Here is a 130,281-nt window from a genome sequence, read left to right as displayed (position 1 = left end):
TTTGATGTTTCTCCGAAACAGCTTTTTCTAGTTTCATATTTAAAGTGCTTTCAGAAGTTTGAATTCAGAATGTGAGCGGACTTCTCCTTTAAGGAAACAAACAGTCAGAGTTCAGGGCTGATTAATTACCAAATAAAACAGGCGGTTAGAAAAGGAGGCTGTTGTTCCAGAGGAAGCTGCTGTTAAAGTGTCGCAGTCAGTGAGCTAGCATGTTAGCTAGGTCACGTTCCAAGTTAGTCAACTTGATGTTAGCTGGAATCAGGCTGCATTCAAAGGCAGCAGCTGCTGCTGAGTGTTTAACATCACTGAGTGGAGGTCACCGCTCCGCTCCGGCTCAGCGTTTATTAGCTGGAGGAGTAAAAACAGGAGCGGGGGTTTATTTACGCTGAGGTGGAGCTAAAGGAGCGTAGCTCCGCCAGAAACATGGAGCCGAGGAGAGCCTGGCTGCCTTCTCTCCTCCAGGCCAGACCTGCCTGAATATTTATATTCGTTTAAGCACACACCTAACTCCCCCCCACCCTCCCGAGTTTAACACCTACAACACGGCTATGAAAGCTGACCACTGAGCTCACCCCTGTCCGGTTGATTCCAGGAGTCTCGCCGCGCAGCCGCCGCCTGCTGCCTCCGTCAGACGCAGGCTGGACGGGTGTTTAAAGGCAGGAAATCCTGGTGGTCTTTAATCCAAGTCTCCCCCCCGTCCCCCCTCCCCGCCGAAGAGCTAACAGTCGTTAGCTATCAGTTGACCTGCAGGCCGGGGGCTCCACGGTGAACACATGCAGCTCCTACGCAGCCTAGTCTCGGTGCTTCCGCGGCGCGGCCACTTTCTGCCATTTCATACCGACGTCGTCGAACCTTCCGAAGCTTCTTCCTCCGCTGCACAATGAGAGCGGGGCGCGTTCAACAGCGCTACGCTCACACTGTTTGGCAACGTTTGGAAATGACGTATCGCACCACGCATTATTTATGCGTACATACATTTATTTTGACAAAAATTATATTTTAAAAAACACATTTATATGTTTAACTTTATTCACATTTGTGAATATCTTATTTTATAAGATTTTTTTAATTACTTCTGTCATTTTTTTTCTTTCTTTTTTTTTCTGTGTCATTCTGACAATGTGGCAATAAGAATTATTGGCTGTGTTCGAATTTATGGGCTGCCTCCTCCAAGGACGCGGGCTACCTGGACTGGATCCTTGAAAATAAGGAGACCGGAAGAGTTTTTGCTGTGGATTCAAACAGGTCTACCCTTCCAGTGGCATTCTCCGCCCTACGCTCTGTCACTTAGCAACCGTGACAGTTGATTTATAGTCCCCACTTTGCAGATAGCCTATATTAGAATCTGTCCCTAAATTACAGCCAAACCCATTTACACAGGAACAGATAAAAACCTTTAGATATATCAAACATTATCGCCACATATCTGACTCAATAACCATTAAAACAACTATTTTCATTAATTTCAGACGGAACTATTCACAGACTTGGATTTTATTAAACTGAACTTCCAATATTCACTACTGTTTGGCGCCAAATATCATTGCCACTGAGCACGGAGCAGCCGGCTTGCTTGGTCTCGCAGTGAATCCAGGGAAAACCAAGGATAGCGAGGACATATCGGACCCGCAAAAAGAAGGACGCATTTGTAGGCCGCATAACGAGGAGTCTTGGAATCCAACCAGACCTCGGCGCCGTGCTATGACGTAATTGGCCTTCAATTCTGGCCTTCTGAGGAAGCAGCCCATAAATTCGAACAGAGCCATAGTCTTGATGCCAAAAAGAGCCCAACAGATTTTACTTTCACAAGTGGAGCAGTACGGCTATCGCCATAGTGTTCCCCTTGATTTATGCATATAAATAGCTTTATTATAGTTATGCAGGGAGTTTTACAGATTATATGGACACTGCAATGTAAGTAGAACAGGAAAGGAAAAACTGAAAAAAGGGAAAAGATGAAAAAAAGTGGAGATAAAAGGGAGACAGTGGTAAAACGTCTTCCGTCTGCTTCATCACCTGCTAAGAGATGTAAAAAGAACAGCACAACCAACGGATATAGTATAAGAGATACAATAAAGTAACACCTTGATACTATTGCTGAAGTATAAGTAGTATTATTTATTCTGACATGTATACTGCGGTAGCTGAAGATCAGAATATGGGTTTTCTGTATGGAAGTGAATCTCTAAGTACCTGGAACCAAGCACCTGTAGTTGTTTGTGAGACTGCACTTGTGCATGTAAAGTTTATCCAGAGGAAAAATGCTCAATAGTGGTTGTGAAGAGCCAAAGACACCCCCCGCTTTGGAGCCCTTTTGGAGCGCTGGTGCCCGGTCCTGGGATTACTGGATGACCCAGTAGGAGAACCCTGAATTTTTTTTTAAACTAATATGGATTCTTTATAGACGTGGGCATATTTAGACTTAGAGACTTTTATTGCCATTTTGTATACACAGTGTATAAAAATGAAATTTCATTTTGCACAGCTTTCATAACATTTCCTTTCCTTAATGCAAACAGTGTGGGAGAAAAAACATGGTGCTTCTGTAGAAGGTGGTGAGGATGGGTGGGGGCAGGTGGGCTGTCCTCATCCTCTGCAGGAAATCCAAGCGCTTCTGGGCCCTTTTGACCCTTGAGGTGGTGTTTGCAGTCTGGGTGAGGTTGTCTGTGATGTGCACCCCCAGGAATTTGGTGCTGCTGACCACCTCTACAGCTGAGCTGTCGATGACCAGTGGAGCGTGGTTAGACCGGACTGAAGTCCACCATGATCTCCTTCTTCTTCTCCAAGTTCAGGATCAGGCTGTTATCTTTGCACCACCAGCTGATCCACCTCCTCTCTGTAGTTCTGGTCATTGTCGTCATTGATGAGGCCCACCACCGTGGTGTTGTCTGCAAACTTCACGATTGCACTGCAAAAACAATCCAGAAATAAGTACAAAATTGCTTAAATTAAGTATATTTAGCCTTAATTTGAGCAGGTAAATAAGATGATTTGCCAATGGAATGAGTATTTTCACTCTTAAAATAAGATAATATTTACTTGAAATAAGACGTTAAAATAGTTTTCTCTTATTTTAAAAGGAAATTGTCTTGTTCCATTGGCAAAGTGTCTTACTTACCTCCTCAAATCAAGGAAAAACACACTTATTTTAAGAAAAAATAACTTATTGAGATTTCTATTTTTTGCAGTGTGGTGGTGAACCTGGGGACGCAGTCGTGTGTCATCAGGGTGAACAGCAGGGGGTCCAACCCGGACTGACTGAGGTCTGTTGGTGAGGAAGTCTAGCAGCCAATTAGCAGAGGGGTGTATTGAATCCTGGCTGTTCCAGTTTGCCCATCAGATGCTGTGGGATGATGGTGTTGAAAGCTGAACTGAAGTCCAGGAACAGCATCCGCACATGAGTGTTCTTCTCCACCAGGTGTGCCAGGCTCAGGTGGAGAGCAGCAGAGATGGCGTCCTCAGTGGAGCGGGGTCTGGTCCAACTCGAATGTTGGCGGCAGACTGGAGACGATGTGTTCTTTAACCAGCCTTTGGAAGCACTTTATCATGATGGGAGTCAGTCTTTCAAGCTTTTTTTTCTTTTGATTTTGATTAGCTTGTTAACCAGCTCACATAAGGTCAGAATATAGTTTTTCAGAAAATGTAATTAGTTGACCTCCAGCTGGCCTGTCTCTGAACATCCGCCCTAACCCCTAAATCCCTCCATCACTATATAGAGCGGGGACTAAATAGTGAACATTACAGGTGCTGGTCATAAAATTAGAATATCATGAAAAAGTTGATTGATTTCAGTAATTCCATTTAAAAAGTGAAACTTGTATATTATATTCATACATTACATACAAACTCATATATTTCAGATGTTTATTTTGTTTAATTTTGATGATTACAAATGACAACAAATGAAAATCTCAAATTCATCATATCAGAAAATTAGAATATTACTGAAGACCAATAAAAACAAAGGATTTATAGAAATGTTGGCCAACTGAAAAGTATGAACATGAAAAGTATGAGCATGTACAGCACTCAGTATTTAGTTGGGCCTCCTTTGGCCTGTATTACTGCAGCAATGCGGCGTGGCATGGAGTCGATCAGTCTGTGGCACTGCTCAGGTGTTATGATAGCCCAGGTTGCTCTAATAGTGGCTTTTAGCTCTTCTGAATTGTTGGGTCTGGTGTATTGCATCTTCTTCTTCACAATACCCCATAGATTTTCTATGGGGTTAAGGTCAGGAGAGTTTGCTGGCCAATTAAGAACAGGGATACCATGGTCCTTCAACCAGGTACTGGTAGCTTTGGCACTGTGTGCAGGTGCCAAGTCCTGTTGGAAAATGAAATCTGCATCTCCAAAAAGTTGGTCAGCTGCAGGAAGCATGAAGTGCTCTAAAACTTCCTGGTATGTGGCTGCGTTGACCCTGGACCTCAGAAAACACAATGGACCAACACCAGCAGATGACATGGCACCCCAAACCATCACTGACTGTGGAAACTTTACACTGGACTTCAAGCAACGTGGATGAAGTGCCTCTCTTCTTTTCCTCCAGACTCTGGGACCTTGATTTCCAAAGGAAATGCAAAATTTACTTTCATCAGAGAACATGACTTTGGACCACTCACCAGCAGTCCAGTCCTGTTTCTCTTTAGCCCAGGCAAGACGCTTCTGACGCTGTCTGTGGTTCAAGAGTGGCTTGACACAAGGAATGCGACAGCAGAAACCCATGTCTTTCATACGTCTGTGTGTGGTGGTTCTTGAAGCACTCACTCCAGCTGCAGTCCACTCTTTGTGAATCTCCCCCACATTTTTGAATGGGTTTTGTTTCACAATCCTCTCCAGGGTGCGGTTATCTCTCTTGCTTGTACACTTTTTTCGACCACATCTTTTCCTTCCCTTCGCCTCTCTATTAATGTGCTTGGACACTGAGCTCTGTGAACAGCCAGCCTCTTTAGCGATGACCTTTTGTGTCTTGCCCTCCTTGTGCAAGGTGTCGATGGTCGTCTTTTGGACAACTGTCAAGTCAGCAGTCTTCCCCATGATTGTGTAGCCTATAGAACTAGACTGAAAGACCATTTAAAGGCTTTTGCAGGTGGTTTGAGTTAATTAGCTGATTAGAGTGTGGCACCAGGGGCCATCAATTTTGAACCTTTTCACAATATTCTAATTTTCTGATATGATGAATTTGAGATTTTCATTTGTTGTCATTTGTAATCATCAAAATTAAACAAAATAAACATCTGAAATATATGAGTTTGTATGTAATGTATGAATATAATATACAAGTTTCACTTTTTAAATGGAATTACTGAAATCAATCTACTTTTTCATGATATTCTAATTTTATGACCAGCACCTGTATAGTGAACTCAGTTAACTGACCGTTCAGAGAGATGATCACTGCTTTTTGCTCCATTGGTCACGTAACTCCTCCTCCACCGCGCGGTCTCTGCACCATATTCGTTATTAGTCAGGGTAGCGACAGCCTATGGCGGCAGCCGGCCGCTATGACAGCAAATCCCATAATGCTTTGTGAGGTGAGCTATCTGCTCACAGCATTTCAGGATATATCTAGTGGCCATGGATGATCACTGCTTTTCAAGGTGCATTGTGGGAAATTTCAAGTCCACTACTTTTTATCCACTGGACGTTTAGACACTCATTTAAAATGGCGCAATCACTATATAGTGCCCTATGTAGTGATGAGGGCGGACAATCGGACACAGCCCAGGGGTTCCAAAAATGGGGGCCGGGACCCAATGGAGGGCAGAAGGACATCAAGGCTGAATCCCAAACTGGCCCCTAAACACTAACCCTGAGCACTAACCCCCTGTTTATACTTTCCCGCAGAGGGTCCGCCACATTAAGCCAGCACTAATGCAGACTCACTATTTCCTTGTTCCGTTTGGCTCAGATCAGCTTTATAATCCTCTATTGCTGTTTTCCTTCCTTGAAAAGGCATTCCATCATGGCAGATAGCAGAACTTAGGACTGACTCTGGATTTAATGAAGTTCCACAAATATGAAAAACTCAGGGCAGATATTATTAGTAGTTTACAGATTTTATTAAGTGTTAGTTGTTGCCATGTGGCCAAGTTGTTCAGTAGGATGAGTCTCAAAGTAGAGCTGTGGTTTCTCTGTGGTAATAGATTAAACCTTAAATCTCTATTCTATAGTGAAAATGTGAGGAGAATCAAGGCTCTCCTATTTTCTTTTGGTTTGTTTTTAAATAAGAAATAATAACCACAATAGCTGTCCTTATTTTTTGTGATATTTCTATGCTGAAGTTCTGTCCAGGTGGTGTAGAATCCCGTAACTCCATCTCCACCGCACAGTGCCTGCTGCCATCTTTGTATTAGTCACCACTGTCGGGTGGCGACAGCGGGCCGCTGTGACAACAAATCCCATGATGCTTTGTAAGGAAAGCATTCTGGGATATATCTGCTCATCCAGTGACCATGGATGATCACTGCTTTTCAAGGTGCATTGTGGGAAATTTCAAGTCCACTATTCTTTCATCCGCTAGCCTTTCAGACACTCATTTAAAATGGCGTAATCACTATATAGGGCCCTATGTAGTGAAGGAAGGATGGATTTAGTTTATAAATATTCAGCATCTCTGGCGAGTGTGATATATTTTATTTTCATGCTTTATGCTTAACAACCTTTAATAAGTTGTTACATTCATGCTGATTTTGCACAGTTTCTATCTTAGTTAACATGCTGCTGTCATTCTGCACATCTCTGATGTTGCTGCTATTTTCAAATATCCATTACTGTAAAAATATCCATAGCTAGATATTAGTATTGTTTTCTCCAGGTGCACAGTTTATATTGTTAAAACCCTTTACAGTATTTTATTTTTTATCTCTCTTCACTATTATATTATTCTTACACATTTTTGTAAGGTCCTTATTCGTGTGACCATTTTTTTTCTATAATATTTTTTGCTGTTGTAAACCCAGAATTTCTCCATTGTGGGACAATAAAGGGATTTTCTATTCTATTCTATTCTTTTCTATTCTATTTTATTCTGTTGTATCTAGTAATTAGATGGATTAGAGCAGGGGTCTTCAACAGGGGGTCCGCAACCCCTAGGGGGTCCACGGAGGTACTGCACGGGGGTCACGAAAGTTTTGGTTAATTAGACTTTTTTTTTATATCCCTCCCTGCATTTTTTTCCACTAATTGAAATGTTTTTAAATACGCATTAACTCAAATTTAACAAACTGTAGTAAACAGATAAATGGAGGCAGAAGATGTCTTTCAGTCATCTATGCAAACATTCAGCAACACACAGGAGCTCTTTCAAGCTGGGCATCGTTTCACAATTTCATACAATATTTATATAATATATATAATTAGGGGGTCCCCGCTCCATCTCGCCATCAGTTTGGGGGTCCTTGGCCTGGAAAACATTGAAGACCCCTCGATTAGAGGATTGCTGTTGTCTTAAAGGTATTGTGGATGATTTTCTTTTTCTGGGTGGATCATCTAAATAAGTGGTCCTCCTTAATTTCAATCATTCTAGCCATAAGTTTACGTGAGGCCGTCCTATGTTCTCGTCCCCATCTCTTTCTGCACACGCGCGCTTTTAGGCGTATATGTGTGGTATAGAGAAAGTGCCTACAAAGAGTTTCAGAATAAGAGAAAGGCCTCAGAAGAGAGAAAAAAGACCAGAGTGTTTTTGGGAGATTCTTTCATGCGATGGCGTTCACTGAAATCACAGGTTGGTTTTCCCACTGATGCCTCTTTTGCAAAGTTTCTACTCGACAGGTGGAGTTTGGCTATTAGGAGAAATCCATTTCACATCACTGCTAGTCAAAATGATCTACCTCTTTATGTAACTTTCCAGAGAAAACAAGTTTATCTATTTTGTAATTTGCATGGTTAGTAGTTAAACGGTGGCCACAGATCCTTATTTACCTCACAAACATCCAAATTACTATTGCAAACAAAAACAAACAAGCATGTTATGGTTTTTTTATTTGTACCAGTTGTCTTATTTACAGGAAACTCTTTATGTATTAATATGGGTGAAATAAAAATGCACCCAAGCAGCCGTCTTATCATTGCATCCCTGCATCTCCATGAGGAGAAATGGGCTCTCGCACGTTTTTAATACTAGTTCCCTCATGGGAGCAGATACAGGGTTGTTCAGATGCACTTTTGGTGGTCAGGGCGGGTCTTTTAATAAATTCACAAAAATCCTCCACTGTACCTTTAAATGGGCTTTAGTATTCATTAGTATTCATATTTGAATACTAATTAACTGGAGTATAGAGACTGTAAAATGTGCCTTTAGCTAACAGAGCGACTCACTTAGAGCAGGAATTATAGCAAGATTGTAAAACAATATATAAACATTTTGCATTTAAGATAAAAATAACTTTTTCGTCTGTCAATAGTGGAAAAGTTTTATTTTCACCTGTTTTAATTTCATAAAAAGTCTTCTTTAAGGAACCTTTTGCTATCCAATTATTAATAATAAAAATAAAAATACCATATGCACCGTCAGCCACTGTTGTTCACAAAGTTTATTAGTGGAAAGTTGAGTGGGGGGAAAAGTGTTGTAGAGAAGGGTGTGAAAGCAACAGTGATAACTCCATCCCTGAGAGAAGATTTACGAGGTTTTAACTGAGGTAATGCTTTGCTTTGAAAGAAAACAAATATGCTAACACTTTATAAATCCCTGCTGAAAGAAACAAAGCATTAAAAGGTCAGCAATCTCTTGTTACTATAGATTTATATGTGTTGGTCGGGTTGCATGACTATTCTTACCTTAGGTTTGCATTGTTTTGTCTCCACTACATATTTCTCATCACTTTCTCTAGTAGAAATGTTGAAAAAAAATCTCTGATTTATTTACATGAGTAGTAAGAACAAAGAACCATGCTTGTGGTTATAGATTATGTCAGAATGCGGGCCAATTAACTTATCACTTGTGGTTTAAACACCAGATTAACACAGTCCTGCCTCCAGTGGATTGGCCCTTTGCTGCCCCATCTGTCTTCAGCTTGCCCTGCAAATCCAATTAAGTTCTTACAGTAAGTTCCCCCGGCTAAAAATAGTCGAAAACTCCAGAAAAGGCAGCACATGGCGTCATTAGGTGTGGGTGCAGAGGAAATGATGTTATGCGGCTGATTAGTTCTTCCTCTGGGAGACATGATTGTGACCATCACACTGATGGGACCATTGAGCGATGAGCTGCGATGACAGATGGGAGCGCTGGGATGGGGCAGAGGTGGTCGAAATGGCAGCGGGAGGTGTGTAGGAGGAGGTAGGATTAAGGTTCAGAGTGGCGGATGTTTTTTATACGACTACAAGGGCGTCTTTCCAGATACCTGATGAAATAAGGTAAGCTTCATAACTGGTAGAAAGCTTAGAAAAAGGGTTTAAGGGGGGATTATTTAATCTAAGTACAAGTGGGCAGAAGGAGGGTTCGGTCAACCAGGTTTCTGTGCGTTATCTTTAAGCTACGAGGTGTAACAAGTTAGTTATACAACAACCTCTAAACCCTGCAATAAATAAAACCTGATAGAGTTGTTTTTTTCACTGGATTAACAAATACCATCAGTGGGGATAGGAAACACCTGAATTATAATTTATACATCCCTTCAATCAGCAGCATAAACGGTTTATGTTTCTCCTCTGGTCATGGAAATCATCCTGATTCAACTATCCTACAATGTGTCCCAATGTTTAATTTATTGATTTATTGATAAAAGATAATAGATAAATGAAAATTTGGTTCATGTTTTATTCTTTCATCTACCCCTCCCACCAGATGTGATTATATGTCTCCCTGCATATTAAAAAGAGATTACAGGTGTTGAACTTTAGCCATGCAGGACTGATTTTATCAAATCACGGTATCGTCTGCATATTGAGTGACTTCTGGTTTAAAGAAGCTCCCAAATTTATAGGGTGAGTTTTCTTCCATTATTGCAAGCAAAGATAACATTTCATCAATGGAAATCTGAAAGAAAAAAATGTTAACTAGAAATAAAACTTTAAAAAACTTCTTAATGAAAAAAAGGTTTTGAGAGAAACTGTTTTCTTTGAAAAATACTATAAAAATAAATATTAAAAAAATCAATCTTTTACAGATTTAACATTTCATTTTATTTCATTACAGGTTTTATGTACGTTAGATTTTTTTTCAAATTTCTGTTTTCCAGATGACATTCTCTTGCCTTCTAAAAGCAGGCTTTCCTCTGTGTAAGAAGAAAACATGCGTTCCAATTGGTCTGCGGGACGTTAGCGGCAACATTTTGATTGGCCAACAGCGAGCATTTGGATTGGGCTAATAATGAAGAGAACGTCATCTGGAAAACACAGTTTGAAAAAAAAGAAAATATGAAACCAGTAAGAATAAATCTTTACAAATTTAATGTAAAAAGCCTAATACTAAAAATAAAATAAATAAAAAATATTAAGATATAAATGAAAAATTAAATAATTAGAAAAAGTAAAAACAGAAAAGTTCCTTAAATTAACATTTTTTTTTACATTTCTGGATTGAATTCTTTTCAAACATCTTTATACAAAAAGTGTTTTTTTTTTTTTATGTCCGCAAGTGTTCTTTTGCTGAAACAATAATGGGACAAACTTCACTCCATATAGATGGAACCATAGAAAGAGTCCAGCTAAATCAGAATCTCGCTCGTCTGTGATTTTCCTGATAGGTTTTCACAAAATCTGCTACAGTCAAGCACAGGTTCTGGGTTGGACCTTTTCCCTTTAAACCCCATGGCCGTGTAAAGCAGTGTTACCGTGCTGCTGGGGTAGATCTTCTCATGTCTTAATGCGATGGAGGAGGGTCATAGCAGGTAATGGTCTGAGGCACGCTCTCTGGGCCTGGGTCTATTGTCCCAGGCCCAGAACAGAGGGGGGCCCAAAACTGACACTCTGACCATTTAAAATTCCAGGCAGAAGTAATTTTTTTTAGAAAATACAGTATGTTTGAGTAGTAGACAGAGAGAGCGATAACAGAGAGGTGGAGGGGGTTTCTGCCCGACCGGACAGTCAGAGCATAGCGGCTCAGAGACGGATCAGGCTGTTAATTTCAATTATCCTTTGCTGTGGCCAACAAAATGACTCTGATCGAGTGAATGTGATGCGTTTAATAGCAAAAAGGAAATCAGAGACGGCAAACTATCTGCCATCAGATTCAGAGAGCAGAGAATTTCCAAAGTGTCTAACCAAAAAGACTGTGCTGTCCCGGGTCCCAGCAAAGCTGGCTTGCATTATACCATAACATTGATTATTTTCTATAAAAATAGAAAGTACAACTGATTAGAAAATGAAGAAATATTTATTTAATTTCCTTAACTTGAATATTTATGCTCATACATTTTATTCTTTTCCATTAGAATAAAAAAACAACATAAATATATTTCCTGGAAAGTCAATAAGCACCAAAATAAATACAAAATCAAATTAACTTTGTTTAAGTCCCTTATAAACACATCTAAACTTGTCAAATCAGAAATAATATTTAAAAAATAATCTTCCGATTCACTATTTCATTTTTACTTTGTGTTCATCATTCCCTGCGTTAATGAAACACCCGACCTTCTCCTTAATCCCCAGCACTGGGATATTTTAATAATTTATCCTTGACTGTTGCTGCTCTTGTGACCTTTATGTTTGCACCTGTCTTTCTGCTCTCACTCGCAGAGAAGTAGTCATCACCGATTCCCACGCTAGTCTTTCATGTAAATGTCCATTTGGAGCTTTTAAAAAATCTTTTTGGTTGATAAAGTCTTGGTTTATTTTGCATTTGAGTCTCTACAGAGCAACCCCATCCCAGCCCTATTTTATTGTATCTCGTTATCTAGGGATTAAAATATTAAATGTTTTCACATACCCCCTCGAATGCATTGGCAGACCACTAGGGGTACTAGTACCCCTGGTTGGGAAGCACAGCATTAAAGGAAAAGTTTGGTGATATTCAGAGTACTTCTGAAAGTACTTTAAATATGAAATTATTACATAATGTTCAATAAATTATAAGTGTTTTTAATTAACAGTAAGTTTCTCTGCAACATCAGAAAAATATCTTGCATCTTAAAGGAAGAGTCCGGTCAGCAATATCCCAATGGATCATTATCTCTACCTAAAACTAATACCTTCGCAGTGATTAATGAATTTAGAGTTAATCAGTGAAAAAATAAAAGCAATCATTTTAGCTCAAATATAGTAACCCCTCCTTCCTGCCATCTTCCAGCAGTGACGTCACGGTGCGGTAAGCCTAGCGCCATTCTCCCCGCTTTACAAGCTAAATCAATGGGAACTACTAGACACATCTGCAATCAACAACAATTATTGAAGATTTCCAGAGGCTTCACCATTGAAATTCACCAGAGCTATAGTGAAACTGACAATGCCCACGTGCATGGCAGCTGGATGCTGGAATACATCGGGTAAAAGTGGAAAAGAGTTATTTCACCTTTCTGATTACTGATCCTCCACGGACGGGTTGGTCGTTGGATCGCCAACTTGAAGAGGGAGGATTTGCCATCGAACGTCTGGCCAGAGAAAAAACCCGTCATATGTAGCCAACATTTGGAAGAAGAATGTTTTCAAGATGACTTGGATAATAGCGCATTGTGACAAACACCAGATACAGCACTGGGACTTGATCAACAGCCGATACCGCACCGTGACGTCACAAACCAGTAGGTGGCAGTAGTGTTCTTTGACAAACATGGATGCCTCCAGTAAAGCACATTCAAATGAGAATTACTCTGAATTAAAAACACTGATCATTTATTGAACAGGATGGAATAATTTCATATTCTCAATATGAACGGACTTTTACTTTAAATGTGAATTTTGGCCAATCTTCTTTCTTACCTCATTTACTTATATTCTAATTACTACACTATAAAATAGAACCCGTTCTGCATACAGAACATTCTTTAAACCTTTCTGGGAGGAAACACTAACAGATACTTGTGATAAAGTATGATTTTAGTGAGCTTTTTATATCCTGAATGTTTCTAATCACATTTCTTTCCCTTTTAATAACACAATTACCTGTTTGCTCTGGTTTATGTCTCCGTTAGTTTGACTATTATAAATTATCTACGGTCAGCTTATCAGGGGCAGAGGGGGCTTTATAGTGTCAGTAGAACCATGCTAATGATCTTCTGATGTCTTGATGAATCATAATGAGATGGAGGACATGGAAAGAACCTATATGAGGATATATGCGCATATATGAAACCTATATGCGTCATATATGTGCATATATATTATCATGTATGCACATATATGCTGTATATATGCGCATATATACAGCATATATGTGCATACATGATAATATATATGCACATATATGCTGCATATAGGCTAGATTGAGGTGCATATATGTGCATATATTTGCATATATATGTACATATATGCTGCATATAGGCTAGATTGAGGTGCATATATGCAAATATGATTATATATATATGCATATATGCTGCATATAGGCTAACTTGAGGGGCATATATCCACATATATGATAATATATATGCATTTATATGCTGGATATGCAAAATTGAGGTGCATATACAGGCCATAGGTCTCCGGTATTGCCTCTTTATATTCACATATAAGCCCTATACAGTATGTGTATGCAAGATGTTGACAGGATCTGGTCATTTTGTAGCTCATATCTCACTTTGGCAACTGTCATACATGATGACTAGCTAATTTACTATAATCAAGGCAAAAATTATGCAAGGACTTATGTATGTGCGAACACATGAAATTGGTATCTCTTGTAATTGGCATGTTATGGAATTTAACAATTGTGAGAAAAGTGAGAGGAAATGGAAAGCTATGATGTCTACATGTTTTCCTGAAACATTTACTAGGTCAATTCTTCTGTAAAGATAGTGGAAAAGAAGAGAATGTATAGCAAAACGGTTTGTCATTTTTTTATTTTGTAAATCAAGGGCCCGCCCCCCCATTTCAAGTCACTTCCAGATTCACATTACAGCTCACACATATCCACAAATTCACCATTACATCCACCAAATGCAATGCAAAATGAAATGTTTTCTGTATTGTTTTGATGCATTTTATAGATGAATTTTGCAGAAAGGTCATTAGAGTCTAAATGTATGACAAAAAAAGAAAGTACATAGAACATACATTCAAGTAATCATCATCCCACATCTATCTGAGCATTTCACTGTGGTTAATGAATTTGAAGACAATGTCAACATTTCTGTTCACAGTTTTAATGAACAGACACTTTTCTTTTATCTGAGATGCTTGTACAGCAACTAAAGGCCCAATACTTTTTCTTACAGGGATGAAATAACAAGGATTCTTAAATTGACTGCAGATGTCTTGTTTCACTTTTTGGTAGTACTTCCCCACTGCATAACATGTCTCCCCCTGCCCCAGATCACAGACAATAAATGTCTTCACAGAGAAAATACTTTCCTCTCGATCAGAAAGAATGACAGTGTATGAGTTTCTCCGAAAAGTCCGCGAGTAGTTTTGTGAATGAACTATTTCAGCATTAACAACTACTCTGCTAAAATACTTCACAGTGACTCTATTTTCAAGGTTGCTGATGCTATTCAATGCCAGAAAATCATCATTTCTGATCATACAAATCTTAGGCCTACCCAGAGATGTAACACCATGAGAGCGACTTACTTCCCCCACCATTTTTTTCTCAACTGAAAAAGACTCTAAGAGAGCTAAGTAATCATCAGAAGCTGCCACCATGTTTTTTTTGGGAAAATGATGGAAATGCAACCTGTAGCCAAACTGTTTTCATTATCTGCAGAGAAACTCCCTGGCTGCTCTTTATCATATCTAAAAGGATCCCATTGTATGACTCAAACACAAATGCAGACTGTGCCCAGAGGGGACCCCAGTTTCTCACAGTATTGGGCAGATGAAGGCACAAATGTACATTGAAAGTGACATTATTGATCCCATAAAGGGTCTCCATTTCCTGAACAAACTCTGTTAGCAACCCCTCAGATTCTGATAAGTGCAGTGTTGATATATTCTCACCAAGTAGAAGAGAAACCCCCTTTACCAACTTAAACCAGTGCTTCAGATATTTTTCAGGCAAGACCTCTTTCAATGTTGGTATGCTGTAATAAAACAACCACATGCTCCACTCGTGTGCCTTCCAGAACTTTTTCTCTTTCACTGAGCGGGGAACACGGGAAACATTACAGGGGGGTTTAATAGAAGTTAAAATGTCATCAATCTGTTCTGTTGAGCGTCCGATATACCATGGTGATTGGTGGTTTTCAGAATTAAACCACAGAGTGGTGATGCTTCTTGCTACACCCAGCAGCACACTGTGCATATAATCTGGAACACAGCCATCAATGATATTAAAATCAGGTAGGCAAGACAAAATGCTAGGCCCTTTCACTCCCTTAGTGGGGTTTCCAGCAATCGCTTCTTCCACCAGATCATCAGTCTGGGAGGGATTCCTCAAATCTGTTTTTTCATAGGGATATGCCCTTACACGTCCCCTGCGTTTTAACACACTTGTTCCTTTCTGCATACAAAAAGAACATCCAAACTCGCCATTAAACTGTTTAAAGTTCTGAATCAGTGGCCGAGCAACTGAATTTGCCACCATGGTAGTAACAACTACTTTACTTGTTACAACTTCCCCACTTTCCCTTTGCCATATAAGACCATCAGAGTACAACTCTATGGATTCATCGACAAATGGCTTCATGTACGTGTTCATATTTGGTTTGTTTTGACCAAACCACAGGCCACAAAGCATAACATGTTTTGCACGTAGTTGTATTGGCAGTTCATTCATAGTACACAAAATTGGCCACAAACTTTTTGTGTTTGATTTGTGCACTGGCACTCCGTCACAGTTGAATGTCAGAGATATGTTGTCTGGGGATGCAAGGTGTGATTGTTTTTTGTATAAATGTCCATCGTATATATCTTTGATGGAAGCATCCTTCTTCTCAAAACGGTGTTCCAGGTGTTTCCCTAATTGGTGGTCCTCAAGCAGTTTTTTTAATTTGGTATTTTAGTGGCAAGTACAAAAAACACTGGTCTTTTTGTGCATGCACTTTTGGTGTGTCCTGGTCACAGACAGGGCACGTGACATTAAAGGGACCTTCCTGCACGCTTACATTGCAAATCTTGCATACATAATGTACTTCTAATATGTCTTTCACTGAATCAAATGCTTTATAGAAAAGGTACTTTGAGCCACTAACCACTTCCCCACCAGGACCAGCACTAAAGTTGATAAGATGCATGATGTCCTCCAAGGCTCTATTTGTCAATCCGTGTTTGAGTTTTAAAGCAAGCAGCAGGAGTTCCACCTGTTCTTTTGTTGGTTCCTGGTCTAAAGTTTGACTTGTGGGGTCTTCTAGATGTTCCTCTACTGGCTCCCCGGGTAAAGAGCTAGGTCCAGGTATGGGTTGGTTCATCTGTGAATTTAAAACATTGGATTAGCAATACCAAATTTGCACGGACTCATAAAAACATACCATTTCATGTGGTTGGTAACCACCTGCATTTGAAGTTTTGTATATGGCCAATTGAGAGTGATAATGCAGAACAAAGACAAAAACATGGGTATCGCTGCAATATGGAAAGGACAAAGTAATATGGTATTTTCAATAGGGATGCACGATATTGGATTTTGGCCGATAGTCGATATGTTCAAACTCTTTTTGGCCGATGTCGATATTTACACCTCTTTTTATTTCATTCAAGAGGAAGCCCAGTCTCTCATTTTCTGCTTGTATACTATTACTCATTTGTTGTAGATACATATTAAACAAGCATTCGATTCTAAAAAACTAAATCAATTATTTCACAAATGTAAATATAGCCATTCACCTCTGCAAAATAAGTAAATTATTTATCAGTGTTACATTTAATTTTTATGTAAAACATTTACAAATAAGTTCTACTGTATATATATTTTTTGAGCTGCAAACTGTAACAACAGTGAGTTGTATAATGTAGTCCAGACCGCAGTCCTTAGGATGTGCTTAAAGCATAGACAGGCTGAAAAACCCCAGCTGGTTTGTTTTGTTGTATAATGGTAAAGTAGGTGGCGGTAATGCAACATTTTTAATGCAACAAACTCACAAAGAAGAAGAAGAGGAAGAAGAAAAAGAAGTGCCGTGCACGGCCAGCTGCGGTGTGAAAGCCGCTTAGATTTAGCCATGTTACGGGCATTTTCGCGTAAAACGACAAGCACTCGCTCCCATTATTTTCCATCTTCCAAAAAAACTGTGAAACATGGATACAAATGCAGTTGCTGTGTGAGAGCTGTAGCATTCGTGTGAGCGTAGAGCAGCTTTTTTAAGAGGGAGGTCTTGACAGGCAAAACAAGACATGACTAATATGAATCTAATATGACTAGCGTCGGAGAGGAGCTTCTCAATGTGATTGGCAACAACACTGGAGTTCAGAAAAGTAGCGCCGGATAGTTAACATTATATCAATAACATACCGTAGCTATAGATACATCATTAGCCTGTGGAAGCTAACGCCTTCCACCTCGCTAAACGGCTAGTTGCCAATAGCAATTCATTCAATGATTTTGTCATTAAGCTCTTTAATTTGTAATACATTTCGGTCATCATGTGCGTACAGTCAACACGTGACCTTATCGGCCAGACTTATCGGGAGAAATGTTCATATCTGCCGATGCCGATGATGGTCATTTTAAGCTTTTATCGGCCGAAACCGATGTCGTTCCGATACTGTCGTGCATCCCTAATTTTCAATTTGTACTCCACTTTAAGCAAAGTGGAAGTTTGTGTTGTGGAATTATCTTATGATGATTTACAGTAACTAGTGTGCATACACAAAAACAAAAACAAACAAAAAAAATACCTAATTTGAATATTTTTGCTATTTTTTGTAACTTACTATGTCATCAGAAGCTGTAGACACCAGGTCATCCTGACTGTCCTCTTGGGTGAGATTCCTAAAATAAAAATACATAAAAATGAAATATGTAAAGTTATGGCTACATGTGTTAGGGGTTGGGGAAAAAAAAGATTATTAGATGCATCGCAATTCGGACATGCAAGATTCTGAATCGATTAAACATCAAGCATCGATTATATAATTTTCTTTCTAACGTAATGCTGACGGAACGCAAAAGACGGAACTCGTAAGTGCGCGACTGCAGAACACGGACGGTCTGCATGCACACACTCACCACACGAGAGATGGCTCAGCAGGAAGTTCGACCTGCTCCCTCAGGATTAAAAGCAACTGTATGGAAGCACTTTGGATTCTATGAAAACCAAGCGAAGCGTTAGTTGGACAAGAGCTATGCTGTACGCAAGTTGTGTCAAACTACCTCCCGGAAGAAGAAAAAAGCTGCCGGTTGTAACGTTAGCTGCGAACCAGACGACAATGAAGCAAGCGATGTCAAAGCTTCCACCCGGAGGAAGAAAAGGCTAAGAGAATTACACATTCGATTGCAATATTTAGTGCCAGGGATTTGCGTCCTTACTCGGTTGTTGAAAACCAGGGTTTTTATCTGAGCAATTCATATGTTATATATTCTAAAATCAGACGTTGTAGACTCTTATTTATTATTGCATATGTGCAATTTATATTATTTATTTAATTTAAGTGCAATTAATAAGTTATTCAGAATGTCACATGCTTGTATGAAAGCAGTACAAAAGCTTTGTATGATTTTTGGCTCAACAAAATTTTATTTTTTATCTGATTTGACTTGCTAAAATGCTTCCAATTGTTGTATAAATAAATATTATTGGGAGTAAATTAATCGTGAATCATTACAAATATTTTGCTTTAAAAGTACAACGCAGTCGCTGATAAAATTCTGTATTGGAAAAAATGTATTCATCAAGATGCATTGATAATCGTCTTATAATCGAATCGCAGTCGTCAGAATCGTAAATGCCCAGAGATTCCCACCCCTAATGTGTGTGCGTGTTTTCTACTTACGGAGTTGTAGAAGAAGAGGCCACAGCTTCTTCATCATCACCAATATCTTCAGAAAAGTGCCTAACAAAAAAGTTGTGTTAATGTTAAAACACTTCATGCATCACTCAATATAATAGGATAAAAATGGCTGATTGATTAAAACTATAAATGTTTTACAATTAATTTGGAAATTATGCCACATACGTTTAAATAGTATAAGAAATGATCTGTAACTTTAGCTGGTAATTAGCTCTTTAACTTAGCAAGCTAGCTTCTAGCACGTTTTGTTAATACTTACTTTCGTTTACGTCTTCTCTCTGTTCTTTCTGGAACAGGTGCTTCGTCGTCAACGAGGTACCTTTTGTAACGTAATGGATCCATATGTACTACTTTTCTTTAAAGGCGTCTTATTTCCTTTACGTTATTTACCGTTATACTTGCAGGCTTTTCTCCGCTCTGCTGCTACCTTCTTCTTCTTCTTCTTATGGGATTTTATGGCGGTTGGCAGACTTGTGAATTGTGCATTACCGCCACCAACTGATATGGAGTAAAGCAAGAAAACAGGAAACGATTCACCCCCCCCCCCCCCCCCCCCCAAAAAAAAAAAAAAAAAAAAAAAACCTGTGTAACTTAAACCAACATAATACTAAATCACATTTGCCCATATAATTTTAATTTACTCTAGGTCATCTTAACTCTGACAGTTTCTGATGGTCCCATCGGTCCTCCCATCATACTTCCAACCATCTCCCAGTTCAAATCTTTAATGTCCAGATATTTTTCTGCAGCCTTCACTATTATTTTGATTTTTTCCGTTTTTGTTGTTGTCTGTGCAGTACAATTAATCACTTCTACCATGAAAAGAACAAAATTTGTCTTTTTAACAATAAGTGAGTCTTCATCAATTTTTAGAGATTTCTCTAGAGGTTTGGAATTTGCCGTGTGTTGAACTGTAGGTTTGGGTTTTTCTGACTGAGATGGGATCCTTTTTGCAGCTTCAGCGTAGGTTATTCCGAGCTCAAATTTCATTTTTTTAATTTCCTCAGACCTTTTGCTTGCTTCACAGCCGCGATAGGCAGCAGTATGTTCTCCACCACAATTACAGCATTTTATTTTAGCTTCTTTTCCACATTTTCCGTACTCATGTTCTCCTGCACACCTTCCACACCTCTGTTTCCCTTTACAAACTGCTGCAATGTGACCGAATTTTTGGCATTTGAAACATCTCAATGGTGGAGGATTGTAGATTTTGACATTATAGCTTATGTAACCGATGAATACTTTGCTTGGTAATTGCTCTACTTCGAATTTAATTAGCACAGATAAACTGTCAGATCTTTCTCCGTTTCTTGTTGTTTTTAACCGTTTTACTTCTTTTACTTTTGCACCGCTTATGTTTTCCAGAATCTCTTTTTCAGAAATTTTTAGAGGAACTCCTCCAATGACTCCCCTGCTGATCTTTTTGTTCTCCATTAAGCTGCACTGAACTCTTATCCCGTCAATTTTGTTGATCCGTATTGCTTTGCCTTGCTGGGCGCTGTCTCTGCAGTTAATTAGCAGGTCTCCACTGTACAGAATTCTGGCACCTTTGACTTCTCCGACAAGTTTATTGATGGTTTTTGTTAAGTGAACCGGATTCCAATTTGTAAAAGAGTCTGCCTGATTAACGACTTTGAATATGACTTTGAATTCATTCTGTTGTGCTGTGGAATGTATGGAATGATCATCACTGGATTGTTCTGAACTAGATTCCCCTTGAACTGATCTCTGTTTTTTCCGCTTTTTCTCATTTTTTGATGTTGCTATCTTCCAACCTTCATTGTCACTATTTCCCTCTTCCATCCCACAAGAATCGCTTCCTGTTTCCTCACTACTCACGGCCCAAGACATTTCTCCATAAGCAGCTTCAAAACACGCGCCATGCACCAAACGACCATCCACATGCAATCCTCGACACCTCTTCTTCTTCTTCCCCTCGTCGGTTTATTCACGGTGACGTACAACTTTTGGTGCGCTTTACCGCCACCCCCTGCTGCTACCTTCTTCTTCTTCTGTTGTTTTATGGCGGATTGGCAGGCCAACGTAAAAAGCGCATTTCCGCCACCTACTGATCTGGAGTGTGGAGTGCACAATTTTGGAAGACTGCGCTATACCCAAAAGAAAAAAAGAAAAAAAAAAGAATCCTATAACTAAATCCTATTAATTGTTCCTGTATCTTTTAGATATTTGAATAATATTTCATTAACTCTTGTTTGTCTTATCTCGTTTCCTAACAATGCTTTTATTGAATTCCCATTAATCCCTATTTATCTCAACTCTTGTATGAACTTCACTTTCTCCCTTACATACGCATTACACTCAAAAATAATATGTTGTACTGTTTCTGGATCTCCACATTTATCACAATTTCCTGTTTCATGTTTCCCTATTTTAAAAAGACTGTAGTTTAATGCTGTGTGACCTATTCTTAGCCTTGATAATTATATCTTTTTTCCTATTTCCATATCTTTTCCTCTCCTTTCCAACTTTTGAATCTGATATAAATATCTTCATTTTGACTCATTATTCCATATCGTTTGCCATTTCTTTCGAGTTTCAATTGTTATCAATATTTTAATTTCTGATTTACTTAAAAATACATTCATTTCTATTTGCTGATGATTTAATGCTTTCTTTGCAAGCTTGTCCGCTTTCTCATTTCCATCTACACCCACATGTGCTGGCACCCAGAGAAAGTATACTAGTATTTTTAACTGCCTTATTCTAAATAGACTTTGCAATACTTCAAATATTAAATCTTGCCTAGTTTCAGATTTTCCACTTAGAAGACTATTTAGCGTAGCCATTGAGTCTGTACATATTACAGTTCTTAGTGGTTGAACTTCTTCGATCCACTGTAGTGCTAATATGATAGCTAATACTTCAGTTGTAAATACTGACACATGATTAGATATTCTTTTTGCAATTTTTATTTTGAATGCCTGATTTTGTATAACTTCTATCTTATTAAGTAAGGTTTTATTCGCAGAGCTATAAACTATACTACCATAATCTATGTTTGACCTAATCACTGCATAATACATTCTCTTCAAAGACTGACAGCTTGCTCCCCAATCAGCTTGCTGCTACCTTCTTGTGCTGCTACCTTCTTCTGAAGCTACCTTCTTCTTCTTCTTCTTCTTCTTCTTCTTCTTCTTCTTTACGTTTTATGGCAGTTTGCAGCCATAACTTTTGAAGGTGCATACCTATACTATGATATATCCCTATATTTTTCAGGGACTGTACAACTGCTGTCTGCGTATCCTTAAGCCCAGGGCTGTCAAACTCATTTTAGCTCAGGGGCACTGTCTATGTCGACACTGGCATGGGAGCTGGTTGGTGTGGCTTGGGAAAGGGAAGTTTAAGGTCCCCTGCTGGACCTGCTGCCCCCTGCGATTATGGATAAATGGATGAGAATGGATGGATGGATATACAAAATGTTTGTTTTTAAAACATTTAATCAAATAATGTGATATCTTTCATTTTACAGGGGAAAAAAATCCAAACTATATTGATATTATGATCATTACTTCAACCCTGTTATCATTTTCAACCCTGTTATGCTGAGTTCAACCCTGTTATTTGATAGTTTTTAAATAATATTTTTGTTATAAAAAGACAAATTAGATCAATGTTTGTTTTGCTGTGTGTAGAATTTACAGGACAGTTGGAAAAAACATGAAAGCCTGATTAAATCCTAATGCATATTTTTAATTCATATTTTTTGAAAATATATGAAAACCAAGATACTGTTTTCATGACCTGATTTGGTATTCAAATGGTGGGTATTTAAAAATAAAATTCTACATGCAATAAATTATATCAAACAAGGGACATGTCATTAAAAACCTTCTACATGAATGTACTTGAAAATCTTTTAAATTCATATTCACACAGGGTCCAACTTGTCTGTGACGGGGTTGAACTCAAAAACAATTTTCACTAAGAAAAAACACTAAATAACGATTAGAATTTCATGCCTGAGGTGGGAAAACATATTTTCTAAAAGGTTTGACTAATCCACTATCACATGAAAAGATCAGAAATATAACTATTTGATTTAAAAAAAAAAAAAGAAAAAAAAAAAAGAATGAGGCCAAGGGCCCAATTCAGAGAATCACCCCAATGGGCTCTATGCACAGCTCCACTACTTCCTGAATTTAAGGCAGCTCCTTTGTTTCCTGTCTTTCATTACTGGACGAACTGATTAATCCAGGTGTGTCTGGCCAGTTACTTAGGTCATACACACCTGGATTAATCAGTGCATCCAATCATGAAAGACAGGAAACAAAGGAGCTGCATTAAATTCAGGAAGTAGTGGAGCTGTGCATAGAGCCTATTGACCGCTACGGCTTCACGTAGTTTCATGACGTCATCATCCACTTCATCTGATTTTGCGCGGAAAGATAGCGGTTGGGTGCAATAATGGCGATATCAGCGGGAGGGCTCCGTTATGTTCTTCTAGAATGGACTGAGGGTGAGGACGGAGGGGCGCATAGTATTTTGCCTATCGACTGTGTCCGAAATTTTTCATTTAAAGAATTTCTTAAGAGGAAGGAAAAAACTGAGAAGCTGGTGGAATGGAGAAAAGGCCGCCAACCGTGGTGCACCGAGCCAGAATTATTGAAGTGGCAAGTAAGTTAAGCTAACTTCATCTGATGTTATGTAGTTAACGTTATATGACTATACAATATTAAATGGCTTTGCTCGCACTTGAAAAAGTGTAAAATGGATCTTGCTATGCCGGCTTGCAAGGCTCATATGTGAGCTAACATTAACATTACTTAATTTGCTAATGTTAGCTTACTCCAGTTGGGAGTTAAAGTACTTCTTGATTCTGAGATCATACAAGTTGCTATATATTAGAAAGTTCATATATCAATATGACCTGAGTAAAAAAAAAATAAAAAATTTCGATGACAATTTGGATTTTTTAGGCTTTTTAGCTCAAGCCTCCTTAAAAAATTTCGCCGCCGTGTCACGTGACCGATGACGTAGTTCGTTGACAAGCGTTGATCTGTTTACATGGCAACACGTTACTTCCTACTTGCAAAACTACCTTTTCTTAAACAAAAATAGACGGATAAAACATGGTTAAAATTAGGGCTGCAACTTACGATTATTTTAAAAATCGATGAATCGGCCGATTATTTTTTCGATTAATCGATGAATCGGACAAAAAATATTTTTTATATTAACCTCTTTATTCCAAAATAAACATTTTAGACAGAACAAACAAGCACACAAGTACAGGTTGCTCATTAACTGTACTGGTGCAATATGAAAAATAAATGTTTGTGTTAAAACTACGCAAACTTACATGAGAAATGTAGCTGTACATCCACTAAATATAGGGTACTTTGTTTCATAAAGCGCAAAAAGAGACAGGCATTTTTGTTTTTTAAAGCCCCTAAGGGGTTCAAACAATAGGCCCCCCCATTTCAACGAATGAGTTTTTTTTTAGACTAGAAGAGTTCTGCCTTTTAAGACAGGAAAGTATAGCAGTTAAAGTTGCTACTTGAGAAAATACTGAACCATAGAGATAAAAATAGCCCTGTGGTTCAAATTATAAATTGTATTTGGAATAAAAATGAGAGAACTAGGGGTGCTAAAAAACACATCCTCCAAAGACAGATATTTACATGGGAATGTGGCAGATAATTAATTGACATATTACTGATCTTTCTGGATTTTATTATGCTTTACTTCCATAAATTGCAGGATCTTCTTTACTTTATCTTTGCCAGAAGATTTAAACTTTAAAAGCCTTGCCCTCATAATTTGCAAGTTAATTTATGTATAAAGAAAATATAAACGCTGCTTAAGCTAATTCAAATGAAATTAAAAGTAAAATAAGTAGCCAACCTTATCACTGTCTGTAACCTACTAACACGGTAAGGAAAGCATCAGATGAGCTACCTGAGAAACTGTCTGGCAGAACCACGATTATAAAGCCCGATTCCAGCCCATTTCGTTTAATCTTCTTAAATATGTTTTATTATTATATAGTCGAATCGTAACAGAAGCTTGCGCTGTATTTCATGTTAAAATCATCACTTTGTGAATCCACATGTGAACTTGTCATTGTGTCCTCCATTGCACTCTATGTAGCTTAGCTGGAGCTAAGTCAACGAACTATGTCAATGTACCACGTGACCCAGATGTGGATTTTCCGCCTAGCGGTCGCCACGGGGCACTTTTTAGTCCAAAAAAATATCTTCACCAGCGCAATCCCGATCTTAATGCCACATTTTCTGAAAATAAGGTCACAAATGCATGTTTTTCCAAGTTGGTCGATTTTAGAAAAGTAGTCAAGAAGTACTTTTTAATGTTTGATTTGGTAACGTTAAACTGATTAGACACGTTTGCAGTTCATGAAAACGTTTCTATTCTTTGCACCAGAATTTGAAAAAACTCTCAAAATCAAACTGCGTGAGATCGAGATGGAGAAAGAAGACACACAAGGGCAAACAAAACGTCCTCACATCCCAAATTCTAAGTACAGTGACCAGCAGGGGCTAACTGAGAAGGCTTCAAAGAAAAAGGTAACATAAACTGACTTCACCAATTGGTGCTATGCTTAAAGTTATCTCCCCCTCTCTCTCTTGTTCCTTAATGTGTATGCATGTGTGTAGGTTTGTAATTGTCTTATCTATGATGATTTCATGTGCTTTGTTGACAAGATGATCAAGTGCAAGGTCATGTAACATAAGTTAACATAAGAGTTGGGATAAAAGTCAGTCCGTCTCTCTGTCACTCAAGGTTGACAATCAAAAGGGAGGGGCTTCCAAATCAAAGCACCAGGAGGGTGAGAAGCAGGAGGGTCATGACATACACTATATTGCCAAAAGTATTTGCTCACCCATCCAAATTATTGGAATCAGGTGTTCCAATCACTTCCATGGCCACAGGTGTATAAATTCAAGCACCTAGGCATGCAGACTGTTTTTACAAACATTTGTGAAAGAATGGGTCGCTCTCAGGAGCTCAGTGAATTCCAGCGTGGAACTGTGATAGGATGCCACCTGTGCAACAAATCCAGTCGTGAAATTTCCTCGCTCCTAAATATTCCACAGTCAACTGTCAGCTGTATTATAAGAAAATGGAAGTGTTTGGGAACGACAGCAACTCAGCCACGAAGAGGTAGGCCACGTAAACTGACGGAGCGGGGTCAGCGGATGCTGACGCGCATAGTGCGAAGAGGTCGCCAACTTTCTGCAGAGTCAATCACTACAGACCTCCAAACTTCATGTGGCCTTCAGATTAGCTCAAGAACAGTGCGCAGAGAGCTTCATGGAATGGGTTTCCATGGTCGAGCAGCTGCATCCAAGCCATACATCACCAAGTGCAATGCAAAGCGTCGGATGCGGTGGTGTAAAGCACGCCGCCACTGGACTCTAGAGCAGTGGAGACGCGTTCTCTGGAGTGACGAATCGCGCTTCTCCATCTGGCAATCTGATGGACGGGTCTGGGTTTGGCGGTTGCCAGGAGAACGGTACTTGTCTGACTGCATTGTGCCAAGTGTAAAGTTTGGTGGAGGGGGGATTATGGTGTGAGGTTGTTTTTCAGGAGCTGGGCTTGGCCCCTTAGTTCCAGTGAAAGGAACTCTGAATGCTTCAGCATACCAAGACATTTTGGACAATTCCATGCTCCCAACTTTGTGGGAACAGTTTGGAGCTGGCCCCTTCCTCTTCCAACATGACTGTGCACCAGTGCACAAAGCAAGGTCCATAAAGACATGGATGACAGAGTCTGGTGTGGATGAACTTGACTGGCCTGCACAGAGTCCTGACCTCAACCCGATAGAACACCTTTGGGATGAATTAGAGCGGAGACTGAGAGCCAGGCCTTCTCGTCCAACATCAGTGTGCGACCTCACAAATGCGCTTCTGGAAGAATGGTCAAAAATTCCCATAAACACACTCCTAAACCTTGTGGACAGCCTTCCCAGAAGAGTTGAAGCTGTTCTAGCTGCAAAGGGTGGACCGACGTCATATTGAACCCTATGGATTAGGAACGGGATGTCACTTAAGCTCATATGTGAGTCAAGGCAGGTGAGCAAATACTTTTGGCAATATAGTGTACTTTCAAAGAACAAGGTACACAACCAGTCTGCATCCTGTGTGTTTTGTTTCATTACAAAACAGCAGCTGTTATAAGGTATGAAAGCAGCACAATAGGGAAATTTTTCCCCTTTGTCCCGAGAAGCAGGAGAAGGTGGCGGAGGAGGAGGAGGGTGTGGAGGAGGAGGAGGAGGAGGATACGCTTGATTACAGCTCTTCAAAGAACAAGGTACACTAGCAGTCTGCAAGCAGTGTGAGTTATTACATTGCAATACAGTAAAGATAAGTAAGACTTTTATAATAAAGTGCTTTACCAGTAGCTGTACCAGGTATGACATCAGCCCAGTAGGCAACTTTGTCCCCCCTCTCTCTCTTTCTCTTTGCCTACCAGCGGGCCAGCGAAGAGAAAGAGTGTATTTGGGATGAAGAGGACATAATACCACCCTCTAAGAAAAAGGTAGCCTAAATGATGACATCCATTGATAGGTGTATTACATACATACATTACATGAAATACAAGATGTGGAAATTTCAAATTGTGTTTTAAGTAAGGAATAAGTACAAGGAGGCCTGACAACCAGTTACATATAGCCGAGGGGAGAGGTTTATGCCCTAGACTCCTAGACATCCTCCCAGCCAATCAGAATAAACAAGGGCTGCACGATATTGGGGAAAAAATGCATTGCAATATTTTCTCCCCAACGATACATATTGCGATATTGTGAGCCATATCAATTCAGGCTAAAGTCAATAATTACCATTCCGTGATATTAATAATTGAATTAATAAGCAAGCTTCATTACAGTGCAAAAGTAAAACACTGTTGGCCATCATCATAATTGCCGTTTTAGGTGTTCATACAAATTGTCAGCGTTTCCCAAAAACTCCAAGCAAAGTAACGTTACCTCTTTTTGGTGAACATCCTCCTTTTTGTAGCCGAAATGGTCCCAAACAGTGTTCCTCTAAGCTGCGCACCTGTGTGCACTGCTCGCACATTCTCAGTGCACAAGTATAACTATGTAGCACATAAAATGTCATTCACCATTAGGGCTGGGTATTGTTAAAAAAATTTCGGTTCCGGTACCAATACCGATACCTTCACTTCGATACCGGTTCCTGAACGATACTTTTTTCGATACCAGTTTTATAATATCAATTCGAAAAAAAAGAAAATTACACAACATAAAAAAGTACAAATCTTGAGTTTTATTTTAAGCTCTGTTTTTCCATTTACATTTTTCCTCTTACATAAAAAAATAAATAATTCAGTGTCTAATATTCACTGTTACATTGTGAGGACCTTTTTACTTAGCAGTTTTCCTTTAGAAAAATTACCATGTCTGACAAACAAGCCCGTTGAATGGGATCCTACTGACAGCGCACCGCTGGTATGGGGGGGTCTGAGCGGCTCCGACAGAAATATTGAAGGCAGGATGAACTGACTGCACTGATTAAGTTTTCAGGTGGATTTTCCCACTTAAAAACATAATAAAACTACTTTATTCCCACTGATCACAGAAAATATAGCTGCAAGGCAAATAAAGGATAGAGTAGCTCCGCCCAACGCGCGTCTGACCCACTTTGCGACCGCGCAGCCAGAGCAGCAAAGCTTCTTCAGCAGCGCGTCAGAAGCTGGTACAAGCAGCAAAAATGAAGCAGCAGACGAGATTTTGCTGCTCTTGCTGCGTCCAGTTTGAAAGCAGCATGATTCACTCCGCTCTGGCTTTGCTCTGCCCACGCGCTGCTGAGAGGAGGATGGTCGCGCTGGCTGCGGTCCGCTCTTCTTGCAGTCAAACACAGAGCGACTTTCTGCTCTTAAATTATTTCCGTGCACGATGTATTGCATTGTGCACTATTAGCATCAGTCTTAATAAAGTGAAGCCGCACTTTTGACCTGGGGGGCATTTTAAAGGGGTTCCGCGACGCTGCAACCAGTTCACAAAAGATACACATGAACCCTGGCTGTAGGCGTGACCACCTGTGTATTTTTCCTGGATGACGCAATCACCTTAAGTGTTCCAGCCAATCACCGAAACTTGGTACCGAAAGACGAGGCATGTTTCGATACTCTGTAGAACCGAAGCATTTCGGTCGGTACCATAAAAGTACCGAAGTTCGGTACCCAGCCCTATTCACCATAGACGCATAAATTAATATTTAATTTAGACCTAGTCTAATCAAAGAAATGACACTAAAAATGTGCTTTTCAGGACCGTTTTTCAACGTAGCAGTGAGTGACAGGTGTCCAGCCAATGATACGGTCTATTTATGCTACGTAACTAATCATAGCATTGATAGTGCTTTTGTATGTGCCCTTCCCGTACGTGCCGAGCAGGTTAGCTACAGCTAACAACAACACAGCGGAGTTATCCGCCGTTATAGATGTTATAATAGATCATAGAGGTTATAGACACAACCCACACACAAAGCTAAAGTTAAAGATAACGAAGTGTGTGTGTGTGTGTGTGTGTGTGTGTGTGTGTGTGTGTGTGTGTGTGTGTGTGTGTGTGTGTGTGGCGACAGCGTGCACATGTTGCTCGCAGTGGTCCTCAGTTTGCTCTGGGGGCTTGTGAATATCGTTCAGCCCTAGAATCAACCATCCATTTTAGAAATGAAGTTATAGAACAATTAAATTTTGTTCTTTTCTCTGTCTCTTTTCCGTAGACAGCTGCTGAAGTTAGAAAACACCTGGACGAACAGATGTGGGAGAAAAGAAAATTCGACCAAATGCAAAGAAATTTGCAGGAGTTGAGGAATGAACTCCAAACTCTTAAAAAGGAAAATGAACGTCTGAAAGACATTATCATCAATCGTAAGTTTTTCTAATTTTATTATTATTAGCAGGGTTTTTTCAGGAGATGGATTTTTTTGTGGCAGAGAAGTATAAACTTAGAAATTTTATGGGCTGCAACACATGTTTGGAAAAATAAATGCTATGTTGTTAGCTGGTGAGGTAGTGATAGTGCTCACATAGCCACTCATAAGATTCAAATTAGAATTAAAGCTGCAAGCAGCGATGGACGGGCCCTCGCACGTGCTGGGTGCTATTTTGATTTGAGGATTGTCATTTATTCTTGGTATAATTTCATTCTAGATATCCCTCAAATTCAAAGTGACCTCTCCATTATTGCTCAAAAGGTAATTTCTTCTGATTGTCATTGTTTTTTAAAATTGTTTCTCAGGCAGAGCTGTAGAGAATTGTGATGTTGAGCTAATTTATAGTGTTAATTATTTCATGTATTTGCACTTTATTGTATTGAAGTTACTAACTTTATTTTTCTTTTATGGACAAGACTGGAAGGACTCCTGTGGAAGATCTTGATTCCTCCTTGACTTTTGTGCAACCGGTGGGTAACCCCCTCGCATTTTTATTTATTTATTTAGTGTACTGGTTACTTAAACAACTGTATGGATTTGATTATTTTTCGCTGATTACTTTTGCATGTCACTTTAATTTATTGACATGTTTAATGTTTTCCAAGCCCGTAAATAAGAATCTATTGGCTTCCTTGGATGAATAAAAATTGTTGTAGAGTTTTACTACCGTATTTTCCGGACTATAAGTCGCTCCGGGGTACAAGTTGCACCAGCCATTAAATGCATAATAAAGGAAAAAAAAAAACATATATAAGTCACACTGGAGTATAAGTCGCATTTTTTTGTTGTTGCTTTCGCGCGTGCATATAGTGAAATAACTGGCGCTCCGCTCCACTCTTCTACCCCAAACCCCCCTCCTCACACGCACACTCGTCCGCGCAAACCATGTCTTCTTCCACCCGCTACGTGGGTTTGTTTGGTTTGAAAATAACAGGTGTAATGATATACCGGTAAAAATGTGTAATAATTTCACACACAAGTCGCTCCAGAGTATAAGTCGCACCCCCGGCCAAACTATGAAAAAAACTGCAACTTATAGTCTGGAAAATACAGTATGTTTCTTTCTTCTCTAAGATTCCAGAAAGGAGATTGAGCACAGAGGAGACCGAGCCCTTTAAAAAGAGTCACATGGTGACTGAGCTCGTTGGAGAGACATCCCAGGTGTGTGTAACCCTTTTATACCTCAGATTTTTCTGTACTTATTTCACTTAAGGCTCCAACTGAGCTATAAGGATTTTTATGTTGGGATAGTTAGTGGTAATATATAATTTACTTGCCCCACATGCATAAAGTTGTTGAAGTTTTACAATTGTTGAATTTAACAATGTTTTTCTTCTCAAACAAGACTGCATCAAGAGCTGAGACCTCAGCAAAAACACAGGTGAATAACATATTATGTAGTAATACATATTATGTGCTTTGTAGTAGCCAATTAGTGTTATAAGTTTAGGGCAATGATTATTTTGATTCATATCTTTATCATTAATCTGCATTTATAAAACCTATTTACTAGTGGGAAACTAAGCATAAGAATCAATATGAAACATCAAAAGGTTTCTAAAAGTTGCCAATAAATGAATATTGTGATTTGAAATTATTTTTTTTAGATTGAAGTTATAAAGGGCTCTGGAGTGTTTTGTCGGGCAGAAGCATGGAAAGCAGCCCGCCTTGCCACCTCTGCTACTGCCATGGTGCGGAATCTGCTGCTGGGCACCTTTGACCTGGAGACTTTGCTGAAGAGCAACCTAAATGGTACAAAATAAAATGTCCCTAATCTCTTCTGTCTTGGAAAAAAAGTTAGTCATAGTCTGTGGAATAAATTATGACTGTTATGTTTAGTACCTCAAGAAAACGTGATGTGTATATTAAAAAACAAAAACTCTTACTTTCTCCATCTTCATTTTGAAATATTATTTTAAGGTGGGAAGCCAACCAGAGGGGATGGGGAGCAGCTGGTCGCCCTTGACCAAATTAAAAAGGCAGCCATTATTGGTGAGTAAATGCATAATGCGTTGACAAGGGAAAACAAAACTTTAAAGACTTTATTTCACCACTTTAACCATAGCATACGTGTATCAATGTTTATTAGGCATCAACATAGACTGTATAAGGTAAGGCACCCATTATTTTTACTGTACCTGCTTAGCACCTATAATACTAATTCATCGTTTGCTCACTTCTTGATCCTACCTTTTGTCTTCTTAAGCCACATTTCTGGGGTATTGCACTGTAAGGTGTGTTGTCCTCTATTTTGTAGGACATATAGTGTTGCAAATAACTCCATTGCATGTTGTCGTCTGAAGGGTTAATAAAAAATCATATTCACCCCTCCTTCACCCTTAAACCATTCTGTCCTGTGTTTGTGCCTTAGTTTGTCTTTATCGGTAATGGATTTGCTTGATTTTAATGCGTGCCTTATTTCTCTTTGAGTAAACCTATCATGGCAGCTCGCCAGTGGAGTGGGTCAATGGGAGGCCATTGTAAAGTATTTTGGGTACGGTTGGGTGCAGGAAAAATTCTACAAAAGTGCAGTTTTGACAACGATATATGTTTACATGTGTAAAGTTTCTTACATCAGATTAAAAATTTGAGGGATTAGAAACTCTGAATCACTTTACATGTTAACAAATAATCCAAAGTGCATATGCATCAAGCCTTATTCAGAATAATAGCATGTGATGTTTCCAATCAGAATTCATTTTAGATTTAGAGTCCAATCAGAATCTTTCAATTGACATGTTTACATGACATAGGCTACGTTCACACCGCAGCCTGAAGTGACCCAATTCCGATTTTTTTGCCCATATGTGACCTGTATCTGATCTTTTTATGACAGTCTGAACGACACAGATCGGATTTTTTCAAATGCGACCCAGGCCACTTGGATATGTGGTCCTGAATCCGATACGTATCTGATCTTTTCAAATGCGACCTGTGTCTGTACGGCCAGGTCGCATTCATCCGACCTACACGTCATTGATACTTGACAAATATTACTAAACGTTACTAATCTGCGTCCTACTAAGCGGAGGCGGGAAAAACTAACAACCATGGCGGAAGATAACACAGAGAGCAGTCAATGGAGAGAAAGTGAGGTTGCTGACTTAATTCATATTTAGAAAGCTCGATTCAGACCAAACTCGAAGGGTCTTACCGGAACCGGGGGAGGGTCTTTCTTTTTGATCTTCTTAAAAAGATTTCGTTCGTAATGTGCCTGCTCCTGTTGGAGAAGAACTTAAAGAACGCAATATACGCTGCGGTATTACGAGTCATGTTTACTTCCGCAAACACTGAGGACGCTTGCTACGTGTGACGTCATCGCGTCCTCGAGTGCGCATGCGGGACACTTCGGTTGAACGCTTTCAGTTCACACAGTAGATCACATACAAGTCGCATATACTTGGAAGTGTGAACGGACACGCAAAAAATCCGATTTCACAAAAAAATCGGAATTGAGCATTAAGGCCTGCAGTGTGAACGTAGCCATATTTTTTATCATGGTGAGCCCTTTATCCAAAATATGTGTCCAATTGCAGCAAGCAGTAAGCACTTTGGGTTCCTGATGAAGTGGTATTTTAATAATATTTTTTGGTCTTCTCTAGATGCTACATTGAAGAAGTGGCCTGCAGTCAGCCGAGGGCAGCTAGGCACATCTATTAATTCAAAGCTCACAGAGCTGAGAAGATCTACAAGATAATTTCTTGGGGGGTATTTCTGTAAATTTTTTTGTTCTTGTACTTTGATTGTTCTTAAGTAATAAATAATGTTAAATTTCTGCATTTTGGGCTATTATTTATGTTGCCTAGTAGCTATGGATTTTTATAATTTTGCTAATACATAGGTAAACAAGTGCATATATGTGTGGATTGATATAGGTAAACGTATCAGCGGATATAGCTACATGTATGCACATGATCTTCACATATAGGTACATGTATGCACGGATATAGGTACACACATATATGTACATATATTTACATATAATATAGGAAAACGGCCAATTTTATATATGTACATATATGTGCTATTTCATATATGTACATATATGTGCTATTTCATATATGCACATATATGTACATATATGTGCTATTTCATATATGCACATATATGTACATATAATATAGGAAAACGGCCAATTTTATATATGTCACATATATTTAAAACCTATATCAAAACCTATATTAAAACATATATGTTTATATAGGTTCTTTCCATGTGTCGTGGCAGAACTTGCTTAGAGCACGGTCTGATCATGTTAATGATGAAAATGTTTTCAGTTTAGCAAACCCGTTAAAATAAGTGTGTTTGCCTTTAATTAGAGTAGATATTTATGTTTATTTAACTCTTAAAATGAGATAATTAGATATTACTGCATAAAAAAAGATAATTGAATTCCTTTTTTCCTTTTTTGATTGCAAATATTTTATTCAACTGGTAAATTTTCTTAGTTACCCTCCAACTGAAGGACAAATAGACATTTTCAGAAAAAATGACTTATTTATATGCTTATTTATATAAATGAATCATAAAGAGTCTGTATTACATAAACATGTTTTATTAAATGGGATCATTAATTAAAGTAGAGAATTGCTTCATAGATCAGAGGTGTCAAAAGTATTCATGTTTAAAAACACTTCTATAGAAGTTAGAGGATCAACTTCAGCTTTTTACTCCAGTAAAAGTGTAAAAGTACCATTTTAAAAACTACTTAAAGAATAAATTAAAAGTAATGCAGGAAAAATTGTCAAGGCCAGAAGCTTTACTGCTCTACCCTATTAAAGGAACGTTTTTCTACAATTCCTGATGATAACTTCCTTAGACTTCATTTTTTTAGTTTTATAACTAATGGTAACAGAGTCACATTTAGCTTTGCATCATCTTGATAAACTATTTATTTTGGTATGTGGTGAGCAACAAGTTGCAGCAGCACCAAGTGCAACTACAAAGAAATTAATTGTCTGGATGAAACTGATTATTTTGATGGTTTTTATTTATTTTTTTGAAACACCAACAGGAAAATGGAGCTTAAATGAAACAAAACTACTGCTTTTATTTTTAAAATGGCAGAAGTAGAAGTAAAAAATTTGTCTAAAAAAAATTATTAATTTTGAATGGCTGATACTGTACTTCTACACTGGAAAAAATTGAAATCTAGATAGGTCAATTTTTGTTAATATAAGTGCATTTTTTCATGAATTGAGGAGGTAAGTGAGACACTTTGTCAATGGAACAAGACAACTTAGATTTAAAAGAAGAAAAACAATTGCGTTGTTTCAAGTGCATATTATCTAATTATCTTATTTTAAGAGTAACGAATACTCATTCTATTGGCAAATTATCTTATTTTCTAGTCAAAATAAGGGTAAATACACTTAATTTAAGAAATGTTTACTTATTTCTAGATCGTTTTGCAGAAAGTCGTCTCCTCCTCATGATCACCTCATGATCACACAAAAAGTGTTTGTTTTTTTTTATCTCCACAAGTGTTCTTTTGCTGAAACAATAATGGGACACGCTTCACTCCATATAGATGGAACCATAGAAAGAGTCCAGCTAAATCAGAATCTCTCGTATGTCTGTGATTTTCCTGAGATGACGCTTCTCTCTTAAGGGCGGGTTATGCTTCTGCAACCGCACACCTCAAATGTGGCTTGGGTCTGGTCACAAACCAGTTTTGCTGGTATGCTACTGCACTGTTGGTCTGGTATTTCTAGGGATGCACAGGAGTTTCCCGCCAAAGCGCAAGGGGGAGCCTATTCGAGAACTAGGGAGAATTTCGGCGGATGGTCACTAGAACTTCGGCACCGCAGTAAGGAGTGTTTATCTTCCAAAACAACAATGGTGCATCTGCAAGATATCATGTTCACGGAGATGGATCTAGAGTTGCTAGACATCGAAGAGGATTTATTTATTTTTTATAATTTGTCTGAGGCATCGTACAATTGGTTGTACTTCCGAACCTCCTCGATCAACCTTTTGTCGTTGTTGTCCATTGTTGTTATTACCCCTCGGTTTTTAATAATGGCACGCCCCGGCACAGAATCGAGAAGGACGACCACAAAGACAGCTGGAAAGGCATACCAAGGACCAATCACAGCTGCTTTTTGTCTGCGCACTTCCGCTTGAGGTCTGCAGGTCACGGCTTACCGCACCGTGACGTCACTGCTGGAAGATGGCAGGAGGGAAGGGTTACTATATTTGGGCAAAAATGGCCGCTCCCAGACTCAGTGATCGCAACGAAAATTATTATTTATTATAATTTTTAAAGGTATTCACCTTTGGGGAATTTACTTGACACACTTGGATTTTGGGAAGTGGATACGACAAATGATAGTCTAAATAGGGCTTACAGATGCAGGAAACAACGACAGACGTTGAGGTTCATCTCACTGCTAAGCAGAACCATCGCTGGAAATCACGTGCCGCTTTTATGAATGTCTAAAATTTTCTGATTATGAAGGCTGACTGTAAGGAGATGACGTGGTCTGCTCATGCACTCTTTGTTATCCGAGAACCGAGCCAGAACTGAACTGTGCCGAGCCCTACTGATGAACTAGTACCATGTTAGCGATGTATGTTGTTTCTGGTGTGGTCCGGTTCAGTTGTGCGTGCCAATTACACTCAACGGTTATCTCGGTTACTGTGCTCGGGCTGATCTTGGCATGGTTTCTAAAGGGTAGTGGAAATGGGGCTATAGTCACCTGGTGACATTGGGATTTAACCTGGGTGTCGTCTTTATAGTTATGCTACAGTAACTTATGATGTTGTTTGCTATAATTTGAGCCAAGGGGAGCATTTAGAATGGAGCCTTCAGGAACCCCATATGTGATGTTTCTGGTCTCTGATTTAAAGTTTCCTACTGAAACATAGAAGTGTCATGATGGGTTTGGTTCCTAGCCCATATGCAGAAACACTCGGAAACAGGAGAAAAAGTTCAAAGGTTTATTGAATAAACAGGTCAGGGGGTTATCAGATTCAGGACTGGTCATGACTGGTTTCTCTGTTCAGAGATTCAGGCTGAGTGGCAGAGGAGGGGAACCAGGAGGATCCAGAGGCTGAAGGCAGGCAGAGGCAGGGCAGAGCAGTTACTCTTACTGAGCAGGTTCAGAGCTTCTCTCTCAGCTCTTATTGAGAGCGAGCAGGCAGGTTTCAGACTAGGTTGGATTTCCAGGGTTCTCCTGAGAACGGACAGCTTGGTTTCTCGCTTGAGAAAGTCTTCCAGGTTTCAGGTTTCCAGGCAGGTTCTTCCTGAGAAGCAGAGAGGACAAAAACAGATTAGGTTCAGATTCAGGCTTCAAGGAAGTCAGAGATTCAGACAGGCTGGTCGGCTAAGGTTTGCTAACCATAACTGGCTTAACACTCTGGCGTCGGAGTGTTGCTCTGCCCCTCCTTAAATGCCGGTCTCCTGATGAGCTCATGAGCCGCAGGTGTGGTAGTCAGCTCCAGGAGACCTAGAACGCCCTCTGCTGGAGAAAGGTGGACAGACTTCCAGATCCCAACAAGAAGTCTACGGAAGAGGATTAGGGCCACTGAAAAAAATAAAAAAGTGAACTACTTTTTAAAATTTTATTTCAGTTTAATATGGGAAAAAAGTCAGAATTCTGACTTTGATCTCAGAATTCTGACTTTTTTCCAGAATTCTAACTTTTTTTCTCAGAATTTTGAAATAACAAACATGTTAGTATTAAGCCGTAGCCATGTCTGTTTTAGAGACTAGCTCTCTGGTTCTAATCACCTTCTGCTCTTCCATTAATGAAATAGCATCACCGGGGACCCCTCAGGCACGTCCGACATTTTCCACCAATCTGTTACTGGCTCTCCCAAACAACTCACATCTTTCTCAGTGAAGCTCAGTGCTCCACATCTCTTCCTTCATGGTGCCCATCTACATTAAGATCCGTAATTCCAAGATTAAATCCCATTCTGAGACAAAAAAGTCAGAATTCTAACTTTTTTTCCCATATTATGACAATATGAAATCTAAAATTCAGTTAACTAACCTAATCCTCTTCAGTAGAAATCCCTAGAGGTAGTGTTGGTCAGCTTTTTTTCTTCTCCATATTCTGAGCGAAACCAAAATGGCACAGCGAACTAGGAAATATCCACTGACGAAAGTTTGTTCTTATTTTAAAGCAAAACAAATTAGTATACTAACTGTGTATTTTGTTTGTAGCTTTTGATGCATCTTTGTTGCATGTGTTAGTCCATGTGTAGCAGGATGGGCACATTTGTGACCCTGACGGAGGTGTTGGAGGCGCGGGGTTCCCCCCTGGAAGAGGAGGAGGTCTGGTGTCTGCTGCTGGCCACCACTGATGCCTTACTGGAAATCTCTAAAAAAGGTGACGACGTTAAGGCCCCTTCCATGACATCAGCTGTACAGAAAACGGCTGAAATAGTGAATTAGATGAAGCGTGCATTAACAGCCAGTGGTTGATCAGTGTCTCTTTGTGTTTAGGTCCAGGTAACATGTGCAGTGTGTTGAGCCCTGGTGCGGTGCTACTGTCGGCCAATGGGAGCCTGGCCTTCAAGAGCTGCTCCCGAAGTGAGGACGTGATCTCGTTTACAGCCCCAGAGGTCCAGCATGGCCACGCCCCTTCCACCAGGACCGCAGCTGAAAAGGTCAGAAAACTTCCCTTCGGCTCAGAAAGGCTGAAAAACTTTGAATTATCAACCTGGACGGTAAAAAAAAATACAGTGAGCAAGATTTTCTGTCAGCTTTTTGGGTTCTGATCCGATTCCAAAAAAGATATAAAATTCAAATGTGTTGCAGTTAAAGTAGCATATGATATACAAGTCAAATATTTGGCTTGGTTTTTGAATAGGGTTGCAACTAATGATTATTTTTATAATCAGTTAATCTGTTAGGTATTGATTGATGTAATGATTAATAATCATAAATCAAAAATTGGATTTTCCAGAGTTTGACCAAGGAAAGCTAAAACTGCAGCACCTGAGGAGTTCTGGACAAAGAGATAGAATATAAACCTATTTATTGTACAGCGTTTGATTGATTAGGGCTGAGAGAGGCGGGTTCTAAAGACGGTATACTTCAGTTCCTGAATGAATGGATGAATATTACAATAACCGATTATTCACCATTATAGGGGAGTGGTGGCCTAGTGGTTAGAGCCCTGATCTTGGCTTCCGGGGTTTCTGCATTCAACCCCCTCTCATTCCCACAGATTTTCACTCTGGGTCTCTGAGCGACACCCTTTACCTCAGACTGCTCCCCGGGTGCCGCACAATGGCTGCCCACTGCTCTCCAAGGGGAGGGGTTAACTGCAGAGAGTAAATTTCCCCACTGTGGGACAATAAAGGGATTTAGATTTACATTGGATTTAATCCAATTCAATTCAGATGTCCAGATGCTTCAAATGAAAAAACAAAACAAACCTCCCAGCTGTAACTGTAACATCTGTCACCATAACTAAACTTCTCATCAGCAACATCAGAAGTGGAGGCGGTGGAGGAGTAGAAATACCGTGGCGTTCACCTGGAGAACAAACTGGAGACGCAGCCGTGAAGCGAGAGACAGAGCAGACTGGACTTCCAGAGGAAGCTTAGGTCAGGGGTAACCAATAAAAAATCAGCGGGGTCCGAATAAAGAAAATCATCAACCAGTATTATAATCTGTTACTTTAAACAGAATTTAAAAAGCAGGTTTTTATGCATCCATGTCATATATAATTATTATTTTTTATTTTTTTTTAGATTTTACAGCACTAGTGGCTCGTTTTTATGGACAGTAGGCTGGCAGGAAGGGGGAATGAGAGAGGGGGAGAGACATGTGGCAAAGGACCACAGGCAGGAAATGAACCCAGGTCGGCCGCGTTAAGGACTACGGCCTCCATACATTGGTCGTGCGCACTAACCACAGCTCGTCCCAATACATCCATCCATTTTCTAACACGCTTAATCCCAAGTGGCGTCGTGAGGGGTGCTGGTGCCTATCTACAGCTGTCTACGGGCGAGAGGCAGGGTACGCCCTGGACAGGTCGCCAGTCCCAAAACATTGAATTTTTAGATAAAAAAATAAATTAGTGCTGTCAATCGATTAATTTTTTTTAATCGCGATTAATCGCATCAATGCCTAAGTTAACTCGCGATTAATCGCATTTTAATCACACAGTTTTTTTCTGGTCACAGACACTGATTTATGCCATATAAACATATGGCAAGAAGATGGGGAGGCATGTAGCAAAAAATAACAAATATGTAGCCAAAAAAAGGCCCTGAAAACAGGCTGATGTAAAAGACAGTCTTTACAGTTAATACAGTCTTTTGAACAAAGACAAGCATTTTACCCTACTGCTATAAAATGTAGTAGAGTTAACATTAGATGTTAATTAACCAAGGTAATAATGAACAATTTTCAATCAATACATCAAAATCAATAGACCGACATCACTATATGGAGGTAGTCTATGCTCTAGAAAGTTACTTTTCAGCCTCTTAACAAAAATTAGAACACACACACACCCACCCACCCACACAGAGACACACCCACACACACACACACACACACACACACACACACACACACACACGATACTGACCTGTGGCGTACACAGACAGCAAGAGTGCCGTAGCAGATTCCATTTCACCTCAGTAATCTGTTTTCTCAGCGTATTTCAGGTTGCTATAGGCACCAAACACTCAACTTGTTGGGAGCTGGAGAAATTCCACCTTTCTCCAGCAGAGTCCGCCGTGGATCCTCTGAGGGAGCCTCCTGCTCAGCTGCAGCTCATCAAGATCATCAGAGGATCCACTACTTAAGCTGTCTTCAGACCTTGCCTCAACGCCGCAGTGTTGTTCCAGTTGGTCAGCGCTTAAGCCTAGATCCTCAGTGTAAACTCTATGACTTATGAATCCAGCTTGGATTCTAACCATTGTCTCTGTCTTCTAGGAAACCTGTGTCTCCTCAGTGAAAGCTCAGGAAGAGCTAACCTGCCGAGCCGACCCTCAGAGCCAAACCTGAAGAACTCTCAGAGAACCTCCAAGCAGCTCTGGACTAGAGCTGGGAATCCCCAAAGCCAAGGTCTGTTCATTGTAGACGTAAGACGCTGAAGCAGCAAACGGACTCTGCTGAAGAACTCTTCTCCAGATCCAACAGAGACTCTCCCAAAGCTAACCTCAAGAACCCTCAAGGTACAATCAGCGAACTTCAGGAAATCAAACCTCTGTTGGCATCCCTAACTGTACTGTCTCTCACGCAGACTCCGGTGAACCAGTATCCAGGCCCCGAACCCGAACCAGTACAATCTGTGTGCTTGTGCTTAAATAAACTTGTTAAACTTTCATCCCTGTGTCCGTCAGTGGTGTTCTGCATTCTTGGGTCGCTTTTAGTGAACCCATCATGACAGAACACTGCGGCCAAACTCAAGGCCCAGCAGATCACCTCACCCGTCGACTGGAGGAGCAGGATGCCCAAATTCAAGGACAAACCCAAACGCTCCATGAGTTATACCGCCTGGTAGACACTCATAACCACATGCTACAGAGCTGTGCTAATTATCTGAACAGCGTTAATGCAGCACAACAACCATTTCCGGGTCCAGTTCCGCCTCCGAGGTCACCAGCAGTGACGTCATCAGAGTTCTGTCCTAGTCTTCCAGAAAGATTTTCTGGCAACATGAAAGATTGCAAAGGATTTTTATTTCAATGTCGATTGATTTTTCAGAACTCCCCTGGCAGCTTTTCCACGGATTACAAGAAGATAATTTTCATTCTCTCACAGTTAACAGGAAGAGCCTTGGAATGGGCTCAGGCAAGATTTGCCGCTTACGATAGCTTAAACTGCTACTACTCTGATTTCATCTCTGAATTTACCCAGGTATTCAACCAAGAAACTGACCAAACTATTGATTCCAGAGCTCTTTTCAACTTAAAACAGGGAAACTCTTCGGTGGCTGAATTTTCCATTAACTTCCGGGTTAAAGCGGCAGCTTCCGGATGGAACCAAAGCGCTCTAAAGGGAGCCTTTTTCATGGCATTAAATGAGCACATTAAAGATGAGCTCGCAACCCTCGACGAACCTGCTACCTTCGAAGATCTAATTCGCCTCTCCATTAGATTGGATAATCGAATTCGTGACAGAAACAGTTCAAAGAAGCAGGGTACACTTTCTTCTGCCTCACATAATGTGACTGTTTGTTCTATCTCTACAGAGCAGATGCCCATTCAGAGACCTAAGTCCCAAACTCTACCGTTGCCTATTCAGGCCTCTCATTCGAGCGAAAGGGAAGCCGAACCCATGCAGGTGGGACACACTAGGCTCACTCCTGAGGAGAGGCAAAGGCGTTTTCTAAGCAAACTATGTATCTACTGTGGTGAGAGTGGACACTTCATCGCTTCCTGCCCGGCTAAATCAAAAGCCTGGGCCCGCCAGAGGATCTGAGGCTTCTGACGGGCCAGATAAACACTAAGAAATCTCCTCGACTGTTACTTCCTGCCACATTGTTCTGTGCTAATCAAAACCTCTCTTTTTCTGCATTCATCGACTCAGGCTGTGAACGTAACCTAATCGATTCTAACCTCGTCCAGCAACTCCAAATTGAAACCATTCCTCTGACTCAGCCTCTCAGTGTATCCGCTATTGACGGAAAAAGACTCCATCAAGTTACCCATCAATCTCAGCCCCTCGAGTTACTTCTATCAGGTAACCACCGAGAGACTATAACATTTTTTGTTTTTCCCTCTGCATGTTCCCCGCTGGTGCTTGGTTTCGTATGGTTGGAGAAGCATAATCCTCACATTAACTGGACTGAACCTCACCTGGAATCATGGTCCATCTCATGCCATGAAACATGCCTTCGTTCTGCTGCCCCCTTGGTGGGGTCTCCTAGAGGTGGGGGGGAGATGGACTCTCCTGACCTTTCTTCAGTTCCTCCTGAGTACCATGACCTAGCCCCTGTCTTCAGTAAGGTCAGTGCGACGTCCCTACCTCCACACAGACCATACGATTGCGCCATTGAACTTTTACCTGGTGCTCCTCTACCCAGCAGCAGATTGTATAATATTTCCAAGCCTGAAAGAGAAACCATGGAAAAATACATCAACGAATCTCTAGCTGCAGGAATAATCCGCCCATCTTCCTCTCCTTTGGGCGCCGGGTTCTTCTTCGTGGGGAAGAAGGATGGTTCCCTGAGACCATGTATTGATTACCGAGGTTTGAACCAGATCACAGTTAAAAATAAATACCCACTTCCTCTCCTCGCTTCTGCATTCGAACCCGTACAGGGAGCCACGGTGTTTTCGAAACTGGATTTAAGGAACGCATATCATCTCCTTAGGATCCGAGAAGGGGATGAATGGAAAACAGCCTTCAAAACACCCTTGGGCCAATTTGAATATTTGGTAATGCCCTTTGGTCTAACTAACGCTCCAGCCTGCTTCCAGGCCCTCGTGAATGATGTTCTCAGAGACTTTCTAAATGTATTTGTTTTCGTGTACATTGACGACATACTCATTTACTCCAAGAACCTTGATGAACACAAGTAACATGTCCGCCTTGTTTTGCAGAGACTACTGGAGAACAAGCTGTTCGTGAAAGCCGAGAAGTGCGAATTTCACCAGCCTTCAGTCACCTTTTTGGGGTTTGTGCTCGAGGGCGGCCAGGTAAAACCATCTGAGGACAAGATAAAGGCAGTTTTAGACTGGCCAGTTCCAGAGAACCGCAAACAGCTACAAAGATTTCTTGGTTTTGCAAACTTTTATCGTCGGTTCATCAGAAATTACAGCCAGACCGCCCTTCCATTAACTTCTCTGACCTCTGTCAAACGCATCTTTCAGTGGACTCCTGAGGCTCAGGCTGCGTTTGACAAACTAAAATCTTTGTTTTCCAAAGCACCAGTACTTATACAACCTGATCCAGCGAAGCAATTTATTCTCGAGGTGGATGCTTCAGATTCTGGAGTTGGAGCAGTCCTATCCCAGAGACTAGACTCCGATCAAAAGATCCACCCTTGTGCATTCTTCTCCCGTAGACTTTCTTCCGCAGAGCAAAATGATGATGTGGGTGACCGAGAGCTTCTGGCCATTAAACTGGCGTTGGAAGAATGGAGACATTGGCTGGAAGGAGCTGAGCATCCGGTTCTAGTCTGGACTGACCACAAGAACCTGGCTTATATCCAGTCAACCAAGCAAGCCAATCCCCGCCAATCCAGGTGGTCAATTTTCTTCTCTCGGTTCAATCTAATCATCTCCTACAGACCCGGATCCAAGAATGTCAAACCCGATTCTCTCTCTCGTCTCTACTCCGTCGATCATCCCGAGACACCTGAACCTGTTCTTCCGGCTTCCTGCACAGTGGGGGTGGTCAACTGGGAAATAACTGACCTCATCAACTCAGCCCTGGCCACTGAACCCGATCCAGGTAACGGTCCCACTAACCGAACCTATGTTCCATCTTCCGTCAGGTCCCGTCTCATCCATTGGATGCATGCCGCCAAGTTCTCTGCTCATCCAGGAGTCAGCAGAACTGTAGCCCTCATCTCAAGACGCTTTTGGTGGCCCACTCTCCATAGGGACGTTAAGGAGTATGTGTTGGCTTGCCCCACATGCGCCCGTAACAAAGCCTCACACCAACCTCCTTCTGGCCTGCTTCAGCCGCTTCCTGTTCCCTCGCGCCCTTGGTCTCATATCGCCATTGATTTCATCACCGGTCTCCCCGTCTCTCGAGGTATGTCCACCATATTCACCATTGTTGACCGTTTCTCGAAATCTTTCCATCTTATTCCCCTTAGAAAACTTCCCACGGCCTTCCAGACTGCCCAGCTCCTCATCAAGCATGTTTTCCGTTTACACGGCATTCCCCAAGAGATCCTCTCGGACAGGGGTCCACAGTTCATTTCCCAGGTCTGGAAGGCTTTCTGTTCTGCTCTCGGCTGCAAACCCTCTCTCACCTCTGGTTACCACCCTCAATCTAATGGTCAGACTGAGAGAATGAACCAGCAGTTGGAATCAACCCTTCGCTGCCTCACTTCGAACAATCCCGTGGACTGGAGCCAATTTCTCCCCTGGATAGAATACGCACATAACTCCCTCAGATCTGCATCCACCGGACAATCCCCGTTTCAGGTTAGTCTCGGCTATCAACCACCTCTTTTCCCCGCAGACGAGAGAGAGATTTCGGTCCAGTCCGTAAACCAACACATCCGCCGTTGCCAAAGAATCTGGAGGGAAACCATCGCCACCCTCAACCAGTCATCTGAGTCCATAAAACGCTTCGCCGACGCCAGGAGACGTCCCGCCCCCGAGTACACTGAGGGCCAGGAGGTATGGCTGTCCACTCGAGACATCCCCCTCAAGGGGATCTCTCCTAGGTTCATCGGGCCCTACAAGATCACTCGAGTCATCAACCCCTCTGCCGTCCGTCTCCAATTACCTCAGTCCCTCCGAATCCACCCTACCTTCCACGTGTCTCAAGTCAAGCCTGTCTCTTCGAGCCCTCTGTGCCCACCGTCCGACTCCCCACCACCCGCCCTGGAGGTTGATGGTCATCCGGCCTTCACTGTCCGTCGCATTGTGGACTCCCGTCGACGAGGTCGCGGATGGCAGTACCTCGTCGACTGGGAGGGCTACGGACCGGAGGATCGCCAGTGGGTTCCGGGCTCGTACATCCTCGATCCTGCCCTTATCGAGGAGTACGAGCGTTCCTGCCCATCAACCTCTTCCGGACCGCCAAGGGGCGGTCGTTGAGGGGGGGGTACTGTTGGGAGCTGGAGAAATTCCACCTTTCTCCAGCAGAGTCCGCCGTGGATCCTCTGAGGGAGCCTCCTGCTCAGCTGCAGCTCATCAAGATCATCAGAGGATCCACTACTTAAGCTGTCTTCAGACCTTGCCTCAACGCCGCAGTGTTGTTCCAGTTGGTCAGCGCTTAAGCCTAGATCCTCAGTGTAAACTCTATGACTTATGAATCCAGCTTGGATTCTAACCATTGTCTCTGTCTTCTAGGAAACCTGTGTCTCCTCAGTGAAAGCTCAGGAAGAGCTAACCTGCCGAGCCGACCCTAAGAGCCAAACCTGAAGAACTCTCAGAGAACCTTCAAGCAGCTCTGGACTAGAGCTGGGAATCCCCAAAGCCAAGGTCTGTTCATTGTAGACGTAAGACGCTGAAGCAGCAAACGGACTCTGCTGAAGAACTCTTCTCCAGATCCAACAGAGACTCTCCCAAAGCTAACCTCAAGAACCCTCAAGGTACAATCAGCGAACTTCAGGAAATCAAACCTCTGTTGGCATCCCTAACTGTACTGTCTCTCACGCAGACTCCGGTGAACCAGTATCCAGGCCCCGAACCAGTACAATCTGTGTGCTTGTGCTTAAATAAACTTGTTAAACTTTCATCCCTGTGTCCGTCAGTGGTGTTCTGCATTCTTGGGTCGCTTTTAGTGAACCCATCATGACACAACTTGTTTGTTGGTGGTGGGGCTTAAAGAAAAGGCACTAGCGCTACCCAGTGTATGAGCGTCTTTTTTCCTTGAGGAGCTCCGCTCTCGAAGCCTATGGAAAATGCATAGACTGGGGGAAAATAGCCCCGCCTTCTCGCAGGCTGCAGCGGGATGTACTTGGAAAATTGTACCATAAAACCACATAGCGTTAATCTCACGTTAAAAAAATTATCGCCATTAAAATGGCCTCGTGTTAACGCGATAATAACGCGATAATTTTGACAGCACTAAAAAAATATAAAAATAAATATAATTTTTTTTTGTTTTAAAATCTAATTTAAAAGTTTTATTTGAAGTAGAGAACAACAATCGTTCAGTTTGGTATATATAGACAATTTCCTGAGTCACATATTTTATAAAACACCTGAACTGATCATTTCTTTTTTTTTTATGGCTAAATGAGAGCAGTGGGCTTTAGGCTGATTTATACTCCGAAACCAAGTCTTCTGCATGTGTGTCACATGGAACGCAGAGACGTCCCTGCCTGTTCCGCAGACACTCTGCTGCACCTCTCCAAAATTGTGGGTTACCGCAGACAGGAGGCCTCTGATTGTTCAATTCTACCTCCGCTCTACACTATGCATGTTAACTGTTTGGTACCTTAGAGGCTTGTTTTGTTTGTATGTATTTGTTTGTAGCAGCTAGAAGCGCGAGGTGCATGAGAACGCTGGGACCCTTTTTCAACCTGGATCCCCTCTAGTTTTCGCCCTCATGTCCCTCCATTGTCGAACAAACTTGCCCCCACTTCCTCACCGCCTCGGCCGTATCTACACCCACAGCTAGTTCCTGATTGTCCCTCTGGTGTTGTGGTGTGGCATAACATCGTGCAGACCACGCTTATTGGGCATAAATCAAAAATGTCTGTGTCAGTGTCACACCTGTTAAAAGCTCACTGCGATACACTGCAGGGGGATAACCAGCCCTTTATGCTGCCCTGCAAGGCTTTAAACCTGGTTTGAATGGAGACTAAGCCATTCTCAAGCACATATCAAGAAGCTCATTCTGAGCCTGGATCCATATTTATTTTTGATTCTGTTCATGGTGGAGAATCCTGCTTCACAGCAGCAGGTTGAGCCAAACATCCTCTAAATGTGCAGGGTCATCTTTGAGCATGCCATTTCATTTTTCTTTCACCAGTTCACCACAGTTCTTCCAGCAGTCCACACTTTCTCTGCTCTCTTTTTCTCATCATCTTCTCCTTATTTCCCATCTAAAAGTCTAAAAGTAGCAGCAGCAGCAACCCAGACTGACAGCTTATTGGCTAATTTGGATCATGTGTACACCCCCTAGTGGCAAGAGGGAGATTTTAAAAAAGTGTATTAAAATTACTTTGCACAATTTTTAAATCTCTTATGAATATTTTTGGAAAATTATTTAGCATTTTTTAATTTGGATTTTGATTAAATTTTTTTGAGGACTGATCCACTCAAGTTCGTCAAAGTTACGTTGTCATGGCAACGTCAAGCAGGCTATTGCGTGGTATCCCGCTGAGACAGCAGACTAGTAAATTGACATAGTCTAGTGACAGAAACAAGGAGAAACAGAAACGCATTTCGGATTTTTCCGCTCATGAGAAACTTTATCTCTATGACCTCAGAGCGCACCTGAAGCTTTGGACACGTGTAACCAGGCAGGAAACCCTGCCTGTAGCTCAGAGTAATGGTGCCGCTGCGCACTTTCATATCTATTGGTGCAGATTAACGTAACCATAGTATTTTAGAGTGTCCAAAAAAACAAACACAACTCCTGTTCAAAAGTTCTTCCAGCTAACCTTTCTGAAGATGATTTTTTGAAGATGAAGAAGATTATGGACAACAGTGACCATCTCAACATTTTTCTCAGTCAGAGGCTTCTCCAGATTGGATGTAGGACAGACCTCTACAACATCAACACCTGCAACATCTGTCATGATCTGCTTTTCTTGACATCTTGGTTCTGTTAAAGTGTTCAGTTATGCCTTGATTCTGTTATCCCGTTTGCTGTTCAGATTCATTGGTGTTTATGTTATTTCCTTTTAGCATTCTCTGCATTAATTTCATATTTGCTGTATTTTTTCATATGTTGTCTTTAGATGATGTTTTTCCATTGCATATCGATCATCCAATGTCTTCGGTCCCTTCCCCATCCTCTAGTTTTCCCTTTTGATCATTCTGCAGCTGAATCCCAAACCGCCCCCTGAACGCTATCCCTCTGTTCTTGCATTCCCGTGGAGGGTCCCCCACATTAAGGGCCATCTCAAACCATGTAATGGGTAGGGCGAGTGGATCATTCAGGCCTTAAATAGCAAGTCTGCCCCAGTGTAGGCTTACTGGAATTTGCCAGCGGGTGTAACAGTGAACTAATGGTGGAGGAAACATATGCTTTCAAAAGGAAGTTCTGTCATGATCTTGACTCTAATGTCTGGTCTGAGAATCTGGTCACTCATTTCATACACCTGCTTAGCCCCGCCCAGTTGTCATTAACTGCTTATCTGATTGACATGCATTAGCCTCTATTTAACCAGCCTTCAGACCAGTCATCAGTGCCAGATTATTTCGAGCTGCGTGGTGAGACTGTTTTCTGACTGCGTGATCCTCACCTGTTCTGCCTCTCGACCTATTAGCCTGCATGCCTCTTCCTGTGCGATCTGTTTACCTGATCTGTCTTTTGACTTCTGCCTTACCTCTGCCTGCTTGTGTACTGACCGGAACCATTTCCCGACCGCTGAGGCTGTCAGCACCATTGTGTGCGGAACCTAGAACTGTTACTTGACTCTGTCTTGGATTCTCCTTCGCGCCTCTCTGGATCTCCGACCTCCTGACTATAACAACTGACCACATCTCTGACATCAGCTTTGGCTCCGCCCTCTGGATTATGCTGCCTACATCTGTCTGCTTCATTCTGATCTACTGCCTGTCCTCTGACCTCCAATACACCTGTGTCTGAGACTCGCTGTACGGCAGCCATTGCGTCGCGTTGGCAGCCAGCTGGCCAGAACAATCCTCTACCTCTGGACTCAGATTGAACTACAGGTGCTGGTCATAAAATTAGAATATCATGAAAAAGTAGATTGATTTCAGTAATTCCATTTAAAAAGTGAAACTTGTATATTATATTCATACATTACATACAAACTCATATATTTCAAATGTTTATTTTGTTTAATTTTGATGATTACAAATGACAACAAATGAAAATCTCAAATTCATCATATCAGAAAATTAGAATATTACTGAAGACCAATAAAAACAAAGGATTTATAGAAATGTTGGCCAACTGAAAAGTATGAACATGAAAAGTATGAGCATGTACAGCACTCAGTATTTAGTTGGGCCTCCTTTGGCCTGTATTACTGCAGCAATGCGGCGTGGCATGGAGTCGATCAGTCTGTGGCACTGCTCAGGTGTTATGATAGCCCAGGTTGCTCTAATAGTGGCTTTTAGCTCTTCTGAATTGTTGGGTCTGGTGTATTGCATCTTCTTCTTCACAATACCCCATAGATTTTCTATGGGGTTAAGGTCAGGAGAGTTTGCTGGCCAATTAAGAACAGGGATACCATGGTCCTTCAACCAGGTACTGGTAGCTTTGGCACTGTGTGCAGGTGCCAAGTCCTGTTGGAAAATGAAATCTGCATCTCCAAAAAGTTGGTCAGCTGCAGGAAGCATGAAGTGCTCTAAAACTTCCTGGTATGTGGCTGCGTTGACCCTGGACCTCAGAAAACACAATGGACCAACACCAGCAGATGACATGGCACCCCAAACCATCACTGACTGTGGAAACTTTACACTGGACTTCAAGCAACGTGGATGAAGTGCCTCTCTTCTTTTCCTCCAGACTCTGGGACCTTGATTTCCAAAGGAAATGCAAAATTTACTTTCATCAGAGAACATGACTTTGGACCACTCACCAGCAGTCCAGTCCTGTTTCTCTTTAGCCCAGGCAAGACGCTTCTGACGCTGTCTGTGGTTCAAGAGTGGCTTGACACAAGGAATGCGACAGCAGAAACCCATGTCTTTCATACGTCTGTGTGTGGTGGTTCTTGAAGCACTCACTCCAGCTGCAGTCCACTCTTTGTGAATCTCCCCCACATTTTTGAATGGGTTTTGTTTCACAATCCTCTCCAGGGTGCGGTTATCTCTCTTGCTTGTACACTTTTTTCGACCACATCTTTTCCTTCCCTTCGCCTCTCTATTAATGTGCTTGGACACTGAGCTCTGTGAACAGCCAGCCTCTTTAGCGATGACCTTTTGTGTCTTGCCCTCCTTGTGCAAGGTGTCGATGGTCGTCTTTTGGACAACTGTCAAGTCAGCAGTCTTCCCCATGATTGTGTAGCCTATAGAACTAGACTGAGAGACCATTTAAAGGCTTTTGCAGGTGGTTTGAGTTAATTAGCTGATTAGAGTGTGGTACCAGGGGCCATCAATTTTGAACCTTTTCACAATATTCTAATTTTCTGATATGATGAATTTGAGATTTTCATTTGTTGTCATTTGTAATCATCAAAATTAAACAAAATAAACATCTGAAATATATGAGTTTGTATGTAATGTATGAATATAATATACAAGTTTCACTTTTTAAATGGAATTACTGAAATCAATCTACTTTTTCATGATATTCTAATTTTATGACCAGCACCTGTAGAAGACCAGGTTAGTGACTCACTTGTTTGTGATCATCCACTTCCAGAAAGACACGGTCACTAACCTGCTGTCTCCACCCGCAGAGGTTCCTGTCTTACACGTCAACACTAGCTACGTTTACATGCGCAAAATTTCCCTGATCCGATCCAAACCTTGGTTGATCGGAAATTCAAAATCTCCGTTTACATGGACACTAAATTAAAATGATCCGATCATGACGTGTGTATACATGTACCAAGCGTTGGATCAGATTAAATCTTTTAAGCATGCGCAGAACTTCCTGCCAAACTTGGCAGTTCTGTCTGCGTCTGGTTTTTGGGAGGCCTGACAAACGATGCGCTCGGAGCGAGCGGAAAGAAAAAAGGAGAGAGGAGGAAAAAAGCACTTGGCAGCGAAATGTCCGAGAGAAAATGTAGAGAATGAGCGATTGAACCGGCGTGGGAGAGCGAGTGGGCTGTGGAGAGGAAGAAGAGGAAGAGGAGGAGGATAAATTCCTGCTTCCTGCAGCTTTAAATGAACTTGAGTGTATAAGTCGGCGTTCCTAGACTCCTCCCGCCATGTTGTTCACAACAAGAGCGAGAGCGACCGGTGGTTTCCTGTTGTTGACAAGGCGGAAAAACGTCACGCTGACGTCGCACACATGCGCAGTGAAGATTATTTTACTCTTAAGATCCGAATGGGTGTTTACATGGACGCCAATCAGAATGGCGATCGGCAAAAACCACCTCTCTTTTTCGGAATTAAATTTAGATCCGATCGGACCGAATCGGATTAGAATCTTCAGTCTGACATGTTTGCATGAAACCTTTTTGATCTGATCAGGCCTTCAATCCGATTAGTTGTGTCCATGTAAACGTAGCCATTGTCCCCCCGATCCTGTTGTTAATAAAACGTTCTGAAAAATCAAACAGTTTTGTCCGCCTCAAATTGCTGGATCCTTCTGTTCTGAGTTCTGACAAACACTGAGAATATCTGAATGGCTGTCAATGTTAAAGAAAATCTCTTGTGAAAATTAGCTCCACATGGCTTTTAGATTTGGATTTAAATCTCAGAAAGTGTTTGTGTTTTGATCCTCAGGTGGTCGTGTACTCACTGGGAATGACTCTATACTGGTGTGCTGATTATCGCCTACCTCAAAATCAGGTAATTTCCTGGTTTCCTTCATCTGATCACTGTTTTCTTTGCCCTCAACATTTATTGAGTAAATTTTGTTCCATTATTGCAGCAAAGGGGAAAAAAAGTTTATCAATGGCAGTTTAAAAAAAATATGCAAACCAGGAAGTGAACTTCATAATAAAAGGATTTTAGAGTATACATATTTCTTTTCAAATATTATATTTTAAAGGGATGGGGGTTGCAATGATAGCTGGAAGGTTATTGCAGGCTAACGAAGAAGCCAATCAACCCCCATTCCAAAGAGGGGGACCCGTTCATCTATTTCAATTTGCATGTTTTCTAAACAAAAACAAGGCTTTGTTGGAGTACTGGATAAAACCTGGAACTCAACGCTATTTCAGACATTTTGTGATCTGGAAAATTAAGTTTGTAAAGAATTAATCTGAGAAAAAAAAGAGAAAATCTGGAGGGGAAAAATGTGAAAAATGCAATTAGGAAAAAAATAACCTATGGAGAAAAAAAAAAATCATCATTTAAAAAAAAAAAATTCTGAGAAAACAGCAAATTTACTCTCTAAACCTCTTTTTTTGTAATAAATAAAAAAAGTAATGTATGGATTGCAATCTTTACAACATTTCCATTTACAAAACATTGGGATCATTTTTTTTATTTCAAAATTTGATTTTTAAACAAAATGTGTTTTTTTTTATTCCTATTTAAAAAAAACAGTTTTTTTTATATTTACAAAATCTGTTTTTTTTTTTTATTTCTATTTACAAAATCTGTTGTTTTTTATTTTATTTATAAATTATTTTTTTTTGCTGGCATCAATAATGGAACCAATTTCCGTCCGTACGGTTTAACGTCTCTCCGTTTGCTCTGCGTCTCCTCAGCTCGTCCAGATCAGCGCAGAGCTGGAGGGTTTGCTGCTGAGCATGTGTGAGGACATGGCGGTGAGGAGGAGCGACCTGCTGACGGTGCTGGAGACCTGTGAGTTTCATCATAAGACGTCTGCGCTGCCGTCCCCAGAGCGCCTCATCAGGCAGCTGGTAGAGGACGTCTACAGAAACTCTGTGAGCAGCACTCATCCCTCAACATTAAAAGAAGCTGTGTAGGACCAGTCCCCTGCTGGTCTGATTGAGTGCTGTCTCTACAGGCCGACCACGTGTCCATGGCTGAAAACGGATCCCAGCTGACAGACCGCAGTCAGATGGTCAGGGACAGATTACACAGTAAGAAACTGATCCCATTTGTTTGAGCTGAACTTTGATGCAGCTTGACTTTTCTCAGGAACACGCTTATTGGCTTTCTCGTTAAAAGACGCAATGATTAATAGAACCTTGATATGTTTACCAAGCTCAAAGTAAGTCTGCTGTAAGCTTTTCCCTGACCAATTTAAGGTCACAGGGACCAGTTTAACGCAGTGAGATCCCAGTAATTATCTCCACAAAGCAAAGGCAACACAGACATTCACAGCAGGATCCTTTCTGTCCACATTAACCTCTAAAACTTCTTCCTAAAAACAAATTACATCACAATTGTTAGGGGTGTAGCTAGATGGGGGGCCAGGGATAGGGCCAGCCCTACCAGGTGATTTATGTTTCCATGTGGACGTGATTCACTTCCTCTGAGAGAAGCAGGTCGCCTCTAAACCAAAGAGTTGTAGGTAGTTCTGACGCGTGGCTGAAGCATCTTTGCTGCTCTGGCTGCGCGCTGGAAAGTGGTTCTGATGCGCGTTGGGCGGAGCTACCCTTATCCCTTCTTTGCCTGGAACAATGGCAGCTAAATTAGCTGTGATCAGTGGTTAGAAAGTAGTTTTAATATACTTTTAGAAGCGTGCTTTGGTGGCGCAGTGGTTAGCGCACTAAACCCATGTATGGCCTTAGTCCTTGACGGGGCCGACCTGGGTTCGAATCTGACCTTGATCCTTTGCCGCATGCCTCTCCCCCTCTCTAATACCCTCTTTCCTGTCAGCCTACTGTCCAAAAAAAAAAAAAGAGCCAGAGAGTGCTGTAAAAAAACTTAAAAAAAAAATGTCTATATGTTTCTAAGTGAGACAGTCCTCCTGAAAACATGGTCTGTGCAGTCAGTTCATCCAGATTACCATCCTGCCTTCAAAGATTATTTCTCTGTGGGAGCCGCTCAGACCCCCACATACCGGTGTTGCGCTGTCACTGGGAATCCCCAGCAGCGGCTGCCTCAGGCCCGCTCGCCTATTGGGGGTTTTCCCCTACTGTTGGTGGCGGCTGGATGTAGATGTTAGCGTTTTTTTTATGTACAAAATCCACACTGCAGGCACCAGGATAATAAAATCAAACATATTTTTCTACTTTTTAAGTTAATTTAGGCTTTAATAAACTGTTTCAGAGGAGTGATAGCGCTCTGCATCAGCAGTGCTGTGTCCGTCTCCCTGCCAGCTCCCAGATCAGCTTCTCTGATTGGTGGATGTGGCGCATCCAGCAGCTAAAGTTACGTTTTTCCAATTCATGAAGTGCGTCACATCAACCATAGACTTTGCATGCAAACTAGCTGCTTCTTCTGCCTCTGCTGCTTGCGGTCTGAATGTAGCATCAGTGTGCCACCTAATTTCACACTTTAATTGTTCACATATTAGCCATGAAATGTCAACAAAATTACAACAGTAATCCTTTTAACAGTAATTTACTAACTGACACTCACGGTAACCCCTCCTTTAGATATGATTCCAGTTTCAGATCAGCTCCAACTGGTTAGTTTCTTGTGATATCAGCTCCAGTGGGAAACCATTGGCTCCCCATGGTGTGGTTCAGGGGGGTTAGTCCAGAAATGGATTAAAGCACCTGAAATCCAGAAACTTTTTATTATTCAATCTTTCTGCTTTAGAAATAAGTTCTTTGCACTATGGATGGATTGATAGGTAGATAGATTTATTATAATTTCTTTTCTTTTCTTTTTTTTTAATGTTCCTTCTCCAAGAACTTCTGCTAATGGACTGAACAAATGATCCACTGAATTAATTAAAGCTGAACTTATTGTCAGCCTCAGTTATGAACCGTCTTGCTCAGAGTTTTACTCTGCAGCACTCAAAGACAAACAAATCCTCACCGCTGCAAGAGCTCAGAGGAAGCGGATGAACGGGTCTGCCACTTAGGGATGGGGGGTCATTTGCTTCTTTTGCATTAGCCTGCAATGCCCCATACCTGTCTATGTCTCTGAAAGGGGGGTTGTTTAATGCAATGTAATGTTAATGCTGATCAGCATATATTTTAAATGTAATTTAAGTCTTTGTTACAAAATAAAATCGATGACGACCCGGTGTTCTGTCAGATGTGCATACCCGATCAGACCAGCATATATACTCGATACCCGTTTATTCCCTTAGTTTATCCCTTTAGTTATGTACGAAGAATAGACTTTAAACTACCTCAACAGATGTGTATTCCTTTAGTAATGTACAAAAAAACGATTTAATAACTTTTTGGCGTTTTTTGAAGTGTATGGCGATCTGACCTTAAATGGTTTCTTTTGTACATGACTAATAGATGCCTGCTGAGGTAGTTTAAAGTCTAGTTTTCTCACAAAACTAAAGGGATAAATATAAATATGACGTCTTGCGCACGCAAGACTATGGGTATGCTGGTCAGACAGAACACCGGATGTATTTCTGGGAATGCAAATGAGCTGATGGTACGGATCAGGTAGTGACATCGTTAATGACGGTAAAGTCAGACATGGAAGCGGCGTCATTACCACAATGTCTGTCAGCAAAAAAAAGCTCCAATACATTTATTATTTGAAAATCTATATATTTTTTAATGTTCTTTATTTGTAACACAGACGCAAAGTTTAATGTTCTATGTACAAAATTGGCAAAGGACTAACTGATCTGTCTGTTTCCCAGGAGGTTCTTTCAGTAACTCAACATGGACTCTAAAAAAGAAGATCCACAGAACTTTTTCAGGAACATCTTATCCAGCTGATTGTACAGGGTAAGAAAAAAGGTTTCAGACTTTACATTATAGTTTAATTTCATTGAGTTCAAACATTCAAAATTCTTCTCTAAATTAGTTATTTGAATTGGTTTGCTAGTTTTTATTCGTCTTGTTTATGGGACGCTGGGGTAAAGTTTAGTTCTAGTTTTTTCATTTTTCATATTTTAGCCACAGGATTAAAATTGTCGTATTAATAATATATATATATATATATATATATATATATATATATATATATATATATATATATATATATATACACTATATTGCCAAAAGTATTTGCTCACCCATCCAAATTATTGGAATCAGGTGTTCCAATCACTTCCATGGCCACAGGTGTATAAATTCAAGCACCTAGGCATGCAGACTGTTTTTACAAACATTTGTGAAAGAATGGGTCGCTCTCAGGAGCTCAGTGAATTCCAGCGTGGAACTGTGATAGGATGCCACCTGTGCAACAAATCCAGTCGTGAAATTTCCTCGCTCCTAAATATTCCACAGTCAACTGTCAGCTGTATTATAAGAAAATGGAAGTGTTTGGGAACGACAGCAACTCAGCCACGAAGTGGTAGGCCACGTAAACTGACGGAGCGGGGTCAGCGGATGCTGACGCGCATAGTGCGAAGAGGTCGCCAACTTTCTGCAGAGTCAATCACTACAGACCTCCAAACTTCATGTGGCCTTCAGATTAGCTCAAGAACAGTGCGCAGAGAGCTTCATGGAATGGGTTTCCATGGTCGAGCAGCTGCATCCAAGCCATACATAACCAAGTGCAATGCAAAGCGTCGGATGCGGTGGTGTAAAGCACGCCGCCACTGGACTCTAGAGCAGTGGAGACGCGTTCTCTGGAGTGACGAATCGCGCTTCTCCATCTGGCAATCTGATGGACGGGTCTGGGTTTGGCGGTTGCCAGGAGAACGGTACTTGTCTGACTGCATTGTGCCAAGTGTAAAGTTTGGTGGAGGGGGGATTATGGTGTGAGGTTGTTTTTCAGGAGCTGGGCTTGGCCCCTTAGTTCCAGTGAAAGGAACTCTGAATGCTTCAGCATACCAAGACATTTTGGACAATTCCATGCTCCCAACTTTGTGGGAACAGTTTGGAGCTGGCCCCTTCCTCTTCCAACATGACTGTGCACCAGTGCACAAAGCAAGGTCCATAAAGACATGGATGACAGAGTCTGGTGTGGATGAACTTGACTGGCCTGCACAGAGTCCTGACCTCAACCCGATAGAACACCTTTGGGATGAATTAGAGCGGAGACTGAGAGCCAGGCCTTCTCGTCCAACATCAGTGTGCGACCTCACAAATGCGCTTCTGGAAGAATGGTCAAAAATTCCCATAAACACACTCCTAAACCTTGTGGACAGCCTTCCCAGAAGAGTTGAAGCTGTTCTAGCTGCAAAGGGTGGACCGACGTCATATTGAACCCTATGGATTAGGAACGGGATGTCACTTAAGCTCATATGTGAGTCAAGGCAGGTGAGCAAATACTTTTGGCAATATAGTGTATATATATATATATATATATATATATATATATATATATAAATCACACAGAAAACTATTTTTAAAAAATTATTTGATTACAGTTGATTTTAAGTGAGTGTTGAAGAAAAAAAACAAAATGATTTCCCATCAGCTAATGAGTCTTGAAATAGTATTAGAACTGAAACAAAGGGGAAACTTCGATAATCTCAGTATATTTTAGTACATTTTTTAAACCGTAAACAGTTTATTGACTTCATTTTAGTCAACTGTAATAACCCTGCATACACGTCCATAATATACTGTATTTTTCACAGTTAAAAACACTCCGAGGTATAAAATCAGAGATTCTACAGAATCTACTCTTTGCATTCAAGAAATCCGTTTTCACCTTCAGGTGTAATTTACAGAAGAGGATTAGGGCCACTGGAAAAAAAAAGTTAAGTGATTTTTACATTTTATTTCAGTTTAATATGGGAAAAAAGTCAGAATTCTGACTTTTTTTTTCAGAATTCTAACTTTTTTTTCAGAATTTCTCCTTTAATCTCAGAATTCTGACTGAATTCTGACAGATAACAAACATGTTAGCATCAAGCCATAGCCATAGCCATGTTTTAGAGACTAGCTCTCTTGTTTTAATGACCTTCTGCTCCTCCATTAATGAGGGGACCCCTTGGGCACATAAAAAGTTGCCTAATTCCATCATTCTCCACCAATGTGTCACTGGCCACCTCAAACAACTCACATCTTTGTCAGTGAAGCTGAGAGCTCCCACATCTCTACCTTCATGGTGACCATCTACATTAAGATCCACAATTCTGAGATTGAAGTCAGAATTCTGAGAAAAAGTCAGAATTTTGAGATTAAATTCAGAATTGAGAAAAAAGTCAGAATTCTGTGAATAAAGTCAGAATTCTGACTTTTTTTCCCATACTATACTGAAATAAAATGTAAAAATCAGTTAACTTTTTCCTTTTTTTTCCCAGTGGCCCTAATCCTCTTCCGTAGTAATTAGAGCCATTTGAGAACGATGATATATTTAATTTCTGGCTGTTTTGGCAGCAGTGTTGGGGACCTACATAGAAAACATTAATTAGTTACATATTTAGTAGTTACTTCTACAAAATTAAGCCACTCAGTTATTTTTGTATATTCAAAATAATGGTTTAATAAAGTAAAAAGAACAAACATTAAAAAATGCTTATATTTTCAACCATTAAAGGAGATTTGCTGGTGAAGACTCTCAGTCATCCAGGTCATAATCATTCCAAAAAAGTAAAAAAAAAAACAACAATCCACTGGACTTTGTTTCCAAGTTTGAAGATGTTTCTCTTTCCATCAAGGAAGCTTTTTCAATAAAAAATGACAGAAATAGTGTTGAGTTCCAGGTTTTATACAGCAGCGCAAAAAAAGCCTTGTTTTGGCTAAGAAAACATACAAATTAAAGCGGATGAACGGGTCTGCCGCTTAGCTTGTTAGCCTGCAATGCGCCATACCTGTCTATGTAAGGGGGGGGGGGGGTCGTTAAAGGGAATTGTTGGCCTGGCTCAATAAGCGAGATCTTCTTTTACCCTGTAAAGGGGTTGGGGTTGCATGATAGCGGGAAGGAATCAGCTTTCAAAAACCTACAATGTAAGCAGCTGAAATTATTTTCCTTCATTTGGTGGCTTGGCGCACTCTTTAAAGGGCTGGTTATCGTCCCGCAGCAGTGTGTCAAATTTGTGTTCACTGTGACACATATGCAGATGACCTGGTTCCTGAGTATAAACCAGCCTTAAGATCAGGTGAGGAGCTCAGTTACCCAGGAGGAGCTCGGAGTAGAGTTGTTGCTCCTCCACATTGAAAGGAGCCAGCTAAGTTGGCTCAGGCATCTGTTCCGAAGGCCTCCTGGTCGCCTCACTGTGGAGGTGATGCAGGCATGTCCTATTGGGAGGAAGGCCCAGGACCCGCTGGAGGGACTATGTGTCTGGCTGGCCTTGTGTCGCCTCGGGGTCCCCAATAGCAGCTGGAGGAGGTGTGTGGATCAGGAAGTCTGGGCATCTCTGCTTAGACTGCTGCCTCTGCACCCGAAAGCTGAAGAAAATTGATGGATGGAAGTTTTAGTAATTTGCTGCTATATTCAAATTTAGACACTGAGTTTAGTCATTTTGCCCCTTTAAGCCATCGGCTGTTATCTAACAAGGAACAGATCTTTCCTCCAATCAGACTGAGATGGAAAAACTCTCTTCCCCCAGGATTTCCTCAGGTGGTCGACTCAGAGAAAGTTATTCCAGCTGGCAGCATCTGAACCGTACGCCCTGCAGTCCGTACCTGGATGGCAATCGAACCAGCAGCGCCAGATCTCTCTCCCAGTTTGAGTCCACGATCAGTTTAAATGACAAGAAGGTGAAGGTGAGACCCTCTTCATACACTTTAATTTAAATAACATCCATGTGTCCTTTAATAGCTTCCCCCGTGTTCTGTAGGACACAGGTCCTGAGTTTATCCGAGGTTTAGAGGAACCCCTGGTCGTCTTGGAGCTGCCTGGATCCATCCTGGTAAGTTCAAACACTTTTTTCCCCCTTTGCGATAGGAACATGAAGTTTATTCTTCCTTTTGCAGACGAGGAAAGGGAAATCTCCAGCCACCAACAGAGAGCTCAGTGTGGTGATGCCAAACGGCCAAAGCATCCTGGTGAAATGTGAAGTTAAAACCAGAGCAGGAGACGTCTTTGACATGATCGTGGCTCATTCTAACCTTGTTGAGCATTTCTACTTCGGCCTTGCGTATATTGACGGTAAGGTGATTGGTTTGGGGGTGACCACCTGCTGGATGGGCCTTTCCACATGAAGCAGCTCACCAAACGTCTCTGTTCTCTGGTTAGATAATGAGTTTTTCTTCGTTGATAATGACACCAAGATTTCTAAAGTGGCTCCAGATAGCTGGAAGAAAGTGCCTACCACGACTTTTGTCCTTTTCTTCAGGATCAAATTCTTTGTGAACAACATCTCTCTTCTCTTGTAAGTCCTTTTTTTATTTGCTTTCCAAAAATGGATTTCTCTTGTTCAGTCGATACAGTCAGTACTGCACACATTGTCTAATGATCAGGAATTAATTTAGCAATATTCTTATCCTTGTTATAGGTGATCATGTTACTACGAAGGAGTATTGGGGCAGGCTACAGATTTTTTTGCTTATTTTTTTATATGACAATAGAGTCATAGCATTGTAAGAAAATTGTTGTTACATTATAAAGTTGTAATATTATGAGAATAAAGACGTATAAAGTTGTAATATTACGAGAATAAAGACATAACATTACTAGAATAGTCATAAATTTCCGACAATAAAGTCATTACATCATGAGAATAAAGTATTTTATGACAACTCTCAAAAATCTCTTCCCTAAAATGGGGAATGTTGCGCATCTTTTGAATTTTTATACTTAAGCATATTAATATTAAGAATAGTAAGGAAAATGAAACATTAAATTATTATCGGTATCAGAACTTTGAAACAATTGTGCAAATGACTTTGAATTCGAAGCTTTCTTTCTGAAACGGGTGGTGGTATGATTACTTCACTCTTGTAATTTTTCAATATAATTTTTCATGATTTTATCTAAAGCTCGGACCCATATGCAGTGAAGCCAAACAGAGAGACACAGAGTAAAAGTTTGAACGGGTTTTATTGAAAGGTATTTAGAGTTCGGTGCAAAGTTCCTCCGAACTCTGCTCGGCCGGGAAACTGAAAGACGAGGGGAAGACAGACTGTTAGATTCAGGCTCAGTGGGGAATTGGAGTTGTCAATCTTGAAGGAGAGGATATGTTGTTTGTAGCCGCTGGTTGCAACTCAGTTTTCCTGTGGTACTTGAACGGGTCGTGGTGAAGATGACTTCATTACTCAGAGAGATCTCAGTGTGCTCAAAGGTGGCTGGATCCAAACCTCCTGTTTGGAATCCGTCGCTCAGTGTAAGACTCAGTTGATCCCACTTGGGAGAAGGCGGTCCAAAAAGGTCCAGTTTGCAGGAAGGCTTCCTGCCCAAAGGCAAAGAACAAACAAGGTTTAGTCTCAGAGAGAAACAAGCGCTCAGTAAAACTCTATGTGATCTCAGCTTGACTAGAGGACAAAAACTCAAAAATGCAAAACTCAGATTAGACTCAGCATAAACAAGGCTTGGCTAGAGTACCCCAAACACTCTGGCGTCGAAGTAGTGGCAACCAGCAGCTTAAGAGCAGTCCGGTGATGAGGCAACAGCTTGCAGGTGTGTGAGGAGGCGAACCGGAGCCAGGCGCCTCCTGGTGGTGGAAGGGAGAAACACAAAAGACAAGAAAAACAGACGAACACAAGAACCGGATCCTGACATTATTCGTATAATGTTCTGACTTTATTCTTGTAATTGAAAAAAATTCTCTAGCCTGGCCCTAATACTCTGTCGTATGTTACAGACAGAGAGAACAAAAGAAACACTGAACATTTCCTCTATTTCTGTCTAACTGAATACGGATGGTCTCCTCCATTAGGCACAAACAGACCCGTCACCAGTATTACCTGCAGCTCAGGAGGGACCTCTTAGAAGACCGACTGTCCTGCCATGAGGAGACCGCTCTGTACCTGGGAGGTCTGGCCCTGCAGACAGAGTATGGAGACTTCATGCCTGAGGTTGTATCTGAGGAAGGATGCAAATAGATTCAGAAATACTTTCTAAAAACTAAAGTCCACACCAGCAACTTTTTCTTGAAAAATTATAAACTGAAGAAATTGTAATCTTACTCCGACCAGAGAAGTTGCTTAGAGTTATAAAAAAAAAAGCTTCTACTGCTTCATTTCTGATCCACATTAAGGTCAGACGTCCTATAAAGTGTGTCCAGATGCTTCTGCTGCTTCTGCTGCTCCTGTGTTCAATGCCAGAGAGCAGCTTTGCTATATTTGCTGTGATCAGCGGGTAAAAAGTAGTTAGAATCTATGTTGAAGTGAGAAAGTCCTCCTGAAAACATGGTCTGTGCAGTCAGTTCCTCCAGATTACCATCCTGCCTTCAAAGATTATTTCTCTGTGGGAGCCGCTCAGACCCCCACATACCGGTGGTGCGCTGTCACTGGGAATCCCCAGCAGCAGCTGCCTCAGGCCCGCTCGCCTCTTGGGGGTTTTCCTCTACTGTTGGTGGCGGCTGGATGTAGATGTTAGCGTTTTTCAGGTCTGTGCTACAAACTGCAGGTACCAGGATAATAAAATCGAACATATTCTGCCAGCAGGTTTCTACATTTTAAGTTAATTTAGGCGTTAATAAACAGTTTTAGAGGCGTGATCATAGCGCCCTGCATCAGCAGTGCTGTGTCTGTCTCCCTGCCAGCTCCCAGATCAGCTTCTCTGATTGGTTGATGTGGCGCATATTTCCGTCTGCTGCTTCTGAAGTGCCTCAGCTGCTCAAAACGCGCTGCAGGACCTTTTGCTGCGCCTTGATATGCGTCAACAATTGACTTTGCATGTAAACCAGCTGCTTCTGCAGCATGCGGTCTGAACGTAGCGTTACAGAAGACAGCACTTACCAACCGGGGCTCACATCTCTTTGAAGTAGCCCTGAATCCCAGTTAGAGTCTGCAACATCATCACATCATTTCAGCAGAGAGGAGACATCCATGGCTCCAGCCTTATAAAAAAATCACACTATGTTATTAGATGCAGGACTCCGCTCTCATTCCATTCCCAAAAATTCTTCATTCTGCCACAAGCAGAATGAAGAATTTTATCCTGACAGAGGAACAGTCCTGAATACATAAACTACGTGGAAAAAACATTAGTTCTGACACGTAACAAGTAGGAAATATAAGGATTCAACAGACTCACACATCATCAATAAGGATAATCCTGACATTGCTGACATCTCATGTTTCCCAATAAAATATAACTGATCACAGTGAGCTGCAATTGGTGGCAAAATCTCACCTCCTAAGTGCTTAGCTATCTGTTGGGGTAAAATGATAATAACCCCTTATTGTCCTAGAAATAAACCAACACAATAGACAATTTACTTTTCTGCAGAAGAGGAGAGTAGACCCCAGATGGAGAATTTTCACTCCCTGAATGTATGTGTTCCATCCTGCTGGGACCTCTCTGTCCCCTGCCTTTAATATCAGCCTTCAAAGGAGTAACAGGATGGGTCAGAAGTTGTCAGGATGGGTTTACATATGATAAAGCATGACAGTTCCTTGTGCAGTTTTAATGCGGGTGATGATCAGTCACCTGCAGAAGCATTTACTCTCCCTATTTGAAGTTAAAACAGCACAACATTCCTAGCAGGGCAAATGGCTGTAACTTCGTACAAATAAAATGATGACATTTACATTTTTCCAACACTATCCTCTAATGATTCTCTATTAAAATGCCTTTTCATCATAAAAATGTGCTTCGTTTGTGCAGTATGCATAAATTGATGATGTATGGTGTAGTTAAAGCCTGTTCTCTGCTGTGCCTAGGTGTTCGGTAGAAACTACTACCGACCGGATCAGTATGTCTCCAAAAGCGTGATGGAGAAACGTGCCTTGCCGTACATTCAGGCCGAGCTGCTCAAGCTTCATGCCACCAACGCCCAGATGACCGCAGATGAATCTGAGGTTGAGTTTCTAAAGGTGGGAGAAGCTGGAAACCGGCCACGCCGTCCCCCCCACCATGCCTCCCTGACCTGTTCTCTGAAAATCTGCAGGTTTGTCAGCAGCTGCCTGAATACGGAGTCTTCTTCCACCGCGTGATACGGGAGAAGAAGCCGGACGGGGAGATCGTTCTTGGGGTTTGTGCCAAAGGTGTCATGGTTTATGAGGTTAAAGATGGCTGCAGGTCCACCGCTCAGAGTTTCTACTGGAGGGAGACTGCTACCATCTCCTCTAACGTGAGAGAGTCCCTCATGTTATTCTCCCCGTGTGTGTGTTCATGTTCTTAAAGCTGCTTTTTTATGGATCCACAGAAAAGGAAATTTATAATAGAGTGCCGCGGCAGCCGGAAGAAATACACCTTCATCACGGAGAGGTCTAGGATAGGCAAATACTTGTGCAACCTCTGCTCAGCGCAGCACAAGTTTAACAATGAGATGAGCTCCCGCACGCTCAGCCACAGCCTGGTCTCAGGTAAGCTGCTGCAGTTCAACCAACAGGTTCACATTCAGCTAAGGGACTGTATCCCCCTCCCACCCTAAGCCCATAGCTGTGGCTGCACTCTTGTACAACACAGATCAGGGGTCGGCAACCCACAGGGACGGATTTAGGAAATTTGATGCCTTATGCAAAGACAGGCAGGGGGTCCTCTGAACTGAGAAGATGACACATAAAACAGACCCATTCTACAGTTCGAGAAATGTTAATAGAATAGACATCCATTATCTGTTCTAGGTTGTGTCCCTCTCTTCTTGTCCCTTTTCTTCTTGTTTTCCTCTCTATGTTTTGTACTCGGCTGACTTTTCATGCTGTCTCTAAAGGAATGAAAGATTTTTTCCAAGCACTAAGCTCACTTAGCTGATTGCTCCTTCCTGTGTTTCCAAAAAGGCCAAAGTAAATAACCCAGTCCTTCTTTTCACTGTAGACAAGCCATGATCTGCTTCTCTGTTCTCCATTTTTAATTTGGATGAAATAATAGCTGCATGAATCATGACAGCAGACAAGATAGAGGAGAGCAGGAGGCGGGGTTACCAATCTACTTGCTCTGGAGAGCAGAGTTCGCTGCTTTTAGATGTTGTCTCCAAAGTCTCCAGTAGCAGAAAAAAGTTGCTAGATTTGGCGCTAGGAGCTTTTTAGAAATCAAAGTGCTAGAGGGGTCTGAAAAGTCACTAAATATAGCAACTAAAGCGCTAAGTTGGCAACACTGCTCTTTGCATCGTTTGTTTTCAAATGGTTTGCTGCTGCCTGTTTGGACCTTTCTGAACATGTGCAGCAAATGGACTGATCCAATATGGTGGACATTGAAGGGGGGGGGGCTGAGACACACTTAATATTATACTCCTTTGGATGGCTTTTTAGACAAATGATTTCTTTTTATCAAAAACATAATTACTTTGCACAAATAAGGAAAAGTTGTATGAACTATGCATGTAAACAGAGTTTTATGGGGCCCCCAGGAACCTGGGGCCCTAGGCCTAGTATTGCCTAATGATAAATTCCCCCTCATAACCCAAACACATCTGTCTGGAGCCGCAAAAATGTAAGTCTTCTATTAGCCTTGTATGGCAGCATGGGCTATAAGTGTCTTAGCCCACTATAAATAAGAACTACATGGGCCTAAATATATAAAAATAATTCATGATCAAATGTTTTTTCTAGAGCAAATGTCATATACTGTGATTCCGCTGGAACATATTTGGTGCTTTAAGTTTAATTTCCATTACAATATTTAAGTATTCAATTTTTTTGCATTGATGAAATTATAGAAACATAAGAAAGAAATCTGTCATTTTTATTTTGAGGATTCGGGGGCAAAAATGGAAGAAAGTTCCCTGCATCAGAGCGCTACCTGTTGGATCTATGAACAGTTTTCTATGTTTGCAACCAAACCAGCAGCAGTAGTGGAGTTTGGAGATGCAATCTACTTCTTAAATCTATCTTTGCTCTCCTCTAATTTATCCAGAAGTTTTGCAATCTCACTTTTTCTCTCCCTCCCGGCTTGGGGGTGGGCTGCAGATTTAGTCTTCCCTGGAAATGCCTTTCCTAGTGACTCTTTATTATTTGACAACCCCTCATTCCAAAGCAAACATGCAGGCAATCCTTCCTGATTGGTAATGAGAGCAAATGATTAGCTCCATTCTTCTCTGAATCCTCTGTTCCCATCAGCTATCTTCCTTTTTTTTGGGATCCATGGTCTGAGACACACCCACCACTTTGTTTACAGCAGCCACCTGCCTGGTACCGCGCCGCTGCAACGAGGTGCAGCGCTATGACGCTAATCTTCCATATAATCTTTCATACGACTTTGAAAAAGCTCCATAAAGTTGCAAGGGGGGGCATTAAAGAGCCGCATGCGGCTCTGGGGCATCGGATTGCCGTAGAGAAGAAAACCTGCTTTCTACCCCTTTGTACAGAGGACAACATGGTGCATTATGCAGCCGTAGGCCGTGCTCAGAGCAGCCATTTCTCCTGTTCTGAGACGCCGCAGGATGACAGCGGCCTGACCACGCCACAGGAGGAGTCTGTCACCAAACTGTGCAATGACGTCGCTGCCAGAATAGAGGCCCGTGTGAAGCAGCAAAGGTAATTAATCCCCTGTAAGAGGCACGATAATCTTAACTCAATGTTCAGAGGAACACGTTAAGCACTATTTGGATGCAGCAAAATTGGTAGATGACAGTGCTCAATGTGTTTCATCGTCATAAACCAAAATAATACATGTCTGGTTTGTAACAATCAGACAAGTTTGGAGTGATTTTCTCATAATACCCCTTTTAGCTTGATACCCTTCAATAAAATTCTTTACAACCAAATAGCAGTATGAATACGACTGGTTAGTGAAGGTATCAGGGTTTTATTTCAAAAAGCCAACATTAATAAGGCAAGATAGAAGGATCAAGTGAAAAGAGAGATGAGAGAGAAAACGTTATGTTCTGTTTACGGAGAGACTTTCGTTCCATGTTGCTGCAAGCAAAGCACACGTTTTGCAAATGGAAGTAAAACAAAACAAAGACAATGCGTTTTGTAAATTAAAATAAACAAAAGAAATGAAACTTTGAAAAACATTTTAATAAAAAAGTTTTGAGACTATCTTTGCTGTTTTCTTGTTCACTTTTAAGGTTTTTTTTCAATTTTCATTATGATTTCTTTAAAAAAAAGAAAAAAGGTTAATATACATATATTTATTATTTTAGGCTTTTTCTCAAATTAAATTTTTTAGGATTAGGTTTTATTAATTAAATTCTTTTTGAAAAGCCTTTTCCACATCACATTGGCCGTTTCTCAATCTGTGTACTTGTGCGTTTTTGTGAAACGTCATCAGCCTCAGTCCTAGTACTGTTCAAATTCACAAGAACAAGAATACAGAAAACTGACAAAGTTCCCTCCCTGGATGTTGTTCTGGTCCCTCCCTATTTACCCAGCATGCATCAGAGCAGACTTGTCCTTTCTTGAGATTACAGCGGTCCCAGCATGCACTGCGGCAGCAGCAGCTTCCAGGTTAGCGCACACAGAGCTCAGGGTATTAAGTTAATTTGACACAACAACATTATACTTTTAAGCATCACTATATGGCCCATTAGTGATAATTTAAAAAAAGTTGACTAAATGAAAAAAGTCAGAATTTATTATTATCTAGAGACTATCAATAACAGGAGATAAAACGCAGCTCTAAATGAGCCGAGCTTGTGGTGATGTCACCAGAAAGCAAGTCAATACTTGCGTTCTTGTTAACTAAGAAACAGCCATTGTCTTGACTTCTAAAATAAATAAAAAATTATTAAGTTTCATCGCTGGGTTAATTTCTTTTTAAATGTTCATTTAAGAAAAGGTTGTCTTTGTTGGCACGAATATTGGAACAAAACCTGCTCCATAAATAATTTCCCTACTTGCAAAATGCTTTGCGGAAATACTTTTTCCAAGGGGAGCCAAGGGGAAAATGATCCTTGAGTTGTAACAGGGTGCAGTGATGACTTAAAAGTTCATCCTTAAACAACTGATTGACATTTAAAGATTTATTGAAACTGTGATTGTAGAACGGTAGGAAGTCACCAGCAGCAGGATCAGGGACCTCTGAATAATGAGACAGGGCTAGCAGATGGACAGGAACTTGTGGACAATCTTAGGTTAAAAAATGAAACAACAAACCCTCTCAGAATTTGAGAGAGTGTGGGATTTTACATTTTGGCTCCATAGTGACGTCACTATGGAACTGACAGGATGTTTTATTCAGGAGATCCACAGACGGAAAATACAAGGATAAACCTCCAGGAGGCCGGCAAAAATCTAGTAAACAGGACAAAGAAACTTGGTCAAAGCCATGGAAGCAGATATAAGTGACAGAATTTGAGGGTTGTGCTTGAATTGGTTGTCAGGTTGCAAAATCGAGGTCGAACATGGGGAATCTGATTGAGACAGACAGATCCAGAACTTACTGTAGCAAGTGTCAGAAACAAGGTGGACGTCCATAGTCTGGGATAATATCCAAAAAAGGGTCAAGAACAGGCAGGCAAGAAAGCAACACTGGAAACTGGCTTTCGATAATCTGGCACTGTTGCCAGCCTGAAAGCAGTATATGAAGTCAGGCGATGAGGTGTGTAGCAGACAAATAGGCCAGAATCATAAGATAAAGAAAACGTGAAATCCAGACCAAAGACGTGTCCAAAAAAAACATTTTTTTTTCTTCTTTTATCTGCATTTTGATTTATTGCATTAGAAGAGCTTGATGGAAACAACAAAATTCAGATATCTTGAGACAATTACTGACTTTTTAAAAGAGTAAATGCACTAAAGAGGAGATGGAAACCCATTTCTTCAATAAGTTCTGACATGGCAAACCCAACTGATCAGGCATTTCCTCTGCTGGTGTTCTGTCAGATCAGCGTACCGCGTAAAGACCAGCATATCTATAGTCAATTCGCACGTGCAAGACATCAGATTTGAGTTTATCCCTTTAGTTTTTTTTTATGAAAAATAGACATTAAACCACCTCACCGTGCGTGTTTCCCTTTAGTCATTTACAAAAAAAAATAAAAAATTTAAGGTCAGATCGCCATACGCTTAAAAAACACCAAGAAGTAAGTAATTTTCAATTTCAATTCAATTCAATTCAGTTTATTTATGTAGCGCCAAATTCACAACACATGTCATCTCAAGGCACTTTACAGTTCAACCAGATCATCCAGTCAAATTGATACAAAGTTTTCTATCTAAGGAAAACCAGTTGATTGCATTGACTCATTGACTCAAATACAATCCCTCACACTAAGCATGCTTGTAGCGACAGTGGAGCGGAAAAACTCCCTTTTAACAGGAAGACAGCTCCAGCAGAACCAGGCTCAGTGTGAGCGGCCATCTGCCGAGGCCGACTGAGGTTCAAGGAGACAGAAGCAGAGATACAAAAAGCAGCTGTAAAAGGCGGCCCCGTCCAGGAAACACACAGCCAGGCAGACGAGCTCCGAGCCAGCTCCCATGGCAGAGGACGAAGAGAGCACATCCACTCAGTCACGGTCAGAGAAACAGGACCACACTGGAAAACAGGCCGATCTCCAACATCTATAAACAAGGGTGTTGATGGAAGCAGCACAGCTGATGTTTCTTTCCAGGATGACGTCACAGCCAAACAGGAACAGACGAGGCAAAGCTACTCTGAGGAAAAGCAGAGAGAGCAGAAGGTTAGAGATTGAACTAACAGATTCTGCAGAATAGGAGAACAGAGAGAGAATGAAGCAGAATGATGAAAAGGGGTCCCTATGTCCTCCAGCAGTCTAAGCCTATAGCAGCATAACTATAGAGATAGCTCAGGATAACCTGAGCCACTCTAACTATAAGCGTTATCAAAAAGGAAAGTTTTAAGCCTAGCCTTAAAAGTGGACAGGGTGTCTGCCTCACAGACTAAAACTGGTAGTTGGTTCCACAGGAGAGGAGCCTGATAACTAAAAGATCTGCCTCCCATTCTACTTTTAGAAATTCTAGGAACCACTAGTAAACCTGCAGATTGAGAGCGAAGTGCTCTGTTAGGAACATAAGGAACAATCAGATCTCTGATATAAGATGGAGCTTGGCCATTTAAGGCTTTATATATGAGAAGGAGGATTTTAAATTCTATTCTGGATTTAACAGGAAGCCAATGAAGAGAAGCCAGGATAGACGAGATATGATCTCTCTTTTTCATTTTCATTAGAACTCTGGCTGCAGCATTTTGGATCAGCTGAAGGCTTTTAACTACAGTTTGTGGACTTCCTGATAGTATAGAATTACAATAGTCCAGCCTTGAAGTAACAAATGCATGGACTAGTTTCTCAGCATCACCCCTGGACAGGAGATTTCTAATTTTTGCAATGTTCCTCAGATGAAAGAAGGAAATTCTAGAAACCTTTTTGATATGGGATTTAAATGATAGGTCCTGATCAAAAATAACACCAAGATTTTTTACTTTATTATCTGAAATCAGTTTAATCCCATCCAAATGAAGTGACTGGCTAATCAGCTTCTTTTTCAGAGACTCTGGTCCAAAGACTATAACTTCTGTTTTGTCTGCATTCAGAAGGAGAAAGTTAAGAGTCATCCAGGTTTTTATGTCTTCAGACATGCCTGTAATCTCTGTAATGGGTTAGCTTCATCTGGATTTATAGACAGATATAGCTGGGTATCATCAGCATAACAGTGGAAATGAATCCCATGCTGTCTAATAACTCTACCAATTGGGAGCATGTATAAAGTAAAGAGAACTGGTCCTAGCACTGATCCCTGTGGTACTCCACAGGTAACCTTTGAGCATGAGGAAGATTTGTCATTAACGTGAACAAACTGAATTCGATCAGATAGATAAGATTTAAACCAGTCTAGAGCTGTTCCTTTAATTCCAACAAAATCTTCAAGTCTTTCTAAAAGAAGACTTGAAGAAAGATTATGGTCAACTGTATCAAATGCAGCACTAAGATCCAACAGGACGAGCACAGATACAAGTCCATTATCTGAGGCCATGAGAATATCATTAGTGACTTTCACCAGAGCTGTTTCAGTGCTATGATGAGCTCTAAGCTCTAAAGCGGCGTAACCGGGTGTCATTACCACCAGCGTGAAAAACAATCTTACTGTATTTAACCTTATCCTTAGCCAGCAGTTTCAGGTAGGATTTGATGTCGCCCATTCTGGCCCCCGGCAAACATTTGACTATGGTCCCTGGTGTCTCTAATGCCACGTTTCTGACTATGGAGCTGCCAATCACCAGAGTGGGCTTCTCAGTGGGTGTGTCACTGAGTGGGGAAAACCGGTTAGAAACGTGAACGGGTTGGTGGTGACCAGTGGGCAGAGATCCACGACTACGCTTTCTGCGCACAGTTACCCAATCGCCTGGCTGCTCAGGCACTTTTGGAGGACAGCTACGTGGGGGGCCTACTTTAACTCCTGGATGTTCAACAGCCTGAAGCCTGGATTCTAACTCTGACACCCTCGCTTCCAAAGCTACAAAAATACTACACTTATTACACATCCCATTATCACTAAAGGGGGCAGAGGAATAACTGAACATCTGACAGAGAGAGCAGGAGAGAGGAGAGGAAGAAGGAAGAGTTGGAAAAGAGTCAAGGGAGGGAGAGAGAGAAGCCATAGCAATGCTAAGCTAGCGCTAGCCTAGGCTAGCTACTCCTTGCTATCAGAAATAAAACTGAGTGAAACTGACAAGTGCTCAGTAGAAAAGTGCAGCAGAAGGTGCTATGTTTTAAAGTAGTCAGTTAGAGTTACTTAGATACAGAGATATCACAGAGAAAATAACTTAACTTCAGATGGAGTTCCTCTGAACAGCTGCACACTCAGTTAATCCAAACAGGAAGTGAACAGGTCCAAACAGCAATTCAATTCAATTGTTTATTTGTACATGACTAAAGGGATACATGCACGTTGAAGTAGTTTAAAGTGTTTTTTTTTTTTTTTCAATAAAACTAAAGGGATAAACTGGTATTGACTATTGTTGCACCAATACTGATACCAGCATCGTGCGGGGCACTGATGCAGCACTAAAAGTTTATTCAACTATTATCATTCCAGGTAGGCAATAAAAAGTTCTACTGGATTCACTTTGTATTAGTCTTTTTCCTGCTTCACAAAGGTAGGCAGCAGCTTGACAAAGCCATGATGGAAATTATTTAACATCCAAGTAGTATGCAGTTCTTCATATATACAGGTGCTGGTCATAAAATTAGAATATCATGAAAAAGTAGATTGATTTCAGTAATTCCATTTAAAAAGTGAAACTTGTATATTATATTCATACATTACATACAAACTCATATATTTCAGATGTTTATTTTGTTTAATTTTGATGATTACAAATGACAACAAATGAAAATCTCAAATTCATCATATCAGAAAATTAGAATATTACTGAAGACCAATAAAAACAAAGGATTTATAGAAATGTTGGCCAACTGAAAAGTATGAACATGAAAAGTATGAGCATGTACAGCACTCAGTATTTAGTTGGGCCTCCTTTGGCCTGTATTACTGCAGCAATGCGGCGTGGCATGGAGTCGATCAGTCTGTGGCACTGCTCAGGTGTTATGATAGCCCAGGTTGCTCTAATAGTGGCTTTTAGCTCTTCTGAATTGTTGGGTCTGGTGTATTGCATCTTCTTCTTCACAATACCCCATAGATTTTCTATGGGGTTAAGGTCAGGAGAGTTTGCTGGCCAATTAAGAACAGGGATACCATGGTCCTTCAACCAGGTACTGGTAGCTTTGGCACTGTGTGCAGGTGCCAAGTCCTGTTGGAAAATGAAATCTGCATCTCCAAAAAGTTGGTCAGCTGCAGGAAGCATGAAGTGCTCTAAAACTTCCTGGTATGTGGCTGCGTTGACCCTGGACCTCAGAAAACACAATGGACCAACACCAGCAGATGACATGGCACCCCAAACCATCACTGACTGTGGAAACTTTATACTGGACTTCAAGCAACGTGGATGAAGTGCCTCTCTTCTTTTCCTCCAGACTCTGGGACCTTGATTTCCAAAGGAAATGCAAAATTTACTTTCATCAGAGAACATGACTTTGGACCACTCACCAGCAGTCCAGTCCTGTTTCTCTTTAGACGCTTCTGACGCTGTCTGTGGTTCAAGAGTGGCTTGACACAAGGAATGCGACAGCAGAAACCCATGTCTTTCATACGTCTGTGTGTGGTGGTTCTTGAAGCACTCACTCCAGCTGCAGTCCACTCTTTGTGAATCTCCCCCACATTTTTGAATGGGTTTTGTTTCACAATCCTCTCCAGGGTGCGGTTATCTCTCTTGCTTGTACACTTTTTTCGACCACATCTTTTCCTTCCCTTCGCCTCTCTATTAATGTGCTTGGACACTGAGCTCTGTGAACAGCCAGCCTCTTTAGCGATGACCTTTTGTGTCTTGCCCTCCTTGTGCAAGGTGTCGATGGTCGTCTTTTGGACAACTGTCAAGTCAGCAGTCTTCCCCATGATTGTGTAGCCTATAGAACTAGACTGACAGACCATTTAAAGGCTTTTGCAGGTGGTTTGAGTTAATTAGCTGATTAGAGTGTGGTACCAGGGGCCATCAATTTTGAACCTTTTCACAATATTCTAATTTTCTGATATGATGAATTTGAGATTTTCATTTGTTGTCATTTGTAATCATCAAAATTAAACAAAATAAACATCTGAAATATATGAGTTTGTATGTAATGTATGAATATAATATACAAGTTTCACTTTTTAAATGGAATTACTGAAATCAATCTACTTTTTCATGATATTCTAATTTTATGACCAGCACCTGTACACACACATCAATTTCTAACAAATGTTATCGGTGTCAGCCAATACTCCACAGCCAGGTATCCCGGAGCGGTATCGGGGCCAAAAAATGGCATACGTGCAACACTAGTGTTGACTATGGATATGCTGGTCTGGCAGGGTATGCTAATCTGACAAAACACCGGCATCATGAGTGTTAGAATCATATTTATTATTCTGTCTGATGTATCTGGATGGCATGTAGCATCGCTATTATCAGCTGACATTGTAAGGGAGTACACTTTTTCCAGATTGAAACAAATCCATTACTGATCTATTGTCGCATTAGCTAGCTAACTCTACATCCTGTTTATTACAGCCAAGTATTTACATTGATGTCAACATTGATGACATTACATTTTGCAGCCTGTTTAATTCGCACAAATGTATGAAAACTAAATAATTCACATTTTTTTTCTTTTTTCAACATTCCAAAAGTTATCTCAAACTTTGCATGGCGTGGATGGAAATACAACTATTTCAGCCTTTGCTTATAAATTAGGAAAGGTTCTTCAGGCCCTAAATCTGGAAGCTAGTTTAGATATTTTAAAGCTACAGTGTGTAATTTTCAGCGACATCTAGCGGTCAGACTGCAGACCGCAGCAACATGAACATCTCCCCCCCACCGCTTCTCCCCCCCAACAGTACGGCGAGCGTTACGGGACAAAATTTCTTCCACGACGTCCGCATCACCTACCCTCTCAAGTGATGAGGTTTGTTTACATAGATAATTTTACAGATAGTATTTCATTAGTCTGAGTAGGGTATAGATTTCATGTAGACTTAAGATAATAAATATACCCGTTATTTTTTCTACATCGTTGTGACGTTTTGGTGAGCTGCTTTGCATGGTGATATAAACAGACTACTAATTGTAGTCATTAGTTTAACAGCGAGATTGTGTTCGCTGGAAGAATATATATTCCCCGTTTACAGAGTCCAAGTCATTTTGGTGGCACGGGGGTTACAACGCGAGGAAGAGGGAGAGGACGAGGGCGAAGGCAGGGAGGCCGTGCAGCTAGGGCCAGGCGAGAGAGGGGAGCCAGCGGGGTGAGAGCAGAGGAGGAAACGCTTGAAGATCTCCAAAGGAGCCGGAGAGAAGTAACCGAGGTATATATCCAGAAAATTATTTTACAGAAAATTACTGAATCATTACCTATGAAATGTCAGGGACGTTGCTGAATAAGTATACTGGAGAGTAACAGCATCATCACGCAGCATGTTATTGTTTTAGACAGGTCTGAGCATCCTGTACTCCAAAAACTGCAGTGATATTAGACAATTGTGTGTGTAGGATTAATTACCTGTCCAAGAGAAAACTGGCAACTTGAGCGTCACTTTGAAAACCTTTTTCCTCCATCAGTGACTTCCATCGTGGAAATGCCGTGCCAATGTTGATCCGTGTTTTTTGTCGTTTCTTGTCACGCTTGCGTTTATTCTCGTCGTGTTTCCGCTTCTTAGATGACGGGGGTTCGGTGTCCGCCGCTTTTCGTTGTGATACAGAGTAGGCATGATCCTCCATTCGTCTGATGTTTGGCCACACAGTGCCAAACAGTTTGCAAAGTCACTCACGCCTGCCGTCTTTGTTCACCTTTCTTGTTACTGATGCGCAGTATACCTGCTTCTTCTTCTTCTTTGGTTTCAGGCAGACTAAACGCTTCTCAGGCATAATACTGCCATCTACTGTTCAGTACCGTCTCAGTTCATCTCTCTCAACTTGCCGTAGTTATTTTTGAGCGTCATGGGAGATCTCGCAATCGCTAGTTTGTTGCCTCTGCGCTTGCCGTAGCGCAAAGATGTCAGCCTCCATGGCTGCGAGACCCGCTCCTATGTAATTATAAATAACGAATTCTAAGGCAGCGCAAATATTATGGTTAAAAGGCTGAGCTCATAGGTGATGATAAATAACATAGTTATGTATAATATATTAAATTTCTGACTTTATATGCCTGTAATTATTACACACTGTAGCTTTAAAAGACTCGCAGCTGTAAATAAAAATTATTTTTAAATTGTTTTGATTCATGGAAACAGCAAAATCAAAGGCAAAATGTAGTGATATTCTACATAAAATCACTATGGAAGTGGCAATGTTTTGATTAAAGGCCTTTCTGACAAAATGTGAAGATGTTTTAAAGGTGTGAATACTTTTTATCGACTGCTTGTTAAAATATGGATGTGGAGCAAATCAGAGTCAAGAAAGGAAACAAAACCCATAAAATCTGCTTGGTAATTTCTTTTGGAAAAACAGTACTGAGTGTTTCTTATGGTTTTCCTTCAGCAGCCCCTGCTCAAGCAGTCAGCGCAGCAGCACTGGTTTACATTCTCCATCCTGTTCTCAGAGGAGCGGATCAGAAGCCCACTCTGGATCTCCTGCAGCCCAAGGCACAACATCTCCACACTTACAGCTCAGCTTCACCTTAGCACAGATGATGCACCTCATATGGAGCACATAGTTTCTCTTATAAGTATTTTATGCAGAAAAGTCATTTTTGTGTCCCCTCCCTCCTTCAGAGTTGTCGTTGCTTATGGTTATTTGTGTCTTATCATCCTTCCTGCAGAAATGCTGCCCAAACTGGGGACGTCTTCAGAAAGGGAAGTCATATGTGTTTCGTTAAAGAAGGACCCAAAACTAGGCTTGGGTAAGGATATCACCCATCATTTCCCACTCTTAATCACTGACCAGACTCCTCCCATTTAAAGGAAAAGTCCGGTCCGGAGATGAATCTAAATAAATTAAAAATCTGGTAACTATCCATCCATCCATCTATTATCTGACACGCTTGTCCTGAGTGGGGTCACGAGGGGCGCTGATGCCTATCTCCAGCAGTCAGTGGGCGAGAGGCGGGGTACACCCTGGACAGGTCGCCAGTCCATCGAAGGGCAATCTGTTAACTAAATCTCTCTTTTTTTATGACATTTATTTAAATAAAATTTATAAAAACACTTAATTGATCTCAAATGGATATAAATTGTTATAGTAACTCAAAAGGTTTTCTTTAAAATAGTTGTTTGTTTCAAGTTCCCATATTATGCAATATTTAATATAATATTTATAACAGTCATATGTGTCCTGTAGCCTTTGTAGTAGGTTCAGAAATAATAAAAAAAAAAAAACCTTTTACCTCTCTCACTGTCTTGTTGGATCTCTTAAATATTGTATGCTCAAAATGCTCTTTTTAAAAACCATGCCCTTTATGACATCATATGGGGCAAAAGCACTACCCCATCTGAGCCCGGCCTCTAGCAGGTGCCATCTTTGCTTACAGAAACTGAGCATCCAAACAGAAAGGGCTAAGCTAAGAGCTAAGCACAACAGCTCTTCTGTTAATGGCTCCATCAATAAAGCAGAAGTATTTTTCTACTGCTTTAATCTGAGGCCCTAAAGACACTGTGGAAGGATTGGATCCTTCATTGAAATCTACAAGGAAAACCTTAGAGGTTTTAGATCTGTGTGCTGAACATTCAAAGAGGATTGCTTTTACAACATTGGTGCTGAAAAAGCAGGCTTCTCCACACACCTTAAAATGAAGAGTGGATTGATACCAACTGTCCCTTACAAAGCTCCAAAGGTAGGAGCTGAGAATAACTTACCTGAGTGAAGTTGGCCCCCCCACCTTCTTCAAATCAGACAAAGTTGGTGTCAAATGTCTGTGCTACGTTTGTGCTGGTTTGTGCAGCAAAAAGTTTAGTTTGTGCCGCTACCATTTTAAAGATATAAAGAAATGTTTCTAGAGGTCATCAAAGGTCAGCTTTGATATTAATATTACTGAAATGATAGCAGTACCAATGAAAATTTTTGCCATTCAAAAATATAAAATTTTAAAATTAATTTTAAATATAAAATATTTCAAATAAATATATTAAAAATTTTAAAATGCATATTTTAAAATATATACATTTTTTGTGCTGTGATAATTTTAATATTAATTGTTTGTAGACGCCATCAAAGGTCAGTGAACATTTGTTCAATCTGAAACTCTGAATTTCATATAAATTATAAGTTGCTAACCTATGATTATATAATTTCAAAATGTAAAAAATTGAAAGAGGGAAAAACGAAAATTTTTGCTGCACAAACGTAGCACAAACATTTGACACCAATTTTGTCTAATTTGAAGAAGGAGGGGGGCCTGGTTGACCTTTTGACCTTTACATTTTCATTAATATCTTCAAAGCCAAAGCAGCACAAACGACTTTTTTGCTGCACAAACGGAGCTAAGTTAATTGACACCTATTTCGTCTGATTTGAAGAAGGTGTGGGGGCTGGTTGACCTTTGATGACCTCTAGAAATATCTCTTTATATCTTTAAAACGATAGCGGCACAAATGAAAATTTTTGCCGCACAAACCAGCACAAACGTTTGAACTAATTTTGTCTGATTTGATGAAGGTGGGGGGGCCAACTTCATTCAGGTGAATAACTTTACTGTGTCAGACTGCTTAACCGAGCATGCACTGTACAATAATTACAATCGTTGCACTCAGCTACAGCTCAAAATATATGACCACACGGTAGGGTTTTAAAGTTCACAGCTCAGGATGTTTGTTCTCACACTGTACGACCCGACACTCTGATGCGATCTACCTGCTCACACTGCACGTCTAAAAGCCACACTCAGTGCTGGGTTAGGGTTAAGACTTAAGAAGAACTCCCTTATTTACACATATGCAGTGCACAAGGTTCTGGTAAATCGGCTCGTAGCTCTGCTTCAAAAGCAGGATTTGATCACAAACACCTTACTAGGTCCGAATGTGTTTCAAACGTGTTATTTTCTCCCAACCTTACCATTCCTGATCGGGAGATGCTTGTGAGAGGCTAACTGCCCCTCGTTACCCCCTGTATACTGAGCGATCCACGACTTACGAGGAGGCTGAAACTCGACCCGATCCAAAAAATTCTTGCCTGACTTGAGAATCGGCCCGAAAAGGGCAAAAACTCGTAGAGTGTATGCCCGTATTACATAAGGTGACCAGATTTCTGAAATCAAATCTGGGGACATTTCTTGCTCGTGGATAAAAATCAATACATCTTATCGAGATGAAATTAGGAAACGGGGACAGTAATGGTTTCATATATTTTTACATATTTATTAATATTTAAACAACAAAAATCAAGTGTAAAAGCCAGGAATGTGCCTTTCCAAACGTTTAGTGTATCCTAAGATTAATAACATGAATAGTGTTATTAGTAGAAAACTAGAACTGTGTCTCTGGGTTGGGGCAAAGTGGTGGGGGTGGGAGCGGAGGGGTCAAGGGTCATTAGCAGGGCTTTCCAATTTTGGAGGCCCAATGAGCTCTGCCGCCTCCTAAGGGGAGAGTGACATGAGGAAAAGAAATTTAGAAAAGTAAATACAAACATTTATTCCATGCCTGTGGCTGTCTGTTGAGACAGAGTTTCCCCACCTCTTCAAAAAAGTGCAACAAATACTTATTCTGTTTACATCTACTGTACATACCTATAAGAAATATTTTTTTTCTTCATTAACATAAAAAAAACAAGTAGTAGTCAAGCCTGCAGGTAAAGGTTCATATATGTTTCTTACTGTCACCTAGCCAGATCAATTAAATTTAGTTTATTTATATAGCGCCAAATTCACAACACATGTCATCTCAAGGCCCTTTACAGTTCAACCAGATCATACAGTCAAATCGATACAAAGTTTTCTATCTAAGGAAAACCAGTTGATTGCATCGACTCATTGACTCAAATACAATCCCTCACACTAAGCATGCTTGTAGCGACAGTGGAGAGGAAAAACTCCCTTTTAACAGGAAGAAACCTCCAGCAGAACCAGGCTCAGTGTGAGCGGCCATCTGCTGAGGCCCACTGGGGTTCAAGGAGACAGAAGCAGACATAGAAAAAGAAGCATAGATACAAAAGGCAGCTGTAAAAGGCGGCCCCGTCCAGGAAACACACAGCCAGGCAGACGAGCTCCGAGCCAGCTACCATGCCAGAGGACGAAGAGAACACATCCAGTTAGTCACAGTCAGAGAAACAGGACTACACTGGAAAACAGGCCGATCTCCAACATCTATAAACAAGGGTGTTGATTGAAGCAGCACAGCTGATGTTTCTTTCCAGGATGGAGTCACAGCCAAACAGGAACAGACGAGGCAAAGCTACTCTGAGGAAAAGCAGAGAGAGCAGAACGTTAGAGATTGAACTAACAGATTCTGCAGAGTGGGAGAATAGAGATAGAATGAAGCAGAATGATGAAAAAGGGGTCCCTATGTCCTCCAGCAGTCTAAGCCTATAGCAGCAGAACTATAGAGATAGATCAGGATAACCTGAGCCACTCTAACTAGAAGCTTTATCAAAAAGGAAAGTTTTAAGCCTAGCCTTAAAAGTAGACAGGGTGTCTGCCTCACAGACTAAAACTGGTAGTTGGTTCCCCATCAGGGGCCTGTGTGTCTCAAAGTAGCAGGTTCATTTTTCCTACTAACCTGAGTATACAGCCACTCTGTGTTCCACAGCATACTTTGCACACTACATCACTCAATATGTTAGTTTATCACTCAAATCATGTCAACGCTTTATCACTTGAACTTTATTAATACATATTATACATTTTAAGTGTTTGAAACAGAAATATTAACTGAACAGGGTCTGAGGCAGTGGCCCTGGTAATTTGGGTAAAATAATATAAGAGAAGACATAGCAAGTAAAAAGCAAAATAACCTTTTTAATGTCTTAAACAAGTTTAACCATTGAACAGCAGAATAGGCTTAACATCAACACAATGTATATAATCCAAGAATAGTCCATATTTATAAACAGCAATAACATATACATATATAATTTCCTTCTTTTCACAGCTTCTGTATTGTGCATTAAGGCTTCCTCTTATGTTTCCTGCTCTCTGCTTTACTCCTCAAAGTAAATTTTTCTCCCTTCTTGTCAACCGTTTTTTCTATCAGAGTTCCTAGTTTCCTCCTCTCTCATTCAATCTCCTTTCTGTCTTTCTATCTTCTTCCTCACTCCTCCAGCATCAATCTTACATTATTCTAAAACAGAGACATTATATAATCAAAATCACCTCCAAAAAAAATTAGGATGTGCAACATGAAAACTTATTATTATTAATATCTCATCTAAATACTAAAAATGCTAATTACCACAATATTAGGAGCTACAAGCAAAAACCACATAATAAATGAACATTAAACAGGTGGTTATCTCCATCATTCTCAAATCATGTAGATCTTGTCTTATTCAGTTCTCCTGTTACTGACTCCTATTTTTTCACAAGGAACTTTCATATATATCCAAACTGAGCAGTAAAAAAGCACACCAAAAACTGGAAGTCTATGCTCATAAATCACAACCATAAATCATCAAAACAAATTGAAATAACTCTACTTATAATAACTATCTGAAATATAAACTAAAGGTCACCTATCCATTCTAAATCACCTTTATACAAACCCTTGTTGATCCCTGGAGAACCAGCGTACCAGATTAGCGCCTTACAAGGAGTTTTCAATCATTTTGCTACATTTTAACCCAGCGTCTTTTACTCATGCTCAACTCGTGGTCTTGTCTTACTTTTTATTACTGTTTTAACCTGGACACAAACCAAACATTTATCACAAGATCAGCCCGATCAGAATAAAATAAATTGATTAACACACTTACCATCATTCAGCGTAGCTCCCCATCAGTTGCCACAGGTTGTAAAAAACGAACTTCCACTTCTTCTTCTTCTTCTGTTTTAAAAGTGATGCGCTCTTCTTCCTCTTTGTCTTTTAATGGCAGCTGACATCCAAAAGGATCATTACCGCGCTTCTAGTGGTGCGCTCTGTTCCTTATCCTTATGTTATCAGCAGCGCAACCAGCTACCGTAATACCTATTTTTGCGCGCAACAGCTCTACTGTAATAACAGTCTACACGCAACATTTTTCGCCTCGGTAAAATCGGGGACATTTCCGGGGACAGCTTTAGCCGGGGACAGGTGGTCCAAAACGGGGACAGTCCCCGGAAATCGGGGACGTCTGGTCACCCTAGTATTACATCTATAAACACGTTAGCAATGCAGCTAACGTTTCTTTCCTCAACGGTTTTGTTAAGCGGGTGTTTTTTTATGAGGTGGATAATCTTCTCTGTGCTTCACAAACCTTCCTTTCTTCACAGAATTTCTGCAGTAAATCTGATTGTGCTTGGGTTAAATGACTGTGGTTAGTTCATCACAGCAGGCAGAGGCTGTAGTAGCTCAGGCTAATTGTGAGATGTTGCCGTACTTTTTAGATTTTTCATTGAAAGGTAGTTTAAAGTCCAGGGTGTCCCTTGAAAAATTTGGATGGTTCTGTATTTAGAAGAAAAGCTCAGTGCTTTGTATTGAGATGATTAGAGTAAGATTTTGACCGTATTTTAAGGGAATAAAAATTGTATATTATTGTTCATAACAAAATAAAAGAAAGGCAATGAGTTGTTATCTGGTCAGACTGCTCCTGTTATAGGGTGTTGTCACCTATGCTGTAGCAGGCCATGGTTAAGGTCGGCCTTTGTCAGGGAGTGGTGGCCTAGTGGTTAGAGCATAGAGATTGGAATCCTGAGGTTATGAGTTTGAAACCCACTCCCACAGACTGCCACTCTGGATCCCTGAGCAAAGATCATTTACCCCCACTCTGCTCCCTGGGAGCACAATGGCAACCCATCGCTTCCCAAGGGGATGGGTTAAATGCAGACAGTCAATTTTGCTGCGCTGTACTTGAGACAGTGTAATGATAATAAAAATGCTGGTCTTCTGTATTATTCCAATCTCCTAGCCGCCATTATTATGAACTCTCACTGGTTGTCATAGTAGCAGGTAGTGTGTGTGTGGCCTTCTGGAGGATAGGGGCATTGGAAGCTAAATCAGCTCATTTTGAAGATAAATGCTGTACGCCTAATTTAAAATTCTGCAAAACATTTAGCAAAATGGCAAAAACATTTTCAGGAGGACTAATTGTTATATAATATGAGACCTTAAATGACTACTAATTGTTTAGTGAATTGCAATTGAACCAAAACAGGAAACAGTTTTTCAGATTTAAACAGATGGAAAAAGACTCTTAACATCTCATTTCATATAGTTTATCTAAACTTATGTTTTCAGCTTCCTCTGTAACTTGTGCCAACACAGGTATAGTGATTGTTGGAGAGGACACAGTAGGCCGCTATGATTTGGGCATTTTTATTGCCTCCATTGTGGCTGGAGGACCAGCGGATAAAGATGGACGCATCAGACCAGGTACATGCCTATAACAATAAACATATTCACCCCACATTGAATAACTGCAGTAAAAACGTGCTTTTTTATCATTAGTTGTAATTTTGCTGCAAAGTTTGAATCTTAATCATCAAATCCGTTCACACCTTTGATAAATGGATGTAAAAAGGCTACGACTGTGCTCTGCATGCTTTCTGTTGACCTTTGCCCTCAGGTGGGCGACTGATATCCCTGAACCACATCAGCCTGGAGGGCGTCACTTTCAGCGAGGCAGCAGAGGTCATGGAGTGCAGCCCTGAGGAGGTGCAGCTTATTGTGTCTCAGCCAAAAGGTGCTTCATGTATTCATAGCCTGTTTCATGAGTTTTTTTTTTAAATCATTCTCTTGAATAATGTTTGAAAAGCATGTCTGACTTTCACTGGTTCCTTTCAACATAATTCTTATTTATTATCGTAAATCCAAAGTATTTTTGTGATCGTTGTACCATTTTTTTTCATTAAACAGGGAATACCAAAAAACTTTGTCCATGTGTGTATGAGTAAGAAAATCAAAATGTTAAATAGTTCAAATGAAAAATATACTTAAGGGTTACAAGGCTTTTAACGATTACATTAATTAAATATATCTTCAGAGTAACGGATAGAATAAGTACCAGATGGCATTGCTAACAGTTTAGAGTAGCTTGTCTGTTGAATAATAAGAAGATAGCAACTCAGGCTAACTTAACTGAAAGTCAAATTGACATAATAAATAATATCTTTAGAGAGATTTACATTTAAAGACAAGAACAAGTGTCAGCATATTTATCAGACACATGGACATCCACAAAAATGCCATGAATAAATGTATGTTTCAAACAATATAAATAAGAAAAATGTATGTTACTTTGATGTAATATTCTATTGAAATTTACAAGGAAGAAAGAATAAAAAAAATGAACTGATTTGTATAATCATTTTGGCTAAGATAAATGTAGCTCTTTTAATCCAGACAGACTTAGCATGTTCATAGCTTTGGAGAAATAGACAAATATACATAAAAAGTCTATCAATCACTATTCCACATGGTATGACTAAGAAAAAAGTTTTTAAAAATCATTTAACTGTAAAAATAAATCCAGTCTGTCCCAAAAAAACGGAGATGAATCAGGTTTTAGTTAGCATGTTTAGCTTCCTTTTAACTTTATATAATATGAAAGAATGGAAAAGGGTACTTGAGAATATTATTTCTGAAAATATTTTTTTTCGACAAATGTTATCAGATTTATATAAATAATGATGCAAGTTTAATAAATATTCATGTTCTGTACGTTAAAAATGATAGCCTAGTTTGCTAATCCAACTAGCATAACTAGCTGGCCCAAAATATAAATAAGACCATAGTCAGAATGCTGCCTTCCTTAATATGTTGACTCTCTCTTCTTTATTTTCAAATGATCATTTGTTCTCCATAACAAGGTTAAAGGCCTTTTATTGCTCCATCACATCATTTGTGTCAAACCAACACATTTAGCTCATGATTTTATAAAAACCAACATTAGAGTAGATTCAGTGGTGAAATGAATGTGGGGAAGAATATTTTGCTGTTTCTCTCTCTGCAGTCCCATTAAGCCCCATCAGTCTTCGCTCTCCTGTGTTGAGAAAATCCGGGTCTCAGAGTACGCTGATGACAGACGGACGTTCGGGGGATGACAGCCTAGATGAGCTTGTCTCTGTCATGATGACGCCAAAAGCCTCCAACAGGTTGCTCGTCCCACGAGACGTACGAGCGCTCAGCTCACAGGTAGCGTCTTTCTAGCACAAACAAACAACTCTTTCTTTCAAGTTGTGTTTGTTGAGAATGTTAGAAAAGACATGCTGTTTTTTTCCAACAGTGAGAAAATTTGGGCGTGAAAATGTCAAAAGCAAGTTTCAAAAATGTTAAAAAACAATGCACTGGACTTTGTTCCCAAGTTTGAAGACGTTTCTCTTCCATCCAGGAAGATTTTTCAATTCAAAATGTCAGAAATAGCGTTGAGTTCCAGGTTTTATACAGTAACCCAAGAAAGCCTTGTTTTTGTTTAGAAAACATGCAAATAGAAATGGATGAACGGGTCCACCCCTTTGGAATGGGGGTCGTTTGGCTTCTTTGTTAGCCTGCAATGCCCCATACCTGTCTATGTCTCTGAAAGGGGGGTCGTTAGAGGGAATTGTTGGACTGGCTTAACAGGCGAGATCTTCTATTCCCCTGTAAAGGTGTTGGGGCTGAGTTGATAGTGGGAACCCATCATCGCAACCCCCTTTACAGGGGAACAGAAGAATGACTATGACCTTGATGGCTTCATCAGTTTTTTTTCTTATTTTTTAACATAGGGTGACCATATTTTCATTTGGTAAAACCAGGACCTTGGAGCGGGGGGGTGGGGTCTCTGTTCCCATGCAAAGATATGCCACAGACATGCACTCACTTAACATAGGCCTAGGTAATCCTACAATAACATGATATTTACAGTTGATTTATCAAAAATGCTTTTCAGTAAAAGTCAACAGCAATAACTCCAATAACAAATTATAATTTTATTCAAAATGTATTTATTAAAAATGCTTAACAACTCCTGTAATGACTGAATATCACAAAGAAAGAAATAATGTCTCATCTAAACATCCCTCACTTAACAATAAAAGTTAACAATAACTCTCAACTCCCAATAACAGATGATACTCAGCCTCAGCAATGAAGGAAATAATGTCTGTTCTGTAGGCTATTATTAACTAGCTATAATTAACAAAAAAATACCTCTTGTGTAGCAAAAATTATTCAAAATGCATCAAAAACGAACAAACATATCAATAGACTATCTTTACTTTCAGAGTCCAGGTGGCTTTTCAGATCCCTTGCACCTCCATTGGACACCGAGACATATGTGCACAAGGCCATTTGTCTCGACCTGGTCTGAAAGCGGGGAAACTCTTTTGTAAATCATTGGTAAACACACATTTGTGCCTTTGCATGTTGTTGGCGTACTGACAGCCATGCAATCTATATTCTGATTAAGAGCAGGGCTGCCAGCACTGACGCGGCTCGGGGATTACAGTATGTCACACGCAGCGCCGTGTGCAGTGCCCTAGTGCCTGTAAATTTAATGCTCCAATGAAGGTAGTTTAAAAAATCAGGACATTTCCTTACTTTCTAAAAAAAACCCGGGATGCCCGGGACAGGACGTGAAATACGGACATGTCCTGGGAAATACGGACATTTGGTCACCCTATTTAACAAGCCTGTTTTTATGTTCGACGTAAGGTGACCTTGAGTTTCCATGTCACCTGGTACGTCCCCTGGCTGAGTCTAAGGGGTGTAAGGGACCAACATAAATTTAGACAGTAAAGGCTTCAGGGAGAGCCCAGGCCAAGATAAATAACAAAACAACCCTAAAGAAAAAAGAAAAGTGGACTTACCTGACTAACAAAATATCCTACCTAACCAACACATAAACAGGAGAAAACTGGGGTTAAACAAAAGGGCAGCTCACCCCTACAAAAAACATCCAAACAGGTTTACATGGTCGCAATCTCAACAGCCCCTTTAGTACAATTAACCCAGAGGTGTACGGCAGACAAATGGCTCAAAAAACCCTGAAGTACTGCTTCATATGCCTTTAATAGTCTTCAGGTAATCTTGATTGGCCTGAGACTCAGAAAGCAGCAGCCAGTTTTAAAGGCGGAGCCAGAAAGACAGCAAGGTGTTAATTGGATGCAAGAACAAAACAGCTTCCATCTTGGGGATGTAACATTACCTTATATCAAATGAGTGTCAAGAAAAGTGCCTACAGTGCCCGCCACAATTACTGGCACCCCTGTTTAACATGTGGTTAAGCACTTCTAAAAATTCCCTCTTTCTTTAAACAGAGTACATTGTACAGGTAAATTACTTTGGTGGTTAAAATGAAATTACACATCCAGAAAACAATGTGAAATGATGGGTTTTCAACCTCTTTGCAATTATCTGAAATTTTCAACCAAATGTAGACTTTTGGACATATATCATGTCGTCTTTTCATTGTCTTTTAAACCAGTTGTCGCTCGGTAGGAAAAATATATCATCAAAATAAAATAGGTAACCGGGACAGTGATGATTTTATCTATTTTTACATATGTATTAATATTTAAAAAGTAAAATTTAAGTGTAAAATCCAGGAATGTGCCTCTCCTTACTGTTAGTATTTCCTAAGATTAATAAAAATGTATCAATCAATAGTGTTTATTAGTGCCATCTAGTCATTCTGTCTTCTCGGTATTCCTCCCTTTCCATCTTTTCTTTTCCAGCTCTCTTCTCTGTTTAACTCTTAAAGTTCAAATAGAAAGGAGTTCATCTAGATCAGTTTTCTCATGTGTGATGGTAGATTATCCTTTCTTTTCTCTATGTCTAAATTGTGCTAAAAAATACTCCAAGTAATAAAATCAAGAGAATTTTACAGTATGCTGGGCGCCTCTATATCAGTCGTGTGATGTAATCCAGCTGTGACGTCAGTGGAGTCAAACGTCCTCCGGCGGGTTTATAGAACCACTATTTCATGCATTGTTAAGCCCTCCAAAAGGATCATTAAAACATCATTACACTGGTCTGCTGTACTGCTGCCAATTGTAGGAATGGCTTTGAATCGGGAAAAGGATTTAATCATCCGAAGCACCCATTTTTGCATCAAATTTCGATCCGGAAAGTAAATAGATTAGACAAAAATCAGGTTTGCTATGGATTTTTCATATATTTTTTGTGATACTGTAAGAGGATTTGTTTTGTTTTTTTCCGCTGTTGTACAGCACTACTTTGCCTGGCAGAAGGGCATGTGATCAGACACACAGTATACAAGGAAATGAATGGACATGTCCGTCCATCAGGTAAAGTAGTGCCGTATGATTTAGTGAGAAAAAGAAGCAACTGCAGCTCCTCCACATCAGTGTGAATCGAGTGTTCAAAGTAGCACTACGCGTTCAGTGGAAGGCGTGGAATATCACCAAAACTGGTTGCATGCAGTGGTGTCAAAATTACCCACATTTGTTACTTCAATAGAAGTATAGATACTGCAGTTTAAAAACACTCTGGTAAAAGTTGAAGTATCAACTTGACCTCTTTACTCAAGTAAAAGTGAAAAAGTATGTCCTCCAAAAACTACTTAAAGTATAAAAGTATAAAGTAACCTTTAAAAAAACAGCCAGATGCCGTTATATGAATTAAAAGCTTAATTTTTGGACTGTTTAGAAAAATTCTTTGAGATAGGGCAAAGGATGAGGGAGGTCTTGTTGGTCTCCGTCTCCCGATACGCTCTCGCCTGTGTCCGACCTTTCACACATTTCAACATCTTTTTCTGAATCCCACATTGTAGCATAGTATAGACAATTCACGTTAGCAGTTTAAAGAACACCTGCTTGCTTCTGATGATTTCCTTTAGCTAACCAATGAGTGTTTGCGTTATATGACTCATCCAATTACACTAGTTTCCACTAGATGTGGATGGAGCCAATGATCTGCATTGGATGGCGCACATGACGGGAAATAAATTATTAGAAACATGAAACTGAAGCCAAGAGTAACGAGTAATGTTTGTTTTAAAAATGTAAGGAATAGAAAGTAAAGATACTTGTGTGAAAATGTAATGAGTAGAAGTCAGAAGAAGGAAGAAGAATAAGTAATGGAGTAAAGTATAGATACGTAAAAAGGGTACTTAAGTACAGTGACAAAGTATTTGTACTACTTGACACCTCTGGTCGCATGCGAAAAGCAAGTTTTCCCCACATCTGCCAGCGGATTCTGACAGCGGTGTGAAAACACCACGATCAACAAGAGATTTCAAAGGGCTGGAATGACTGACCTTTCTTCTTGTTAAAGCCTAAGCTGCACCTTAACCCCAAAGTAATTGTAATCTTTAACATTATTTAGTGAGTTGCCAGAACTTATATCTTTAAGTTGTAGGTTATTTCAACAAGTGAAAGTTTTACTCACTTTCTTGTTTTTGTTTTGAAGTGTGGAAAAAAAAAACACCTTTGGAGGTGGCTTTTGAGTTAGAGGCAGATTGTTCCTTTTTAACAGTCCAAATTGTCATGGTCTTGTTGCTATTGTGCTTTACTTTGCTCTATGTTTCCTAGTTTTATTGGTTTAATTGCTGTTTTGTTTTAATTTCTAGATTTATGTTAGTTCTCATGTTTTTCTGTTGTCCTCTGTTGCCCTCTAGTGCAGTGTTTTTCAACCCTGGTCCTCAAGGCACACTGCTCTGCATGTTTTGGATGTTTCTGAGGTTCAGCACACCTGATTCAGATGATTGCAGTTCAGCAAAGCCTGATAATCTGCTATCAATTGATAATAGGTGTGTGACAGCTGGGAAACAGCTAAATCATGCAGGGCAGGGTGCCTTGAGGACCAGGATTGAAAAACACTGCTCTAGTGTATGTGTGTTCCTTTCCCCTTGGCTCCCTCGTTGTCTCCTCTCACACCTGCTCCTTGTCAACTCGTTAGCCCTCCCTTTGTCTCTGTCAGCTATATATGCTCACCCTCTGCTCTCACTCTTTGTTGGTTCTTTGTCTTTGCTGTCCTCCCATGTTGTTGTCCACCTACCTCGTCTGTCCCTGGCTCCTCATGTTTGGTTTCCCCAGATGTCTCCATAGTTCTGGTTTGCTTTTGATTATTAGTTGGATTTTTGCATTCATGCCTTTGTTTACTATTTGGCCCATTAAACTGCAAGAAATCTCCTCAGCCTCTCTGCCTCTGCATTTAGGGTCCTCAAACCACAACGAAACCCTGACACAAATAGCTGTTGGAGAGATGCTGCCAGGCAAAATATTATTATACTTTTTTTACAATGACAACAAAACTTCCATATTATTATTATTTTTTTTTAAAGTTTGAAATGACCACAACTTATGGTTAAGGAACCAGATTGGAGCTGCCTGTGGTTAGAGCATATATTGCTTCCTGGAGCAACACAAAGATCCGATGGTTGATACTGTTATAGTCCCTGAAAGAAAAACAATTAAATTAATGACAATGTTCCCTTTAGGGACCAATAAGCTCTAAGTAAAAAGTATGACTCAGTAAGAAGTTTGGGATTTGTAGTTTATTTAATACAATTTGTCACCATTGTTTGTTGGGAGGTGTCAGTAGGAGGTGCGCTCGCTATAACAACCGCCGGCGATCAGGTGGGTTTTAAGGGGTTAATACACAATGTAATGAAAAAGGTCTTCATGTTGTCTTTGTGTTAGGATGGCTGCCCTCTGTCTCCGTCTATGAACTCCGTGAGGCCAGAGGAAATCGCCGTGGAGCTCAGGAAGATATCAGGAAGTCTGGGCATCAGCATCTCTGTGAGTTTTCCCTGATAGGATGAAACTTTCAGGGGTTCTTCTCTGCTTGATTTACCAACGAACAGGAACATTTTAAACACTGGCCATGAACTGTTAACTATGACGGCAACCTGATCTGCAGCAGTGGGGCGTAAAGACGATTCCACTTAAGCTGATTGACATCTGCAATCTGACAGGATTAGACGAGGATGACAAGAGTTAGCTCATCTAAACTGGGAGTTTATAACAAGGACATTAACACCAATGACAAATGTTTATATTGCTTTGGAATCAAAACGGCTGATGATTTAAGTTATTTTGTCCTTTTAAATTATAAGGGAGTCCTAAAAGACTCGTTTGGTCATCTATTATAAGAAAATTATCTGTATTCTGTATACAATAATCTTAATCTTATAGCCGCTTTACTTACCCTAATGTAGTGCTAAATAAATTAAATGACTCAATGTTTCAAATAGTTAAGTAAAGCAATGCATATCATAATAATAATAACTAAACTTTATTGATCTCACTCTGGATAAATTTCTCTCTGTATTTAACCCATCCCCTATGGGGAGCGGTGGGCTGCCATCATTGTGCAGCGCCCAGATAGCAGTGTGGGGTTAGATCCCCACTCCCCACTGCCTCCACTCCTGAGAAAGGAGTGGAGGCAGTGGGGATCTAACATTTGTAACCTTCTCAGAGCACAAGCGCACTGCTCTAACCACTAGGCCAGCACTCCCCTATTTTTATATATATATATATATACACACACACACCACTAGTCCTCGTCCCATCAGCAAGCTCCACGAAGTGTTCCTCCGGTCCAAATTTATCATCCAACTTTTTAAACTTGTTCAGATCATTGATAACGTGAGACGTTGCACTGGTGTCCACCATCAGTCTTCTTTGTTTCAAGCCCCTGATCTGGCTGTTGGTTATCTGGAAAACAAATGAGTGATCATTCCCTTCGACAGCCTGTTTCTGTCATGTTGGGATTCAGGTTTCTAACCCACATGCAGAACACCCAGGAGTCAGAGTAAAGTTTAACAATTTATTAAGGGTTTGCACAAGGTTGTTTCACAGATTCTGGAATCAATGATAAACACAAGGTTAGATGACAGATGCTGGAATCAGATCCGGGACTGGTCACACAAGGTCTCTCTGCAGAGAGGGACAGTTAGGTTAGCCAGGCAGCTAATGATCAGGTAGCTGAGAGAATGTGCAGATCTGTACCTGTTCAGAGATTCTGGCTGAGCGGCAGAGGGAGGGAACCAGGAGGGTCTAGAGACTGATCGTTGGCAGAGGGCTTGGCTGCGACAGGACTTAGCTTCAGGCTGTGAGTGTTAAGAGCTTCTTCAAGTTACTTCTTGAAGGATGGGAGGCAGATCCAGACAGTTTGATCTTCAGGTTTGTTACTGAGAGCAGGCAGGCAGGTTTCAGTTGAGTAGCTCTTCCAGAGCTCCAGGGTCTCAGTCAGATTCTTACTAGGAAGCAGAGAGGACAGAAAACTAGTTAGGTTCAAGTCAGGTTTTCTGGGAGTCAGAGAATCAGGCAGGCTGGTTGGCTCAGGCTTGCTAACCGTAGCTAGCTTAACACTCTGGCACTGAAGAGTAGTTCTGCCGCTGCTTATATGCTGCTCCTCCTGATGAGCAAATCAGCCGCAGGTGTGGTAGTCAGCTTCAGCTCCAGGAGACCTAGGGCGCCCTCTGCTGGAGAAAGGTGGGCAGATCTCCAGATCCCAACAGTTTCACACTTTCTTTTTTCAACAATTACTCTCTTTGTGACTGGAGTTTATACAGAAACTTCACCATTGCCTTTGTCCTTTATAGTTTGTCGGATATTGTAACACTTTGTGTCCCTTCTGGCCACAGCTGTAACATGTAAACTCTGGGTTTGCTTTTTGTCTCTGCATCTCTTGGGATGTCTGATATTTATGTTGTATTTCTATTTTTCAGATTGAATTCTAATGATTGCAGTGCATTCAAATTGTACTTTCCAGATTTCATTCTCTTCACTTCCAGCTCAATCCAAATGTTAATTCATGACCAATAAAATGTTGTTGCTAAGGTCCTGCAGACCAATGGAAATGCGTCGTTGCTCCTCAGTCCAGAGGAAAGCCCGCCCCCAAAAGGGAAAATAATTATCTGTAAATGGCAACATTAAAAAATTCAATTAGTAAAACTGAATAGAAAAAGAGAAATGAGCTGTGTGTCATCTGCAGGTTATTATGATGTGAGTTAGTGGGAGCGTGTAGATAGTAGATGCATGTAATTCTTTACTCAACTATCCAGGGTGGAGTAAACACGAACGTTCAAGCTGGTGGAATCTACATAAAGAGCCTCGTTCCAGGAGGGGCAGCAGAGAGGGACGGATGTCTACACAAAGGTATCATAGATAAACTGGATGTCTGAATAAGTTTATGGTGAAAAAACTGTAAAAAAAAAATTAAACCTTTACAATTTGGAATAACAACCAGATCTTTCAACCAGACTGACAGCTCTACCCTAGATGCTGTAATAGCTGGGTATAGAATCCTGCCGGGCAGAAAACTTTAATTTATAGTATTCAAATAAAGTTTTTTTTATGAATTAATGCTCTACTATATAAAAAAAAAAAGTCTCACATAACTTGTGAAAATAGCAGATCTAGTTCAACACATCATGTTCGTTATTATAGCAGACGGACAAGAGGACAGAATGTACAATAAATGAATGGTTTTAAACATAAAATGTTTCCATCCCAAAGCAAACACTTCCTGATCTACTATGAAATATGCTTTAAACACAAATCAATAAAATCTGCATTGCTCCAAAAAAGCAAAGAACAAAAACATTCTTCTTTCTACTTTGGCAAATTTGGCTTTATTTCTTTAATTTACGCTTCAGTTCCTGCTGCTCAGGGGTCAAAGAAGATTTAAACTCACAGACTTTTGATGTAGAAAACTGCACAGAGAACCTACATAATTGCCTTGTAATGCCATGGCAACCCAGACCTAAATTGAATGAATATGTTAACTAAAATGTTTTAATGACAATACAAGGAAACATTTACATCATACTTAAATAGATAGAATAGAGAAGATCTATGTACTTTTGTATCTGGGTCAAACTGCAATGAAATATTTGCTTTGGATATAATTTAGGTATTATAAGCGAAGAAATTAAAGAATGTTTAGCATCACCTCTTGTGAGCTGGAAGAAATAAAATCTTAATAGTTAGACAAAGGGATATTTTAAGCTTGGCAGAGGATGATCAGCCACATATAGTTTATTAAGTAGCGAGAGCAAGAAGTGCCATACTGCTGAGAGTGAACCATCAGAGTGGAGTGTAATGCGAAGACTCTGACCTCTGCACACAAAGATGAATTTCTCCAAAAGCACAGAGGGAAGATCAGAGCAGTTTGTCAGAGTTCAGGGCACAGTACCGGACCAATCCGGGTTATTTTCTCAGCCGCTGCTGCCATGATCTTTCTGTGCTCCTGCATCATGTGCAACGCTGTGTGGCAGGTGGGCGGCATAAAACGGGACGCAGCTGCACGGCTGATGCTGCTAAGCTTTTCTAGAAGATTACAGCACAATAATGGATTTTAAACGTCTGACTGTCGAACCGCTATTTTTTATTTAGTCTGGTCTCGTTGAGGAAAACTCAAACCTATGACTCGTCATGTTTTAGTCATCAAAGATCCATGTTTAGCTCTTTAGTTTTCGTAATTGTTATGAAAGTTAGAACTTTGACGAAATTATTTCGTCATCCTCATCGTTGACGAAAACATCACTGCTGATTGCCCGTCGTTACCCCTGTACCACGACGCACAATCAGGCTGATCGGAAAATTCTGGCATGACTGAAGAATCGGCCCGAAAAGGGCAAAAAAATCGTACAGTGTATGCCTGGCTTAATGATATAGCATTACACATCATGAGGTGTTCTTCTGTAATCCATCTTTAAAAAAAGTGTCGCCTTTATTCTCTTGCTGCTGAAGAGATGGAATGTTTCTCTACAGAACTGAGATCAATGAATGGAAACTCATTTTACATGTCGGGCAATTTTAAGGCCTTATATTGGAAAGAAAAAAAGGATAATATTTAACTTGAGAAAATGTATTTATTTATTTATTTGAAAAGGGACAAAGCACATTAATGAACATCAGTATAAAAACAAATGTAAATATGCCAGATTATAGCTACAAAGCTAGTTTTCATCTGTAGTCCCTAGGCAGGCAAATGCATATGAAAGAACATATGAACATTGAACAAATGACAATATTTTAGACTACTTTGCCTTGCGATCGGAGATATACTTTTATATCAAAATCTGCTTGTTAATCGATCTTTTACTTTACAGGTGATCGAATTTTGGAAGTTGACGGGATCAATTTTCATGGCTTCAGCTACCAGCAGGCTGTGGAAAGTCTGGGTAAAACTGGGGAGGTAAAGCACAGCATCTGATCTGAGTGCTGCTCTATGGGGATGATTGTTAGATGTTCCAAAGCTGTCGATGTTTTGAAGGCTCATTTTGAAAACCATTGCAGAATATAAGGCTTTTTGTTAAATCTAACCAGTTTAGCAATGGTCTGTTAAAGTTTTGGAGTCTAACCTCCACCAGTACAGTGGACAGTAGAGACTGACCAAGAGTGGATTTTCACTCCTGTCCCGTCCCACTCCCACAGAAAAAATTGTGTCCCGTCCCGATCCCGGGCCAGAGTAGAAATCTAAATCCTGTCCCGTCCCACTCCTGGTGAAATTACTCCCACTCCCATCCCGCTCCCATTCAGAATGACTCCCGCTCCTGCACCACTCCCATTCTTGTTGTCTTCAATAAGATTTCTGCCAATACATTAATCTGAATTTCTATGAAGGGTCAGTTAAGTTACTGTTTCTAACTCTAGTAAAGGTTAGTTAAAGTAAAAGGAATAATAATTATAAATACATAATTAATTTAACAAACAAGGAAACAGACCATGCTAATCTTAGGTGAATAAACAATCAAAACAATCAAACTTTCCGAAGTCGAGTTCGCCACTAACTGTTGGTCCCACAATTGTTGTTTTTGAGCGCGGGTGAAAAACTCAGAGCGGAAGCACTGTTGGTTTTTGGGTCCTGTAGTTTTTTTGACTCGCATTATAGTGTAGGCTTCAAGGAAAAAAACTACAAAACGGCGGCGCCAGTACTGGATTTTTTTTCTTTCTATTTTATTTTATTTTTTGGCATCGATCCTAGTTTTTTTTTGTTACTATTGGTTTGCTCCCGCTCCCATCTGCTCGCGTTAATGTTTAATCCTGTACCGTCCCAATCACGTGATCGTTACTAATACTGACTCCCATCCCACGGGAATACCATGACCTGTGGGATTCCCGAAAAAATGTCAGTCTCTAGTGGACAGTCATGACTGGTACCTCATCTTTTTCTTCATAGAGAAAGGCTGAGCAAAACTCAAACTGCTAACAAACTGCTAACGGTCCCTTTGCCTCCTAAATAATAAATCACTTTCAAAAAGGTACCAATGTGCTTAATCTCTTCCACCTGAGCCTCAGACTGGCCCAAGGCAGGTATCCCATGTTTTCCTGACTACAAACCTGATCTATCAAACAGCTTTCCAGTCTCACTTTTCATTTAAAATGCAGAGCTAAAAGAAAACCTGTGAAAAAAAACAGAATCAAAAGACACATCTTCCTTTGTTTCTTCTATCTCTTCGAATATAAATGTGCTGTTCTTTCATCATCCAGGTGGTTTACTTTGTTGTGGAGCGGGAGTCAGTCAACCTGCCCAAAGTGTCCGTGGTTCCGGACGCCGACCGCCCGCTGTCCAGTCAGAAAGTCAGTCAGACCAGGAGCCACCTGAGACTCAACAGCTCCTCGTCCGTCGGCTCCCCAGCAAGAACCAGGCCTGACAGCTCCAGGGACTACAGCTTCGTCACTGATGGTAGGACATCTAACCGCAGGCTGGAGCTGCTGAACTGATTGGACAGAAGAAAAATGCACTAAAAATGTTTGTTTTTCCCTTTAAAATTACAGTTATAGGAAACCAGCAGCTGACTGGTCCATATTATTGAAAAAAACCGAACAGCTCTTCTTTCCATAGTAAATGAAGGTGTGTGGCTTATATTTCAGAGCAGTTCTCAGGCTGAGGTCCAGACTTTGACTAGGCCGTAGAGAAGCCTCCAAGATAGAAAGGGTTAAGGGGACAAAATGAAATAAATAAGCAAGTCATGAAATAGATAAATGTAAATAAAATGAATAATGAAATGTAAAATAAAAATAAATAAATGTGCCTTTAAATGATTAAATGTACCACTTATTTATTAAATACAGAAATAAACCATGAAATGTACCATTAAATTATAAAGTTACATAATTTGATGTGCCATTAAATAAATATGCCTTTTCAATAATAACATTAAATCTTTAAATTTTATTTTTTGTAATGAGTTAATTAACAGACACATTTGATTATTTAATTTTAAGTCAGAGGACTTGGCCAAAGTGCTCTACACCATATTCAGTCATTCACGACCACACTCACACACTACATGTAGCCACAGCTGATCTGGGGCTCACTGACAGAAGAAGCTGCCATACACTGGCGCCACCGGGCCCTCTGACCACCATCAGTAGACAATATGGGTAAAGTGTCTTGCCCAAGGACACAACGACACTGAAAGCCAGAATGCCTTGAACCGTCAGCCATTCGAATTCATGGAAAACTCCTACATCTGACACCACTGTCGCCCTAACAAGGGACAGGGTTAAGGGACAATGAAAAAGAAGCAGACATACAAAATGCAACTGTCAACCAGCTCCACAGGCGGCCCCGTCCAGGAAACACACAGCCAGGCAGACGAGCTCTGAGCCAGCTCCCATGTCAGAGGATGAAGAGAGCACATCCAGTTAGTCAGAGAAACAGGACTACACTGGAAAACAGGCCGAGCTCCAACATCTAGAAACAAAGGTGTTGATGGCAGCAGCACAGCTGATATTTCTCTCCAGGATGGAGTCACAGCCAAACAGGAACAGACCAGATGAAGCTACTATGAGAAAAAGCAGAGAGAGCAGAACGTTAGAGATTGAACTAACAGATTCTGCAGACGGGGAGAATAGAGATAGAATGAAGCAGAATGATGAAACAGGGGTCCCTATGTCCTCCAGCAGTCTAATGCTACGTTCAGACCCCAAGCAGCAGAGGCAGCAGAAGTAGCCAGTTTACATGCAAAGTCAATAGTTGATGTGCATAAAGGTGCAGCAAAAGGTCCTGCAGCACGTCTGAGCAGCTGAAGCAGCGCCTCACCAGCCTCTGAGCATCTGACTTGCGCAATGCGCTTCAGAAGCAGCAGCTGCTGGAGTTGGAAAATTTTAACTTTTGTTGCTGGACGCGCCACATCAACCAATAAGAGAAGCTGATCTGGTAGTTGGCAGGGGGATAGACAGCGCTGTGATCACTCCTATGAAAGAGTTTATTAACGCCTAAATTAACTTAAAATGTAGAAACCTGCCAGCAGAATATGTTCGATTTTGTTATCCTGGTGCCTGCAGTTTGTAGCACAGACCTGAAAAACACTAACATCTACTTCCAGCCGGCATTAACAGTAGGGTCAAGAGGCGAGCGGGCCTGAGGCAGCTGCTGCTGGGGATTCCCAGTGACAGCGCACCGCCGGTATGTGGGGGTCTGAGCGGCTCCCACAGAGAAATAATCTTTGAAGGCAGGATGGTAATCTAGATGAACTGACTGCACAGACCATGTTTTCAGGAGGACTGTCTCACTTCAACATAGATTCTAACTACTTTTTACCCGCTGATCACAGCAAATATAGCAAAGCTGCTCTCTGGCATTGAACACAGGAGCAGCAGAAGCATCAGATGCATCTGGACACACTTTACTGGATGGCTGACCTTAATATGGGTCAGAGATGAAGCAGCAGAAGCTCCTTTGCTTCTTCCAGCGCTTGCTGTCTGAACATAGCGTGTTTTTGACGCTCAAAATGCTTTTTTTGTGAACGTAGCTTTAGACTGCAGGACTTTCCTTCAAGACTGGGAATTATTGTTTTCCACTTTCGGCTACTTTAGATTGCCAAATAAAATGTAAAATAATAGCAAATATAGATAATAAAATGTTTAGACCCCAGAAGAGATTTGATCTTATAAAACGGTTTGTACAACTAAAGTTGCCATATTGTAATGTCATCAGCAGGAGCAGGGCCCAGTGCAGATCTGGAACCTACAGATCTGCTCCGCTACTCTTCATGGCGGCTGTAAGGCGTTTTTCACGTACCTTATCCAAACTGCGAACATATTCTGCTGGCAGGTTTCTATATTTTAAGTTAATTTAGGCATTAATAAACTGTTTCAGAGGAGTGATCACAGAGCTCTGCATCAGCAGTGCTGTGTCTGTCTCCCTGCCAGCTCCCAGATCAGCTTCTCTGATTTGGAGATGCGGCACGTCCAGCAGCTAAAGTTATATTTTTCCTGCACCTCAAATGCTCAGAAAATCATGACGCGCTGCTTCAGCTGCTCAGATGAGCGTCAACCATTAACTTTGCATGTGAACTAGCTTTTTTTGCTGCCTGTTGTGCCTGGGGTCCGAATGTAGCATTAAACGCTAAAATCTGGACGTTGGATCAAAATGTGGTCCAGTTGCTTTGCTGCTCAGCACTCTGGTTGCTTATCTGCTCTGTTCTGTAGCTTCCAACTAGAGAGCAGCTCAGCTTTTTTTACTTTATGAGCTGGAAAAATAGTTTTAACAGATTTTTAAGCGAAAAAGTCCACCTCCAAACATCTTTTGTTCATCAGTTCATCAGGATTATAATCCCACTATAATCTGCAGTTCTTGGGAGCGCCAGACCTGAAATCCCCGCTAAAAGCTCTCTGATGCAGCCAGCCTGTGGCGGATTTCCTGCTGCCGTTCGTAGCGGCTGGGAGTGGATAGAGTTTTTAAGGTTTGTGGTAAAACCTGCAAGAACCAGGATATACATGCATGCATAAGCAGATTTTAACATTTCTAGTTAATTTGGGTATTTATAAACTGTTACATCATAGTTCATAAAAAATGTTTTAGTGCAGCAATAATAATCAGAGCTGCTCTCTGTTCCTACTACATAACAATCCATTATTCCTGCTTTCTTTTCTTTTAAACCTTTGGAGTTTAACTTCTTGATATTTATTTATTTTTCATATGCAGAATGTCAGTGACAGCTGGAAGGTAGTGTCTGTCTCCCCCCAAAAACTCCTGGATCAGCTTCTCTGATTGGTTGATGCTCCGGCGTCCAGCGGCAAATGTAAAATGTACTGAGCTCCAGCGTCTGAAGCTATGACTCTCGGATGTCAGAACTCTTGCACGCTCCGCTCCCGATGCTTGAACGGGCCACTGGACCTCTTCATACTGTCCCCCATAGATTTTGCATGTAAATCAGACACTATGGCTACGTTCACACAGCAGCCTGAAGTGACCCAAATTTTTCTTGCCCATATGCGAGCTGTATCTGATGTTTTCATGGTTGTCTGAACAATTTAGATCCGATTTGTCCCAATGCGACCCACGCCACCGGGCTCTGTGGTCCTGAATCCGATATGAATCTGATCTTTTCAAATGTTACCTGTGTCTGAACGGCCAGGTCGCATTTTTTAAGGTTTTTAAGGTTGGGAAAGATCGCTAGATGCGCTCAACTAGGTCAGAGGTCATGGATTAGCGGTCCGGATCCGGACCCACCTGCTGGCTAATCCAGACCCAACCTGATTTAAAACAATAATAAATTACTGCATGTTGTCTGACGACAATGTCTAACTTAATTTGCGCCGCTTCTCCTGTTAATACGGTAAAGCCCTCCGGAGCATCCGGCTCCAGGCTGCACATGATCCAAATGATCCAATGAGCTGCTGTCAGTCTGGGTTTCTGCTGCTGCTACTTTTAGACACAGCAGGCAAACCTGTGGCAAGCCGGGCGATGGGAAAGAAGGAGAAGTTTGTCAAAAAACATACTGACATACAAAATAGTGGAAGTGCAGATTTCTAAGGATTGGCTTGTAGTGAAGATTGCCGCTCTGTAGGTCTTATTTATTAACTATGCTGTTCCTTGTTTCTTATTTTACACTTTCATTTTTTTAATAGTTCATCAATTGATTAGTTATGATTAATAGAATGATTAAATAACAGAAACTCACTTTATATATCCTGAGCTATCCCTTTGATTTTTTTGTTTTGTTTTAAAGTAATTTTTGTCCCTATTAGTGGGAAGTGACATAAATTCAAGTCTGGTTGTAACGAAAACAAGACGAAACATGACTGGTAGGGATGGAACGGTTTTTGAAAATTGTCCGAACCGTTCGGTTCGACTGTCTCGGTTCGGTTCGGGTGTGTTGCGTTCGGTTCATGCGCTGCTCCTTTTTCTCATGGTCGAAGCGTTTACACTCCAGAGCAGAAGGTGGCGCTACTGCGACCAAAGCCAACCACCAGTAGTAAACAAGAAGAAGAAGAAGCGAAGCAGCTTAGCCGGGTGTAGCAGAAAAAAATCAGTTGTTGTGGAGAATTGTGTGGGTATGGCGAGTGGGAAAGAACAGGAGTTGGAAGACGCGCCAGCAGCACTTTATAGGTCTGCTGTATGGGACCACTTTGCATTTAGAGTGACCTACGATGACGGCGGAAAGAAAGTTGTGGATAAAAGTGTGCAAGCATTGTGCAACACGTTTTGTTTATGCTAACAGCAAGATTACCAACATGTCATGCTAACCCTGAAATCCCTCATACTCCAACAGCAACCCCCGCTGCGCTCCAGACTGGCTGCTCAAAGCAAAGCCTACAGCCCCCACTGTGGCTTCGTCCGCTCCCCTCTGAGTCCCTTGGAGATGGTAGAGAGCATACGTGAAATGATTAAATTCAAAGCAGCAAAACATACGGAAATGATCCAGGGTTTCCACTGATCATTAAAAATAATTACAATTCATTAATTTTTGGGGATTTTTTTCATTAATTTAATGAATTTTTATTTTTTCATTAATTTTTATAATTTTTATTAATTTTTTTATTTTTAGGTGTAACAATAAACATATACCGAACTGAAAACCGTGACCTCGAAACCGTGAACCGAACCGAACCGTGGATTTTGTGAACCGTTCCACCCCTAATGACTGGTGGCAGGAATTTGATCGTTTGTTGCTGTACGTTCATCTTCCAGCTTGTTTGGATTCCTTCTGTCTTTTTCTCACCTCTGTCTTTGTTTTCTTTTCAAATCTTCCACATAACCTTTACCTTCGTTGCCATTACTTCCCTGTCCTGCATCCTTCTCCAAGAAAACGTCATTGAGGTGACTCTGACCAAGGATGCGGACGGACTGGGATTTAGTTTCCTAATGTGTGAGCTGGACCCCCCCACCAAGGACTTCAGCAGCTTGGTCCGGATAAAGCAGCTCTTCCCTGGCCAGCCTGCAGAGCAATGTGGCCGAATCCAGGAGGGAGATGTCCTGTTAGCTATCAACGGCCACTCACTAAAGGAGCGGACCTATCCAGTATGTGACCAATTGAAATATGAATTTGTCATCAATAACCTCAATACAGTTGCTATGGTTATTCTGAACTGGAGAATTTACGATTATTATTTCAACTGTTTTATTTCCACGTTTTAGGAATCATGCGATATATTTTTAAAAAATATGTATTTTAACATAAACTGAGTGCTCCACTTCCAGCTTTATTTTGGTCTCTAATCAGTGAAAGATCATAATTGTCAGTATAATTTCTTATGTTTAAATATATAAACTATAATCCATTTAATGAAGCTGGCATATTACATCTTAAGGCCTGAACTTATTGGTTGCATCCTACTTTTTAATCTCCGATCTGATTTTTTTCCACGTCACTCTGACTGCATATAGAGGCTCCGACTAGACAGGGTGAGCAGATCTGTGCAGATTATTTCCATTTCTGTCTCTCTATTTCTGTTCTATACACACATTAAAACAATTCCCACATTTGACTGGCTTATGAAAAGTTAAATAAAAACCACTGGCTCATTCTATAAAGCAAAGCTCTACTTATCGAGTCTGTGCAGCATCTAGAATCAGAACAGATGGAGAATGTTCATCTATTAAAAACATAAAGAGAAACTGTGGGACGGTTTCTATGGTGACTGAGACAGAGAGGTGATTCTCAGAGAGATCTGGGAAGTTTATCCAAGTTTTTCTTTCTTTTTTCCATAAAGAGGTGAGAGAGATACGCTGCGCTGACCTGCTCTGTCTGCTCCTCCTTATTCTGGTTTCTGTGAGGCTCAAAGAGGATCACTACTTTATCCATTTTTACTGTTATATTCATTGTTTTTGCTCCAGTCTGTCCTGCTTACTATAAACGCGATGTGCGACTCATGACTGACTTCTCCTTGGGATTAACAGATTTTATTTTGTATTTTCCCTCAAAGCGGATGTATTTTACTTTGTAACCACGTCTCTCTTCCTGTGAGACGCATGAAATTGCAGCTGAATTGCTGTGTAGCTCAGACTAAAATAGCCCTGGGTTCTATCTCAGTGTGAGCTACGCTGCCCCCTGCAGGAAATCATCCCCATTGACTCTCGAGTGGTAAACGCCACAACCTCGTTCAAGAGGATTTCCTGTCGGATCAGATGCAAAATCGTATTCATTGTGTTCTGGACTTTAAGTTACTTGATTTGGTTAAGTGCCTAAAATGAAAGGTTTTATGTCTCCACTCTGTCTATGTGAACTTAAACGATTAAAGTGACTCGTTCCCTCTTTAAAAGCTTCTCTGTTTATGGTGTTCTTTGTTTGGTAGTTCTAAGGGTGATTCAAACAAATTTCCATTCTGTTTCCTCTTCTTATATTTAGAAATAGATTTTTGACACGGGGATACTGCAATCCCCAACTATGATATTGGCTCTATTGCACCATTTTAATGTAAAGAAAACTTGGATAAACTTCCCAGTTCTCTCTGAGAATCACCTCTCTGCCTCAGTCACCATAGAAACTGTCCCACAGCGTTTATTACAGCGTTTTTCTTTTCTTTAGACGTAGATTATTTTTTTTTATGTATGAGGGGCTTTGTGACCTAGTGGTTAGGGCATTGCGCTTAGAATCCAGACGTTCACAGTTCAAGTCTTACTCCCATGGACTGCCACTCTGGATACCTGAGCAAGACCCTTAACCCCACACTGCTCCCCAAGGGGATGGATTAAATGCAGAGGTTCCCCAGCATGAGATCAATTAAGGGCAATTTATTTATTATTTATGAACATTCTCTATCTGTTCTGGTTCTAGATGCTGCACAGACTCATTAAAGGCTGATTTATGCTCAGAAACCAGGTCTGCATGTGTGACGCAGTTAACACAGATATGCCCTCAGACGCAGCCGCTGTGATCAGGCCTTAATTTTAATAATGTATAGTTAACTAAATCCAGTAACAAAACATTTTAAGATTCTACACCATAGATTACAACTGTATTCTAATTAAAAATATGTTTAGATTTTCTTTGTGAGAAAACTAAGTCGTCAGGATGGGGAGACCGGCTAATTTTCCATTATGATCAGCTCTTCCCTGTCAGTGACCACAGCCAAGAAAGCCTGTTTGATCTGAGACTTATCTCTATTTTAAGATATGATATAGATATGGTATAGTTCAGGATTTATGAAGTGAGTTTCTGTTTAAAGGTTATGAGCAGCTGATCTCTTATTGGTTTTATTGCAGAGAACAAATGCAGATGAGTTGAACCCGGAAACTGAAGCTAACTTTTAGCTTAATGGGAGCCAGACCAAAGCATGCTTGGTTGTGCACCACCATTTATCTCCCAGTGTGAAACATTATTTATCATAATCATTGCTTTATTCTTTTTTTTTGCCCTTTTCATGGCATTTCTCCAGTCATGCCAGAATTTTTCAATCAGGCAGCCTTTAAGTCTGATGGTGCGTGGTGTAGTGTACAGGGGGTAACGAGGGTCAATCAGCCTCTAACGACCACCTCCCCATCAGGAATCATAAGGTCGGGAGAAAATCAAACAAGTTTGAAATTCAGTCGGCCGTCGTAAGGTGGTTGTGGGCAAATCGTTCAGTGCGTAAACAAGGATTCTTCTTCTTCCTTTCAGATGAAAACCCAGCAGCATGGCGGGGGTGCAATGAGTTCACTGGAAAAATGATCTAGAAATAAGTAAAAAATTCCTTAAATTAAGTGTATTTACCCTTAATTTGAGTAGGTTAATGAGATAGTTTGACAATGAAATTAGTGTTTTTACTCTTAAAATAATATAAGTAGATAATATGCATTTGAAATAAGACAATGCAATTGTGTTTTCTTATTTTAATGGTAAATTGTCTTGTTTCATTGGCAAAATGTCTGTCTTACCTCCTTAATCCAAGAACAATTGCAATTATTTTAAAGCTACAGTGTGTAACTTTTAGCGACATCTAGCGGTCAGAGTGCAGACTGCAGCAACATGAACATCTCCCCTCCACCGCTTCTCCCCCCCAACAGTACGGCGAGCGTTACGGGACAAAATGTCTTCCACGACGTCCGCATCACCTACCTTCTCAAGTGATGAGGTTTGTTTACATAGATAATTTTACAGATAGTATTTCATTAGTCTGTGTAGGGTATAGATTTCATGTAGACTTTAGATAATAAATATACCCGTTATTTTTTCTACATCGTTGTGACGTTTTGGCGATCTCGCAATCGCTAGTTTGTTGGCTCTGCGCTGCCGTAGCGCAAAGATGTCTGCCTCCATGGCTGCGAGACCCGCTCCTATGTAATTATAAATAACGAATTCTAAGGCAACGCAAATATTAAGGTTAAGAGGCTGAGCTCGTAGATGATGATAAATAACATAGTTATGTATAATATATTACATTTCTGACTGTATATCCCTGTAATTATTACACACTGTAGCTTTAAGAAAAAATTACTTATCTAGATTTTGATTTTTTACAGTGTGAAATGGAGTTCTTTCTGTTAAATTGACAGACCGTAGTAGTCACGTTTGCTCAGCGGCGTCTTTTTCAAAATAAGTTGTATCCTTTTTTTTTCAGGGCTTTCAGCACAAATTACCAAGGCAACGCGTTTCACTCTAGTGAGCTTCATATTCCTCATTTGGCTTCCTGATAGACGAGTCAAAGTAGAGCCGTCTCACTGTGGAGCTGAGTCCCACCTGGTTTTTAGACGTACAGGGTGAGCAGGTAGATCGCATCAGAGCGTCGGGTCGGAGTGTGAGAACAAATATGGTGAGCTGTGAACTTTTAAACCCTGCAGCTTCATCATACAGTGTGAGCTGTAGCTCCGTGCAATGATTAAATATATCGTACAGTGTATGCCCGGCTTCAATTTTAAGATTTGTTGTGTTTCTTTGCGTTAGCAGTTTGTGTTTATTTATTTCCTCCTCAATTATTTGTTTATTCTGTTAAACATGTAAATATCACAATCTTTAGTTTCTCTGTATTTTTAGCCCAGGCTCACACAGACTCCATCATTCTTGCGTTTTTTTCTCTCTGCCACCAAAAGAATCAATGCAGTAATTTCCACCAGCACATTGGGGATTCAGCATGATGTACACTCCTTCTCCGTTTTCCCTCGGAGAAAGGATAAAATCTTATTTTACGGATAATTTAGCAAATCACATCAATTTCTAAAGACCAGATTAGCCAGACAGGAATTCAGGCAAGGAAAGTCTGATGGCGCCTCTGGTCCAATAGTTGTCCTATGTTGTGCCCTTTTCTCCTGCAGGGAACTAACTTAGGGTGACCCTATTATGATTTCCTAAAAGGAGAACACTTTCCCAGCCTCGGACGGATTCAGACAGGCTTCTCAGAGGTTAATAAACAGGCTTTATTACTGTATCCCTAAAGGGTGCAAAAATAACTTCTGCATTAAAAAGAAACCTGCAACTAACAGTAACTAAATTATAGCTCTCTTATAAATTAAAAACATTTAATCAAATAATGTTCTACAGTAAATATGACATCTTATTTATTAAAAAATACAGCTACAACAAATTACCTCTTATATCATCCTGTCATTCCATAAAAGTTCAACAAAAAAAAATCCACTGGACTTGGTTTCCAAGATTTGAAGATGTTTCGCCACCTCTCCAGGAAGGTCGTTAAGGAGGTATTGTTCACCGGCTGGAGCGGGTAGGTGAGCCGGCAGGCTCCAGGCGGTGAACAATACCTCCTTAACGACCGACCCTTAACAATCATAGACAGGTTTCAGGTATTACAGGAGACAATCCCCCCCTTAACGACAATCCCCCCCTTCAACGACCGACCTTCAGAATCATAGACAGGTTTCAGGTATTACAGGCTAACAATGGAACCAAACGACCCATTCATCGGTTACCATTTGCATGTTTCCAGGCGTTACAAGGCATTGTCTATATAAGACTCAAACTCAGTGTCGATCCAGACATTTGAATTGAGAAAGCTTCCTGGAGAGGTGGCGAAACGTCTTCAAATCTTGGAAACCAAGTCCAGTGGATATTTTTTTTTTAACTTTTACGGAATGACTATGACCTGGATGACTGAGAATCTTCATCAGTATATCATCCTGTGTTTTTCCAGGTCTAACAAAGTACTCAGTCAGCTTTGCAGAATAACTCCCACCTCACTCAGCAGTCCCTCCAGAATTACCTCAGGCAACAAAGTAGCGTAGAATTATGTGCAAAGCGCCAGTTGATTTAAGCATATGATAATGGTCCCCTAAAAAACACTAAAAAACTGACATTTTCAGGACTTTTTAACCCCCCTCCGGACGCCCAGGAAAGAATTTAAAAACTGGACATATCCGTGCAAAAGAGGACATTTGGTCACCCTAAGCTAACTACCCTCTGCAACGTATTAAAAGAATCCTTTCCAGCCAGCCAGGAACCTTTTTTGACCTCGCTGATCATTCGGTATCTAGCTGTCTGCAGAGGAGCTTTTTGCAGTCTGGTCCTCTTCTATTAGCTTTATTCTGGAGGAGGAAATAAAGCTATTTATAAACCTTGTTTGTCTTCACTCAGTCAGATTTAAAAAATTGGGGCTTGTCCAGGATTTTAGCTTCCGGACCTCTTGCACCAAATACAGGCATCCATAAGTGGTAAACATGGATGTTTTCTTTCCAAGGTTCCATCTTCAGAGTTAAATACGATGCAACAGTAGAGTTTTCATATTCGGCACCGTTATTTGTGAAAGGCAGATTGGATCTCTTTTAAACATGAAGAAGGACTGCTGGGCCAATGAGACAATTTGTTTTTATTTTTTGCGGAGTGCTAATCACACTGATGGCGGAGTCTGAACCATCTTAAACTCACCTTTCCTCCATTCCAGTAACCAAAACCAACAGCATGCGTACTAATGGGTCCTGGTCCTGATACCCTAAGTACATCCCACGCCCCTCTATTAAGTATGCGCTAAAGTTCAGCTTATGGTTAGAGTGCAAACCTTACAAGCTAGAAAATTGTGACAGTACGGTTTACATCATTGACTCATCACTGCAGAATCAGAACAAACGACTAACTACGGAGGAACTTTTTTTGATCATTTAATGTATCTGAAGTTGATTGATCTCATTAAGCGACTGATCATTGATGGATAAACGGCCACTTTAAAAAAAAATTTATTTTCTCTTCAATCAAGAGAATCTTTCCATACCATAAAGAATAAATATTATTTTACAATTAGCTGAATTTGCAAAATTTATTTCAATTTAATAAAAAAATGCTTTATTGATCCCAAAGGGAAATTAAATGTTGCAGTAACTCATACGTTATTTTTTAACCAGGTGTTGATAGCTGTAGGCAGGAATGATCTTCTGTAGCGTACGGATCTGGACAAGCCTCTGAAAAAGTGCATCATTTTAATTTAACATTTTATTGTGCCTGCCGTATTAAATACTGACTACATAAAAACAACATAAAACACTGGAACCTATTAGGTTACTGAATAAACTGATTTATTACTGATTTCCAATGAACAGAGATGTAGATCTATTATTACAGACAGGGTATGTCGCTCTGACATGCTGTCAAACTATTCGTCTTCGTTTCAGTGAAGCTGGACGCTAGCTGTGAGCTAGCTCTCTGTTTTTATTCTGATCCACCAATCAGAGCTGAGAGAGACTTTGTGCTGCTAGCAGAGCTCTTAAACATGTGGTTCTAGTTCCTCTTAACAGATAAAACTAAGAGGAACCATAAAGGTCATTAACTCACTAAAGCCTCTTTCCCACTGAAAATAACAGATTAAAGCATGTTTTTCAAAAATGGGTCGACCCGCTACCAATCCGCATTTGGCTCCCTTCCTATTGTTAAAAAAAGTTGATCTAACCCCTCACTGGCAGCTGCGTGGCCTCTGTCCCCCTGCAGCTGCGTGTCTGGTGACATTATCATTGATGATGTCATCAGTGTTACAGAAATCAGGGTTGTAAACAATTGAGAGCAACATATAATGAAGCCAGGGCGTATTCAGTGTACTTTATTGTTTCTCTCTATTATCTGTCTGAATCCCTCTAACCAGAGCTGCTCCATGTTTATCGAATGGAATCAGATTTGTTCTGCTTGTTAGAACGGAAGCTACTGGGGCGGTGTGTTGACGTTCCTACGTTACATTGAATGGTGTCACGTAAATTAGCGGATCAAACCGGTTCTGGTGTTCCCACAGCATGCCGATCAGAGCCAAAGCGATTTTAACACGGGTCGCTTGTCGAGTCGTTTGACCCGGGTAGACATGCATCAGTGAGCTGTTCCCACTGCCACTCCCACTGCCCGGGCTTACACAGGTTTTTTTGGCCAGTGGGAAAGGGGTATAAGTCTTTTCCATCTGCAGCAATGTTTTTGTATTACACATCAGTGAAAATCCTTTTGACTTTACTCTGTAAAGTCAAAATGCTTTTGATATTAACACTTAAACACATTTCTTTCAGCACCAGCAAAGGAGCTTGATTACTAAATATTGCCATATTTTTGCCCTTTTGCTTAAAGCGTCACATGCAGCAATGCCTCGTGGGTAATACACTCCAGTAAAGTCTGCTTACATGTGCATTATGCCAAAGTGTTGATATCGAGGGAACGAAGAGGATGAGGGCAGTGAGGGGAATTGGGACATACTACGCTCTCAAACCCATCCAAATGAAGAACAGATTAGTTTTTTTCTCTGCAGTTAGTTTCTATACTTCAGTGTTTATAACTCTGATCTTTAAGGCAGGTTTTAGATGTTTCCTTGATTCAGATGTTTGCCATTCAGCAGAACCATGCATCAGTTATTCTGAAGCAGGAAACTATTTAAAGCATGCAGGGGGGTGCTGCGCTTAGCTGCATAAACACAGCTTCATTTTACCGTTATGTGACAGCAACCTCAGATGTGTCTGAGCAGAGCCAATTAGAAATGTATATACATTAAAAAAGTTAGCGGAAGTGCTTTTTAGTTTTTCTTTTTTAAGTTTTAGTGTCAGAAACAGGACAGATTGACGATTCAATTCAAGGCGAGCCAGACAGTGGGATCATTCAAAGGTGTTGTTTTTTTAATACATAAGATCGGGCTTATCTGCAGCAGCTGCAGCTGGGTGCCACCCATCACTGGAAACTGGTTTATCAGTTCAGTCCTTCTCCATAGAACAAGGTAAGAAGCAGCCGGTGGACTGGCAATGAGATGTGGCGGATGCCGCCCAGACTGACCCTAGATGCTGCAGCCCGACAGAACATGCAGGAGCCAGGTCAGAAATCAGAAGAGGAAGGCTCAGATGTCCAGGAGTCCAAACCCCGGTCAGGGATACCAATGAGAACAGGAACAAGCTGGTTCAGGGTTCCAGGAGTCCTCAGAGAGTTCAGGCAGAACGTTCAGATGGGAACAGGCAAGCTCAGTGGATAAGAGGCAGATTAGGATCAGGAAATCTGGAACGCTACGAAACACCAAAAACCCCTCTCACCACTGGGCCCCAAGAATGAGAACTAGAACATAAGCAAAAACAATGATCTCACATCAATAATCTGGCCCCGATAGCTGGGACTGAGCCGTATATAAAGAAGCTGCAGCAGGTGGATTAGATAATTGGAAACTAGGCAGACTTAGGCAGGTGAATGAAATGAGCTATTAGGTCATCCATCAGAGCCATGATCCCAACATTTAGACATGGGCGTAGGTTTGCATAGGGACCATAGGGACATGTCCCTACCAAAATTTTGGACGGACCTATTTGTCCCTACCAATAATTGGATGTGAACAACATATAATTTACTATACAGCAGCCGCTTCTTTTCCTCTCGCAGCTTCTCTGCCTGGTAGCTGCAGCTGCCTGCTCTTTCCTGTCCCTTTCACATAGCAGCGCATCAACTGTGCTGCGCGGTTTAACTCTCTGATTATTCTGCCTTAAGTTCCGCCTTCTCTCTTTCTGATCGCGTGTTTTCTAGTCTGTATGTGCGCGCGTGCGGGTGCTTGGAGCGTGAAAAAAAGACGCTAAAATAAATTAATATTGGGCTGCGAAACTGGTCCAAATTAAAAAACTTATTATCTACGCTAAAACAGGTGAAAGCGTCTGACTGGAGTTCTGTAAAGAAGCAGGAGAGAGTTTTATTGATTTGTGGAAATTGAGGAATGTAAGTTAACAACGTTAGGATTTCTTTTATTTATTTTATCTTTTAATCAGATAGCCAAAGGCTCCTTAAAGATCTTTTATGAAATGAAACCAGGTGAAACAGAAACGTTTAAACGTTTCCTTTGGAGGAGTTCTGGATGGAGAATATTGACAGACAACTTTTTTTTTTTACTTCTTAATTGCAAAATGTTTACATATTTTTTACAATCTTGGTATAATTCCTGCTCTAAGTGGGTCGCTCTGTCGGCTAAAGGCACATTTTAGTGGCCCTATACTCCAGTTAATGATTAATCAATTACTAAATTAGTTCACGATTATTTAAATAATTTGTTAATATGATTAATTGTTTCAGCCATAGATAAAATACATGAAATTAGCTACACAGAGTAACTACAGCCCAGATGTACAACTTCTAATATTAATATTTTAAATGCTCAGTGACAGTTCCTCTTCTAGTTCCAGTGCACATGTAAATACAATACATTTATTTACCGTCCCTTGAATGTATTATTTTCCATGATCCAGAGAGAGCATATTAGATAAAAAAAAAAAAAATGAGAGTGGGGTTTACCTCTGTTAACCTCTGCACAATTCTATATCTTCAGAAGAAAACACAGGATAAATCCACATATTATAGACTATATTTGGTTAAACAGACACTGTCTTAGTCGCAGGTAAATTTAAATGCAATCCTTTTCAAAGTGGAAAAAGTCCTAATTCCACATTCAGAGCCAGTGATGCTTTAAATATTGATAAACAGCATCTAGTGAGTGTAGTGCTTATAAGATTTGTATTAATGTAGCAAGAAATGCTGCTGTTCTCTTTAAACAAAATGAGCCCTGAAGCTCACATTAAGCATAAAAAAGAGCAAGCATATTTTTTGCAAAGGACCAATGAAACTGAAGAATAGTGTCCCTACCAAAGTTGAAATCAAACCTACGCCCTTGCATTTAGACCCTAACTTACTATTAGATACAAGCAATGTTTGCATGATGATTTAACGTGGCATCCAACCGCTCATCATATTTATCACTAACATCTATGAAAATAACCAAGAATGGAAATATGAGCTGTTTAAAGGTTAATATAGAATTAAAAAAAAAATCCTCTTTGGTTTCGCTCCTGTAGTTAACTTCAGCCACCAGCAGTTAGCTTCAGCTTCTGGGACCAAATGCTTCGGTGCTGAAATGCATCTGTAGCAGAAACTAGAGCTGGAGTTTAATCGAACCTGACTTCAGAAATCCTGGAATATCTCATAATGATTTCCTTCAGAGTAAAGAGTAATTAAACTGATCTTTTTTTACAGAAGGTGCTGAAGCTGTTCAAGACTTCTCCGCCTGAAGTGAGGCTGACTCTCTGTCGGCCGCCGCCAGGTACAAACATTAAAAAAGAAAAAAAAAACTAATGAATGTATTTTTTTTTGGGGGGGGGGGTCCATTGTTGTTGCAGCAAAACAAAACAGTTTATTTTGAAAAAAAAAATAGCAATGGTTTGACATTAACTTAGTTCTTTTTTGATTTTATAAAATATTTTCTTTTCATATATTATAATTCAAACTTAACCTTTTTAACTTCTCTTTTTTTACAGGTTTCATATATATTTTTGTTTAGATTGAGTTCTGGAAATTGCAATCTTTTGAAATTGTGTCTAACCAATAGAAATGCATATTCGCTCCTCACCCAAGGAAGAGAAATGAATGTGATGCATTAAACACAGTTTAAAAAAACTCAATCTGAAAAACAAAAAAATAAAAAAAAGGAAATGATTTAAAAAAAAATAGTTTATTAATATGAAATTTGTTTTAAAGAGATAAAAATAAATCTACTCTTAAAAATCCTTTTTGATTAAAATAATATTTTTATTTTTCAAATTTCCATTAACCAAACATGTTCTTTGTTTTGATCAATAATGGAACAAAATTCCAGATCAAATTCCAAACGCTTCTGTTTGTGCAGGAATTCTCCCATCCTTGGATCATTTCAGCATCACCTGAGCGTCGCTTAGGAAGCATTTATGAAGCAACGTTCTCATAAAACAGGAGGTGATGATGGATGCTGACGGCCTGGAGAAGCTGCAACGAGTTCAGGTGGTTTGGTGCAGATGGTGACGCCAGCATTGTTGTGGGTCGAGGTAGGAAGATCGTGCAAAACACTGTAGAATTTGATCCTTGGTAATGAAATGGGCCCCAACTTTTCTAAAAATATCCTGTTCTTTAACCTGTTTAGTTTGCAGAGTTATGATAGCGACAGGACTCTGTGTCTTTGTTCCTGTTGTGCTCCTGGTGGTACAGCAGACACCAGCTGGAACCTCAGGGAGCGTCTGAGAAATGACCCGATTCCAGGTTAGTATTGATCCTTCAGCCGCAGTTCAGCATAACCTCCTTTCCAATGATAATAAACATATTCAACCCTCTGATTCAGACCAGTAGCTCACATACACTGAGTCATTGTTTGCAGAGTTGGGTAGAAACTAGGTACATTTATTCAGTTAAATTAACTTTAGCAATTCTGGTGCTGGTGCCTATCTCCTGCTGTCTACGGGCAAGACGCTGGACAGGTCTTCAGTCCTTCACAGGGCAGTACAGAGACAAACAGGACAAACAACCATTCACACACACACTCACACCTTAGGAGAATTTAGAGAAGCCAATTAACCTAACTTAACCTAGCCTAGCCAATTAATTAACCTTTTCGGCTGGAGTACCCAGAGAGAACCCACACATGCTTAGGGAGAACATGCAAACCCCATACAGAAAGATCCCGGGCCGAGAATCAAACCCAGAACTTTCTTGCTGAAAGGCAGCAGTGCTACCCACTGCTCCATTGATCAGATAAAATATATGATAAAAAACAAAACAGAGAAAAAAACTTTTTTGTATTTTATTTTTTTATATTTTTCAAATATTTTTTTTATTTTAGACATATTAAAGATATTACTAATATCTATCTATCTATCTATCTATCTATCTATCTATCTATCTATCTATCTATCTATCTATCTATCTATCTATCTATCATATTTTTATTATATATTATTATATTTTATTTTATATTATTATCTTTTATTATATATCATCTCATTTTTTGACTTAACATCAATTTTTACATTTTGAATCGATTATGATTAGATCTGTTCATGGGTGTCTGAGTAGCTGTTTTACCTTTTAAACTTACATGATTCTTTTTTTTTAGACGGCTGCTTTTCACTTCAGTCAATAAGATGAATTTGTTTTTCTACTGGAGTGCAGTTTCTGCTCTCATCAAGGGGAAAACGTTCAGGATGGCCTGTTGTCTCTCACCACTAGATGGCGGCATTTACCAAAGAATAAGTGATTTCAAACAAGGATTTGTTTTTTATGCATTCATTTCATTTTTAGGTAACTTCGTGGCTTTAGAGGAGGAAGAAGAAGAGATCCACCAAGAGATGTTTTCAACAAGAGAAGAAGAAAAATGAAAATCATGCTTTTTAGAAAATGTTGACTTCCAGTTGTTGGGCTGGACACAAAACTAAATAAAAGCAACTGAACAGTCCTGACTATAGATGCCCCCATTTCCTATGCAACAAACACACACAACTACACATCTGTCTGGGTGAGAAGCTGCAATGGCTGCTCATAAATTAGGCTTCCTGTATATTCAGTGAAACTCAGCTGTGCATCTGGATCCAATCAGAGCTTTGTATTCCTTTTGCAAATGATCCCAAATGTTTCTAATTATGCCAGCAGAGTCGGCACGAGGCTGTGGGGGTGTGTGTGTGAATGAGCTCCTGTCGTTACTCACAGGAAGAAGATGCATGTTGCACTGAGCCGTTCAGCGGTGTGCAGAGGTGTCACTGATCACCGTAGAAACAGGCATGAAGGGAGTGGGGTTTTTGGGAGTCTTTCAACATGTTAAATACAGAGTCCCTCATTAGGCACTAACATAACACTGACTGCTGTTTGTGAAGCCATTTTATCTGTTTATCCATGGGAAAAATTTGAGTAAAGCAGAGCGCTGTGGGCTTTAGCGACAGACTCCAACTCGGGTCCTGCTGCTGCTGTAAACCCCTTAAAAAATAAATAAATAATTAATTCAATTAGTTTATTTCTATAGCGCCAATTCATGTCAACTCAATGCACTTTACAGTTTAACCAGATCATCCAGAGAGATTGATTCAAAGTTTTCTATCTAAGGAAAACCAGCTGATTGCATCGACTCATTGACTCAAAGGCAATCCCTCACACTAAGCATGCTTGTAGCGACAGTGGAGAGGAAAAACTCCCCTTTTACAGGAAGAAACCTCCAAGAACCAGCCTCAATGTGAGCGGCCACCTGCTGAGGCCGACTGGGGTTCAAGGAGACAGAAGCAGACGTAGAAAAAGAAGCATAGATACAAAAGACAATATACCAGATGAAGCTACTATGAGAAAAAGCAGAGAGAGCAGAATGTTGGAGATTGAACTAACAGATTCTGTAGGGGGAGAGAATGGATAACGAATGAAGCAGAATGATGAAATAGGGGTTTCTATGTCCTCCAGCAGTCTAAGCCTATAGCAGCATAACTTTAACGTTATAAACACAACCTCTACCCCGGAGCAACGATTTACACAGAGACCTAAGAGCAACACTTGGTTACTTTCAGCCATTAGGGGGTGCCAGACCCGTAACCTCCAGGTTTAGTACCCCCTGTGGTAGCGCTGATGCTAACTGCTGCTGTCGCCCTCAAAGTTTTGAGAATCTGATAGCAGAGAACTTTGGAGCAGCAGACTGAGAAGTCATGGAGGTTTTGGCAAAAAAAAAAAGCTGCGTTCGTCTCTCTAGATGAAATCCTGCATCAGAGAGGCAAAAACTTGTGTGATCAGGTAAGGAGTTAATCACAATGTTCTGCCTTTTCACAAGTATAGAGTGAATTATATTCCATTATAGTCCCGAAAAAATGAAATGTTTTGTAAATGGAAATTTGAGAAGAAAATCTGGTTTTGTAAGTAGAAACAAAAAGAGGAAAATTCCTTTGAAGTGAGAAGAATAGACACTTTTCTATTTGTCTGTAGGGATGTTAGCAACATTTTTATTGGTCAAGAGCTTTAAACTTGTGTACAGATCGCAATCTGTTATTTGTATGTAAGCAGAATGGGGACAAGGCTGTAAGAGGATCTATGTATATGTCTGTGCAATCTGAAAAATGGAAATATGAAAAAAACAAAACCTACACAATCTGTTTTGAAAAAAATTGGAGAAAAGGGCAAAGTTGAATTACATTTTTCAATTCAGTTTATTTCTATAGCGCCAATTCACAACATGTCATCTCAAGGCACTTTACAGTTCACCAGATCAGTCAGATTGATTCAAAGTTTTCTATCTAAGGAAAACCAGTTGATTGCATCGACTCATTGGCTCTTCAGCAATTCCTCACACTAAGCATGCTTGTAGTGACAGTGGAGAGGAAAAACTCCCTTTTAACAGGAAGAAACCTCCAGCAGAACCAGGCTCAGTGTGAGCGGCCATCTGCTGAAGCCGACTGGGGTTCAAGGAGATGGAAGCAGAGATACAAAAAGCAGCTGCAAAAGGCGGCCTGGTAATACAGCAGACGAGCTCCGAGCCAGCTGCCATGTCAGAGGACGAAGAGAGCACATTCAGTTAGTCACAATCAGAGAAACAGGACTATGCTGAAAAACAGGCTGATCTCCAGCATCTATTAACAAAGGTGTTGATGGCAGCAGCACAGCTGATATTTCTCTCCAGGATGGAGTCACAGCCAAACAGGAACAGACCAGATGAAGCTACTATGAGAAAAAGCAGAGAGAGCAGAATGTTAGAGATTGAACTAATAGATTCTGCAGAGTGGGAGAATAGAGAAAGGTTCAGTTCAGAAAAATTATGAAAAAGGGGTCCCTATGTCCTCCAGCAGTCTAAGCCTATAGCAGCGTAACTATAGAGATAGCTCAGGATAACCTGAGCCACTCTAACTAGACATTTTATGAAAAGGGAAAGTTATGTATATATATATATATATATATATATATATATATATATACATATATATATATATGTATATATATATATATACACACACACTGTTCATTATTAGAATGAACGGTGTATAAGGGAGTTCCCGACTTTTATAGTGGTGGTCAAACGTTTGGCCATTACAAGGGCTTCATATTTCCCACTGAGTTGTATGAGTGGGGTTGTTTTCCTTGCACTTTAAGCCCTCTCTCATCCTGCTAATTTCCTAATCACACTAAAGCCTCTTTCCACTGAAAATATTGGGTTAACGCTGATTTTTCAAACATTGTCGACCCACTAACAACCCGCGTTGGACTGCCTTCCCACTGGTAAAAAAAAGCTGGGTCTAACCCCTCACTGGCAGCTGCATTGCCTCCGTGTCCATCCAGCTGCATGTCTGGCGACATCATCATGCTGGGTTAGCTATGGTGTTGTCACAAATCAGGAAAGTAAACAATGGAGAGCAACATGTAAGGAAACCAGAGCGTGGTCGGTGTGCTTTATTGTTTCGCTCCATTATCTGTCTGATTTCCTCTCACCAGAGCTGCTCCATGTTTATCAAATGTAAAAACAGTTGTTTCTGTTTGTTAGAAGCAACTGGTGCGGTGTGTTGATGTCTGTATGTTACATTCAATGGTTTCACATAGTTTAGCTGGTCATCCTGGCTGCCAATCACAGCCGAGGCGATTTTAACACGGGTCGCTTGCCAAGTCATTTGACCCGGGTAGACAGGCGTCAGGGAGCTGTTCCCACTGCCGCTAAAAGCCCATTGTTCCCAGGTTTAAACGGGTTTTTTGGCCAGAGGGAAAAGGGTATAATTGTGCTAATAAGTAAAGCAGACGGCAAAAATAACAGAAATGCAGCTGTTTTTTTAGAAGAACTTTAAAGCCATCAGCCAACCACAGAATCCACTGGATATAATCTTCAGCTCTTTTAAAATTAAACAGATAATGATCTGCTTTTCTTTGTATCAATGGCTTTTTTCCAGAATTTGTTATACAATGATTTGACGAAGGTTTGACCAAACCTTGAAAGCAAAGAGGATAAAAATCAAGAGGTCAAGTAGACTGAAGGAGCAAACATCCAATCTAATAAGATTAAAGACAGAATAAAAGGAACTTTGAGTTATTCAGCTTGCAGTTCGGTGAGGCTGTAGCCTAATGGGAGGATCTAATGGGGGAGATGGATGCCGACTCGTACACGGGGGAGAAATTCAACGGCTCTGTCAACGGAAATCCTAATCATACATCTACAACGCCTGAGGAAAGCAAAACAAGCTGACGAGAGGACTGCGGTTGTCACCGTCCATGAGGCAGAAAGAACCTGAAAGGTTTATTCTTTTAACGACAGGAATTCAATGCACCATGTGGCAAAAGTGAGAGGAAAAAAAGACATGTTTACTGTTGAACGGTTTAAATATTATTCTACGACGTTTGGAGAAAGATGAGCTTCCTGATTTTTTCATGCTTGGTGCTGTCTTGGGACAGTGTGTAACCTTTGTGTGTTCTTCTTGAAATTGGTTCATAGAGATGATTTATCTTTCAAGGAGAAGATGCATGCATCATGGTTTTTCTTCTGCAGGTCCAAGCACGTTATAAAAGTACAAATACCTTTTAGTATTTGAAAGACATTAAGTCACTTCACCCAAAATGTTATACATTTCATTTGGATTGGATGCAACAGAAAATCATGTTGGTGATCAACTCAAGGTTGAAGCTCAAAGCCTTGTTAGGGGCTAGGGGTTAGCTGATGCTAACTAGCTGTTTCCAGCCTACCACCATTATTTTACCCTCCAAGCTTAATAAAAATCTGAATCTCTGCCTCTTTTTTAAACTCAAGTAAAAATTGTAAAACTATTAGACATCACGGATATACAGTCACATTAAAACAAAGGAAATAGTTTAGGCACATGAAGTTCTCAATGCATGGAGTGAAATTTGTTCCTTTATAGTTGCATGCAAGGAGTATGTTTACAACCCAACCTTACATTTATAACCAAACCCTACGTTTATAGCTAAATCAAACGTTTTATACCAGAAATCCACGTTTATAACCAAACCCTACGTTTATAGCAAAATCAAACGTTTTATACCAGAAATCCATGTTTATAACCCAACCCTACGTTTTATAACCCAACCCTACGTTTTATAAGCAAATCCTATGTTTATAACCAAACCCTACATTTATAACCAAACCCTACATTTATAGCAAAATGATACGTTTTATACCAGAAATCCACGTTCATAACCCAACCCTATGTTTTATAAGCAAATCCTACGTTTTATAATCCAACAATGCGTTTATGACTCAACCCTACGTTTTATAACCCAACTTTCCCTTTTATAACTTAACCCTGTTTTACAACCCAACCCTACGTTTTACAACCCAACCCTACATTTTATAACCCAACTTTCCCCTTTATAACCCAACCCTACATTTTATAACCCAACCCTACGTTTTATAAGCAAATCCTACGTTTTATAATCCAACAATGCGTTTATGAGTCAACCCTACATTTTATAACCCAACTTTCCCTTATATAACCCAACCCTGTTTTATAACCCAACCCTACGTTTTATAACTCAACCCTACATTTTATAACCCAACTTTTCCTTTTATAACTTAACCCTGTTTTACAACCCAACTCTATGCTTTACAACCCAACCCTACGTTTTACAACCCAACCCTACGTTTTATAACTCAACCCTACGTTTTATAACCCAACTTTCCCTTTTATAACTTAACCCTGTTTTACAACCCAACCCTACGTTTTACAACCCAACCCTACATTTTATAACCCAACTTTCCCCTTTATAACCCAACCCTACATTTTATAACCCAACCCTACGTTTTATAAGCAAATCCTACGTTTTATAATCCAACAATGCGTTTATGAGTCAACCCTACATTTTATAACCCAACTTTCCCTTATATAACCCAACCCTGTTTTATAACCCAACCCTACGTTTTATAACTCAACCCTACATTTTATAACCCAACTTTTCCTTTTATAACTTAACCCTGTTTTACAACCCAACTCTATGCTTTACAACCCAACCCTACGTTTTACAACCCAACCCTACGTTTTATAACCCAACCCTACGTTTTACAACCCAACCCTACGTTTTATAACCCAACCCTACGTTTTATAACCCAACCCTACGTTTTATAACCCAACCCTACGTTTTATAACCCAACCCTACATTTTATAACCCAACTTTTCCTTTTATAACTTAACCCTGTTTTACAACCCAACTCTATGCTTTACAACCCAACCCTACGTTTTACAACCCAACCCTACGTTTTATAACCCAACCCTACGTTTTATAACCCAACCCTACGTTTTATAACCCAACCCTACGTTTTATAACCCAACCCTACGTTTTACAACCCAACCCTACGTTTTATAACCCAACCCTACGTTTTATAAGCAAATCCTACGTTTTATAATCCAACAATGCGTTTATGAGTCAACCCTACATTTTATAACCCAACTTTCCCTTATATAACCCAACCCTGTTTTACAACCCAACCCTACGTTTTATAAGCAAATCCTACGTTTTATAATCCAACAATGCGTTTATGAGTCAACCCTACATTTTATAACCCAACTTTCCCTTATATAACCCAACCCTGTTTTATAACCCAACCCTACGTTTTATAACTCAACCCTACATTTTATAACCCAACTTTTCCTTTTATAACTTAACCCTGTTTTACAACCCAACTCTATGCTTTACAACCCAACCCTACGTTTTACAACCCAACCCTACGTTTTATAACCCAACCCTACGTTTTACAACCCAACCCTACGTTTTATAACCCAACCCTACGTTTTATAACCCAACCCTATGTTTTATAACCCAACCCTACGTTTAATAAGCAAATCCTACGTTTTATAATCCAACAATGCGTTTATGACTCAACCCTACATTTTATAACCCAACTTTCCCTTTTATAACCCAACCCTGTTTTATAACCCAATCCTACGTTTTATAACCCAACCCTACGTTTTATAAGCAAATCCTACGTTTTATAATCCAACAATGCGTTTATGACTCAACCCTACATTTTATAACCCAACTTTCCCTTTTATAACCCAACCCTGTTTTATAACCCAATCCTACGTTTTATAACTCAACCCTACATTTTATAACCCAACTTTCCCTTTTATAACTTAACCCTGTTTTACAACCCAACCCTATGTTTTATAACCCAACCCTACGTTTTATAAGCAAATCCTACGTTTTATAATCCAACAATGCGTTTATGACTCAACCCTACATTTTATAACCCAACTTTCCCTTTTATAACCCAACCCTGTTTTATAACCCAATCCTACGTTTTATAACTCAACCCTACATTTTATAACCCAACTTTCCCTTTTATAACTTAACCCTGTTTTACAACCCAACCCTACGTTTTATAAGCAAATCCTACGTTTTATAATCCAACAATGCGTTTATGACTCAACCCTACATTTTATAACCCAACTTTCCCTTTTATAACCCAACCCTGTTTTATAACCCAATCCTACGTTTTATAACCCAACCCTACGTTTTATAAGCAAATCCTACGTTTTATAATCCAACAATGCGTTTATGACTCAACCCTACATTTTATAACCCAACTTTCCCTTTTATAACCCAACCCTGTTTTATAACCCAACCCTACGTTTTACAACCCAACCCTACGTTTTATAACCCAACCCTACGTTTTACAACCCAACCCTACGTTTTATAACCCAACCCTACGTTTTATAACCCAACCCTATGTTTTATAACCCAACCCTACGTTTAATAAGCAAATCCTACGTTTTATAATCCAACAATGCGTTTATGACTCAACCCTACATTTTATAACCCAACTTTCCCTTTTATAACCCAACCCTGTTTTATAACCCAATCCTACGTTTTATAACCCAACCCTACGTTTTATAAGCAAATCCTACGTTTTATAATCCAACAATGCGTTTATGACTCAACCCTACATTTTATAACCCAACTTTCCCTTTTATAACCCAACCCTGTTTTATAACCCAATCCTACGTTTTATAACTCAACCCTACATTTTATAACCCAACTTTCCCTTTTATAACTTAACCCTGTTTTACAACCCAACCCTATGTTTTATAACCCAACCCTACGTTTTATAAGCAAATCCTACGTTTTATAATCCAACAATGCGTTTATGACTCAACCCTACATTTTATAACCCAACTTTCCCTTTTATAACCCAACCCTGTTTTATAACCCAATCCTACGTTTTATAACTCAACCCTACATTTTATAACCCAACTTTCCCTTTTATAACTTAACCCTGTTTTACAACCCAACCCTACGTTTTATAAGCAAATCCTACGTTTTATAATCCAACAATGCGTTTATGACTCAACCCTACATTTTATAACCCAACTTTCCCTTTTATAACCCAACCCTACGTTTTATAACCCAACCCAACGTTTTATAAGCAAATCCTACGTTTTATAATCCAACAATGCGTTTATGACTCAACCCTACATTTTATAACCCAACTTTCCCTTTTATAACTTAACCCTGTTTTACAACCCAACCCTACGTTTTATAACCCAACCCTACATTTTATAAGCAAATCCTACATTTTATAACCCAACTTTCCCTTTTATAACCCAACCCTACGTTTTATAACCCAACCCTACGTTTTACAACCCGACCTTACATTTTATAACCCATTACACTTAGAAACAGGAATCTTCTCACAAAGCAGTTTGTATTTTTCAGGAGTTCTTTTCTATTTTCTATTAAGTCTTGTTATAGTGATAAATGCATTAGATGTTTTAGGTGTTTTGGAGAAAACAAACACAATCTTGTGTTCATTCAGAGCCTTTTGCTTTGCTCTTTCTCATGAGCTGCTCTTGGATGGACCGGTGAGTTTTCCTGGGTCCTGATGCCATAATCCAGACATCTCAGCTCTCACTCAGCACCTTCACTCAGCAGAAAACCATCTGTGCAAAAGATCAAAAAGCAGAAAGGAGAGAGGCTGCAGCTGAGGTGAGTTCAGGGTCCAGCGATGCATACGGTCTAAATAATTCAGATCTCGGTCAGGGGAGGGGGTCTGGGGGGGGGTTAAATCTGTAGCAGACATGAGCAGAAGAGTGATGAGGCTTTAATTTTCCCAGATTCCCCATACAGTGACGATAACAGCAGAAGGATCAGGTATTGTGTGAAAAATTAACTTAGTTTTCCAGATGCTGTAATGAGTCGTCCATAAGGAAAAATGGCCCTTTTATGAGCAAACCCTGACTCACTCAGGCATCTGCCACTGTTTTCGATAAAGGAAGTGAAAGTTAACACGAGAACTCGAAAGGGAAAATAGGCTAAGATTTCACATAAATAAATACAGCCTTTTTAATCCGCTGCTAAGGATGTCATTACATTCAGTCTGCTGCTGAACATCTGAAAAAAACATACCTGTCTGGATGAGGTTTATTTACACAGGTTCATGTGTCATTTAGGCCATAAATCATGCAAGAAATGATCAATTTTGTCCAATAAATAAACAAAACACCCAAAAGTATGTAGAATCAACTTTGGCTCACAACTACTGTAAAGCCTTACAATGAAAAGGAAAGAATCATTTATTATATAATTATTTATATAGTTTCAAAGCAAAGGTTTATCCTAAGCAATATCACACATTCTTAACTTTAAAAAAGTTTGATGCTTAGCCATGATAATGTCAGCTGATGGCGTTTTTTTTCCTGCTAATGTTACACCACCATTATAAACCATATAACTGTGTTATAAACCAGCTGACAGCCATGATGACGCTGCTGTAAAGATTCCTCTTTATGGAGGCAGACAGGGGCGCTTCCAGGATCTGGCAACATTGGGGGCTGAGCCCACAGCCTGGTAGGGAATCTCAGTGAGTTTAACTGAGAAAAATGATTTTTTCCTGAGGCCTTGAGAATCTGGCCTGGCCTGGCTTGTTTGAAGTAAAATACTGCAGCATGTAAAGATCGCTGTATCTAGAGATACATCTAGAGACATAATTTGAGTTAACCCATTAATATGAGACAATCAACAGACTGTGAAAATTGGAAAGAAATGATTGTTCCTATTGGATAAAACAAAGAGCAGCAGTGAAAGCCATTTTAAATTCTTTCTGGTTTTATTAATAATAAATTGTTTTATCATTTTTTTATATTGAGTTGAAAACTAAAAACATAAGTATGAATAACAATTACAATCATAATGATAATAATTTTTGCCAAAAAAAGGCTGCTTATTATGCTGAAGCAGATGGAAATTCGGATTCAAACCTTCAGACCTTGAAATATCTCTTAATGGTACCCTGTGACGTAAATCGAAGATGTTCTAGCTTTAGGTGTGTCATTACCTCCTCTATCCATCGTTTATGAGTCGGTGGTGCTGCCTTTATCCAATTAAATAGAATCAATCTCCTGACCAACAGCGAAGAAAATGCCATTGCCTTCCTTTGAGCTGTCGTTAATTCTATGCCCCCCCGGTGCCACACCAAAAATGGCTACCAGAGGGACGGGTTTAATATTTTTCTTGTAGACAGATGAAAAAGTTTTGAAGATTTCATTCCAGAATTCTCTGAGTCTGGGCCAAGACCAAAACATATGAGATGTGTATGCTGGCACCTGTTTACATCTAGGGCAAGTCGGATCGGCTCCCTGAAAAATTCTTGCCAGTTTGTCCCTGGTGAAATGAAGTCTATGTACCAATTTAAATTGTGTTAATCCATGTCTAACACATACCGATGAAGAATGTATTTATACTACAGCCCACCTCCATTCGTTATTTGATATGTCTAGCCCTAGTTCTTCTTCCCATTTTCTTTTTATGTGGTCAATGGATGGGGAACCGCAGACATAAGTACAACATCCTTAATGTTATGATGGGTTTACTGAGAGGCCCAAGATGCAGAACACAACGGACTCAGGGGAAAAGTTAACAAGTTTATTGTTACACAAGCACGAAGTAAATGTACAGTTTTCTGGTTCAGGCCTGGGGACTGGTTCACTGGAGTCTGTGAGGGAGACAGTTCGGTTAGCGTTGGCTTGGTTGGAATTGATCTTGAGAGATTCGGGTTTGTACCTTGAGATGCGTAGAAGAGACTTTGGGAGAGGAACTGTTGGGTCCGGAGATGGTTTGGTTCAGCAGAGTCCGATAACTGTTTCAGCGTCTTACTTCTAGTGAGGGTGTTTACCTTGGTTTGAGTTCCCATCTCTAAATCCAGAGCTGCTTGGAAATCCAGAAGAGAGTCTTCAGGTTTGGCTCAGAGGGCAGGCTCGGCAGGTTAGGCTCTTCCAGAGCTTCACAGGAGAAAAACAGGTAACCTGGAAGCAGAGACAAAAGGTTAGAATCCAAACTGGACTCAGAGATAGCAAAGTTCTCAGGAGGTTCTAGGCTTAGGTGCTAACCAAACTGATTAAACACTGCGGCGTCGAGGCAAGGTCTGAAGACAGCTTAAATACTGTGGTCCTCCTGATGAGATGATCAGTCACAGGTGTGCAGGCAGCTCAGCTCAGGAGGATCCACGGCGGACTCTGCTGGAGGAAGGTGGAACTTCTCCAGCTCCCAACACTTAAACAGATTTTTGACAGAATTCACCCCAGCTCTATGCCATTCTTTAAATGCTGTTCCCCCTAAACCTGGAGAATATAGGTGATTACCGTAAACGGGAGCAGACAGGAGGGCATTTATGTTTCTAATATGAGATCTAAATTGGACTTACTGGTATTATTAAGAAAAAAGTTTTAAAAAAATCCACTGGACTTTGTTTCCTAGTTTGAAGACATTTTGCTTCCCATCCAGGAAGCTTTTTCAATTAAGAATGTCAGAAAGAGTGTTGAGTTCCAGGCTTTATAGAGTGGACAGCCTGGTTTTGGTTTGAAAAATGTAAATGGGTAAACGGGTCCAGCCCTTTGGAATGGGGGTTGCTTGGTTTCTTCAAACTTGGAAACAAAGTCCAGCGGATTGTTTTTTTTTTACTTTTTTTGAATTACTATGACCTGCATGACTGAGAAACTTCATAAGCATATTGCTGGTATTATAAAAAAAAAGTTACTGCCTCTTAAAGTCTTAAGTCTTAAAGTCGTAGAGAAGCGGCTGTTCCAACCGATGCATTTCCGAATTCTCCCAAGTGGTTCACAACTTTACACGAGTGAATAAAGTGAATGTGATTGGTTGATTATCAAAAGGGTGGGATTGTTGTCGTAGAGGGTTGGCAAGGAAGTTTGATTGTGGCCAGTTTGTCAGAAGTATCTTGCTAACCAGTTAGCAACTTAGTGCTACTAGGTTCCCAATGGGAAATTCCATTGGGACCAAGTAGCACTAAATTGGTGACTTAGAAACGACAAGAGGAGGAGAGTTTAGTGTCGGAGGTCATGGATGAGTCTCCTCCTTCATCCATTTTTTATTTAGAGGAGGAAAGCGGGGATGAAGATGTTGTGGTAGAGGACGCCAGGGCGGCAGAGCTTGGTTTGGTGTAGAAGGCTTCCAGCCGTACATGTTTGAGCCCTTGCCTTGCAACGCTGCCAGTTCTGTTAGCTCTACGCCTGCTGAAGACACAGACGTCCATCCCCGTGAACACTGGGACGGAACTCAATGGGAAAAGAAATTATTCTTATTTCTTATTTCACCGTTGCGTATATTAGCTGCGAAATATGAATCAAGATGCTATGACTGATTTATGATTGGCTGAATTTAGGTGTTCAGGCTGACGTATAACTAACTGGCCTGCATCAGATAACGAAAAAAACACAGATTTAAAGTCTGATAAAGAGTACATGTTTACATGTTTAAGCCAGAATGATGTTTATATGTTTACAGCAGAATCTGCCAAGAATAAAAAATAAAATCTAAATATATAAAACCCTTAAAAAAACATAACAAAACAAAAAAAGTTAAAAAAAGAGAAACTCTGAAAGCCTTTTTTATGCTTAAGAAGTTCTTCAAAGTTTCATTCCTGGATTTCTTTTATTTTTTTGTTTCCGTTCACTAAACATGTTCTTTGCTTGCAATAATAATGGAGCGAGATTAACTCCATACTTCCTAAGCTATCAGGAACGTTTAGTCTGGTATCCAATGAAAACATATGTATGTTGTTTTATTTAACAAATCTAAAGTAACATGAATAGAGAATCGTGTGTTTACCTGGTAATCGATTCTATTTTTACTGGAAATTTGCCCCCTAAACGTAGCTTCAAAACAGACACAATGGCAACAAACAAACTCTATAACCTCATTAATGTACGTAACACAATGAAAAACACGACATAGAGCTTCATTGTCAACTCTACCTTCTGCTAAACCTCTCAGTCAAGCTGGATGAAGGGGAGTTGATTCTCCCGAGGAAATGAAATGACTTGGCACATGTTTATCTTGGGGAAATTGCTGCACGCTTCTCTGCAGTTTTATGGTTTTAATTCAACTAGAAAGCTAAACTTTTCCAATCTAAGGTCAGTGAGTACCAGAAAAAATATTTGTCTTTGTGAGATTCCAGAATATGGTGATGAATAAATCTGAAGAGATTTTCCTTTCTTCAAACAGAAAAGTTTATTGACTTATTCTTTAGCAGGGTTGCCTTTTAAACTGGATGATCTGAATCTCCATCACTTGTTTTGCTGCATCTTTTTGGCCCAATTCTCAAACCAGTATAACAGAGTCTGTTATGATTTTTTTCTGTTTTTGTATTGAAGTTCATGTTTTGGTTTTTGCCATAAGTCTGTTTTTTTTTTTTCCATATTAGTCTGATTTATTTACCTTTTACCATTTTATTTTAGTTTTTTGTTATTTCTTATTGTTTCTGGTTTGTTTTCCTTTTACTTTCTTTCGTATTATTCCTGGATTTTTGTAATTATTCCCTTAGTTTATTCCATCTAGTGTTTATCATTCTTAGACCATTTCTCCCTGATTGTGTGTTCGTTTTCATGCTGATTTACATGCTATCCCCATTTCAGGCATCAGCTGACATCATATCCCTATAAATCAGGCAGCTGATGAGAGCTGCGAGGGGAAGGGCATAATTATAGCCATGAGAGGCACATTTTGAGTGATAACAGCGAATGGGAGTGATGCCACACCAACCAATTCTTCCAGATAAACCAAAGTTTATCTGGAAGAATTTGGGATCTGATCAAATTAGCTTTTCACTAATTTTAAAGAAAATGGAATATTTTCAGACCAATTCACAATGCAAATCCATGAGGTGAATAAAACATTATTTGGCCAAATAATGTTTTATTGAATGATTTGCTTATTCAGGAAGCAATAACCTTTAGTCAAATGATTCGTTACCCTCTTTGAAATAGCTAGCAGCGAATAGAAATCAGGATAAATGACTCTTGGTCATACTTGGTAATCAAAATATAATGAGCATATGAGGAACACATGAACACTACTGTTATATTAGTGTTTCCTGAAATAAAGCTTCTCCAAGCTTTAGCAGCAGCTCAACACATATTCCTGTAGCATAGCGTAGCATGTAGTTTATTCTCTTAGCGTTGTCTTTACTCATGAGTAAAGTTGCTTTTTGCATCTCTGCTTCTGTCTCCTTGAACCCCAGTCGGCCTCAGCAGATGGCTGCTCACACTGAACCTGGTTCTGCTGGAGGTTTCTTCCTGTTAAAAGGGAGTTTTTCCTCTCCACTGTCGCTACAAGCATGCTTAGTGTGAGGGATTGCTGAAGAGTCAATGAGTCGATGCAATCAGCTGGTTTTCCTTAGATAGAAAACTTTGAATCAATCTGACTGGATGATCTGGTTGAACTGTAAAGTGCCTTGAGATGACATGTGTTGGGAATTGGCGCTATAGAAATAAACTGAATTGAAAACTGAATTAAATATTAAGCCACTTTTGACTGATACGGTGGCTTCAGGTCGGGCCCATTTGGAAAACCCATTTGTGCCCAAGCTTTAACCTCCTGCCCGATTTAGGACAGTTTTTTGTCCCCAACAAGTCAGTTTTAGGTGTTGGAGATAGTTGTTTGAAAAGATGAATGTTGCATCTTGGGGTGTAAATTCCCCCATGGATGGAGCAAACCCCTGTAAACCAGTTTCCTCCTTGATATCTTGGCTCGTTTCTTTAGATTTTCTGTGCCTCGAGGCAATCAAGATGTTTTGAGGAAGCTTCTAATATACCTATGAAGCCATTATATCACCATCTCTCAGGATTTGATGACTTTGGATTTAGATTCATAGGAGTGTGTAGATTAATTATGTAGGGTAGTGAATGTGTGAGAAAATGAGACTGAAGTCTGTTGTTTTATTTTAGAAAAAAAAAACATATAAAACTTTATTAGCTTCAATTAGCTAACAGGCAGTAAAGCTTTAACTCATCAGACTTTTCTATGGGTAGTTTGGCTTCAACCTGTGCTTCAGTGAGAAGGGTAAATAAAAAGGTTGCACGCTCTCAAGCGATACAAAGGTTCAGTAAATGATGTGTTTGATTGTGCATGTGAGCATTACATCCTCTGTGAAAGGGCTTAGAGAATCGCATCGTTGAAGCAGTTTGCAAAGTCAATATTTACTGTCTCAGGTGGGCGGTTATTAGCATTTGCAGTACGAGAAAATGCAGCTAAATCTATGCAGTGCAACTCTCTTGAGTAGCGTAAAGCCCACCCAGCTGCAGTCAGATCCTGGATCATCCAGACTCATCTCCCGCTGTATTTTAAGGCCCCCCGATCACCTCCGGGTCCAGGATAAACAAGCCGACCCCGGACCCTCCACCTCGTCTGACGCAGTTAACATCAGCCTCTGTGAAACGCAGCGAGACCGCATCTGTCCCGGTCGAGTTTTACAAGCCCCATGTTCAATCAGCCAGCGCCCTCCCTTCCCCCACAGCGGCCGTGGGCTCCACAGCCGACAACTCCCACGGGCTCTTTAAGAATCACAGCTTTAGTTTACTGCCAGGAGAAATGGGATGTTGGATGACTAGATATCTAAAAGGTTACCGACAGTCAGCAGGGATTCGATTCCCAATCAACTCCTTTTAAAATCTGCTTCATTTGCTTCGGCTCTTATAGGTCATACCTATTTATTTGTCTGTCAGTTAAAGATTAATATGATATCCAGGGGCGGATTTAGGAAATTTGAGGCCATACGCAAAGACAGGCAGGGGGCCCTCTGAACTGAGAAGACAACACAAAAAGCAGACCTATTATAAAGATAGAGAAATGTTAATAGAATAGACATGCATTATCTGTTCTAGGTTGTGTCCCTCTCTTCTTGTCCCTTTTCTTCTTGTTTTCCTCTCTATGT

General features: G+C 40.4%; 3 protein-coding genes and 1 long non-coding RNA gene across 6 annotated transcripts; 2 read left to right on the top strand and 2 right to left on the bottom strand.

Moving 5' to 3' along the window:
• The first annotated feature begins 9,090 nt into the window (after positions 1-9,090).
• On the top strand, positions 9,091-113,130 carry frmpd2 (FERM and PDZ domain containing 2). Its single transcript, XM_038267183.1, has 28 exons — positions 9,091-9,351; positions 38,116-38,251; positions 38,368-38,531; positions 52,059-52,124; positions 52,991-53,170; positions 53,254-53,329; positions 55,978-56,065; positions 59,788-59,944; positions 60,019-60,090; positions 60,155-60,329; positions 60,417-60,552; positions 62,056-62,194; positions 64,007-64,159; positions 64,234-64,416; positions 64,492-64,651; positions 66,592-66,760; positions 76,257-76,360; positions 76,537-76,617; positions 83,102-83,209; positions 83,403-83,519; positions 84,789-84,970; positions 90,418-90,516; positions 92,787-92,880; positions 94,839-94,924; positions 96,220-96,415; positions 101,769-101,983; positions 112,338-112,404; positions 112,987-113,130. Exons 2-28 carry the CDS (start codon positions 38,119-38,121, stop codon positions 113,022-113,024), a joined length of 3,438 nt encoding a protein of 1,145 aa, XP_038123111.1. The 5' UTR covers positions 9,091-9,351; positions 38,116-38,118; the 3' UTR covers positions 113,025-113,130.
• On the bottom strand, positions 13,907-19,409 carry LOC119771311. 3 transcript variants are annotated; one of them, XM_038267179.1, is made up of 4 exons: positions 19,232-19,409; positions 18,955-19,014; positions 17,896-17,953; positions 13,907-16,436 (listed from the first exon to the last, which is right to left on the bottom strand). In XM_038267179.1, exon 4 carries the CDS (start codon positions 15,803-15,805, stop codon positions 14,717-14,719), a length of 1,089 nt encoding a protein of 362 aa, XP_038123107.1. In that variant the 5' UTR covers positions 15,806-16,436; positions 17,896-17,953; positions 18,955-19,014; positions 19,232-19,409; the 3' UTR covers positions 13,907-14,716. The 3 variants fall into 3 exon arrangements, with proteins under 3 accessions (XP_038123107.1, XP_038123109.1, XP_038123110.1); XM_038267182.1 differs by having other exon boundaries at positions 13,914-16,436; XM_038267181.1 differs by lacking the exon at positions 18,955-19,014.
• LOC119771308 lies at positions 23,553-33,611 on the top strand. The gene is made up of 14 exons (XM_038267176.1): positions 23,553-23,607; positions 25,375-25,517; positions 27,181-27,264; positions 27,427-27,492; positions 29,700-29,847; positions 30,130-30,173; positions 30,329-30,382; positions 30,987-31,073; positions 31,258-31,293; positions 31,520-31,664; positions 31,833-31,904; positions 32,002-32,023; positions 32,119-32,146; positions 33,515-33,611. Exons 1-14 carry the CDS (start codon positions 23,553-23,555, stop codon positions 33,524-33,526), a joined length of 996 nt encoding a protein of 331 aa, XP_038123104.1. The 3' UTR covers positions 33,527-33,611.
• Positions 91,533-92,460, bottom strand: LOC119771313. The gene is made up of 3 exons (XR_005279134.1): positions 92,075-92,460; positions 91,729-91,979; positions 91,533-91,656 (listed from the first exon to the last, which is right to left on the bottom strand). It is a non-coding gene; the product is annotated as an uncharacterized LOC119771313 (long non-coding RNA).
• Positions 113,131-130,281: the final 17,151 nt, after the last annotated feature.

The sequence above is a fragment of the Cyprinodon tularosa genome, unplaced genomic scaffold (assembly GCF_016077235.1).
Source record: "Cyprinodon tularosa strain WSP-4 unplaced genomic scaffold, ASM1607723v1 ctg664, whole genome shotgun sequence".
NCBI lineage: Eukaryota > Metazoa > Chordata > Actinopteri > Cyprinodontiformes > Cyprinodontidae > Cyprinodon > Cyprinodon tularosa.
Note: the sequence above shows the minus strand (reverse complement) of the source record. Positions and strands in the feature narration are given on the sequence as shown.

Coding starts and splice junctions, on each gene's coding strand:
- LOC119771311 (XM_038267179.1), bottom strand. CDS start 15,805: ATGAATGAACTGCCAATACAACTACGTGCAAAACATGTTATGCTTTGT.
- LOC119771308 (XM_038267176.1), top strand. CDS start 23,553: ATGGAGAAAAGGCCGCCAACCGTGGTGCACCGAGCCAGAATTATTGAA. Junction 23,608..25,374: donor CAGAATTATTGAAGTGGCAA/GTAAGTTAAGCT, acceptor TCTTTGCACCAG/AATTTGAAAAAACTCTCAAA. Junction 25,518..27,180: donor AGAAGGCTTCAAAGAAAAAG/GTAACATAAACT, acceptor TGTCCCGAGAAG/CAGGAGAAGGTGGCGGAGGA.
- frmpd2 (XM_038267183.1), top strand. CDS start 38,119: ATGTGTAGCAGGATGGGCACATTTGTGACCCTGACGGAGGTGTTGGAG. Junction 62,195..64,006: donor ATGGAGACTTCATGCCTGAG/GTTGTATCTGAG, acceptor TGCTGTGCCTAG/GTGTTCGGTAGAAACTACTA. Junction 112,405..112,986: donor TCTCTGTCGGCCGCCGCCAG/GTACAAACATTA, acceptor CTGTTTGTGCAG/GAATTCTCCCATCCTTGGAT.